The following is a 138,235-nucleotide window of genomic DNA, read 5'->3' on the forward strand; positions in this document are numbered from 1 at the left end:
TTAAGAGATCATCTTCTCTTTTCGTACGACCCGAGTTATTCCGAGATGTTACAATTTAGTAGCAGTAATGAACTTCTGCAAGTATTGAGAATGTAAGTTAATGGCTTAGTAAAGGTCAATAATGAGTAATGACCTTCTATATGATTGAACTATCGCATCATAAGCTTGTTGAGAAAATTGTACTCGGCTTTATCGCTAACCGATTTAATCGGCTGTCATCCGTATTATGGATGACAGTATTTTGCAGGAAAATTTAGCTCAGGTTTCGATCCAGGCCGCAACTTTAATTATTTCTATCGAGGACTTAGCTGCATTGATTTTACTTGATGACTTTGATGACTATATTGTACTTATGTTTTTTTTTTTATCGTATTTAAGCAAACCTTATTTTATATTTTCTCAGTCGTAAGATTTTTTTTTTAACTTATGTTTTGAACAGTTTTAGTTTAAATGGTTTTTAGCAGTTCGGCGTTTTACACTTCCGCATTATTTATCTTAAGTATAATTATTAATGTTAATTATGTATCGAAAGTGCCGCTCCTGCTACAAGATATCACTTAGGTTCTTCGTATTCCAGTAGCCAAGTTTGTTATATAGTTTATTATTTAGTTTGTTGTACAAGAGACACGTCAAAGCCAGTTTGTTAGGGCCTTAGTTTGCTAGCTTTTATTTTCTCTCTCTGCACATATCAATTGTATATATACCCCTCTTTGTCTTTTGTGTGAATAATAATAAAAATACAGAATGCTTTCTTTCTTCTTCTTCTTCATAATGTGTTCTTCATTGATGTGCTAAGCTCACCATTTCATCATGGTATCACAACAGGTGTTTCTCTTTCCTTAAAAACAGGTTTCTACCATTTTTTTTTCCTTCTTTCTTTTCTAAATCTTTTTCTCTTGGTTATTCCCTGTAAAACGTAAGTTTTGCATTGAAGAAATGGTGAGTTCTGAGGCTGATCCAACTCAAAATCCAGCAAGTATTTTCTACCTTTATCCTGCCAGTATAAAACTGGTATCAACTTCTTTTGATGGATCAGGATATGCAGATTGGAAGAGATCCATGATTATAGGCTTAACTGCAAAAAATAAGTTGAGCTTTATTGATGGTACTGCTGTAAAATTGTCCTCTGATTCCTCTGATTCAAAGTGTTGGGAGAGGTGCAATAACTTGGTAATAGGATGGATCATCGCCTCTCTTGATAGAGTTCTTGCTAAAAGTGTTATGTATTATAACAATGCATATGAGATTTGGAGTGATTTGGCAAATCCTCTTCAGCACAACTGTACAGCTTGCAAGAGGAACTTGCAAACCTCACACAGACATCAAACATGATAATAGTAGAATATTTCAAACGCGTGAAATCATTTTGGGATGAGATAGATCATCTGGATCCTTTACCTATGTGCACCTGTAATGGCCGTTCTTGCACCCTCACTAAATGTATATTGAAGAGTCAACAAGATCAAAGACTCATTCATTTCTTAATGAGCAGTTTCAACAGGTACGCACTAACATCCTTATGATGAATGAGTTACCTACTGTGCAGGCTGCATATAGGATATTGGTTCAGGAAGAAAGACACAAAGATATTTGCAAAGTCAACACAGCTAATACTGAGAATATGGCTTTTGTAACTGACAAACGAAAACCTTATGAACATCACAAAATCAGTGAAGGCCAATACAACTACAAGAAGCCAAATGGAGGAATCAAGAGGAGCAACAACTACTTCTATGATCACTGTAAGATTCGAGGCTATTCCATTTAACGATGCTTCAAGATACATTGATATCCTGATTCAAAAGGAAGAAAAATTGCTGCTAATGTTTCACATGAAGCTATTGATGTTGGTACAACTATTGAGGTACTGGACTTACTAATGAACAACTAAACAATCTAATGTTGTGCTCAATAAGAAAGAGGCAGCAGCTACTGACCACAAAGAAGATGTTAATGAAAATGATTCCGATATCCTCACCTCTATTAATCTTGCATGTACTTTATGCCTTGCCTCTAAATCTATGTTGCATACTTGGATAATTGATAGTGGTGTCACATATCATATGTGCAACACTATCAATTTATTCACCAATGTTAGAGATGTGGATAGTAATGTTCCAGGACCTTTCCAAGAAAGAGTGCTTACCTCTTGGTAAAATTAAGTATGCACTATATTGCACAGAGCACAAAAACCACTTTGATGTTTCCAATAAAGTTGCTAAAGTACAAGACTACTGTACACCTAAAAGTAGCCTACTTAGTCATACTACTACTCATGCTATGATTAAAGAAATAAAGCTATTACACCTTATGCATGGACATATACCATTTCATAGGCTAAAACTTATGTATCCTGCTCTCAAGATTTCTTGTGTTGAAGAATCCTTGATTTGTACTATATGTCCACTTGCACGCCAAAATAGGCTCTCATTTCCTCACAGTGAAATTAGAACAAAGCATCCTTTTGACTTGTTACATATAGACTTGTGGGGACCTTATGGAAAACTTATACACAATGGTTGTAATATGTTTCTTACAATAGTTGATGACTATACAAGATCTACATGGTTATATTTGTTGAAACATAGACATGAATGTGCTACTCTTATATGCAATTTTTTTTCATACATTGAAACTCAATTTCGCACCAATGTTAAACAAGTGCGTACCGATAATGCCAAAGAATTGTGTGAAGGTGCTTTATTGCAAATATATCATTCTAAAGGGATTTATCATCAACATAGTTGTACTCAGACCCCTCAACAAAATGGGGTCGTTGAACGCAAGCACAAGCACCTACTTGAAACAGCTCGTAGTCTCTTATTTCAATCCAATCTCCCTATTTCTTTTTGGGGAGAAGCAGCTCAATGTGCCACATATCTTATTAATCGTATGCCTTTAAGTTCCTTGGGAAATATTTCTCCATATAAACGGTTGTACAATATAGCCCCTACCAATGATCACCTCAAAGCTTTTGGGTGTTTATGTTTTATGTCCACTCTTCAACAAGGACGCAAAAAGTTTGACGCTCGCGCTGACCCATGTGTTTTTATCGAATACTCCTTTGCTCAAACAGCATACAAGGCCTACAATATGAAAATAAAAAAAATTTATGTGTCCAAGGATGTTATTTTTCATGAGCACATATTCCCTTATCATCTCCATCCTACCCATAATCCTATTCCACTACCTTTTTACCTACCTATTCCTACATTTTTACCTACTGACATTGACTACTCTCATGACCCGTCCACATCTTCTTTTCCAATTTCTCCTACTTCTCCTCCTTCTTCATCTACTCCTAATTCTTTCCCTCCTACATCCTCACCTCCTCAAGCTCTTGTCCCAATTGTTACTCCATTACGCTGCACCTCTAGGCCTCATAATCCACCATCTTACCTACAACAATATGTTTGTAATAATGTAACTTCCTCTACTACATCTACTCCTTCATTCATTAAACATAGAACCTACAAAACAACCATCAAAGATCCCTTGTGGATTCATGCCATAGAAAAGGAATTAGATGCTGTCAAGGCCAACAATACATGGGACCTTGTCCCTTTACCTGCAGGCAAACGTCCTATTGGATGTAAATGGGTCTACAAGGTTAAGCTTAAGGCTGATGGATCTTTGGAGCGATATAAAGCTCCCCTTGTTGCTAAGGGATACACCCAAGAATATGGTGTTGATTATCAAGAGACTTTTTCTCCCGTTGTTCGCATGACTACTATCCGCACTATCATCGCTCTTGCCTCTCATCGTCATTGGCCTTTGTATCAACTTGATGTGAACAATGCATTTCTCCACGAAGATCTCCATGAGGAAGTATGTATGACACCTCCTGAGGGCTTAACTGTTGATCCTCACTTAGTTTGTAAACTCAAAAAGTCCCTCTATGGACTAAAACAAGCGTCTCGCCAGTGGTTCGCTAAACGTCATCTTGAGTTAACTCACCAAGGTTTTACTCAGTCCAAGAATGATTATACTCCCTTCATCAAACGCACCCCCACTTCTATTACTAGTGTTGCTGTCTATGTTGACGATATAATTCTCACCGGCGATGATATTGGTTGTATTTAGAAATTAAAAGCTCATTTGCATAAGGTTTTCAGCATTAAGGATCTTTGAAAGCTTCATTATTTCCTTGGTCTTGAGGTGACCTATGTTCCAGAAGGAACTATACTCTCACAAAGAAAGCTTGCTTCTGACTTGATCAAAGAGTCTGGTTTCACACCCAATCACTAAGTCGCCACTCCCCTTCCTGTTCATCTTAAGCTACAAGCAAACAATTCCCCATTTTATCAACAACCTACGCATTACCGCAGTCTCGTTAGGAAGTTATCAACAACTTCCTTACTCATACTCGCCCGACATTTCCTATGTTGTACAATCTCTAAGTCAATACATGCAACATCCTACAGAGTATCACTATTCAGCTTTATTGCACACAGTTAACTACGTAGCTCATACTCTTCATCAAGACATCTTATTACAAGGTTCCCCCAGTCTTCTACTTCATGCTTATTCCGACTTTAATTGGGGCACTTGTGTTGATATGCGACGTTTCGTTACTGGCTATGTGTTGTTCTTTGGTGATTCTCCCATCAGTTAGAGATCTAAAAAACAACCCACTGTGTCCAGGTCCTCATCTGAAGCTAAGTATCGAGCCTTAGCCTCTGTTGCCTTAGAAATAACTTGGATGGTTTGTCTTCTTGACGAGTTGGGTGTGTCTCATCTTCAACCTGTGACATTATTTTGTGATAATAAATCTACCTTGCAAATAGCTCATAATCCTGTCTTACATGAGTGTACAAAGCACATTGCTATTGATTGCCACTTCACTCGCGAGAAAGTTCTTGAAGGGCTCATTGAACTTGCTTACATTCCTACTCAACAACAACTTGCAGACGTGTTTACTAAAACTCTTCCCTGTTCAGTTAGCCAGCCTTTACTATTTGGTCAACACCACCCCAAGTTTGAGGGGGGATGTTGAATATATCAAGTGTAACACCCCGTCATTTTTATGACGTTGTTAATTATTATTATTATAATCACTTTTGGAGATTTTATAAATATATTAAGTTATTTTGAATTAGTCTTAATAAATTTCATTCACGTACGAATTTAAACATTGACATACTTATATTAAAAATAAATTTGCGATTACTAAAAATAAAGATGTTCGAATCGAAATTATTTTATTTATTAGAACTTGTGAGCACACATAAGTGAGCCTTCTTAGTTGGGCATTTCAAGAAAGTGAATTTAGAAAAAAATAAATAAATAAATAAAGGGGAATAATAATAATAATAATAATAATAATAGTGATAAAAGGGCTAAAAACCCTTTTTGCTCTACTAGCCATCATCCCTAACCTCCCCACCCTTCTTCTCTCCTTCTCCCTTACTTCTCACGGTTGCAGCAGCCCAGTCACACCACAGGCCACGCAAGCCTCCCCACGAACACTTTCATCAACCGGCAGTCAGCCACATAGCAGCAGCGCCGCCTCCCCCACCAGTAGCTAGGCTGCGTTGTGCAGTCAGTGCACAACAGTTTGGTTGCGTTGTGCAGCCCGCGGACAGCAGCTAGGCTGTGTTGGGCCCTTCAACCACCACGACAGCCTCGGTTCACCACCACCAAAACCTTCACTTACCCTCTTCACCATTTTTTCTAGTTTTAACATTGTGAGCTATCTCCTCTTTTCTAATTTATTTTCTAGCTTTTAATAGGAGTTTATGTTGGTTGTGTTAATTTCATTGAATCTTTTTGTGGGTAAGAATTTGATTAATGAATTAAACATGTTTATGACTTAGGGTTTGAAGTGTGATTTGAAATTATGGGTGATGTGATGGTTTTGTATTAGTTTCTTTGAATCTTAGTATGGGTACTAATTAAATATGTTATCTTTGAACACGAAATGATTAGGGTTTGGATTTAGAAATGAAATCACTAATGATGTGTGTTTTATGCTGTATTTTTGGTGGTGTGATGATTGATTAAATAACCTTAAAAGTTGTTTTGAAACATAGTCGATTGATTGTTGTTGTGATAATTAGTAATGGTGATGATTGTTGCTGATTATGAAAGTGATTTTGGTTGTGAAATTGGGAATAATAGTTGCTAATTGTTGTGGTTTGATTGTTGCGAATTACAAGTACCCTTATTAGGTTGTTATGGAAGTCATAGTGCATAATGTTAGTAAGCCAAGAGCATAATGTCAACTAATCGTCGATGGTTGCTAAAGTTACTTGTCGTGTTTTGATTATAATTCTTTCTAGCTTTGGAGAAGTAACAAATGATATCGCGATTTGATAACTCTAAAATTTGCCTTATTGTTGTTTGGTAGGTTCTTTCTCAGTCGCCTAAACTCTAACCAAAAATAAATTCACTTACTTTCCAAATACAACTCAATGTAGTAGGGTAGTAAGGTTCGCATCCACAGAGAGATGGGGTTTGAGAAGGTTTAGTATGATATGTGCTTTAGCAGATGAAATTGAAAACAATCATTACACAAAGAAAAGAGGGGTTTTGATTTGTTTTTCTGAAATAAAATAACTTGAATAAGCAATGAACTAAGTGAAATCTATAACAATGGTGTTTTCAAAAAATCAATGGAAAGGATATCTTGAGTTAAGTTGATTGTATACTTCTTGTTTCTCATTGATCATTGAATACTTTACTTAAGAAATTCACTTTTGACTACCTATTGTGAAGATGATTATACTTCTATTCTCCTTCAGTGTAGCTAAACATCAAAATCAGTTTGAATGTAAAGCTCTTACTATTAGTTAATTCACTCCAATCAGGGAATAAATTCAATCCAATAATAGCTTTAAGAAAAGAGAATCAATAGGTTTGCTAAAACTATTCAAGCAAATAGTTTTCAATCAAAATGAAAAATTCATTTAGATTCTAATCATTCATAATCTGCATTCACAATTAGAACTAGTTGCTAACATTAATCCAAGTACAAAACTAACTGATTTTGCAAATAGATTTAGCATAAATGAATATTGCAATAACAAGAACAATAGTTGATTTCCAATTCAAACAACATTCATAAGATTATAATAAGAACTCTTCAATAATCAAAAGTATATTAAGTAGAGGAATTCTAACAATGAGTAATTAGAAGTTTCCAATCAACCTTCCTCAAGAAATGAGAATCTAAGCTTGAATCTCCATAACCATGGAAAATCAGAAATGAAGAAGAAGAAGTATTTTAACGAAAAATTACAAGATGATCTCATTCCTAAGCTTTCTTGCCTATTTATAGAGATTTGATGAAGCTTCTTGCCATTGGATTTGCTCATCATTCCTCTTTGCAAGTTGCCTCTCAAACCCCTCTAAAAATCCAATTGAAAATGAAAGCCGAAATGGGAAAAGTGAAATAGCCGCCTAGCCTACAGACTGAACTCCGCACCCCGCGTAAAACTCCGTGTGCCGCGCATGCGCGAGCCGCATAAAACTCCGCGGGCCGCGCATCTCAGTCTGATCCGATTCTTTGGTTGCTTCTTCTTCTTTGCTTGAAATGATATATTCACATAATGACCTTCTAATAAGACTAGGATTATCAGCTTAGAGAATTATCAATAAAACTATTCTATAAAGTAATTTCTCTAATTGTTATATAGTTAAATCTAAATTCTACTTAATAAAACCGAAATTGAACTGGAAAAATACACAAAACAAAGTATTATCAAATTCTCCCACACTTGAACCTTACTCGCCCTCGAGTAAGTCCCAAAATGATAAATCAACCAATCCCAAAAGTAATCCCAAAAGAATTTATCAACAAAATGAATTTTAAGCTTCAAAAAGAAATAGCATTCTCATGAAAAACTTACAAAGAATCCTTGAAATACTTGTGCCTTGCTGTTGTTTCCTTCTTGCATGAGTAGAGAGTTTCAATGCATGCTTGAACTGGAGATGTTGGTGTTCTTTCTTCCTCTCTTTTCTTCTATCTCTCAATTCATTTTGCCTAGACAACCTTTCGGGTTTTCACCTAGCCACTCTTTTTACCTCATTTTCTCTCTATTCTTTTGTCTCACTACTCACTTACATATCCTCTTATTTTTGCCTAAGTACCTTCATGGGTTTTCACTTAGCGAGGCCCCCCTAACTTTTGCCCAGGTGCCCACCCTTGTGGGTTTTCACCTAACGGGGATTTTATTCTATTCTTTCTTCTTTATTTTTATTTTTTTATTTATAACAATGATTGAATAACAATGATTGAAAAGAAAAAATACTAGAAAACTTGAATATGTACACATCCTCCCCCACAGTAATTTGGAGCATTGTCCTCAATGATTCCTGCTATGTGCCCTCCCTAAGGCACGTTGCTCCCTTCACCTTTCACGATTCGCTTGGATGGAGGGTGTTGGGTCTGTGTATGATGGATGTTGAGACACAAAGAAGTTATTCATGGCGGAAACCATGTTGGACATCGAATACATTGTGTCCTCCAAATAATCACCTTGGTGTTGTAGCTCATTAAGTTGAGCCCAAATGCAAGTTGTGCATTCTCCATGGAAGCCATCCTAGATTCCATACTTGCATAGAAATCTTGGGGCTGCTGTAGAATTGGAGGGTCGGGTGCTATAATTCTCCCATATTCCTCTTCAACACCGGCTCTATAGTGCTCATCCGGTGGTAGGTAAAGTTGGGCAGGGGTTGTATGCTCTGTAATCATTGTGCGTTCTTGAGGGAGAACCATGTATTTGATATTATTTGCCCCATAAAGCCAAACATATGAATCCCCTACAGGTGGACTCCACAACATGAATGCCCTCTTTAATGCATCGAGGTTATAAAGTGTTGGACCTCTTGAGTTTTGATGATGACTACACTTTATTTAAACAAATATGTTTTTAGAGATTGTGTGCAGGTCAATATCCGGTCTTGACTATGATCGTCGATAGTACCTATGACTTGGTCTATGGAAATGTACGTGTCAAAAGGATCCAAAAGATGTTAGAAGAGCATATCGCTTAGGATGTCAAATGTAGACATGAGGTCTACTGTTCCCAAGTTTGATGTTCTAACAAAACTGAAAATTGGAGACAACGCACTGTTCCTGGATTGAAGTCAGCTTAATACGTCAACTGAAATTCTGTTTATAATTATATTTTCTATTTTTAGTTGATGTATTAATTAAAGTTAATTTGTTGCATTAATAAATTATTAAAGTTAATTGAAAGTATTTTCCAAAAAATATCTAACGTTTTTATAAGCCTTTGTTTTAGGGTCTATATTTAGTGAATAATTGAATTGGCCAAAAATAGGAACAACAGCTGATGTTAAGGAAGCCTTAGCTATTATTAGAATAACCATCCCTAATATTAGTAAATAGGTAACCATCCCTAATATTAGTAATTAGGCAACCGTCCCTATTATTAGCAAAGTATAACCGTGTCTATTATTAGTTTAAGTACCCGTGGTTATTATTGGAAAAAGAGAACTGCAACTAATTTTAGTGTATGGAAACTGCTGCTATTATTTGTAAAAAGGGAACAGTAGCTGATTCGCCTATTGTCAGTATATGGGAACAACGGTTATTATTAGGATAACCGTGCACTTGAATTTGTCAAGATAAATACCTATTTTGAGATATTAACCGTAAGATATCCTTGGATCTTAAGATCCACATTATTCTCCTTATTATTTAGGATAAGGGAATAGTGGTTGGTTTCTTCCTTTTTATTAAGGAATTTAACTCTATAAATAGTGATCTATTCGGCTGTTCCTCAATACATCCAACGTATGAGCTTTATTAATTCATGCGATATTTTTGGAATATTTACAAGAAATATTTTGTTTTAAAAAACCCAATTAATTTTATAATATTTTCTTGTGCAACTCATTGATTTTATTTTAGAGAATTTTATCCTTTTTGTAAGGGTTTTTGAGTGATATTTGTAATTAAACTTGGGTGAGTCTAAGGGGTATTAGTTAGCTTCGAGTGAAGCTAGTGAGTAGATTAGCTTTTAGTGAAGCTAAGTTAGTTGCTTTGAGTGAAGCAATAGGAAAGAGAGTTTGGCCTAGTTGATGCGCTTCGAATGAAGTAAGGTGTTTAATGTAATTGTAACGAGTTGCCTTAAACATAATGAAGAGTTTAGAAATCCCGTGGGGTCGTGGTTTTTCCTTCTAATTAGGCCTAGAAGGTTTCCACGAAAAATCGTGTTGTCTCTTTCATTATTTCACTCTAAGTTTAAGCTTTATTTATTTTATTAAATTCCGCAAAAACAGGGCAAAAACGCTTAAACTTGTAACAACAACAATTCACCCCCCTTTTTGTTGCTGTTCCCATCTCTAATTCAGTCTACATAAAGGTAGGAAGGGAAATGATCATAGTCATTTGGGGTTCCTAAGGGTTTTAAAATTCTATTTCCATCTTCATCTATAGGGACCTTAATGCCTAGATGTGATGCTAACACGGTGACCATCCCTCTCATACTGATTTTTCCTTTGTCCTTCTTGCCCAACTCAATGCAATTTGAAACCCAAATATTTGCCCAATCTGGACATCCTACCCCTTGGGGTGTCATTGCCCACAAACATTTTAAGTCAAACTTAGGTATGTTTGTGGGTTCCCCATGACAAAAGATTGTTGCACTAAGCAACCGGTTGATGAATCTTAGTGCTGGATGAGGTATATGGTTGTTTTTGCATTTTTAAGTTCCATCTTTGACCATGAGTAATGTGACCCCAAAATATGCCCTTATTGTATCCTTCACAAGTATTAAAGCTAGGGTCATACTCATAATTCCACCCAAAAGCTTCTTTCACTTCCTCAAAATACATGGTATATTCTTCATCATTTAAGTGAAAAGTGATGAAAGGACCTTCCTCATCTTCTCCCTTTTCCAAAGTTGAGAGAAATTCTAGAGTGTACCTTAGGTAGGTTGGGGCACCCACTTGAAGGAAATTGGTTAAACCCACTTTCCCAAGCAATTGTTCAATGGGCTCCATCAAACCTAACTTTTGGTCGTGCAGTGACGCTTACAGGTACGTACACGCAGTAACTAACCCTTATATGCAATTTTCCTTTAAGAGATCATTGTTTATTGTTTATTGTGATAATATGCATTGTATCGAAACTATGAGGTTCTAGTGAATACACTTTATACGAAAAGCTATCGACTATGAAATCCTTGCGCTTAGAATAGTTATAGAGAATGAGAGTGTTAGTAGGAAGTGATGTGTGTGTTTTATATACTATTTTTTACTATGCCCCCATTGCATTTTCATAGCATTTCTCGCGTATTTTACTCAATTTTCTATTGGTTTTTATGCTTGGTTGGAGTGTTTGTTTCCTATCTATTTTGTAGGTACAAAGCTCTAATTATGCTAGGTATCGACTCTTGGAGCGAGATTTGCAAGTTGGAAGGTCATAAGCTACTCAAAGGGTCATTTTTGTGCTGACCAGGTCTCATACCCGGGTGGGTTTCCACATACCCGACCGGGTTTGCACTTAACACTTAAAAGAATTTGAAGATGCCACTTAGAGGAAAAGGTTGCTACTCGCACCCGGGTGGGTTTCCACATACCCGGCCGGGTGAGCCTCTAAACCCGGGTGGGTTTCTAGACACCCGGCCAGGCTTCCGTTGAAGATCAAAATGCTCTGCTGCGTACCCGGGCGGGTTTCCACATACCCGACCGGGTTTAGTCTTGAACTTAGAAAATTTTTGGTCTTGAAGATTTAGTTGTGCTGCGCACCCGACCGGGTTTCCACATACCCGGCCTGGTCCTGTAGTTATTTTCGCCAGTAACTTCTCATATCCTCCCATCTCTTTTTAGAAGGATATAAATAGCTTTGGAAGGGAAATTGGAAGACGGTTTTTTTTCTCTGCTGGGAAGGTTGGGTAAAGAAGAGTCGTACTATTTGCATTGGGGGGATTGCTAATCAACACTTCGACATTGTAATTTTAATTATATTGAGGGTATTAATTTCAATTCTAATTTCTCGTTCTTGTTTGTTATTTTTATCTTTGAATGCTTGTTTCGCCCTTAAATTTAATTTGATTTCTCCATGAATTTCATTGTTGAATCTTTTATTAGTTTTAATATGCTTAGTGAGTAGTTTTATTTCTAGGGTTTGGTGAAACTATGCAAAAGGTCATGATTCTTGTTTGATTTTAGGATTTAAATTTGGTTTGTCTAGGCGATTCAATTGATGGGTTTTAGATTGATTGCATGTTTGGCCAATTTGCAAGTTTTATTCGCTCAATTCTATAAGCGAGAGTTGCGAGTTTGAGTGAACGATTTCCTTCTTTGAACAATTAAGCTTTAATCGCGATAGCTTGTTTTTATTGTTTGATTGTCGAATTTGTTTGCGAGAGCAACATCTTCTTTCGCCTATATTCATTCCTATCCCAATTGTTGTTCATGAATCATGATCAATGCATAGTGAATCCTTTTAGCCCTAGGTTTTTAATTATTGAATTTTGTTCATTTCTTGTTTTTGCGTTCTACTTAGATAAACAAAAATCCAACTTTTGATCACTAGTAAAAGTGAACTTGGTTCAATTTGTGACTTTGTAGGTCCTTCCACAGTGGTTCGACCCTACTTCCCCAACTATACTAGTTAGGTGAAATAGGAATTATTTTTGGTAGTAAAACGACCTATCAGGAAGCGGGGACCACCCCATTATTCATTTAAGAATTGGATTAGGCCTTACTTGGAGTTAGAATGACTCCTTTATAGGTGAATTTCATATTTTGTTGAGTGGTTCAGTGGGTTTTGGCGTGCAACTATCCCAGGGCGCTCATTAATAGTCGAAACTGGGAGTTATTCCCATTTGATAAAGTATTAGATTGTGATTACTTGGCGTGACTCAACTGGATTATGTCCGGTTGATTTAGTAGTCCCCTAGGTGAGATCCGACGAGATCACCGTAAGAGGGGTATGAGCATGCTATTTTCATTGGGCGCCGGATGACCGATACCGCCCCTTGACCGAGGTGTTACCATGCGGGCCTTGCAAACTCCAATATAGTGGCCTCTTCACTGGTTTAGTACCCCAGTGTGTTAGTTTTTCCCGAAGGTAGGACCCGAGAGGGTCAGTTGCAGGGAGCATGAGCTCATACTTTGCCATGGGCGGTGGATGGCCGATAACGCCCTTGGCCGTGTCACTATGCCATGAAATGGAGAAAGAAATTTATTCATTTATAGAAAGCTTACACATTGATAGAACGTTTACTCATTGATAGAATAGTTTATGCTAGTGAGGAGTGTGCCTAAGTTAAGTTACCTCAAGGGTATTACAGACTATGATCACACTTACCTTAAGATAGACGAGCTCTATAAGGTCATGTGTTAGGTATTCTGTTAATGCCTTGGTTGAGTTGATACTATGCGTGTTTTGCAAGAGTTTATGTTTTGAAAAGAGGAGTGTGAAAACCTGCATTCTACTAAGAACACATGGTTCGGGTTGGAAAGGACGTAATGAGATCAAGAAGTATAAGTGGACGATAAACGGTTACTATCTGTGCTTGTGTCTTATGAAATCATCTTCTGTTGTTGTATAAGATAATGTTATCTAGTAGTTGGCCTTGTGCTTGTGTTTATGTTTGATTGTTGATGACTTTCTATGATTGTCTTGCTATGACACATTGACCTTTGGTCTAATGTCGAGCAGCAGGAGGATCATAGACAGACGTAGCAGGTATTGAAGCTTCTTTTGCATTGCATTGCATTGGGGGAGAGTGAGGAGGGCGAAGCATAACCTGTGTCATACCATTATATTTCGATTATGTAGCTCTTGTTATCTTTCGTAAACTTTGGTTGTATATGTTTTGTTATGAGGCCTTGTGTCCTCCCTTGTATATTTGTATTTTCGCTGCGTAGTTTATAACTCTGCATGGTTTTAAGGAGTTAAGTCATTATATATATATATATATATATATATATATATATATATATATATATATATATATATATATATATATATATATATATATATATATATATATATATATATATATATATATATATATATATATATATATATTTGATTAACCATACATAACATTATATATTTGTTGAATATATCAAGGCTCCACAAAATACTGCTACTCATCATGGTTTACAACTTATTTCATCAGAAGATATCACTTAGTTTCTTTGTATTCCAGTAGCCAAGTTATATAGTTTATTATTTGGATTGTTATACAAGGGACACGTCATAGCCGGTTTGTTAGCCTTTCTTTTCTCTCTCTGCACATAGCAATTGTATATATACCCCTCTTTGTCTTTTGTGTAAATAATAATAAAAATATAGAATGCTTTCTTTCTTCTTCTTCATAATGTTTTCTCCATTGATATGCTAAGCTCACCATTTCATCAGTATTGAATTAATTATCATTAATCCAATTTATAACACAATACAACATACAAATTCTCATAAAACATTTTTTAGGCATTTAACTAGTTCGTTAATACGTTTCATCGATTTATTTTATAATTACATATAAAAAGTCTATATTATTTATTTAATTATTAAAATTAAGCTGGTATTTAGAGAGTTGATCATGAGTAAAAACTCCAAAATTTCTCTCAACTTGAGCACCGATCTTTTGATTCTCATCAAACATAGCAAATAAATATGCTTCAATTGCTTGATTGTTTCGTGGTGTACCTCGTTTCACGTGGCCAATCAAGCTCCTGTAATAAGTCCCTGCATTTTCAAAATTAGCACCCGTATCACCATCTGACGGCCACCCGCTCTCGGACACCACAATTGGCATGTTCGGAGCACCCGCATTCGCGAGCGCAACATAGACTGTGTCGAACATTGCATCAAAGAGGTTTCGGTATTCTAAATTACCATCCATAACTTGGACATCAGTTGAATTACAGAGTGCGTAGTCTAGGGGGATACTTGGGGTATAAATGTACGAAAAATAGGGGTAAATGTTGGCTAACAAAGGTGATCCGTTATTTCTAAGGAAGTTAACAATAGGATTCATGTAAGAGGAAGATGTAAAAACACCTTTAGAGGGTGGGAATCCGCTAACAATTGAATATATAACTGCTGTCGAGACTTTGATTTTACCAGCTAAGTTAGCTGATTGAAGAGCATTTTGGACATTTTGCATGGCCGGGAGAATTGACTCTTCTTCGGCATCACCAGGCATGATTTCGTTCCCAACTGCAATATATCGAAAATTGACATTTGATGCATAAGGGACTATGTTGTTTTGGACCCACCGGTTTGCAGCTGAAGGGTCCGAGCCAAGTGACCTGAGGTCGGTCCTTGAAACATCGACGATTAGGCCTATGTTTGATCCCCTTAGAGCTTGGAGAACGTGTGGATTGGGGTCATATATTCTCATATTTGCTATTCCATTGGATTTGTATAAGTGTACTACTTGATCTGGATCGGGTAAGTTGTCGCCAAGTCTTCCGTAACATACGCCAATTTGCGCCTCTGTATCACATGAAGTAAAATTAGTTGATTTTTCACTCCAATGAAATAGGAAACAATTTTATTGTTAACATATTAACTCCACTAAATAAATTAAATACTTTTAGCCAGTGTCATTCTTCGTATTTTAAGGTCCCAAGGCAAATAAAAGAAATAGACCTTCTCTATGGAGGGTCAATTATGGTCTTTTTAATAGATGTTTGAGAAAATAACATAGATGAACTCTATATATTGTAATTATAATTATAAATGTAGACGTCTCTAATACTTTTTAATTGATAAAAGAATTAACCATAAATAGTAAATTTCTAAGTGTCTACTTCATTAACTTGAATTTTTAAATTTTGAGAATCTTCTAACTCTGGGCCCTAGACAAATGCCTACGTTGCCTAGGGTAAGAAACGACTCTGATTTTACTCTCATGATATGTTGGAAATATGGATGCATTACAAACCTCTTCATAGTTAACATTTATCATATTACACTTGAATTGAGTGGTGCATGGAATTCAAGCCTTGACCTTTCATCACGTTAAATTCTAATACCATATAACTAAACCAACTTAACCAATAAGCTATCAATTGTAGTCAAGATATATAATTGCATAGATTGTATGTTTATAAACATTATGTATGTAATCTAAAAATATTAATATGGAAAATACAATGAAGTAACAAATTGATAATCAATATTCAAAATTATTAATTCATATTATTTCTACTTTTAACATCTTTTGAAGCAGCATTATTGTAAATAGAATCTACATAACAATAAGAGAGAAGATTTAGCAAACCTGTTGGTTGAAGACAAGGCGAAAGTAATACAAGAAGAAGCAAAGTAGCACTGATTAGCTTCATTTTGTTAATAAATTTTGTGGCTTTATCAATGATATATTTTTTTTTTTGCATGAATTACTACACATAATAATCAGTTTTTATAGGCCAAAAAGAGGGAGAGTTGTTCCATGTACGTATTAGGACTTCAGGAGCACTAGAAAAATCCACAGTCTATGAAATAAATAAATGAAATAAAATAAATGAAAAAAAAAATGTACAATAGCTTAGTATTGTGGATAGATATTGTATTTCGTTGAAGAAATACCAAAAGTTATATTTAAATTATCTAGCTAGCATAAATATTCTAATACCAAGAGGATTCTGGGCATCATATGTGATATTTTTGATCTAAAATTACAAAGTTAACGTTACATTTCACATGAGATAACGACTCATGTTCTACCGCTCAAAGCCACCCATGTGAGTGTTATAAATTAAGATTTTACGTCAAAAGACTAACTTAATTACATATGCGATTCTAACCTAAGACGTTATCGGATATGAGAAAATAATGAATTAAAACTGTATATTTTTAAGATTTTGATCAAGTTGTTCGCTTAACAAAACAAAGGGCACTCGTGTACGGGATGTGACTAAGTATATATCATTTTTTGGGGTTACAACCATATGCTTAAGCTTTTGGTTGAGTTGATCACTTAACATGGTATCAGAAGCCTACATGACATAATGGTTATGGGTACAAATCTCATCCACTTTTCGTTTCAAGTTGAAATATTTAGCATCATGTATGAAGGATGATTGAGATTTGAACTCGCGACTTTTTATCACGTTCGCTTTTGATACCATATCAAGGAACCAAATTAATCAAAAATTTAAACTGATAATTAAAATATGTATATACTCTAACAGTCTACTAATATCAAATGAAAAAAAGGAGAGTATACCTGTAAAAGGTTGGTTAATTATAGAAAAACCCTAACAAATGTTAAATCAAAATTATTTTGTTATTTCTGCAAATTTGAAGATTTATCACAAAGTAGTTATATTGTTTTATTCAAAAAAAAAATACTTATATTGTTATTAATTACTAATGCTTACAATTTTTACTTTTAGCTTCTTAAAAACGTTCAAAATTGAATATTGCTTTTAAAAAAAAGATAAATATTTTAAATTAAAAAATCTACCAATTCATTAAAAAAAAAATTGCAGTTAAAGCTTTAGCGATATTATATCGTTAATATGATCCCATATGCAACCACATGTGATGCAATGTGAAAAGAATGTTCGTTGGTCCCTTCGCATAACCCTTCCCTTCTCTCAAACTCTATTTAAAATTGCAGGGTCCATTGATTTTGTATTATACAATAATGTAAATAAACAAGTCCCAACTCCATGTGTTGAACAAGTCCATTTCCATCGGCTAGTGGAAAATACGAAGCTTTGCCCACACTAAGCAGGAAACATTTATGATTGATGTAAATGTAATGTCTATTTTGGAAATTCACTTGTACGAAACATTTTCATCCCCTTATATTCTCACTACAATATAATTTTCTTTTAGTAGAATATATTTAGCTCTATTTAATTTAAAAGTCACTACTTTAAATTTTTAATACTATATATAGTGGATTTGGTGATATTTATTAGACCCTTTTAACAGCATAATGAAAAATCATACTTAAGTTTTTCACAATGATGTTGGGGTAGATAAGAAAAGCAATATACTCAACAAAAACTAACAACAAACAAGGGCAAGTGTAAGATCTGGGAGAGGGGTAGACAAGAAAAGCAATATACTCAAAAAAAACTAACAAATCAATTATACGTTGCTTCCCTGGCAACGGCGCCAAAAACTTGATGTGCAAATTTTATTTAACCGCAAGCGCACGGTGTACGTGTAGATGCGGGTTGAACACAAGGAAGTTAGGACAAGAAACTTGCTAAGTTCTAATAATTATATTGCTCAAAGAGAAAAATGTTTAGTTGGTTGTTTAACTATCAAACTGAAAAATGCAATAAGAAATATGGATTAAATTATCATTAGTGTCTATGAAATGTCGGATAACTTACATGGTTAAACATGATCTTGTTAATCTCAAACTCTCGCTCTGTTGATTAACTATTAGATTTAGACCCTACTAATTCAATGCTCACACGCTAGTTTTATCGAACGAATTAATAAGAATTTAACTAAAATTTACCCTAAAGCAAAGTCGAACTCAATCTCACATGCTAGTTCTATTGACTAGACCGACAAAGCTTGTTTAATTTAGGGTTATTAGCACAATTCAACCATTTTAATCCTAGTTTCATAGACACATTCAAAAATCAAATCATACTTGACTTATAGGTTCAACCCTAACCTTAGAAAATTGATTTACTCACTAATTATGGTAAAAGCAATAAATACAAACCTTAGGATGATAATAAACATGACTAAGAATGAAATTAATGACAAATTCATGAAAAACAATAATTAAACTCCAAGAACGCAATAATTAAATCAAAAAGCAATGAATAAAGAACAATAACAAGTTTTTATTGAAGAGAGATTAATGACAAAAATTAAAGTTCACTAAAGGAAGATTAAAACTAATACAAGGAATTTAAGACTAAGAAAATTAAATACAATAGAAAACTTACCATGCTTAAAGGAAGATTAATGATGAATTTAATGAAAAACTAAATTAAAAGCTGAAATTAATTGTAAAACTAATAAAAAAGAGTAATTAAGTCTAATGGAAGGAAGAAGGAGAGATGAAGAAGAAGAAAGAAGGGGATTTTCAATCTCCCCTCTTATGCTCCCTAAAGGAGGCTTAACCTAAATGCCCCTCATTAACAACTAAATAAACCCTAAAAGTTAATTAAAATAAAGATAAAATAAAATAATATAAAATTAATGTATTGAAAAATGGGCTGCACGGATTCCAGAAGAAAACGCTTAGTTGGCGGCCATCTCCACGACAAGAAAGCCGAGTCGGCTTTTTTTGGTTGACAATTTCAGTGAACTTCAAATGATCGTCATTTCTTACTCGATTATCGGAATTGGGCATATAATATACTGTTGGAAAGCTCTTGAAGTCTAGTTTCCAATACCACAAACCTTGTATTAATCCAATCTTTCTTTCAAAAGTTATGGCTAAAAGAGTATACATGTATTAAATTTTACCTCAAAACTTTTAAATTAATAACACCCTTCTACTCTTTTGCTCATTTTCTTTATAGAACATCTTCACCCGAGTTAAAATCTCCTTAATGAACTCCGTCATCATTAAAACCATTAGAATTATACTTAAAACAATCAAAACAAAATCCACATGAATAACCAAAACGAGTAAAGTAGCATAAATCTTTAAAATAATCACAGAATTACTAACAACGACTATCATTAAGAAGTATAAAATAATATAAATAAAAATGCAATATGCACTTATCAATATTTGAGCGTTAAATGCTCTGATAATGAAAAGTCTGAAAATTTCCTTGTATATAATATTACACACTTACACAAGTTACAACTAACAAGTAGAGAAATTTCAAAAGCTTTTGTGTTCTTCAATTTTTTTTATAATTAAATAATAAGAAAAAAAATATTTTGTACCTAAATAATTTAAAAGAATAGAAAAGTATTTTTTCTATCTTATTAAAATTTCTATGTCACGTTAGGTTTTAGATATATTAGAACTTAGAAACGCATGAAGTATACTTCCTTCATAATTTAGTTGTCTTTTTTGGTTTGGGTACAAATATTAAGAAAATGAGAGGACCACCTAAAATAGTAGATCCATGTGCAATATTGGGTATTTTTAATATTAAAAAATGAGGAGACCACCTAAAATAATAGATCCATGTGCAATATTGAGTATTTTTAATATTAAGAAAATAAAGAGACCACCATATAAAATATATGTCTTAAAGGCGTGAACTGCCCAAAAGGAGATATAAAAAGAATTAGAGGAAGTATTATATAGTTAATTTTATCGTTTTAAGTTTAAAAGATATGTGGTGTATATATATATATATATATATATATATATATATATATATATATATATATATATATATATATATATATATATATATATATATATATATATATATATATATATATGTTGTCCTTTGTCTAAGTTTGTAATTTCTACACTTATATAATTACCATTATCTAAGAAAAATATAATTATAATCAAGTAGTATTACATTTCCAGTATCAAATTAATAAATTTTTTAGTTATATATTATCAATTAAATTTAGGATTTAATTGATAAGTAAGACAATTAATCATGCAAGAAGTATACTAACTTTAAATATTGTATGAAGTCAAAAAAATAAAATATAGTGCAATGAAGTCAAAAACAATTTTAGAATTTTTAAATCATTAATTCCTAGAAATTGATCATTCTAATTTCTAGTAGCATAGAAGAACAAAAAATTTAAATGTGACGTGACGTTCACTTGAGAAATTTAGAATTTTTAAATTAATTTTGGAAAGTCATAAAAAAAATAATAATAATAATTTACATTTTTGTGCGGGATATTAAATCGAAGAATATAATTTTTGGAGTCAAAATAATAATAATCCATGTTCTTTTGAGTTGCCTCGAATTAAGTTACTAGGCAGGGTGATGTTTTGGGTGAAAAGCAATTTTATACTTGATGTAGCATTGCATATAGTATGTGATGACAAAGTAGATTTTTGAGCATGTAAATTAGTTTAAACAATCATAGATATAATGCTAATCACGGCTTAATTAATTAGTTTTAATAAAGCTATTGCATTTTCTATATTCACCATAAATTAGTTTCTAAAACATACTCTTGAGAAGTGAGGTGAGAACTGAGGAGTAGTTGTAAGAACTTTCAACTCCTATTCATGAACTATAATTAATAATAATAAATATACCATTATTTGGGAGCTGTATGGTTAGAAAAATATTTTTTATTTTTTGCTACTTGCATTGATTTTTACAAGAGACTTAAAATAAAGAATTTTAGTGTAAATATTGATATTTTTATTTCTTTAAGAGTATCTTTTCCTATAATTGAATGAAAATAAATTAAAATAAAGAATTTTAGTGTAAATATTGATAATTTTTTTCTATTTATTTTGAATTTTCTACAAACAATATTTAAGCATTAAATGCTCTGATAATGAAAAGTCTGAAAATTTCCTTGTATATGACACAAGTCAACTAACAAGTCAAGTAGAGAAATTTCAAAAGCTTTTGTGTTCTTCAATTTTTAATAATTTAATTAATAAGAAAAAATTATTTTGTACTAAAACAATTTTTAAAACTAGAAAAGTATTTTTCTATCGTATTGCCAAACACTCCTAGATTTTTTCTCAAAATAAAAACTCAAATAATTTTTTTGATTAGAAGTAATGATTTGAATATCAATAAAATTCCAAAATTAGTAATAATTTGATTTAAATCATGGGATAATACATTTATAGCTATGTTTCGCTTATTACAAGAAGAGCAATCATACAATCATATATACAATCATACAATTAACTAAAAGAATTGGAAAATTCCACATGACACCTTCAGAAAGAGTTACCACATAAAATAATCAAATTGGTTAATTACTATATTTATTGAACTTAATATTATAAAGTTTATTTTATTATATTACACATTATTATATTTTATTATATTTTTACTATTGATTGTTTGTATAAACTTATTGTTCCGACTGTGGAAAGAACAATCAACATTCTCAACAAAGATGAAGAGATTGCCTTTTAGGGTTCACAATGTGTATAAACTACTGGGAAGGTCTGAGTTGATTGTCTAGCTATTTTTCCTGCACAAGGTAGCAAAGGAGGGCTGGAGATGGTGCCTTGCCTTATACAAGTATTGACAGCTTTTCTGAGCATAACATCAGTTGCTTCCTGCCACGTCATCGTTTTCGTTGTCATCATTCTGCAAGATCAATCATCCTACAGGTATTTATGTTCTTCATTCTCTGCCAGGATCCTTTTGTTATGACCCTACTGCTTCTGTGAGTATCGTAGTCCTGAATCTTAGCTGAGGAGTTGGTTTAATCCTCCAGGGAGCTAAGTTGTCTTTCTCAGGGAGCCAGGACCTCTGAAGGGGTCCTGGTTGCTTCATCTTGTCCTTTGTTCATGATGGTGATTGGGTTTTCTCCCCTTTCAAGATCTTGGGATTAGGGGTCCTGTTCCAACACATACACTTACAAAACAAGACATAAAAGATAAGATACGTCTTAATAAAAAACTAAAAACTAAGACATTAAACTTTCTTTTAAATATTCGTCCGACAGAGGTAAATTGTGGATTTTATTTTTAAATTAATATTTGTATACTTTTGATTATCTATTTTTTGTGTTTTTTAATAGTGTATTATAAAGTACTTCATGTCCAATGAAATTAGTCTCAAATACATATTTTATGCAAAGTAAGAAAAGGGAGGAAAAATAGTAAAAAAAAAAATAAAAAATAAAAAAAAACTTCTTTCATCCCACTTATTTAGCATTATTTGCTATCTCACTTATTTTGAGTTATTTTTTTGGACAATGGTCCATCATTTTCTTTTCATCTCATCCTTTCATGCTAAGTCTCTTTTAATTTGTTTCTCACAATTTATTTTCTCTTTAATTATTATCAAATATCCACATTTTCAAAAAAAAATAACAAATTTCACTTTGCCACTACTTAAAGGGAGGAAGTAGTACACTTCAAAAGGATGTGATATAAAAATATGACCATTATTAATTTATTATACTCACGTTGGTTATAAAATTTTAATGTGTAAATTGCAACTTAATAAATATAATATATAATTATATCAATGTTTAAAAATCATAATACTTCTATATTTTACTACTAATAACCGTGCATTGCACTGCTTTTATACTAATATATATATATATATATATATATATATATATATATATATATATATATATATATATATATATATATATATATATATATATATATATATATATATATATTTATATATATAATATAAGATTCTCATTAAAACAACTTATATAAAGAGTTACAATCAAACATAAATGATAAGCCATAAATAACATAAGTATTCTTAATATTTACATACTTATTTAAAAATCAAATCACTTAGAATTTTCAAGGTACATTAAAACAATATAAAAAAGTAAAAATAAATATAGAAAACATTAAACATATAGCAATGATGCATAATTTAGTGATAAATTCACACATTAACTGTCATTTTAGCCACTATATATTAACAGTGACATAATTTTTGTGTGAGACGGTCTAACATTGAGACACTCTTCACACGCTGAATCACTAGCATATGAACTACATTCTGATACTTATTCTAAAGTTGTCTTACTGAAAAATAAATTTGCAAAAAAGTAGCTCTAAAAGTGAATACTATCCACAAAAATTGAGATGGCCATACTTGGGGGTTCCATCAGGAGTAAAAAGACCATAATGTTTCTCAGTTTCATCCCCTGATTTTTCATTTTCGTCGAACATTGCAAACAAGTAAGTCTCAATAAGTTGCCCTTGTGTCAATGGAGTACCCTTCTTCACATGTTTAATCAAATTAGTGTAGTAAGTCTTTGCATTTTCCACGGTGGTCGCGTCCTCATTACCCCCATTATCATACATTATCTTTTTCTTGAATTCACCTTTCGATGGATGTCCAGTTTCGGACACCACCATCTTATCTAATTTCTTGTTATCACCATTTGAAAATATGATATCAGGTGTGTCGATTTTTTGTACCGCTGTATAAACTGCGTCAAATATAGCATCGAACAAATTCTGATAATACTTACTCGTTTTATTATCTTTAAAAACAGGTTTAGGTGAAGTAAATAATACATAATTAAGTTTTATATCTTTCATGTCAATTTTGTAAGCAATATAAGGTTGAATATTAACCAATAATGGTGAATTATTTTCTCTTAGAAATTTAATTATTGGGGTAATGTAAGTTAAATTTTTAAATGTACAACTAGATGGTGGGTACGAGTTATTAATTAAACTTGTATCAATTGCGGTTGAGACCATAATTTGAGCTGTTAAGTTGTACGAATTTAAAGAATTGTAAATGTTGCGCATGGCTGGTTCAACAAATGGGGCTATTTGTGTGTCATTATCTGGACGAATTTCATTTCCAACGGCAATGTATTTGATGGATGGTGCATAAGGGATGACGTTGGTTTCGACCCACACGTCGGCCGTCGATTGGTTGCAACCTATTTCCGTTATATTTTCGTTAGGGACACCTAACATGATCTTGATGTTTGTTTCTTTGATAGCTTCAAGTGTGTCTATATCCGGAGCATAAAGTCTCATTGCGCCTATGTTGTTGGATTTATAGAGGTTTACTACATCTTGTGCACATGGTAAGTTGTCTCCACGCATTCCATAACATACTCCAATTTGTGCTTCTACATCAATTAAAACATTCTTAAATTAGAACAAGATTAGTAAAAGGGCCTTCTAAAAAGTAAAAAGGTTCTCTCTAGTAGACTTATAAAAAATGTCAGTTGAGTGGATTTTGAGTCTAGTTATTTTCAGTCGAGTTATTTGGGTTAAACTGTTTTTAGATTTAGATAGACCTTACAACTTTTGAAGTTTAAAAATTTTTTGATTACCAAATATTTTATTTTACATATTATATAAATGTAAATATAAAGAGGATCATGTAAAATGGTAAAAACTAAAAATTAAGGGTACATGTTCAACTTAGGGTACATATTTAGTGTTGGAGTATATATTTTCAGTCACTTTTTAAATATTTTAAAAAATTAAATAGAACTTAAAAAATTCACGTCTATATGTACTTCTAAAATACTCATTACTAAGAAATTTTTTGTTTATTATATTTAGCACTTTTAATTGTTTCAACCAAGAAATAGTATTCAAAATATAAAAAATTAAAATTGATTAAAATAATACTTTCTCTATTTCTTTTAATTTTTTCACTTTAGGAGAGAGAAATTTAAATTTAATTTTTGAAGTACATATTGAGGATAAAATATATTCATGTGAGATCTTATTTGATTCATTTTAATACAAAAATTTTTTATATGTAAGTTTTATAATTTTCTATCGTGCGTACTTAAAGATATTAAGATTTAAAATTTATTTTAAAAGACGTACAAAAAGTAAATTAGAAAAAAAAATAACAAAAAGAAACCAACACGGGTGTAGATAACAACCAATAATTCATGTCGACATGCTGAGAAAGTTTACAAATCTGAGAAGACAGGTCAAGAGTGGCATGTAAAAATAAAATTAAAAGGTGGCAAAACTTATTCATCCAAAGAGATGAGAGTCATAAATATGAAAGTTTTTTTTATTTTTAATCGAAAGATCATCAATAAGCTAGATGTGTATCAGTGTATGTAAATAATGTTAGAATTTTCACATCTAAATCATGTCTTGGTCATTTGATTAAAATTAAATTAATTTAAAATTGTGTAATATATAACACAAAATAAAAAACCGAGTTGATTCAATAATGCATTAAAATATAAATTTATGGTCTACTTTATACTAGTATTATGAATTTGGTAGTAAAACAAAATTTGTTATTTGATTTGCAGAAGAGAAAGATTTTGCTCCTAAAAATGTGAAAGAACTGGTGCGAATCAAGTAAGATATATAGGCTTAGCAATAAGATTCCGACGATGAACACTGAGGTGGCGAGAGCCATGAAAATTATTGTAGGAAATGGCTCAAGGAATAATTATACCAAATGAAATGTTGGAAAACTGGAAAGTTTTTTACTATTAACTAGATTTTATGGTAATGGAGAAGATCTTTTCAAATGCACCTTTATATATATATATATATATATATATATATATATATATATATATATATATATATATATATATATATATATATATAACAAACCTCTTCATACTTAACATTTATTATATACACTTGAATGAAATTCAAGCCTTGACCTTTCATCACGTTAAATTCTAATACCATACAAATAAACCAACTCAACCAATAAGCCATCAATTGTAGTCAGGATATATAATTGCAAAGAATATACGTTTATAAACATTATGTATGTAATCTAAAAATGTTAATATGGAAAATACAATGAAGATAACAAATTGATAATTAATATTCAAAATTAATAATTCATATTATATCTAATTTTAACATCTTTTGAAGCAGCATTATTGTATATAGAATCTACATAACAATAAGAGAGAAGATTTAGCAAACCTGTTGGTTGAAGACAAGGCGAAAGTAATACAAGAAGAAGCAAAGTAGCACTGATTAGCTTCATTTTGTTAATAAATTTTGTGGCTTTATCAATGATATATATTTTTTTTTTTTGCATGAATTACTACACATAATAATCAGTTTTTATAGGCCAAAAGAGGGAGAATTGTTCCATGTACGTACTGGGACTTTAGAAGCACTAGAAAAGTCCACAGTCTATGAAATAAATAAACGAAAAAAAAATGTACAATAGCTTAGTATAGTGGATAGATATTGTATTTTGTTGAAGAAATACCAAAAGTTATATTTAAATTATCTAGCTAGCATAAATATTCTAATACATGTAAATGTTTTAAAGATTTGAAAATTAAATAATTTGATCACTTTCTCCATTGATTTGTGAATCTTTCTGAGGATTTATCTGTGCATCTTTTTTTATTCAAGAAATTTTTTGGCTGAATTGTTTTTTATAGGTATGAATTGCGGTCTTTTTTCCCTCCTTAGACCCTGATCATAGTTCTTATGAGCGAGATTTTCCAGGCATGATAATGATGACTCCATTAATCATTATAGGACTTTAATATTAATTTTTTTTCTGGCGTCATAGTAATTAACTTTAATCATTAACTTAAATAAATGATTTATTTTATATTCAGTGTCACAGTATAGGAATATTTAACTATGTTCTTATCTTTTGTAATTAGTCGATAATTAATAAGTTGATAAAAAATTTAACAATTTTTTCTTTTCATTTTATTTTTTATAGACTAATGGTTATTTAACTTAATAATTATAAACTCTAAATAAAATGTAAAGCCTACTGTCACACTCTCGCTGGGAATTTCTAGCTACATACATTATTTTTGGCTTGGATTAGATTTTTCTTTCGTTTTGTCCCCATTGGTTTGAGTTCGTTGAGCCTATAACATATGAATGAGCTTCAACTATAACTTAGAGTTATTGATTCCTTAACATTTCCTTAACATATTATATATTAACATAGCCTATCTTCAGGATTGTCTCTGACATTTTAAAGGCCCCGAGCAAAATATAAATTATGGACCTCTAAAATCTAAAATTATGCTATATTACATTTTAGTATTTGTAATACAAATTTATTTTTCAATACAAGCTGATAATACAAATTTATTATTCAATATCTTTCAAAGGTCCTGAACAAAATATACCAGTATATCTTAATCATTCAATACAAGCTGATAATACAAATTTATTAACTAATTTATCTAATTATCTTTTAAAAAATAGGTTGAATATGAATTCACATTAAATTTTAATATTTTCTCTATCAATTTAATTTTGCTACACAATACACAAAAGCTCTCATTTTAATTTTAACAATATAGCAAAAATATAAGCCCCTATAAATCAAGGCCCTAAGCAATAGCTCATCCTATTCCTCTATGTAGTTGGCCCTGCCTATCTTTAAAGTCGGTGCAAGAGGATTCGGAGCATCATATATATGTGATACTTCTGATCTAAATTAGAGAGTTAACGTTACATTTTACATGTGATAACGACTCATGTTTTACCGCTCAAAGCCACCCATGTGAGTGTTATAAATTTAGATTTTATGTCAAAACTTTGTCATTCTCAAATTTTTCATTTATGATGATTTTATAATTGAAATCTACTATAAAATAAAATGATTGTTTTCAAACACACCTTAGCCCTTTTCTAATTTGTAGTGATTCCTATTGAGATAACTTTATCTTAAAAAGAAATATGCTTGGTGCATGTTGTTTGAATTCTACGTTCTTGGTAGATGAGAAGGGTGAAATGCTAATTCAAAATGATATTGTTAACAATTGGAGTTATGAGGGTTTTTAATTAAGTTGGAGTAATACGGTGTATATAAAATGTCATTTTAGTACAAATGAGATAAATAGAGACACTAGAAAATGAGAAGAGAAAGATAATCACTTTAAGTGTCTGCTTCAAATATCTTATATTCATATTGCAGAGGTATCCAACAAGATAAGACATGGAAAAAAATTAAAAAAGATATAAATAATTTTGATTTACATGTTGAGAAAATAGAAAATCAAGATAAATACAGTAATTTCATGTTAAATCGATAATCTTATATAGTTAACCTAAATCTTTTAAGATATGACTTCCAGGATCATTTGTTGTGACCATGTCCAATGTGATGAAAGTGAAATCCTAACTACATATTAGAGCTACATGCTTATAGACAAAAAGCTATATGATAGTTTATGAATGAATGATTGAGACATTAAAAACGGTTTTGATTAATTTTATCAAATATTCATATTGTTAAATGTACATCTAATTAAGTAAGTTAATTGTATAAATGGTGGCTATCGAATTGGATCAAATTATGCACACACCGATTTTGTTATGAATAAAAGTTAGATTTTGTTTTCACCTCCACCTCGAACATGAACTTGAATTTTATGTCCTTGGACTTTGCTCTGATTAGAATTCTTTAATTATAAGACTTATTTTTTGAAAAGTCAATTTTTTAAAAAGTGTGTAAATTCACAAAAATAAAAGTCTTTCGAATTGGCTATGATCTTTCCAATGACTCTACCACCAATAAAAATACATAATCAGTGGTCGAAACAGACACATTTGTATGTTTAAATGAAATTTAAACAGGACGTGATCAGAATCTTAGCCTGAGTATACTAATTACTAAGTGATTTGAAGTTGAACATTTTCTCTCGAATTCAAATTAAATTATTTTTTTCTGATAAAATAGGAATATGTTCGGATTTGGCATAAGTATAAGACTGCCACTTATGCTGAATTAATCTCTTATAACTTGTACATCATCAACTTTTGTGTGGTTAATTGATGTACCAAGTTAATTATTAGGACATCCCGACGTCGATCAAGTTCCATGGGGGAAAGGGAAAACTGAGGTGATGCCTTGGCATTGTTGCCTATTGGAGACTTTAGGAGACTTTTCTTCATTTCTTTGGGTCAATTAATTCAAAATAAATGCTTACAATATCATTTTTTAATAAAATAAATTTTTTTAGTTGTAAATTTTTAAAAATAATTAAAGTTAATTGATGCAAAACCCAAATCTCAGAGAAAAGAAAGAAAGATATTTTTATTCAGATTTTTTTAAAAAGAAGAAAATGTATCTCAATCAGTCCAAAAATATTTACAACAGCTTATATACAATGTTAGAAAAGAGCTAAGCTGTCGCTAGCTGTCACGTGGGAGCTGCAGAAGAACCCTTAAAGGATGAGTCATCAGCAACATCTCCAATAAACCCCTCCCCCCCCCCCCCCCCCCCCCCCCCCCTCAAACTTGGGTTGGTTACAGAGTCAATCATTCCAAGTTGGGAAAGCAAAGAATGAAAATGTGGAGATGGTAATGCCTTGGTGAACAAATCAGCTAGTTGGGATGCAGTAGGCAAATAAGTGAGCTGCAGCAAACCTTCCAAAACTTTGTCACAAGTGAAGTGATAATCGATCTCGATGTGTTTAGTTCGCTTGTGAAATACTGGATTTTTAGCTATGTGAATGGCCGATTGATTGTCACAATGTAAGGTGACTGGGGTGAGATTAGTAATACCCAATTCTTCTAATAAACGGACAAGCCAAGTGACCTCACTTGCTGCTGCTGCCATGGCTTGATATTCAGATTCAAAGGAAGACTTAGACACCACTGATTGTTTCTTGCTTTCCCAAGAGATGGGAGAGGAGCCTAGTTGTACTAAATAGCCTGTAATAGACCTTCTACTGTTGGGACAAGAAGCCCAATCAACATCATAAAAAGCTTGAAGAGTTAAATGAGTATTTCCATTTAGAAGAATACCCTGACCAACTGTCCCTGCGACATATCGCAACACATGATGAAGGGCTTCCAGATGTGGAGTTCAAGGAGCATGAAGGAGCTGACTAAGAGTTTGAACTGCATAAGAGAGATCTAGTCTGGTATTAGTCAAAAAATTCAGCTTACCAACCAAAGACCGATAAGTACTGGGATCATCACACAAGTCACCCTGATCAAGGTGAAGTTTGAGATTGATCGGGAGAGGAGCTGGGGCTGGATGGCGCCCATTTGTGAATCTTGCAACAGTTCCTTGGTGAATTTCGTTTGAGTAAGAATTAGACCATCAGAAACATAAGCAACTTCCATGCCAAGGAAGAAAGTAAGACAACCCAAATCCTTGATACTAAAAAAATTATCCAAATGATGTTTGAGAGCACAAATCTCTTCTGAATTGGTACCTGTTAAGATAATATCATCAACATAAACTGGTGCCAAAGTGATATGCAGTCCTTCCCTTTTTATGAAAAGGGAGTAATCTGATTTGGACTTAAGAAAATCTTGAGTGGAGAGAACATGAGTTAACTTGGCATACCATTGCCTTGATGCTTGTTTAAGACCGTAGAGAGATTTCTTGAGCCTAAAAATCTTATTAGGAGCTGCAAAAGATCCAGGAGGAAGTTTCATATACACTTCCTCATGGAGGTCCCCATGGAGGAAGGCGTTATTCACATCTAACTGAAACAAAGGCCATTTGTGGTGAGCTGCAAGAGCCAAAATACATCTAATAGTAGACATTTTAACCACATGAGAGAAAGTTTCTTCAAAATCAATACCATACTTTTGTGTGTACCCCTGAGCAACCAAGCGAACCTTGTACCTTTCTAAAGTTCCATCAGCCTTCAACTTGACTTTGAAAACCCACTTGCAACCAATAGCTTTCTTGTGTGGCGGCAAATCTACAATATTCCAAGTATTATTTGTTTCAAGAGCATCAAGTTCTTTTTGCATAGCTGCCACCCATGAAGGATCCTTAGAAGCCTGAATATAAGAACGTGGTTCAGAAATAGAGAGGACTTTGGAAAGAAGGTTGTGATGTGAGAGAGGCAAGGATGTGAAAGAAACAAGATTGCACCAATGCTTCTGAGCTGCGTAGGTTTGGTAGTCTGAAAGATATGAAGGGACTTTGGAGGTTCTAGTAGAATGTCTGACTGGTGGAGGAAGAGTTGGGGAAGAAGCTGGTGAATTTAAAGGGGAATTTGGAGTAGTGACATATAAAGAAGAAAGGTCTACAAGAAGTTCATCAGAAGGAGAAGAAATATTTGCAGGGGAAGAATCTAAGGAAGAAGAAGATGGTGAAACAGGAGTATCATCTAGTTGGAAAGCATCTAGCAGTGGGAAATCTGAGAAAGGAATAGAAATAGTGGACTGTGGTATGTAAAAATTAGAAGCATATGTAGAAGCTGGGTGTTTAGAGTAATGAAAAGGAAAGTGCAATTCATGGAAAAGAACATCTCTAGAAACAAGGATTTTATTTGTAGATAGATCTAGGACCTTATAGCCTTTTTGTGTGGGTGAATAACCAAGAAAAACGCATGGTGTTGATCTGGGGTCAAACTTGGATCTGTGAACGGGTGAAGTCAAAACATAGCATAGGCAACCAAAAGGTCGAAGATGAGACAGATCAGGAGCAGAATTGTATAACTTCTCATATGGTGTCTTATTAAACAAAGTTTTAAGAGGCATTCGATTAATCAAGTACGTAGCACAAAGAAGGGCCTCCCCCAATATTGCAATGGTAGCTTTGCTTGGAAAAATAAAGATCTGGCTGTGGCTATCGGGTGTCTATGTTTTCTTTCAACTACACCATTTTGTTGCGGTGTTTTGGTACAACTAGTCTCATGTACAATTCCATTGTTACGATATACTTGCTTAATGTCAACTTCACACAGTTCCTGTGCATTATCAGATCTAATAACAAGGACTTTAGAAGAAAAATGCAATTCAACATACAAGAGAAACTGCTTAATAACAGAAACCACATCTGATTTATACTTTATTAAATGTGTCCAAGTAGCTCGAGTAAAATCATCCACTATTGTAATAAATTGGTTACATCCTGAATGTGTGGTGACCTTATAAGGCCCCCAAATATCAATATGCAAAAGCTGAAATGGCTTTACAATTTTGATACTACTCTGAGGGAATGGTAACCGATGTTGTTTAGCTAGAGGACATTTATGACAAAAAATAGAAGCTATACAAGAAGAAACATCACAATCAGGAACTAAATGCTTTATTTGCGTAAAAGGTAAGTGGCCTAATCTTAAATGCCAAAGTTGAGCAGAAGGAATAGAAGCAGTGGTAGAAGCGAAGAAAGTTGTAGAACATGCTGGAAAGGTAGCATGATATAATCCTTCTTGTAATCTACCAAGAAGAATTGGTGACTCTGTCAATGACTGCCCCTGAAGAAAGCATTGACTGTGATTAAAAGAAATTGTGCATTTAAGATCAGAACAGAGGCGATGCACAGATAACAGATTGAAATGAAACAAAGGAGCATGTAACACATTATGCAAAACCAAATTATTTTGTAATCTAACAGAGCCTATGTGAGAAAAAGGAATGTGTTTCCCATTAGGAATGGTAATCTTTGCATTTAGATCAGAAATAGGTTTATAAGTATCAAACATAGCCAAATCAGTGCATATGTGATCCGTTGCTCCACTATCCAAAAGCCAATCATGAGTAGAACATGACAAGAAAAACATAATACCTGCCATATGAGCTTGAGGAGTAGAAGTATTAGAAAGAACACCAGGAGTTGAGGTAGCCACAGAAGAAACTTGTGAAAGAGAAGATTGTTTGTTCAGCAATTCTACCAGATAGTTATATTGTTCTGTAGAGATGGAAGGAGAAGCCTCAGAGTGAGAAAAAGCATAAGGCCTCTCAGAACCAGTACTCTCAGTAAGAGATTGTGAGTCAGAGTAAGTAGAAGAATAGGCAGCAATTTTCTTATCTTTGAAGCCTTTAAAATCCGGAGGATATCCATGAACCTTGAAAAAACGTTCATAACTATGGCCAGGTACTTTGCAGTGAGTACAAAAATAGGAAGAAACATGCCTTTTAGAGCCATTATTCTTGCCTTAAAACTTAGTATTGGTCTGAGATGGAGCAGCAGTCTTCGGAGCATTAGACTAGAATGCCAAAGAATTAACAGAAGAAGGTTGATGAAACTGAGCTAGATTCTTGTGTTCCTCCTCTTGAGAGAACAAGCGATAAGCATCAGAAACATTTGGTAAAGGACGCATCATCAAGATTTTACCTTGAACCGAAGAGAATTGATCATGCAACTTCATGATAAATTGAATAAGCATATGCTCTTGTTGTTGTTTGAGAATGCGTTGTGTCAAATTATAGGTGCATTTATTACAGATACAGACAGGAGTCGGATCAATTGCCTGCATCTCATCCCAAAAACCTCGAATTTTCGTGTAAAACTCAGCAACAAATAGATTACCTTGAGTAATTTCAGCAATTTGTTGTTCCAACGAGAACAATTACGTTCTAGTCGTATGACAAAAACGATCATCGAGATCCTTCGAAATAGCAGTAGCATCTTGAAGATACAAAACACTCTTTGAGATTGTCGGCTTAAGATTGAAAGAAGCCAGGAGACAATTAGATCATTGCACCTTTCCCAAGCAGAGAAGGTTTTATCATCAGGTAAAGGTCGAGGGACTGCACCAGTAACAAATTTCAGTTTGTTACGAGCCGAAAGCGCAACAAGCATAGATCGCTTCCAATCAGAGTAACCTTTACCATTGAATTTAGTTGAAACTAGTTGCTGTGAAGTCTGATCAGTTGGATGAATGTAGAAAATACTAGAAGGATCTTGATTGAGAGAAAGAGATTGCGAAGAAATTTCAGAAGACGTGATTGAATCAGAAAAAAAAAAGATTGAATCAGATTAAAGAAGAAGATTGAATTGATTGAATCAGGAAAAAATAAAATGAGATTGCGAGAAAGAATTTGTAATTTGGAGTAAAGAGTTGCAAACAGGAGAAATGGCGGAGAAAACTGAGAAGACGAAGAAGAATGTCGGGTCAAGATTTTGTTTGCTCTGATACCATGATGCAAAACCCAGATCTCAGAGAAAAGAAAGAAAGAAAGATATTTTTATTCAGATTTTTTAAAGAAGAAGAAAATGTATCTCAATCAGTCCAAAAATATTTACAATAGCTTATATACAATGTTACAAAAGAGCTAAGCTATCGCTAGCTGTCACGTGGGAGCTGCAGAAAAACCCTTAGAGGATGAGTCATCAGCAACATCTCCAATATTAATATTGGTGAATCCTCTTAATTAAGCTATCAGGTCCTATTATAAATTTTCACTCAAAAATAAAGAAAATTCACATAATTGATGCTCTTTTAATTTATCAACGAAGAAAATTTATCATCAAAACACAAAATATTAAAAATACGAGAGAAACAATATAACCTTAAACATATTCAAAATGCAACATAAAATTAAATTTCACTCATAAAAATTATGATCACCAACTATCTGAAAAGTTATCAAATAAAGTTGAGTTTGCCGTATTTTGGATACTTCTCAGGAGTAAAAAGTCCAAAATTACGCTCTGAATCAGGCCCCAGTTTCTTATTCTCATCAAACATGGCAAACAAATAAGTTTCAATTTCCTGTGGTTTCAATGGAGTTCCATTCTTTACATGCTTCAACAAATTTCTATAATAATTCTCTGCATTTTCCACCGTGGCAGCATCTCCACCCTTGGATGGCCATCCAGTTTCCGACACAACAATCTTCATATCAGGTGCACCAACTTTTCTTAGACTCGCATACACTGAATCCACCATCGCATCAAATAAGTTTTGATAGTTTAGCCCTTTATCATTAACCACGGTTCCATTAGAAGTAAATAATGCGTAATTAAGACTAATACTTTGCTCATTTCCAACATAAGCAAAATAAGGGTAAATATTAACCAATAATGGAGATTCATTATTTGTTAAAAATTTAATTATTGGGGTAATATATGAATATGACGTGTCACTAAATTGACCGTTAGATGGTGGATATGAATTTATAATTAAGGTTGTATCAATGGACGTAGAAACCTTAATTTGATTACTTAATTTATAAGAATTCAATGCTTTAAGAACATTTTTCATGGCTGGTTCAACAAATACTGATTGATGATCGGACGGATGAATTTCGTTCCCCACAACTATATATTTGATCGATGGTGCGAATGGTGCCACGTATGTTTCAATCCACTGCATTGCATCTAATTGATTGGATGATGCAAAAGATTGAATCTTTTCGTTAGGAACTCCTAGCATGAGTTTGATGTTTGATCCTTGTAGGGCCTTGAGAGCCATTAGATCAGGATCATAGAGTCTCATTAATCCTATACCGTTGGATTTGTAGAGGTCTATCACATCTTTTTCCATCGGTAAGTTGTCTGCTATTCTTCCATAGCATACTCCAACAAGTTGTGCCTCTACATTATTAAAAAAATCATTAAACACTAATCATATATATCAGCTAATTAATAAAAAACTATATCTATTTGCATTTTTGCAATTTATTTTACATTATCATTTTAATTTTGATTTTTTTTATATATTAATGTAAGACAAGGTAGTTAATAACGGACTGAAACATGATGATGATAAGTTCTTAATAAAATAGTAAAAATATTAAGAAAACAATATTTTTAGCACGGCATAAATTAATGTATTAATTATCGATATTAAACTAATTACTAATATTCATAAACGTAAATGTCAAGAAACCAATTCAACCAAAAGTTTAAGCATATGATTGAAGCATCAAAATGTTATATATTTTAACATGTTCCCTTACACGAGAGTCTTTTTAGGCTAGAAGTATTAATGCAACTCAGACCTCCTCATACCTAGTGGCTACCATTGAATGTTAAACTTTAAATGAGGGATGGTTGCTTCTCGTCACGTTGGCTTTTGATACCATATTAAGAAACCAAATTAACCAAAAATTTAAACTGATAATTAAAATATGTATATACTCTAACCGTCAACTAATATCAAATGAAAAAAAAAAAAAAAAGAGAGAGTATACCTGTAAAAGGTTGGCTTAAGGATAACAATAATGATATGATGAATAACAAGACAACAATTTCCATTGTTGGATTTGTTGGCAAGGGTATGCAATATTTTTAAAAGACTAGTACTCAATGGATTTGTGTTTCCTTAATATCTAATAATTTTCATTATACTTTTATAACTTGTGAATGTCCCATTATATAGAGGTAGTATAGTTAGTACTAACTATGAGCATATTCTTGAATTTATAGGTCAACTACCAAGTCAATTTGTCCATGATGAACTTCAATATAAATTTTTTCTATCAAAAATGCCAAACAATGTATGAAATAAGTAACTAATAAGTTTGAAATACCCCATTGGTCCCTATCATACGCGGTATGCAGGTATGTGACAAACGAAAATGAGCATTATGTATTTATTAGGGGCGGTTCTATGCCCATTTAAGATGTCTCATTACCTATGATTTTCTAGAAAATTGAGGCCTTATATATGTTAACAAACTCTTTTATAGTTCATCAGTCATATGTAGCTTAGTTGGTGACATGTCTTTTTGTAATTTTGTTTATTAGGAATTCAAAACCTAACAACCATTAAATTTTTGCGAAAATGTTAATTCCCATTTTACCATTAATTGTTAATGAAGGGCCTCAATTCTCTATATCAAAAGGTAAGTAAGACCTCTATAGTATTTGCTCCACCCATGGTACTTATGTTTGCTATTGGAGAGAGGAAAGAGATAGAGAGTGAAGGTAAAGAATTAGGTTCGATTTGAATTCTATTATTGACTCGATATATTAAAAATTGAATTTGAGCAAGTTTAAATTCTACTAAAAAAAACTCATGTGTAACTTAAAAAACTTGTCATTTGTAACTCAAAAAATTTGAAAATGATCGGGTTTTGGTAGTTATCCTGAAATTTTCAATTTCAACTATTTTGAAATTAATAGGGAGACTGACTTAAATTCAAACTTAAAATTGGTACTAAACATTTGCAAAGCATCTCCAATTATTAAATCAATAATTAATTATACCAAACCAAAGAATGGTTAATTATAGAAAAACCCTAACAAATGTTAAATCAAAATTATTTCGTTATTTCTGTAAATTTGAAGATTTATCACAAAGTAGTTATATTGTTTTATTTAAAAAAAAATACTTATATTGTTATTAATTACTAATGCTTACAATTATTACTTTTACCAGAAAAAAGAATGTGAAAAATCGAATTTTCGATCAGATAAAATCTTGAGTATAATTTTGGTTAGTCCCTTCTCATAACCCTTCCCTTCTCTGAAACTGTATTTAAAATTGCAGGGTCCATTGATTTTGTATTATACAATAATGTAAATATACAAGTCCCAACTCCATGTGTTGAACAAGTCCATTTTCATCGGCTAGTGAAAAATACGAAGCTTTGCCCACACTATGCAGGAAACATTTATGATTGATGTAAATGTAATGTCTATTTTGGAAATTCACTTGTACGGAAATATTTTCATCGCTTATATTGACACTACAACATAATTTGCTTTTAGTAGACTATATTTAGCTCTATTTAATTTAAATGTCACTACTTTAAATTTTTAATAATATGTAGTGGATTTAGTGATATTTATTAGACCCTTTTGACAGCATAAAGAAAAATCATACTTAAGTTTTTCACAATGATGTGGGGGTAGATAAGAAAAGCAATATACTCAACAAAAACTAACAACAAACAAGGGCAAGTGTAAGATCTGGGAGAGCGGTAGACAAGAAAAGCAATATACTCAAAAAAAAACTAACAAATCAATTATACGTCGCTTCCCTGGCAACGGCGCCAAAAACTTGATGTGCAAATTTTATTTAACTGCAAGCGCATGGTGTACGTGTAGATGCGAGTTGAACACAAGGAAGTTAGGACAAGAAACTTGCTAATTTCTACTAAATATATTCCTCAAAGAGAAAAATGTTTAGTTGGTTCTTTAACTATCAAACTGAAAAATGCAATAAGAAATATGGATTAAACTAAATGATGAAGAGATCTAGGGTGTCGGGAATCCCCTAAAGTCTTGTATGATCAAATAATCATTAGTGTCTATGAAATGTCGAATAAATTACGTGGTTAAACATGATCTTGTTATTTTCAAACACTCGCTCTATTGATTAACTATTAGATTTAAACCCTACTAATTCAATTCTCACAAGCTAGTTTTATTGAACGAATTAATAAGAATTTAACTAAAATCTACCCTAAAGCAAAATCGATCCTAATCTCACACGCTAGTTCTATTGACTAGTCCGACAAAGCATGTTTAATTTAGGGTTATTAGCACAATTCAACAACTTTAATCCTAGTTTCATAGACACTTTCAATAATCAAATCATACTTGACTTATAGGTTCAAACACCCTAACCCTAGAAAATGGATCTACTCACTAATCATGGTAAAAATAAACACAAACTCTAGGATGATACTAGACATGACTAAGAATGAAATTAACGATAAATTCAAGAAAAACAATAATTAAATTTCAAGAACACAATAATTAAATCAAAAAGTAATGAATGAAGAACAATAACTAGTTTTTATTGAAGAAAGATTAATTACAATAATTAAGATTCACTAATGAAAGATTAGAAACTAATACAAGGAATCAAAGATAAGGAAAATTAAATACTAAAGAAAACTTACAATGCTCAAAGGAAGATTAAAGGTGGAATTAATGAAAAACTAAATTAAATGATGAAATTCAAGGTAAAACTAATGAAAACGGAGTACTTAAGTCTAAAGGAAGGAAGAAGAGGAAGAGGGAGAGAGAGAGAGAGAAATCCTAATCAATCATTATGGGCTTATTTATACTAATTAAGAAATTAACCTAAAAATTAATGAGAAAACCGCAGGCAAAACACGACTTCAGAAACAAAGAAGCGAGTCGTAGCTTTTAGGTGACGGCTCGTCGCTTTTCTGCTGACTTGTGATCTTTAAATAGTCTCCATTTCTTGTTCGGTTGTCGGAATTGGACATATAATATATTGTTGGAAAGCTCTTGAAGTCTAGTTTTCAATGTCACAAACTTGCATTAATGCGATCTTCTTATCAAAAGTTATGATCAAAAGAGTAGACATATATCAATTTTCACATCAAAACTTTTGCATTATAAACACTCTTCTACTCTTTTGTTCATTTTCTTTGTAGAACATCTTTAAAAATATCCTTTTCTATAACTGAATGAAAATAATTTTATTAACTCTTCAGTTTTCCACATGCAGCTTTAGTTTTTTCATAAGACTTTTCCATATAATTAAATAAAAAAATATTAATTGATATTCTTTCTCAATTTATTTTGAAGTTTCTACGTACAATATTTGATGTGCAAATTTTATTTAATAAGAAATATGGTGAAAGATCTAGGGTGTCGGGAATCCCCTAAAGTCTTGTATGATCAAATTATCATTAGTGTCTATGAAATGTCGGATAAATTACGTGGTTAAACATGATCTTGTTAATCTCAAACTCTCGCTCTATTGATTAACTATTAGATTTAGACCCTAGTAATTCAGTGCTCACAGACTAGTTTTATCGAACGAATTAATAAGAATTTAACTAAAATTTACCCTAAAGCAAAGTCGAACTCAATCTCACATGCTAGTTCTATTGACTAGTCCAACAAAGCATGTTTAATTTAGGGTTATTAGCACAATTTAACCATTTTAATCCTAGTTTCATAGACACATTCAAAAATCAAATCATACTTGACTTATAGTTGACTTATAGGTTCAACCCTAACCCTAGAAAATTGATTTACTCACTAATGATGGTAAAAGCAATAAATACAAACCCTAGGATGATAATAGACACGACTAAGAGTGAAATTAATGACAAATTTAAGAAAAACAATAATTAAATTTCAAGAACGCAATAATTAAATCAAAAAGCAATGAATAAAGAACAATAACAAGTTTTTATTGAAGAAAGATTAATGACAATAATTAAGGTTCACTAATGAAAGATTAAAAACTAATACAAGGAATTAAAGACAAGAAAAATTAAATACTAAAGAAAACTTACAATGCTAAAAGGAAGATTAATGGTAGAATTAATGAATAACTAAATTAAATGATGAAATTCAAGGTAAAACTAATGAAAAAGGAGTACTTAAGTCTAAAGGAAGGAAGAAGGAGAGGAAGAAGAGGAAGAGGAAGAGGGAGAGAGAGAGAGAGAAACCCTCATCAATTATTAAGGGCTTATTTATAGGAGTACTAATTAAGAAATTAACCTAAAAATTAATGAGAAAACCGCAGGCAAAACACGACTTCAGAAACAAAGAGACGAGTAGTAGCTTTTAGGCGACGACTCGTAGCTTTTTTGCTGACTGGCGATCTTTAAACAATTTCCATTTCTTGCTCGGTTGTCAGAATTGGACATAAAGTATACCATTGGAAAGCTCTTGAAGTCTATTTCCAATGCCACAAACCTTGCATTAATATAATCTTCCTATCAAAAGTTATGATCAAAAGAGTAGACATATATCAATTTTCAACTCAAAACTTTGGCATTATAAACACTCTTCTACTCTTTTGTTCATTTTCTTTGTAGAACATCTTAAACCGAGTAGAAAATCTTAAATCAAGCTAAAATCCCCTTAGTAAACTCCGTCATCATTAAAACCATAAAAATTATGCTTAAAACAATCAAAACCACTCAAAATCAATATGAATAACCAAAATGAGTAATATAGCATAAATCTTCAAAATAAGCACGAAATTACTAACAACAACCATCATTAAGGAGTATAAAATGATATAAATGAGTGCAAATAATTGCACTTATCAAACGACATAGGATCTAGTGAAAATTTTCATAAATGTCACTATAGACTATAATAAGAATTATATATGCCACTAAAGACCAAGTAAAGTATCACTAAATCTCTTTATAGTAGAACTTAAACTAAAAACCAACAATTATTACACTAAAAATATAAATCAGTGGCATTTTTTTAATGCCACTAAGTACAATATCGCGAAAAAATAAATTTATTGTAGTGTAATTAGTGGTTAAAGGCTTCTTTCCATCCAGGTGATGGGGATAAATCGATTTTCACCGCCTATACGAGAGATCAGTCTATGCTTACCCTCTTACCTAAAGAGAATTCTCTGGCCATACACAAAATTTTGAGGTGTGACAGAAATGTAATGTACAAGGGCCTATACATCATTACGCCTGTTTTTCAATTTGAATACTTAAAAGAGATGGGTAACTCTTATGAGGGTCCAACTTACAGCAAATATTTTTATGAGGGTCCGACTTTTTTTTTAGGGTAATCCATGGCCTCAAATAATCACTCTTTTTATGTATTTTTCATGAACGACCGGTTTAATCCATAATGCCTCTTTGGCTTTGTATGTGCCGTGCAATTTTCCAAGGACAATAATGTCACTGTTAAATTAGGCTGGACTTATTGTGAATGCCAGCATATTAACGGGGAACACGAGGTGCACACACTTCATAAGCCAAGGAGATATATACCATCCCAAAATCATATGGCTATGGGAAGAAGGTCTCTAATAGCTTATAAAGCGTGCACACCATTTTCAATTCATCGATGTGGGATAACTCATCCCAACAGTCACAATAGAGAAAATCGGAATTATAAAAAAATTTTGGGAGTTTTATATAATTTATATATGAGGGACGGAGTTATCCAATATACTCCCTCCAATTCAGCACTAACGTCCTATTTACTTTATGCACTCTATACAATACACTTATTCAATCCTTAATATCGCTAATTGTGCATTATTAAAAATTATGAAAAGTTGATATGAATAATTAGACAAATCAAACAAGATCCCACATGACTATGTTTTAACTTGTAGATTAATAATAAAATGCTAATTAAGAGTAAGAGATGAATAGTGTCCAAAAAGCAAATGGGACGTTAGTACTGAATTGGAGGGAGTATAAATGAACATTGATCATATGAAAATAGAAAGTTTTGCATGACGCCATTTCATCGTGAGACAGGTCATACAAAAAGCCCAATAATAAAACCACAAAAAAAACATTGAAAATTGAATTCTCTTTTGTACATGAAGCGGTTATTTTGTAAAAAAAATTTGGGCTGACCAAATTAAAATCATCTCATAGTAAAACGGCCTCAATAAAAAAATAAAAAATCAGTGATATAAAATAATATAACCAATGAACTTCTACAATGTCACTAGAGTATTCAAAATTTGATTTTGGATCATTGGGAGAATGAGAATAATTTGGATTTTGTTGGGAAAAAATGCCATTTTCTCTTATGGGCCATATTTGCGATTCGCTGGATTTTAATTATGGGCTTATTTAAGACAAGTCATTCGTTTCGGGTGGTATGGTTTGAAGTAGATGGGCCTTCCTCTTTAAATATTGAAAATTCAAATGAATTAAGTAAAAAATTATTAAAAAATCATTAAATAAGTAATGTTTGAACTTATTTTCTAAAGTAAGCACTTTTTGTTTAGAGTTGAGGTTTGGATTATTCGCTGTTACTAACAGCAAATAAAGAGGGCTGGTAAAAAAAAGTCAACTTTTTTGTTCGCTGTTACTAACAGCGAAAAAAGACTTTAATGTTTTTTTACCTAGTCTTTGTAGTAAACAGCGAATAAAGAAGACATGGTCAAACAAGGTCAAACCTTTGTATTTTGTTAGTAATAGCATACAAAGGTTTGACCCTGTTTGACCAAGTAAAACCTTTGTTCGCTGTTAATAACAGTGAATAAAGTACTTTGCTTTTTTTTACCAAACCTCTTTGACCTTTGTTCGCCGTCAAACCTTAGGTCAGGGCAAAAGGTACCTACTTTGGGAAGTATTTTAAAACATTGCTTATTTTATATATTTTATATATTTTTTTTTTGCTTAAAACACTTCAAATTTTCGATGGATTTACACGCCACATAGATTAATTATACTAAAGCCCATATCTATACCCACGAATGGTTAATACCTGTTTTTCTTAATCACAGATATAACACGAATTACAAATTATTGTGAGAGACGGTTTATCCGAGAGATGCATTGGATATATGGACTAAGTAGCCCAATTAATAAAAATTAAAGAGAAAATAAGAATGTAAGCTTCTTGTTTTAAGGTCATCTCTTTAAGAGACGATCTGTGATTTAGACCCTAGTAATTCAGTGCTCACAGACTAGTTTTATCGAACGAATTAATAAGAATTTAACTAAAATTTACCCTAAAGCAAAGTCGAACTCAATCTCACATGCTAGTTCTATTGACTAGTCCAACAAAGCATGTTTAATTTAGGGTTATTAGCACAATTTAACCATTTTAATTCTAGTTTCATAGACACATTCAAAAATCAAATCATACTTGACTTATAGTTGACTTATAGGTTCAACCCTAACCCTAGAAAATTGATTTACTCACTAATGATGGTAAAAGCAATAAATACAAACCCTAGGATGATAATAGACACGACTAAGAGTGAAATTAATGACAAATTTAAGAAAAACAATAATTAAATTTCAAGAACGCAATAATTAAATCAAAAAGCAATGAATAAAGAACAATAACAAGTTTTTATTGAAGAAAGATTAATGACAATAATTAAGGTTCACTAATGAAAGATTAAAAACTAATACAAGGAATTAAAGACAAGAAAAATTAAATACTAAAGAAAACTTACAATGCTAAAAGGAAGATTAATGGTAGAATTAATGAATAACTAAATTAAATGATGAAATTCAAGGTAAAACTAATGAAAAAGGAGTACTTAAGTCTAAAGGAAGGAAGAAGGAGAGGAAGAAGAGGAAGAGGAAGAGGGAGAGAGAGAGAGAGAAACCCTCATCAATTATTAAGGGCTTATTTATAGGAGTACTAATTAAGAAATTAACCTAAAAATTAATGAGAAAACCGCAGGCAAAACACGACTTCAGAAACAAAGAGACGAGTAGTAGCTTTTAGGCGACGACTCGTAGCTTTTTTGCTGACTGGCGATCTTTAAACAATTTCCATTTCTTGCTCGGTTGTCAGAATTGGACATAAAGTATACCATTGGAAAGCTCTTGAAGTCTATTTCCAATGCCACAAACCTTGCATTAATATAATCTTCCTATCAAAAGTTATGATCAAAAGAGTAGACATATATCAATTTTCAACTCAAAACTTTGGCATTATAAACACTCTTCTACTCTTTTGTTCATTTTCTTTGTAGAACATCTTAAACCGAGTAGAAAATCTTAAATCAAGCTAAAATCCCCTTAGTAAACTCCGTCATCATTAAAACCATAAAAATTATGCTTAAAACAATCAAAACCACTCAAAATCAATATGAATAACCAAAATGAGTAATATAGCATAAATCTTCAAAATAAGCACGAAATTACTAACAACAACCATCATTAAGGAGTATAAAATGATATAAATGAGTGCAAATAATTGCACTTATCAAACGACATAGGATCTAGTGAAAATTTTCATAAATGTCACTATAGACTATAATAAGAATTATATATGCCACTAAAGACCAAGTAAAGTATCACTAAATCTCTTTATAGTAGAACTTAAACTAAAAACCAACAATTATTACACTAAAAATATAAATCAGTGGCATTTTTTTAATGCCACTAAGTACAATATCGCGAAAAAATAAATTTATTGTAGTGTAATTAGTGGTTAAAGGCTTCTTTCCATCCAGGTGATGGGGATAAATCGATTTTCACCGCCTATACGAGAGATCAGTCTATGCTTACCCTCTTACCTAAAGAGAATTCTCTGGCCATACACAAAATTTTGAGGTGTGACAGAAATGTAATGTACAAGGGCCTATACATCATTACGCCTGTTTTTCAATTTGAATACTTAAAAGAGATGGGTAACTCTTATGAGGGTCCAACTTACAGCAAATATTTTTATGAGGGTCCGACTTTTTTTTTAGGGTAATCCATGGCCTCAAATAATCACTCTTTTTATGTATTTTTCATGAACGACCGGTTTAATCCATAATGCCTCTTTGGCTTTGTATGTGCCGTGCAATTTTCCAAGGACAATAATGTCACTGTTAAATTAGGCTGGACTTATTGTGAATGCCAGCATATTAACGGGGAACACGAGGTGCACACACTTCATAAGCCAAGGAGATATATACCATCCCAAAATCATATGGCTATGGGAAGAAGGTCTCTAATAGCTTATAAAGCGTGCACACCATTTTCAATTCATCGATGTGGGATAACTCATCCCAACAGTCACAATAGAGAAAATCGGAATTATAAAAAAATTTTGGGAGTTTTATATAATTTATATATGAGGGACGGAGTTATCCAATATACTCCCTCCAATTCAGCACTAACGTCCTATTTACTTTATGCACTCTATACAATACACTTATTCAATCCTTAATATCGCTAATTGTGCATTATTAAAAATTATGAAAAGTTGATATGAATAATTAGACAAATCAAACAAGATCCCACATGACTATGTTTTAACTTGTAGATTAATAATAAAATGCTAATTAAGAGTAAGAGATGAATAGTGTCCAAAAAGCAAATGGGACGTTAGTACTGAATTGGAGGGAGTATAAATGAACATTGATCATATGAAAATAGAAAGTTTTGCATGACGCCATTTCATCGTGAGACAGGTCATACAAAAAGCCCAATAATAAAACCACAAAAAAAAATTGAAAATTGAATTCTCTTTTGTACATGAAGCGGTTATTTTGTAAAAAAAATTTGGGCTGACCAAATTAAAATCATCTCATAGTAAAACGGCCTCAATAAAAAAATAAAAAATCAGTGATATAAAATAATATAACCAATGAACTTCTACAATGTCACTAGAGTATTCAAAATTTGATTTTGGATCATTGGGAGAATGAGAATAATTTGGATTTTGTTGGGAAAAAATGCCATTTTCTCTTATGGGCCATATTTGCGATTCGCTGGATTTTAATTATGGGCTTATTTAAGACAAGTCATTCGTTTCGGGTGGTATGGTTTGAAGTAGATGGGCCTTCCTCTTTAAATATTGAAAATTCAAATGAATTAAGTAAAAAATTATTAAAAAATCATTAAATAAGTAATGTTTGAACTTATTTTCTAAAGTAAGCACTTTTTGTTTAGAGTTGAGGTTTGGATTATTCGCTGTTACTAACAGCAAATAAAGAGGGCTGGTAAAAAAAAGTCAACTTTTTTGTTCGCTGTTACTAACAGCGAAAAAAGACTTTAATGTTTTTTTACCTAGTCTTTGTAGTAAACAGCGAATAAAGAAGACATGGTCAAACAAGGTCAAACCTTTGTATTTTGTTAGTAATAGCATACAAAGGTTTGACCCTGTTTGACCAAGTAAAACCTTTGTTCGCTGTTAATAACAGTGAATAAAGTACTTTGCTTTTTTTTACCAAACCTCTTTGACCTTTGTTCGCCGTCAAACCTTAGGTCAGGGCAAAAGGTACCTACTTTGGGAAGTATTTTAAAACATTGCTTATTTTATATATTTTATATATTTTTTTTTTGCTTAAAACACTTCAAATTTTCGATGGATTTACACGCCACATAGATTAATTATACTAAAGCCCATATCTATACCCACGAATGGTTAATACCTGTTTTTCTTAATCACAGATATAACACGAATTACAAATTATTGTGAGAGACGGTTTATCCGAGAGATGCATTGGATATATGGACTAAGTAGCCCAATTAATAAAAATTAAAGAGAAAATAAGAATGTAAGCTTCTTGTTTTAAGGTCATCTCTTTAAGAGACGATCTGTGATTTAGACCCTAGTAATTCAGTGCTCACAGACTAGTTTTATCGAACGAATTAATAAGAATTTAACTAAAATTTACCCTAAAGCAAAGTCGAACTCAATCTCACATGCTAGTTCTATTGACTAGTCCAACAAAGCATGTTTAATTTAGGGTTATTAGCACAATTTAACCATTTTAATTCTAGTTTCATAGACACATTCAAAAATCAAATCATACTTGACTTATAGTTGACTTATAGGTTCAACCCTAACCCTAGAAAATTGATTTACTCACTAATGATGGTAAAAGCAATAAATACAAACCCTAGGATGATAATAGACACGACTAAGAGTGAAATTAATGACAAATTTAAGAAAAACAATAATTAAATTTCAAGAACGCAATAATTAAATCAAAAAGCAATGAATAAAGAACAATAACAAGTTTTTATTGAAGAAAGATTAATGACAATAATTAAGGTTCACTAATGAAAGATTAAAAACTAATACAAGGAATTAAAGACAAGAAAAATTAAATACTAAAGAAAACTTACAATGCTAAAAGGAAGATTAATGGTAGAATTAATGAATAACTAAATTAAATGATGAAATTCAAGGTAAAACTAATGAAAAAGGAGTACTTAAGTCTAAAGGAAGGAAGAAGGAGAGGAAGAAGAGGAAGAGGAAGAGGGAGAGAGAGAGAGAGAAACCCTCATCAATTATTAAGGGCTTATTTATAGGAGTACTAATTAAGAAATTAACCTAAAAATTAATGAGAAAACCGCAGGCAAAACACGACTTCAGAAACAAAGAGACGAGTAGTAGCTTTTAGGCGACGACTCGTAGCTTTTTTGCTGACTGGCGATCTTTAAACAATTTCCATTTCTTGCTCGGTTGTCAGAATTGGACATAAAGTATACCATTGGAAAGCTCTTGAAGTCTATTTCCAATGCCACAAACCTTGCATTAATATAATCTTCCTATCAAAAGTTATGATCAAAAGAGTAGACATATATCAATTTTCAACTCAAAACTTTGGCATTATAAACACTCTTCTACTCTTTTGTTCATTTTCTTTGTAGAACATCTTAAACCGAGTAGAAAATCTTAAATCAAGCTAAAATCCCCTTAGTAAACTCCGTCATCATTAAAACCATAAAAATTATGCTTAAAACAATCAAAACCACTCAAAATCAATATGAATAACCAAAATGAGTAATATAGCATAAATCTTCAAAATAAGCACGAAATTACTAACAACAACCATCATTAAGGAGTATAAAATGATATAAATGAGTGCAAATAATTGCACTTATCAAACGACATAGGATCTAGTGAAAATTTTCATAAATGTCACTATAGACTATAATAAGAATTATATATGCCACTAAAGACCAAGTAAAGTATCACTAAATCTCTTTATAGTAGAACTTAAACTAAAAACCAACAATTATTACACTAAAAATATAAATCAGTGGCATTTTTTTAATGCCACTAAGTACAATATCGCGAAAAAATAAATTTATTGTAGTGTAATTAGTGGTTAAAGGCTTCTTTCCATCCAGGTGATGGGGATAAATCGATTTTCACCGCCTATACGAGAGATCAGTCTATGCTTACCCTCTTACCTAAAGAGAATTCTCTGGCCATACACAAAATTTTGAGGTGTGACAGAAATGTAATGTACAAGGGCCTATACATCATTACGCCTGTTTTTCAATTTGAATACTTAAAAGAGATGGGTAACTCTTATGAGGGTCCAACTTACAGCAAATATTTTTATGAGGGTCCGACTTTTTTTTTAGGGTAATCCATGGCCTCAAATAATCACTCTTTTTATGTATTTTTCATGAACGACCGGTTTAATCCATAATGCCTCTTTGGCTTTGTATGTGCCGTGCAATTTTCCAAGGACAATAATGTCACTGTTAAATTAGGCTGGACTTATTGTGAATGCCAGCATATTAACGGGGAACACGAGGTGCACACACTTCATAAGCCAAGGAGATATATACCATCCCAAAATCATATGGCTATGGGAAGAAGGTCTCTAATAGCTTATAAAGCGTGCACACCATTTTCAATTCATCGATGTGGGATAACTCATCCCAACAGTCACAATAGAGAAAATCGGAATTATAAAAAAATTTTGGGAGTTTTATATAATTTATATATGAGGGACGGAGTTATCCAATATACTCCCTCCAATTCAGCACTAACGTCCTATTTACTTTATGCACTCTATACAATACACTTATTCAATCCTTAATATCGCTAATTGTGCATTATTAAAAATTATGAAAAGTTGATATGAATAATTAGACAAATCAAACAAGATCCCACATGACTATGTTTTAACTTGTAGATTAATAATAAAATGCTAATTAAGAGTAAGAGATGAATAGTGTCCAAAAAGCAAATGGGACGTTAGTACTGAATTGGAGGGAGTATAAATGAACATTGATCATATGAAAATAGAAAGTTTTGCATGACGCCATTTCATCGTGAGACAGGTCATACAAAAAGCCCAATAATAAAACCACAAAAAAAACATTGAAAATTGAATTCTCTTTTGTACATGAAGCGGTTATTTTGTAAAAAAAATTTGGGCTGACCAAATTAAAATCATCTCATAGTAAAACGGCCTCAATAAAAAAATAAAAAATCAGTGATATAAAATAATATAACCAATGAACTTCTACAATGTCACTAGAGTATTCAAAATTTGATTTTGGATCATTGGGAGAATGAGAATAATTTGGATTTTGTTGGGAAAAAATGCCATTTTCTCTTATGGGCCATATTTGCGATTCGCTGGATTTTAATTATGGGCTTATTTAAGACAAGTCATTCGTTTCGGGTGGTATGGTTTGAAGTAGATGGGCCTTCCTCTTTAAATATTGAAAATTCAAATGAATTAAGTAAAAAATTATTAAAAAATCATTAAATAAGTAATGTTTGAACTTATTTTCTAAAGTAAGCACTTTTTGTTTAGAGTTGAGGTTTGGATTATTCGCTGTTACTAACAGCAAATAAAGAGGGCTGGTAAAAAAAAGTCAACTTTTTTGTTCGCTGTTACTAACAGCGAAAAAAGACTTTAATGTTTTTTTACCTAGTCTTTGTAGTAAACAGCGAATAAAGAAGACATGGTCAAACAAGGTCAAACCTTTGTATTTTGTTAGTAATAGCATACAAAGGTTTGACCCTGTTTGACCAAGTAAAACCTTTGTTCGCTGTTAATAACAGTGAATAAAGTACTTTGCTTTTTTTTACCAAACCTCTTTGACCTTTGTTCGCCGTCAAACCTTAGGTCAGGGCAAAAGGTACCTACTTTGGGAAGTATTTTAAAACATTGCTTATTTTATATATTTTATATATTTTTTTTTTGCTTAAAACACTTCAAATTTTCGATGGATTTACACGCCACATAGATTAATTATACTAAAGCCCATATCTATACCCACGAATGGTTAATACCTGTTTTTCTTAATCACAGATATAACACGAATTACAAATTATTGTGAGAGACGGTTTATCCGAGAGATGCATTGGATATATGGACTAAGTAGCCCAATTAATAAAAATTAAAGAGAAAATAAGAATGTAAGCTTCTTGTTTTAAGGTCATCTCTTTAAGAGACGATCTCTCACAAAAATAGCTGAAAATATAATTGCTATCCGAAAATTATAATTTAATCATCAGTAATTTCTATTTAATTGAAAGGCAAAAGCGAGGACATTCGTAATATGAATAATAATATATTTAAAAGAATAAATTAAAATAAAATATAAAAATAGATATAACGTAACATATTTTGACGCGTAATTTGATGATAAATTCCATATTTATGCTATATCAAGTAACATAATTAATATTTATGTAATTTAAAATTTAAAATGTATTCTTAACCATTTAATTAGGAGATCATATTTATAATTTATTTAGTATATATATATATATATATATATATATATATATATATATATATATATATATATATATATATATATATATATATATATATATATATATATATATATATATTATATGATAATTAATCTTAGCTATGACCAAAAGCAAAACACCAATGAGTCAATGACATTTTTTTTTCAAAATCTTTGGCGCCGCAATATCGAAATATCACCCATTTTAATAATTATAAATATAATTATAATTATAGTTATGGCAAAAGAATTTTCTGAATACTTTCATTTAGCTCTCAAATTAATATTTTATTTTTCTTGTAATAAATTAATGTTGGTGATTTATTGAAGCAAACAGCTGTTAGTTTCCACAAAACAAGATTCTTCTTGATGGAAGTAATAGTCAAATAGGCAGTATAATAATATAAAAAGATTAGTAAAATTACATGATTATTCCGTTTTTGTTGAAATCAAGTTCCTTAATTTGCACTCTACATATGCGATGTATTATTAGGAAAATACTATTCGTAAACGATTTTAAAACCAATCGTGAATATAGTAGACTTAATTAAAATAAATAAATCCAATCATATTTAAGGTGTTCTATTTTTATATATAATTTACATATTAGATTTCGATCAGGTAGAGTCTTTTGTTTGTTTTGATTTGAGTTGATAAATTATGTGATCACACTTGTTTGTATTAAGTAAAAACGTTATTCTTATATTTACTTCAATTGTTTTGAAATTATGTAAATATATTATCTTTAGTTTATCCTTGTATTTAGTTTTTTTTTTTATTGTATAATTAGTTTGACTTTCATTTTTATATAGTATAGTAATTAGCTTAATTCTAGGAGTTAATTAGGAAGTCTTCAATATGCCGTAGCTATATATAATTGTTGAGTATCAATGAAAATATATCACTTTTTTTTTTATAATCTTTATATTATATGGTATCAGATTTTTTCCGATCCTATTTCTTACATATTACATGGCCAACAATCATTTTAAATACTTCTCTACCCTTTCTCCTAATCCAATTACCATGGCTACTATTTCTTCCTCCCTTCCTTCCATTGATTCTTCTTGGTTATTAGATAGTGGAGCTTCTCATCATGTCACTAATGACCTCACCACTCTTTCTCTTTATGCCCCCCTACAATGGTACTAAAGAACTCATTATCACTGACGGTACTTCTCTTCAAATTACTCATATCGATTCTATGTCTCTTACTCTTTCTAATTTCACTGTTATTTATCTAACATAGCATACGTTCCTAAAATTTCCCACAATATTTTATCATTATCTTGTTTATGTCTTCATAATAATCTTCAAATTTCTTTCTCTTCTACTTATTTTATTATCAAGGACCTCTCCACCAATCATACTCTATTCCAGGGTCAAACTAATCAAGGAGTATAAACATGCTCCTTATTCTCACCAACAGTTTATTCGGCCATCTCTTTCAAATGTCCCACATCTACTTGGCATCATCGTCTTAGCCATCCATCTACAAAAGTATTTAATTTAATCTCTAATTTCTTAGATGTTTACTCTATAACTTCATCTACTCCTTGTAATTCCTGTCGAATTAACAAAAGTCATAAGTTACCATGCATTTAACGTTTCTACACTTACTTCCCATGCACCCTTAGATCTAATTTATTTTGATGTATGGATTTCTCACGTTCAATCTTTTGATCATCGTAAATATTATATTATTTTTGTTGATCATTTCACTAAATATGCATGGTTATATCCCATTAAACATAAGTCTGATTCTTTAAATACCTTTCTTCGTCTTTAATCACTTGTTGAAAAATATTTTAATAGGCCAATTAAACAATTTTCTTAGTGATAATGGGGGAGAATATATGAAATTACAGCCTCATTTTTCATCTTGTGGTATTAAGGCTGGCAAAAGTTGACCCGACCTGCTAAGCCGAAATAAGTAGGTTTGGGTTGAGATTTTTGACCCAATTAATTAAATGGGTTGACCCGACCTGATCTGTTTATTAAATGGGTTAGGTTTAGGTCAAAATTTTAAACCCGAAAAAAACCTATACAACCCATTTAATTAAATGTGTTAATTTCGAGTTAAATCAATAAATATAAGTTAAACTTAGTTCATTTGATATTTTCTTATTTTTCACAGTAAATACAAAATAAACAACAAAAAAACATAAAGTTAAAATTAAAGCCTAAAAAATTAGATTTAATCAACGTTAAAAACCTTAAAACGAAAACAAAAAAATTATAAACGGATTAAGTGGGTTGAAATTAGGTCAACCTGATCTGTTGCAGGTTGGGTCAAGGTTGTGATTTTCGACCTAATTAACTAAATGGGTTGGGTTTGGGTCAAGGGTTTTCTGACCTGTTTATATATGACTCGAACCCAAACCCGACCCAACCTGATCTGTTTGACAGACCTACGTGGTATTACTCATTTAACTTCTCCTCCACATACACTAGAACATAATGGATATGTCGAACATCGACATCGTCACATTGTTGAAACTGGTCTTTCTTTATTCTCTCATGCTAAATTACCCTTAAAATTTTGGCCTTTAGCTTTCAGTACTGCGATATATCTCATTAATATATTACCTACTCTCACTCTTCAAAATAAGTGTCCTTTTTATTCTCTTTTTCAAATTCATCCTAATTATTACAAACTTTTACTCTTTTGGTTGTTTATCTTATCCATGACTTCGTCCTTATAATACTCACAAATTACAACCTAAATCAGTCCCTTTATTTTTGTTGGTTATTCTCCCTCTCAAAGTACTTATTATTGTCTCGATCCACTTACTGATAAAATATATACATCTTGTTATGTTGGATTTTTTGAACAAGAGTATCCTTATATGTCCTTTACTAATAATTCTTTTAAGTCATATGATATCAATTCTTGGTTTCCTGCTTCCATTCCCATAATTCAACAATCAAATTCTATTCCCACTAAATCTACTCAATGAAATTTGGCTTTTAATACCCCACCAAATTCACTCCAAATTACCCATATCCCCATTATCTTGCAAGGGTTCGAAAAATCCATTCAATTAACTCTACCTAATCCCAATATTAGTCAACATGCAATTTCCTCAAATCCTAACTCCCCAATAATTACTCCTCAAAACTCGATACCCTCTCCATTTAATCTGCCCACTTCCCTTATATCTCAATCAAATTCATACTTTCCATCTGAACATGCCTCGTCTCCCACTGTCGTTCCTAATATCATTTCTACTGCTATATCACCTTCATTGCCCACTCGTACAAGGAAGCCTAATACCAAATATTTTAATTCCAATTTTTTATTACACATAGCTATTCAAACTCCAATTTCTGAACCCACAAATGTTCTTTCTGCCCTTAAACATCCTCAATGGCGTCAAGCTATGACCGATGAGTTTACTGCCCTCACTAAAAATTAAACTTGGTCTCTTGTTCCTTCTTCTAATGCTACTAACGTGATTGGTTTTAAATGGGTATTTCATATCAAATACAAGGCTGATGGTTCCTTAGATCGTCTCAAGGCTCGTCTTGTTACAAAGGGTTTTAATCAACGTCCAGGTGTTGATTATGTTGAAACTTTTAGCTCAGTTGTTAAACTTGCTACCATGGTTATTAAAATCACGATTCTAATCTACGATTTTACGACCCAAAAATAAACGACCGATTCAAATCGTAGGTAGAATCGTAAGTTGGTAGAATCTTACGATTCTAATTAAAATAAAACTTATAGAGGCAGAATCATAAAACGATTATACGATCTTACGATTTAACGATTCAATTCTACAAATTTATTCTTAATTTTTTAAAATTTTTATTATTTACAATCTTTCATTAATTTTTCTTACAATTTAACGATCCTTCTTCATAATATTTCAAAAATAAATTTCTGCATCAGTTTGAAAATTTAAACTAATTATTAAATATTTTTCTATTTTCTTAAAAATGTAGTGAATGAAACTTTAATTGATAAACATAAATTTTTGAGGTGAATAATTAAGACTAGATAGCAAATTTAAGTTTATTGTACAATCTTACGATTCTACGATTCAATTCTGCAGATCTGAACGATTCCGGGTAGAATTTCGATTTTAACAACTTTGCCTGCTACAATTTGACTCATTTTATCTCTTGCACATAAATCCTCGATTTCCAATTAACTTCTTTCAAATTATTTGAGATGTCTAATCTTTATGTGATTTACAATGCCTCGATTAGAAATGAAACTACACTAGTTGCATAACCACATAAACAGTATGGTCTAAGCGTGTACCTTTAAGCGCTGCCAACAAACGCAGTCTAATCACGATAGAAATTTCGCCCTCTTATGACTCGAGGTCCTAAATAACACACACAAAACGATCACGTATTAGAACGTGTTTACACATTTAATCCACTCCATATTACTAAGATATTACTAAGACTTGATAAGTTTAAATGTTTTCATCAAATTCCCAATAGTTCCAAACTTTAAATTTTAACCAGAAACTTAAATGGTCAATTCGGACAGTTTAGAAAATTCAAATAAAAAATCCGACTTCGCCACTGCGTCCAGAACGCGTCAATGACCTTGGGTACCAAATTTCATACTTTCTAACATCCAATTACTATTTTTAATTATTTTAAGCGTTTAACGAGTTTTTAACGCCTCGGATACATAAAACAACAACGGAACACGACTAACGTTTCCGGATCGGCGCCAACACCGAGGCAGAAACTGCTGCCCGAAGAAGTAATTCCTATTATTTTATTATTATTATTATTATTATTATTATTATTATTATTATTATTATTACTAACCCTTTAAACGTCATGACCAAAACAAATCTAACAAGGCCACATTCACAACTACTAAGATAAAACAAACAAGACCAATTTTTCTATCACACAACCACCTGATATTTCTACACATATATTAATACACAAAACCCCATCAACAAAGCATATAAACCATCAAATAAAAAGAAACATGCCCATCCACAAAATCTTTCAAGAAACTTAAAATTTCATAAATTATGATAATTAAATTAAATACTTAATTCTCTTAACAAATTAAAATTTTGTAGAGAATCATAAAACCAAATCACCCTTTTAAATCAAGACATATATATAAACACAATCCTTCAAGCAAATCAATTTTGCTAAATTAAAGGATTTACAAATTCTTGGATGATTACATTACTTGATCCATACCATTTAAATTTCTTCTAACAAATTGAAATTTTGTTAGAGAAATGTAAACTATAAAAGAAATTTATTTAAATATCAATATAAACTTAATTCTTAATTCTTATAACAAATTTAAATTTTGTTAAAAAATATTGATCAAGAAGTTTTTTTTTTTTTGAAAGAAATATATCTTAATCCTTTTAACAAATTGAAGTTTATTAGAGGATTATTAGAGAAAATTACATATATAAAAATATACTCAATCCTCCTAAAAGTCATAGGATATCATCATACATAAAATATAATTCATCTTAGAAATCTAGTATGTAAAATCTATAATTAACAATTCAATTAAACTTACCCCTTTGATCAAAAGATGGAACAACAAATTTTTTTTTTCTTTGAAGTGAGCCGAAAACAAGATTGAAAAAGAGAGAATTTTTCTGAATTTTGTATTCACTTTGAAAGGTTAGAATGGTGAGGAATTCAAATGATGCATAAGGATTAATAGGCAATTAAATTACTAAGACTTAATGTGCTATAATACACACTTATGAGAGGAGTTACAAGACTCCTCCCCTACTCCAACACAACCTGCCACCCTTCCCTCTTCCCCTAATTTTTATATTTTTTATTTAATTAATTAATTAAGTAATTGTATATTTTTTTAAAAAAACAGAAAAGAAACGCTACATGTACGCGATAAAACGCGTTACCGTTAAAATTTAACTTACTTTATTTCTTATATTATCTATGTAAATAATATAATTTAATAATACTTATTTTATTTTATTTTATTTTATTTTATTTTATTTTTAAATCCAACAAATTACGGGGTGTTACAGTTACAATCAAACATAAATGATATGCCATAAAGAAACATAAGTATTCTTAATATTTACATACTTATTTAAAAACCAAATCACTTCCACTACAAGAAAAGTTATTTTTAGCAACAGAAAAAGTCGTTGCTAAAAACCTGATTTCGTTGGTAAAAATGATTTTTGCACCGAATTCCATTGTTGCGGGTACAGCCGTAGCTAAAGCTTTTAGCAACGACTATGGTGGTTGCAAAAGGTATCTGTTTTTTGCAACGAGATCTATTGTTGCAAAAGAAGTATCGTTGCAATTCCTTTCAACGTTTTTAGCAACAAAAAAGCTCGTTGCCAAATTTTCTGCATTTTTAGTTACAACTGTTTTCGTTGTTAAATTTCTGTTTTTCACAACAATTCAAGTTGTTGCAATACATGATAGTCAATCTTTTGCAACGACTTTACTGTAGAGAAAACAATTAAGTAAAATTTTTTATTAATATTTTTAGCAACAACTATTACCGTTGCCAAAAATATACACATTTTTCGCAACGACTTTGTTATCTTTTGAAACAACCTACAATCTATATATAAACTAGACAATTAAAATAATAAATAATTTATAACCAACTAAACTAAAATCACCGATTATCATTATATATTAATTCGTATCCCAAAGTATCACACGTCCCAAATATTATCGTGTGTCAAAAATATATGTAATTCATATACATGTAACGGATAACCAATTTTCCAAAATAATTCTCCTACCATATGCAAGTTTTCATGCAAAAATTTACAAGTGATAGGCACTTTGAAAAAGTCCAAAAATCTACAAGTGCACATATAGCTACTTCATAACCCAAAACATCGCGCATCCAAAGTGCTTGTAGCTATTACCAACTTTGTCATTGAGTACAAAAAATTTCCAACGAAGATATGTTTGCCTACACCAAATAATTTTGTTAGTAATTAAGAATCAAATGAGCCCCAATATTGAGTATCCACAATCAAACCATCCCTACACTTTTTGTTGAGACATAATAAGCAAAGCATTTAGCATGATGTTCACTAACAAAAGCATTACGTGTACAGGGAAAGCATTTAGAATTTAGCATCAAATTCACAATCAAACCATCACAATTCCAACTCAAACAAACATGAAGCATATGCCAAAGACCAGAACTCATAACAACAAAATCCAACATAAGCAGCAATACTTCTAATTGGACTAAAATGCCAACCAGCTAATGCCATTGTAACTAAAACCACAACACAAACCACCAATACTCCTAATTGGACTAAAATGCCAACCAACTAATGCATTGTTAATGGTTCTTGGTATTCCACTAAAAGTTTGAAAAACTTTTTTGCATTTGCTTTAGGTTTCTCATACTCCTCAACATTATTTAAAGCCTCTTCAGCACTCCCAACATTCATAGCACCAACTCCACATGCATCTTGCAACATTGTGAAACCACTATCAATGTCATTCGACTCATCAACATTATTCCCATCACTTGATTCAACTAATTCTTCCCCATGAAGTTCCCAAAAAGTGTACTTCTCATACATTCCTCCCTTAAGCAAGTCGAATCTTACATCACATTTTGTTTTAAGAAATATATTGCGACAACTATTACAAGGGCACCTAATAGTAGTACTATCTCGATCATTTTCTCTTACTTTGGAAAAAGCAAAATTTAGAAACTCATCAACACCATTTATATAATCAATAGATGAACGATCTTTTACTTTGACCCATGCCTTATTCAAAATCGTTTCCTATATTTTAACTTTATAGTAATTAAATTATATAACATTCAATAATATCACTAAGAACTCCTTATAATATTGTTAACAATTAATACAAGAACAAGAACAATTTAACAACTTGTAGAACAATTTAATTTCGAGTTGTTTGAAGAACAATTTAACGATTCAAAAAGAACAAGAACAATTTAAATTTTTGAAAGAAACACAAGAACAATTTTAACAACTTGAATAACAATTTAACCACTATGTGAAAGAGAATTTTAACTTTAAGTTGTTTGAAAAACAATTTAACAATAAAAACAAGAAGAAAGATTACCATTTGTTCCAATGTATGCATGAAAAATCAACTTAGAAAATATTTTCAATACATGACAAATCACCTTTGACATAAAGGCCATTAACTTAAACAATCAACTATGAATCGATCATCCCTGATCCAATTATAAATAGACCACAAACAAAGACAAACATTGAAGACCATAATTGGATCAATATGCCTGATGAACCTGATATGGAAGTCCTACAAACTAATGATGTTAGTATCCAATATGGGCCAAACATGAGCATAAAGGCATTACAAGACCAAGAAAAGTCAGAAGAAGACTTCTAACAACAAGCAAACAGAACAGAAGCTTCAAACAGCACAAACAGAGTTGCAGCCACCACCTGCTGACCAGCGTACCTTGCAGCTCTTCCACAGAGCCAACCGGAGCATCCCAGGAGACACCAAGGGTAGTTTTGGAATCTCTATACATGGACCTTTCCATCAAGACCTTAAGTACCTCCTAAAGATAACATTAAGACACTAAGAAAGGGAGCTCAATGTCCCCAAGGAGAATTCTTTAACTACTTTCCCAATTCCCATCCCCTGCTTTAACATAAACCTTTCCCAAGTACCAATAGCCAAAAACAGTCAAACAACACTCTGGATACACACAATCACATATCTGACAACAAAAGAAGTCAATTCAATATGAAATCTAAACAGTCAAGCACCTCTAAATAGATATCCATTAACCAAGCAATCAAAACAATTGTCCTGTCAAGTAAAGATGCAGAAAATTGCTTGTTCACCTCCTATTGTACGTCGTATTCACAAGTCACTGCTAGCTAATTCCACATGAATTGCACTCAGAAAATAATAGTAATGAAAAAATGCAAATAATCTGATAATAATATGATAATTACAACAAAGCCCAAGAAATTCAAAGAACAACCCATAAATTGAGGGAATCAACAGGAAACAAGAACAAGAAATTCAAAGAAAAAAAAGGCAAAAAAAAAAAACTACAACAAAGCCCAAGAAATTCAAAGAACAACCCATAAATTGAGGGAATCAACAGGAAACAAGAATAAGAAATTCAAAGAAAAAAAAAGGCAAAAAAAAAACTACCTGCCGTGGGTTCTTTGAGAGGTGGCTGAACGGTTCAACACTGCAGCGTTGCGGCAGCACCGGTGTGCAGAAGGAGGCTGAAACTCCGGCGTGCAGGGGGCAGACGCTTTGGTGTGCAGGCGGCAATCGCTGCGGTATGGTGTGCGGGAAAAGGGTTTGTGAGGTATCGGGTTTGTGAGGGGAATGTATTCGTGAGTTTCTGAATTGGGAGGGAAATAGGGACGGAATGTAAGGGCTGGGGTTTTGATTTGAGAGGGAAATGAAAAAAAATTATTAGTATAAGGGTTTTCGCAACGACTTTATTGTATCTGTATATTTAAATATTTTTTGCAACAATATATACAGTTACGAATTATTTATTTAATTTTAACAACTAAATTGTTTGTTGCAAAAAATTGGGTTATACCGGGAAATTATTTTAAGGGGTGGGGAAGTTTATTTTTTTTTATGGCAATGATTATTTAGCAACAACAACGGATTTCGCAACAACTTGTACGAAAAAAATATAGTCGTTGCTAAAAGTTGTTGCTAAAAACAAGTTTTCTTGTAGTGTTCTTAGAATTTTCAAGGTACATTAAAACAATATAAACAAGTAAAAATAAACATAGAAAACATTGAACATATAGCAATGATGCATAGTTCAGTGATAAATTCACACGTTAACTGTCATTTTAGCCACTATATATTAACAGTGACATAATTTTTGTGTGAGACTGTCTAACATTGAGACACTCTTCACACATAGGCTAAATTACTAGCATTTGAACTACATTTTGATACTTATTATAAAGTTGTCTTACCGAAAAACGATTTTTCAGAAGAATTCTCTAAAAGGGAATACTATCCACAAAAATTGAGATGGCCATACTTGGGGGTCCCATCAGGAGTAAAAAGACCATAATGTTTCTCAGTTTCATCCCCGTCTTTTTCATTTTCGTCGAACATTTCAAACAAGTAAGTCTCAATAGGTTGCCCTTGTGTCAATGGAGTACCGTTCTTCACATGTTTAATCAAATTAGTGTAGTAAGTCTTTGCATTTTCCACTGTGGTCGCGTCCACATTACCCCCATTATCATACATCATCTTTTTCTTGAGACCACTTTTCGATGGATGTCCAGTTTCGGACACCGTGATCTTATCTTTACCATTTGAAAATATGATATCAGGTGTATGGATTTTTTGTACTGCAGTATAAACTGCATCAAATATAGCATCGAACAAATTGTTATACCCCTTACGCGTTGTATTATCATAAACAACATCTTTACGTGAAGTAAATAATACATAATCAAGTTTTATATTTTTCGTGTTATTTTTGTAAGCAAGATAAGGTTGAATATTAACCAATAATGGTGAATTATTTTCTCTTAAAAATTTAATTATTGGGGTAATGTAATTTGAATTTTTAAATGTACAATTAGATGGTGGGAACGAGTTTGTAATTAAACTTGTATCAATTGCGGTTGAGACCATAATGTGAGCTAAGCCGCACGAATTTAAAGAATTGTGAATGTTGCGCATGGCTGGTTCGACAAATGTGGCTATTTGTGTGCCATCATCTGGACGGATTTCATTTCCAACGGCAATGTATTTGATGGATGGTGCATAAGGGTAGACGTTGGTTTTGACCCACACGTCGGCCGTCGATTGGTTGCAACCTATTTCCGTTATATTTTCGTTAGGGACACCTAACATGATCTTGATGTTTGTTCCTTTGATAGCTTCAAGTGTGTCTATATCCGGAGCATAAAGTCTCATTGCGCCTATGTTGTTGGATTTATAGAGGTTTACTACATCTTGTGCACATGGTAAGTTGTTTCCACGCATTCCATAACATACTCCAATTTGTGCTTCTACATCAATTAAAACATTCTTAAATTAGAACAAGATTAGTAAAAGGCCCTTCTAAAAAGTAAAAAGGTTCTCTCTAGTAGACTTATAAAAAATTTTCAGTTGAGTGGATTTTGAGTCTAGTTATTTTCAGTCGAGTTATTTGGGTTAAACTGTTTTTAGATTTAGATAGACCTTACAGTTTTTGAAGTTTAAAAATTTTTTGATTACCAAATATTTTATTTTACATATTATATAAATGTAAATATAAAGAGGATCATGTAAAATGGTAAAAACTAAAAATTAAGGGTACATATTCAACTTTAGGTACATATTAGTGTTGGAGTATATATTTTCAGTGACTTTGTAAATATTTTAAAAAATTAATTAGAACTTAAAAAAATTCACATGTCTATATGTACTTCTAAAATACTCATTACTATGAAATTTTTTGTTTATTATATTTAGCACTTTTAATTGTTTCAACCAAGAAATAGTATTCAAAATATAAAAAATTAAAATTGATTAAAATAATACTCACTCTGTTTCTTTTTATTTTTTCACTTTAGGAGAAAGAAATTTAAATTTGATTTTTGAAGTACATACTGAGGATAAAATATATTCATGTGAAATCTTGTTTAGATTCATTTTAATACAAAGATTTTTTATATGTAAATTTTATAATTTTCTATCGTGCATACTTAAAGATATTAGGATTTAAAATTTACTTTAAAAGACATATAAAAAGTAAATTAGACAAACAAAAAGAAAACAAAAAGAAACCAACACGGGTGTAGATAACAACCAATAATTCATGTCGACATACTGAAAAAGTTTACAAATCTGAGAAGACAGGTCAAGAGTGGCATGTAAAAATAATATATAACACAAAATAAAAAACCTTTATATTGTTAATGGAGAACATCCTTTCAAATGCACCTTTATATATATATATATATATATATATATATATATATATATATATATATATATATATATATATGGAAAATACAATGAAGATAACAAATTGATAATCAGTATTCAAAATTAATAATTCATATTATATCTACTTTTAACTCTATATATTGTAATTATAATTATAAATGTAGACGTCTCTAATACTTTTTAATTGATAAAAGAATTAACCATAAATAGTAAATTTCTAAGTGTCTACTTCATTAACTTGAATTTTCAAATTTTGAGAATCTTCTAACTCTGGGCCTTAGACAAATGCCTACGTTGCCTAGGGTAAAAAATGACTTTGATTTTACCCTCATGATATGTTGGAAATATGGATGCATTACAAACCTCTTCATACTTAACATTTATCATATTACTCTTGAATTGAGCAGTGCATGGAATTCAAATCTTGACCTTTCATCATGTTAAATTCTAATACCATACAAATAAACCAACTCAACCAATAAGCCATCAATTGTAGTCAGGATATATAATTGCATAGATTGTACGTTTATAAACATTATGTATGTAATCTAAAAATATTAATATGGAAAATACAATGAAGATAACAAATTGATAATCAATATTCAAAATTATTAATTCATATTATTTCTAATTTTAACATCTTTTGAAGCAGCATTATTGTATATAGAATCTACATAACAATAAGAGAGAAGATTTAGCAAACCTGTTGGTTGAAGACAAGGCGAAAGTAATACAAGAAGAAGCAAAGTAGCACTGATTAGCTTCATTTTGTTAATAAATTTTGTGGCTTTATCAATGATTTTTTTTTTTTTTTTGCATGAATTACTACACATAATAATCAGTTTTTAAAGGCCAAAAAGAGGGAGAGTTGTTCCATGTACGTATTAGGACTTTAGGGGCACTAGAAAAGTCCACTGTCTATGAAATAAATAAATGAAATAAAATAAATGAAAAAAAAATGTACAATAGCTTAGTATAGTGGATAGATATTGTATTTTGTTGAAGAAATACCAAAAGTTATATTTAAGTTATCTAGCAAGCATAAATATTCTAATACATGTAAATGCTTTAAAGATTTGAAAATTAAATAATTTGATCACTTTCTCCATTGATTTGTGAATCTTTCTGAAGTTTTATCTGTGCATCTTTCTTGATTCGATAAATTTTTTGACTAAATTATTTTTTATAGGTATGAATTACGGTCTTCTTTCCCTCTTTAGATCCTGATCATAGTTCCTATGAGCGAGATTTTCCAGGCATGATGATGATGACTCCATTAATCATTATAGGACTTTAGTATTAAATTTTTTTTTCGTGACGTCATAGTAATTAACTTTAATCATTAACTTAAATAAATGATTTATTTTATATTCAGTGTCACAGTATAGGAATATTCAACTATATTCTTATCTTTAGTACTTAGTCGATAATTAAGTTGGTAAAAATTTAATATTTTTTTCTTTTCATTTTATTTTTTATAGACTAATGGTTATTTAACTTAATAATTATAAACTCTAAATAAAATGTAAAGCCTACTGTCACACTCTCGCTAGGAATTTCTAGCTACATACATTTTTACCTTGGACTAGATTTTTCTTTCGTTTTGTCCTTCCATTGGTTTGAGTTCGTTGAGCCTATAACATATGAATGAGCTTTTAACTATAACTTAAAAGCTTTTGATTGAGTTATTGATTTCTTGACATATTATATATTAACATAGCCTATCTTCAGAATTGTCTCCAACATTTTAAAGGCCCTGAGCTTAATATAAATTAAGGACCATTAAAATCAAAAATTATGTTATATTACATTTTGGTATTTCTAATACAAATTTATTATTCAATACAAGCTGATAATACAAATTTATTATTCAATACCTTTCAAAGGTCTTGAACAAAATATACCAGTATATTTTAACCATTCAATACAAGTTGATAATACAAATTTATTAACTAAATTATCTAATTATCTTTTAAAAAATAGGTTAAATATGAATTCACATTAAATTTTAATATTTTCCCTATCAATTTAATTTTGCTACACAATACACAAAAGTCCTAATTTTAATTTTAACCATATAGCAAAAATATAAGCCCCTATAAATCAAGGCCCTAAGCAATAGCTCATCCTGTTCCTCTATGTAGTTGGCCCTGCCTATCTTTAAAATCGGTGCAAGAGGATTCAGAGCATCATATATATGTGATACTTCTGATCTAAAATTAGAGAGTTAACATTAATTTTTACATGTGATAACGACTCATGTTTTACCGCTCAAAGCCACCCAAGTGAGTGTTATAAATTTAGAATTTATGTCAAAACCTTGTCATTTTCAAATTCTTCATTTATGATTTTATAATTAAAATTTACAATTTAAAATGAAATGATTGTTTTCAAATACACCTTAGCCCTTTTCTAATTTGTAGTGATTCCTAATGAGATAACTTTATCTTAAAAAGAAATATATGCTTGGTGCATGTTGTTTGAATTCTACGTACTTGGTAGATGAGAAGGGTGAAATGCTAATTCAGAATGATATTGTTAACAATTGGAGTTATGAGGGTTTTTAATTAAGTTGGAGTAATACGGTGTACATAAAATGTCATTTTAGTACAAATGAGATAAATAGAGACACTAGAAAATGAGAAGAGAAAGATAATCACTCTAAGTGTCTACTTCAAATATCTTATATTCATATTGCAGAGGTATCCAACTAGATAAGACATGGAAGAAAAGAGTTAAAAAAGATATAAATAATTTTAATTTACATGTTGAAAAAATAGAAAATCAAGATAAATACAGTAATTTCATGTGGATGATCATTAAATCGATAATCTTTTATAGTTAACCTCAATCTTTTAAGATATGACTTTCAGGATGATTTGTTGTGACCATGTCCAATGTGATGAAAGTGAAATCCTAACTACATATTAGAGCTACATGCTTATAGACAAAAGGCTATATGATAGTTTATGAATGAATGATTGAGACATTAAAAACGGTTTTGATTAATTTTATCAAATATTCAGATTGTTAAATGTACATCTAATTAAGTAAGTTAATTGTATAAATGGTGGCTATCGAATTGGATCGAATTATGCACACACGGATTTTGTTATGAATAAAAGTTAGATTTTATTTTCACCTCCACCTCGAACGTGAACTTGAATTTTATGTCTTTAGACTTTGCTCTAACTAGAATTCTTTAAAATTAATTATAAGACTTATTTTTCGAAAAGTCAATTTTTTAAAAAGTGTGTAAATTCACAAAAATAAAAGTCTTTCGAATTGGCTATGATCTTTCCAATGACTCTACTACCAATAAAAATACATAATCAGTGGTCGAAACAAACACATTTATATGTTTAAATGAAATTTAAACAAGACGTGATCAGAATCATAGCCTGAGTATACTAATTACTAAGTGATTTGAAGTTGAACATTTTCTCTCGAATTCAAATCAAATTATTTTTCTCCGATAAAGTAGGAATATGTTCGGATTTGGCATAAGTATAAGACCGCCAGTTATGATGAATTAATCTCTTATTACTTGTACATCATCAACTTTGTGTGGTTAATTGATGTACCAAGTTAATTATTAGGACATCCCGACGTTGATCAAGTTCCATGGGGGAAAGGGAAAACTGAGATGAAGCCTTGGCATTATTGCCTATTGGAGACTTTAGGAGACTTTTCTTCATTTCTTTGGGTCAATTAATTCAATAAATGCTTGATTTGAATTGACTTGAATTGAGTGGACCTGAGCCAATGTTACCGACAACAACGAACAATGAAAAATAGTACAATATCATTTTTTAATTAAAAAAAAATTTTTAGTTGTAATTTTTTAAAAATAATTAAAGTTAATATTGGTGAATCCTCTTAATTAAGCTATCAGGTCCTATTATAAATTTTCACTCAAAAATAAAGAAAATTCACATAATTGATGCTCTTTTAATTTATCAATGAAGCAAATTTATCATAAAAACACAAAATATTAAAAATGCGAGAGAAATAATTAGAGTTGTTCAAAAGTGACCCGACTCGAAAATCCGATCTGAAATTGAAAGTAAAGCGACCGAAAAATGTGTTCCTTTTTTAGGTTTATCGAACCGACATTACCCGACCCGAAGCTATACCCGAACCGGTTGACAACCGAAAATGGAAAAGCTGTAACCGATTATTCTAACCGACACGTAACTGTTAACCGAGATTACCCGAACTTAATAATGATCGACCCGAGTCATATCTGACCCGAATCATGCTCAAAATCGAACTCGATCCGGCTAAAACCGACTTAACCCGAACGAAGTTTAGATCGAACTGCTGTAAACCTGAACCAATTTTTTCAACTTTTCAATCTTTCATTTGATATATGTAAATAAACACTTTAAAAACATAAAACTCACAATTTTTCAACTTTTCAAAATTCAAATTACAAACACTAAGATTAAGAATTTAAGATTAACAAATAACACATTAATAATTTAACATTAACAAATAACAATTAACAAATATTCAAAGAGGATATACAAAAAAATGGGAACGGAGGTGGGGCAACACCATGTAGAAATAAAAAATAATATTTTTTTTAAAAAACGTGTCCTTGACTCCTTGCCGTGTCCCTTGCCCCGTGTCCCTTCCGTGTCGTTGCCGTGTCCGCGTGTCCGGAAAAATATTAAAATATTGGACACTTCATTTGGCGTGTTAGACACGGATTTTCGCGTGTCCGTGTCCGACACGTATTCAACACGCGACACGCAAGTTCAGTGGCGTGTCCGTGTATTCCAGATTGAAACTCGACACATACTTCAACCGACACCGGATTGATGCTAACCCGATAGCTCGAATAACCGATCTTCAACCGAACCATGACTAACCGACCCGACCCAAGTATGACCCGTCGCAACACACATCCGAAATATAAATACAACCGAATCGAATGACACCTATCCGAAACCGACCCGATTACCCGAATGAATATCTCTAGAAACAATATAACCTTAAACTGACATATACAAAATGCAACATAAACTTAAATTTCACTCGCAAAAATTATGATCAGCACCGATCTGAAAAGTTATCAAATAAAGTTGAGTTTGCCGTATTTTGGATACTTCTGAGGAGTAAAAAGTCCAAAATTACGCTCTGAATCAGGCCCCAGTTTCTTATTCTCATCAAACATGGCAAACAAATAAGTTTCAATTTCCTGTGGTTTATATGGAGTTCCATTCTTTACATGCTTCAACAAATTTCTATAATAATTCTCTGCATTTTCCACCGTGGCAGCATCTCCACCCTTGGATGGCCATCCAGTTTCCGACACAACAATCTTCATATCAGGTGCACCAACTTTTCTTAGACTCCAATACACTGAATCCACCATCGCATCAAATAAGTTTTGATATTTTAGCTCTTTATCATCAACCACGGGTCCATTAGAAGTAAATAATGCGTAATTAAGACTAATACTTTGCTCATTTCCAACATAAGCAAAATAAGGGTAAATATTAACCAATAATGGAGATTCATTATTTGTTAAAAATTTAATTATTGGGGTAATATATGAATATGACGTGTCATTAAATTGACCGTTAGATGGTGGATATGAATTTATAATTAAGGTTGTATCAATGGACGTAGAAACCTTAATTTGATTACTTAATTTATAAGAATTCAATGCTTCAAGAACATTTTTCATGGCTGGTTCAACAAATACTGATTGATTATCGGACGGATGAATTTCGTTCCCCACAACTATATATTTGATCGATGGTGCGAATGGTGCCACGTATGTTTCAATCCACTGCATTGCATGTGATTGATTGGATGATGCAAAAGGTTGAATCTTTTCGTTAGGAACTCCTAGCATGAGTTTGATGTTTGATCCTTGTAGGGCCTTGAGAGCCATTAGATCAGGATCATAGAGTCTCATTAATCCTATACCGTTGGATTTGTAGAGGTCTATCACATCTTTTTCCATCGGTAAGTTGTCTGCTATTCTTCCATAGCATACTCCAACAAGTTGTGCCTCTACATTATTAAAAAATCATTAAACACTAATCATATATATCAGCTAATTAATAAAAAACTATATCTATTTGCATTTTTGCAATATATTTTAGATTATCATTATTATTTTGATTTTTTTTTATATTAACGTAAGACTAGGTAGTTAATAACGGACTGAAAGATGATGATGATAAGTTCTTAATAAAATAGTAAAAATATTAAGAAAATAATATTATTAGCACGGCATAAATTAATGTATTAATTATCGATATTAAACTAATTACTAATATTCATAAACGTAAATGTTAAGAAATCAATTCAACCAAAAGTTTAAGCATATGGTTGAAGCATCAAGATGTGTTATATATTCTAACATGTTCCCTTAAACGAGAGTCTTTTTAGGCTAGAAGTATTAATGCAACTCAGACCTCCTTATACCTAGTGGCTAGCATTGAATGTTAAACTTTAAATGAGGGATGGTTGCTTCTCGTCACGTTGACTTTTGACCCCATATCAAGGAATCAAATTAACCAAAAATTTAAACTGATAATTAAAATATGTATATACTCTAACCTGTCAACTAATATCAAATGAAAAAAAAAAAAGGAGAGTATACCCGTAAAAGGTTGGCTTAGGGATAACAATAATAATATGATGAATAACAAGATGACAATTTCCATTGTTGGATTGTTGGCAAGGGTATGTAATATTTTTAAAAGACTAATACTCAATGGATTTGTGTTTCCTTGATATCTAATTAATTTTCATTATACTTTTATAACTGGTAAATGTCCCATTATATAGAGGTAGTATAGTTGGTACTAACTATGAGCATATTCTTGAATTTATAGGACAACTACCAAGTCAATTTGTCTATGATGAACTTCAATATAAATTTTTTCTATCAAAAATGCCAAACAATGTTAACTAATAAGTTTGAAATACCCCATTGGTCCCTATCATACGCGGTATGCAGGTATGCGACAAAGGAAAATGTGCATTATGTATTTATTAGGGGCGGTTCTATGCCCATTTAAGATGTCTCATTACCTATGATTTTCTAGAAAATTGAGGCCTTATATATGTTAACAAACTCTTTTATAGTTTATCAGTCATATGCAGCTTAGTTGGTGACATATTTTTTTGTAATTTTGTTTATTAGGAGTTCAAAACCTAACAATCATTAAATTTTTGTGAAAATATTGATTCCTATTTTACCATTAATTGTTAACAAAGGACCTCAATTCTCTATATCAAAAGGTAAGTAAGACCTCTAGTATTTGCTCCACCCACGGTATTTATGTTTGCTATTGGAGAGAGGAAAGAGATAGAGAGTGAAAGTAAAGAATTAGATGACATGATCACTTAGTGCTATATAGTTCGATTTGAATTCTATTATTGACTCGATATATTAACAATTGAATTTGAACATGTTTAAATTCTACTAAAAAAACTCATGTGCAACTTTAAAAGATTCGTTATTTGTAACTCAAAAAATTTTTAAATGATCGGATTTTGGTAGTTATTCTGAAATTTTCAATTTCAACTATTTTGAAATTAATAGGGAGATTGACTTAAATTCAAACTTAAAATTTTTTTTTTTGACAAACATTAGAGCTAATTTTAAATTTCTAAATAAACATATGATTCCTAAACACAACATTATAGAATTCTAAACATTAAAATCAATATAGTTTGCTCATTTGATAATCATAATCATCATACCCAGTGTACCCGCTTATAGAAAGCTATGGTCAGGGTCTGGAGAGGGAAGAACGACGAAAGCTCATACCCATAATATTGGTGCTAAACATTTGCAAAGCATCTCCAATTATTAAATCAATAATTAATTATACCAAACCAAAGAATGGTTAATTATAGAAAATCCTAACAAATGTTAAATTAAAATTATTTCGTTATTTCTGTAAATTTGAAGATTTATCACAAAGTAGTTATATTGTTTTATTCAAAAAAATACTTATATTGTCATTAATTACTAATGCTTATAATTTTTACTTTTAGCTCCTTAAAAACGTTTAAAATTGAATATTGCTTTTAAAAAAAAGACAGATGTTTAAATTAAAAGATCTACCAATTTATTATAAAAAAAATTATAGTTAAAGCTTTAGCATTATTGTATTGTTAATATGATCGCGTATGCAATCACATGTGATGCAATGTGAAATGTTAAATTTCCTTTTACCAGAAAAAAAATGTGAAAAATCAAATTTTCGATCAGATTAAATCTTGAGTATAATTTTTGTTAGTCCCTTCCTTCTCATAACCCTTCCCTTCTCTGAAACTCTATTTAAAATTGCAGGGTCCATTGATTTTTATTATACAATAATGTAAATATACGTACAAGTCCCAACTCCATGTGTTGACAAGTCCATTTTCATCGGCTAGTGGAAAATACTACACTATGCAGGAAACATTTATGATTGATGTAAATGTAATGTCTATTTTGGAAATTCACTTGTACGGACAACTTTCCTTTGTTCCATTTGTTAATCTTATCACCTTTCGATATTGAAATGAAGCCAAGAATTAAAAGCCTAATTAATATGTAATATATGTAGCCTAAAATTGGTGAGTGGTATGCTGTATTTCCTTGAATTTTCTTCATTTTTAATAATTGCAAACATATAATATAGGATGGTGGTAGTATTAATGGGTTGTTATGAGCATATACAAGGCGTGCTATCCGTACATAGTTTAATATTAAAGGGTCTCAATTATACGTTAGTTTACTTTACTTTATCTTAGGTTGATTATTGAATTATACTCCATTCTTTAGTAAACTTGTCCAGAATAATTTAATTTATAATGATTTTCATACAATATAACTCAAGTTTTGATTAATCATGCACAATTCAACTTTAGGATCATAGGTTATTTTTTAAAATCATAGATCGACTTATAGTGACATTACAACATAATTTGCTTTTAGTAGAATATATTTAGCTACATTTTAATTTAAATGTCACCAGTTCAAATTTCTAATATTATATATAAGATATTTAGTGACATTTGTTAAATCTTTTTGGCATCATAATGAAAAATCATACTAAAGTTTTTCACGGTGATGTGGGGTAGGTAAGAAAAGCAATATACTCAACAAAAACTAACTACCAATAAGGGCAATTGTAAGATCTAAGGGAGGGGGTAGACAAGAAAAGCAATATACTCAAGAAACTAACAAATCAATTGTTCGTCGCTTCCCGGCAACGGCGCCAAAAACTTGATGTGCAAATTTTATTTAACCGTAACTCCGCAAGCGCACGGTGTACATGTAAATGCGGGTCGACACAAGGAAGTTAGGACAAAAAACTTACTAATTTCTACTAATTATATTGCTCAAAGAGAAAAATGTTTAGTTGGTAGTTTAACTATCAAACTAAAAAAATGCAATAAGAAATATGCATTAAACTATATGATGAAGAGATCTAGGGTGTCGAGAACCCCTAAAGTCTTGTATGATCAAATTATCATTAGTACTATGAAATGTTGGATAAATTACGTAGTTAAACATGATCTTGTTAATCTCAAACTCTTGCTCTATTAATTTACTATTAGATTTAGACCCTACTAATTCAATTCTCACACGCTAGTTTTATTGAACGAATTAATAAGAATTTAACTAAAATTTACCTTAAAGCAAAGTCGGTCCTAATCTCACACGCAAGTTCTATTGACTAGTCCGACAAAGCATGTTTAATTTAGGGTTATTAGCACAATTCAACAACTTTAATCCTAGTTTCATAGACACTTTCAATAATCAAATCATACTTGACTTATAGGTTCAAACCCTAACCCTAGAAAATGGATCTACTCACTAATCATGGTAAAAAATTAACACAAACTCTAGGATGATACTAGACATGACTAAGAATGAAATTAACGATAAATTCAAAAAAAAAATAATTAAAATTCAAGAACACAACAATTAAATCAAAAAGTAATGAATGAAGAACAATAACTAGTTTTTATTGAAGAAAGATTAATTACAATAATTAAGATTCACTAATGAAAGATTAGAAACTAATACAAGGAATCAAAGATAAAGAAAATTAAATACTAAAGAAAACTTACACTGCTCAAAGGAAGATTAAAGGTGGAATTAATGAAAAACTAAATTAAATGATGAAATTCAAGGTAAAACTAATGACAACGGAGTACTTAAGTCTAAAGGAAGGAAGAAGAAGATGAGGAAGAGGGAGAGAGAGAGAGAAATCCTAATCAATCATTAAGGGCTTATTTATACTAATTAAGAAATTAACCTAAAAATTAATGAGAAAACCGTGGGAAAAACACGACTTTAGAAACAAAGAGACGAGTCGTAGCTTTTAGGCGATGACTCGTCGCTTTTCTGCTGACTAGTGATCTTTAAACAGCCTCCATTTCTTGCTCGGTTGTCAGAATTGAACATATAATTTACCATTGGAAAGCTCTTGAAGTCTATTTTCCAATGCCACAAACCTTGCATTAGTGTAATCTTCCTATCAAAAGTTATGATCAAAAGAGTAGACATATATCAATTTTCAACTCAAAACTTTCGCATTATAAACATTCTTCTACTCTTTTGTTCATTTTCTTTGTAGAACATCTTAAACCGAGTAGAAAATCTTAAACCAAGCTAAAATCCCCTTAGTAACTCCGTCATCATTAAGACCATAAAAATTATGCTTAAAACAATCAAAACCACTCAAAATCAACATGAATAACCAAAATGAGTAATGTAGCATAAATCTTCAAAATAAGCACGAAATTACTAACAACAACCATCATTAAGGTAATAAAATGATATAAATAAGTGCAAATAATTGCACATATCAGACGACATAGGATCTAGTGAAAATTCTCATAAATGTCACTATAGACTATAGTAAGAATTATATATGCCATTAGAGACCAAGTAAAGTGTCACAAAATCTCTTTATAGTAGAACTCAAACTAAAAACCAACAATTATTACACTAAAAATATAAATTAGTGGCATTTTTTTAATGCCACTAAGTACAATATCGCGAAAAGTTAAATTTATTGTAGTGTAATTAGTGGTTAAAGGCTTCTTTCCATCCAAGTGATGGGGATAAATCGATTTTCACCGCCTATACGAGAGATCAGTTTATGCTTCCCCAATATTTTTATGAGGGTCCGACTTTTTTTGTAGGGTAATCCATGGCCTCAAATGATCACTCTTTTTATGTATTTTTTATGAACGACCGGTTTAATCCATAATGCCTCTTTGGCTTTGTATGTGCCGTGCAATTTTCCAAGGACAATAATGTCACAATAGAGAAAATCGGAATTATAAAAAAATTTTGCCAGGTTTAGATAATTTATACATGAGGGACGGAGTTATCCAATATACTCCCTCCAATTCAGCACTAACGTCCCATTTACTTTATATACTCTATCCAATACACTTATTTAATACTTAATATCGCTGATTGTGCATTATTAAAAATTATGAAAAGTTGATATGAAAAACTAGACGAATGAAACAAGATCCCACATGACTATGTTTTAACTTGTAGATTAATAATAAAACGCAAATTAAGAGTAAGAGATGAATAGTGTCCAAAAAGCAAATGAGATGTTAGTGCTGAATTGGAGGGAGTATAAATGAACATTGATCATAAGAAAATAGTAAGTTTTGTATGACGTCATTTCATCGTGAGACAGGTCATACAAAAGGCCCAATAATAAAACCACAAAAAAAACATTGAAAATTGAATTCTCTTTTGTACATGAAGCGGTTATTTTTTAAAAAAGTTTGGACTGACCAAATTAAAATCTTCTTATAGTAAAACGGCCTCAATAAAAAATAAGTGATATAAAATAATATAACCAATGAACTTCTACAATGTCACTAGAGTATTCAAATTTTGATTTTGGATCATTGGGAGAATGAGAATAATTTGGATTTTGTTGGAAAAAAATGTCATTTTCGCTTATGGGCCATATTTGCGATTGGCTGGATTTTAATTATGGGCTTATTTAGGACAAGTCATTCGTTTCGGGTGGTATGGTTTGAAGTAGATGGGCCTTCCTCTTTAAATATCTAAGATTGATGGATTTAGGAAAATTCAAATGAATTAAGCAAAAAAATTATAAAAAAATCATTAAATAAGTAATGTTTGAACTTATTTTCTAAAGTAAGTACTTTTTGTTTAGAGTTGAGGTTTAGATTATTCGCTGTTACTAACAGCGAACAAATAGGGTTGGTAAAAAAAGTCAAGTTTTTTGTTCGCTGTTACTAACAGCGAAAAAAGACTTTAATGTTTTTTTACCTAGTCTTTGTAGTAAACAGCTAATAAAGGAGACATGGTCAAACAAGGTCAAACCTTTGTATTCTGTTAGTAACAACATACAAAGGTTTGACCCTGTTTGACCAAGTAAAACCTTTGTTCGCTGTTAGTAACAGCTAATAAAGTATTTGGCTTTTTTTTTACCAAACCTCTTTGACCTTTGTTCGCTGTCAAACCATAGCTCTGGGTAGACGTGATCAAGCACCGGGCCGGGCCGGGCCGGGTGGAAAAAACAGCCCATTGATGCGGGCCGAACCAAAATGTGGGCCTAAAAGCTCTTGCCCAAACCTGTAATATGCGGGCTTGCGGGCCTATGTTATATATTATTTATACATAATTAAAAATACAAATTACAAATAATTAAAATAAACAAATACAATTGTTACATATTATACATAATTTAAAACACAAATTACAAATAATTCAAATAAACAAATACAAAATAATCAAATTATGTAACTAATTAGTGATTTGACTATCATCATCTTCACGATCTACGTCTTCTTCCTCCTCTTCAACATTAAAAATGGTAGACCAACCTTGATGCAATATGGAAAAAAAGTGTTAGCATATGAAATAATCAAAATATGTAACTAATTGGAGCAATTTAGCTCCTTTTGAGCCGGGCCGGCCCACGGGCCAAACAACAATCCCAAACCCGTCCCAAAAAATTCGGGCCACTTATTTTCTGCCCAAACCCGCCCATCGAGCCATATTTTGGTACCCAAACCCTCACTTTATCGGGCCGGGCCGCCCATGATCAGGTCTAGCTCTGGGCAAAAAGTACCGGAAATTTGAATTCTGTAGGCTAAAAAAAAATTAATTAAATAAACTAAAAATCAAACTTATTCCAAAAGTAAGCGTGAAATTCCCAAACCTAAGGTTTAGGGCTGTTCGTAGTTAGTAACTGCGAACATGTCAAAACTGACAAAATAGCTGTTCGCACTTACTAACTGCGAACAGCAAAAAAAAAAATAAATAATATTTTTTTTTAAGGTCAAATAGCTGTTCGCAGTTATTAAGTGCGAACAGCTATTTTGTCTGTTTTGACCTGTTCGCAGTTACTAACTGCGAACAGCCCCAAACCTCAGGTTTGGGAATTTCACGCTTACTTTTGGAATAAGTTTGATTCTTAATTTATTTTGTTATTTTTTTTATTTTTTCACTTATGTTTTTCAATTTTTCAAAAGTTCCTACTTTGGGAATTATTTTAAAACATTACTTATTTTATATTTTTTATATTTTTTTTTGCTTAAAACACTTCAAATTTTCGATGGATTTACACGTCATATAGATTAATTATACTAAAGCCCATATCTATACCCACGAATGGTTAATATCTGTTTTTCTTAATCAAAAATATAACACAAATTACAAATTATCGTAAGAGACGGTTTATCTGAGAGATGAATTAGATATATGGACTAAATAGCCCAATTAATAGAAATTAAAGAGAAAATAAAAATGTAAGCTTCTTGTTTTAAGGTCAGCTCTTTGAGAGACGATTTCTCACAAAATAACTGAAAATATAATTTCTATCCGAAAATTATAATTTAATCATCAGTAATTTCTATTTAATTGAAAGGCAAAAGCGAGGACAATCGTAATATGAATAATAATATATTTAAAAGAATAAATTAATATACAATATAAAAATAGATATATTGTAACATATTTTGACGCTTAATTTGATGATAAATTTCATATTTATGCTATGTCAAGTAATATAATTAATATTTATGTAATTTAAAATTTAAAATGTATTCTTAATCATTTAATTAGGAGATCATATTTATAATTTATTTAGTATATATATATATATTATATAATAATTAATCTTAGCTATGACCAAAAGCAAAAACACCAATGAGTCAATGACATTTTTTTTTTCAAAATCTTTGGCGCGGCAATATCGAAATATCATCCATTTTAATAATTACAAATATAATTATAATTATAGTTATGGCAAAAGAATTTTCTGAATACTTTCATTTAGCTCTCAAATTAATATTTTATTTTTCTTGTAATAAATTAATGTTGGTGATTTTAAATACTTCTCTACCCTTTCTCCTAATCCAATTACCATGGCTATTATTTCTTCCTCCCTTCCTTCCATTGATTCTTCTTGGTTATTAGATAGTGGAGCTTCTCATCATGTCACTAATGACCTCACCACTCTTTCTCTTTATGCCCCCCTACAATGGTACTAAAGAACTCATTATCACTGACGGTACTTCTCTTCAAATTACTCATATCGATTCTATGTCTCTTACTCTTTCTAATTTCACTGTTATTTATCTAACATAGCATACGTTCCTAAAATTTCCCACAATATTTTATCATTATCTTGTTTATGTCTTCATAATAATCTTCAAATTTCTTTCTCTTCTACTTATTTTATTATCAAGGACCTCTCCACCAATCATACTCTACTCCAGGGTCAAACTAATCAAGGAGTATAAACATGCTCCTTATTCTCACCAACAGTTTATTCGGCCATCTCTTTCAAATGTCCCACATCTACTTGGCATCATCGTCTTAGCCGTCCATCTACAAAAGTATTTAATTTAATCTCTAATTTCTTAGATGTTTACTCTATAACTTCATCTACTCCTTGTAATTCCTGTCGAATTAACAAAAGTCATAAGTTACCATGCATTTAACGTTTCTACACTTACTTCCCATGCACCCTTAGATCTAATTTATTTTGATGTATGGATTTCTCACGTTCAATCTTTTGATCATCGTAAATATTATATTATTTTTGTTGATCATTTCACTAAATATGCATGGTTATATCCCATTAAACATAAGTCTGATTCTTTAAATACCTTTCTTCGTCTTTAATCACTTGTTGAAAAATATTTTAATAGGCCAATTAAACAATTTTCTTAGTGATAATGGGGGAGAATATATGAAATTACAGCCTCATTTTTCATCTTGTGGTATTAAGGCTGGCAAAAGTTGACCCGACCTGCTAAGCCGAAATAAGTAGGTTTGGGTTGAGATTTTTGACCCAATTAATTAAATGGGTTGACCCGACCTGATCTGTTTATTAAATGGGTTAGGTTTAGGTCAAAATTTTAAACCCGAAAAAAACCTATACAACCCATTTAATTAAATGTGTTAATTTCGAGTTAAATCAATAAATATAAGTTAAACTTAGTTCATTTGATATTTTCTTATTTTTCACAGTAAATACAAAATAAACAACAAAAAAACATAAAGTTAAAATTAAAGCCTAAAAAATTAGATTTAATCAACGTTAAAAACCTTAAAACGAAAACAAAAAAATTATAAACGGATTAAGTGGGTTGAAATTAGGTCAACCTGATCTGTTGCAGGTTGGGTCAAGGTTGTGATTTTCGACCTAATTAACTAAATGGGTTGGGTTTGGGTCAAGGGTTTTCTGACCTGTTTATATATGACTCGAACCCAAACCCGACCCAACCTGATCTGTTTGACAGACCTACGTGGTATTACTCATTTAACTTCTCCTCCACATACACTAGAACATAATGGATATGTCGAACATCGACATCGTCACATTGTTGAAACTGGTCTTTCTTTATTCTCTCATGCTAAATTACCCTTAAAATTTTGGCCTTTAGCTTTCAGTACTGCGATATATCTCATTAATATATTACCTACTCTCACTCTTCAAAATAAGTGTCCTTTTTATTCTCTTTTTCAAATTCATCCTAATTATTACAAACTTTTACTCTTTTGGTTGTTTATCTTATCCATGACTTCGTCCTTATAATACTCACAAATTACAACCTAAATCAGTCCCTTTATTTTTGTTGGTTATTCTCCCTCTCAAAGTACTTATTATTGTCTCGATCCACTTACTGATAAAATATATACATCTTGTTATGTTGGATTTTTTGAACAAGAGTATCCTTATATGTCCTTTACTAATAATTCTTTTAAGTCATATGATATCAATTCTTGGTTTCCTGCTTCCATTCCCATAATTCAACAATCAAATTCTATTCCCACTAAATCTACTCAATGAAATTTGGCTTTTAATACCCCACCAAATTCACTCCAAATTACCCATATCCCCATTATCTTGCAAGGGTTCGAAAAATCCATTCAATTAACTCTACCTAATCCCAATATTAGTCAACATGCAATTTCCTCAAATCCTAACTCCCCAATAATTACTCCTCAAAACTCGATACCCTCTCCATTTAATCTGCCCACTTCCCTTATATCTCAATCAAATTCATACTTTCCATCTGAACATGCCTCGTCTCCCACTGTCGTTCCTAATATCATTTCTACTGCTATATCACCTTCATTGCCCACTCGTACAAGGAAGCCTAATACCAAATATTTTAATTCCAATTTTTTATTACACATAGCTATTCAAACTCCAATTTCTGAACCCACAAATGTTCTTTCTGCCCTTAAACATCCTCAATGGCGTCAAGCTATGACCGATGAGTTTACTGCCCTCACTAAAAATTAAATTTGGTCTCTTGTTCCTTCTTCTAATGCTACTAACGTGATTGGTTTTAAATGGGTATTTCATATCAAATATAAGGCTGATGGTTCCTTAGATCGTCTCAAGGCTCGTCTTGTTGCAAAGGGTTTTAATCAACGTCCAGGTGTTGATTATGTTGAAACTTTTAGCCCAGTTGTTAAACTTGCTACCATGGTTATTAAAATCACGATTCTAATCTACGATTTTACGACTCAAAAATAAACGACCGATTCAAATCGTAGGTAGAATCGTAAGATTCTAGAATCGTAAGTTGGTAGAATCTTACGATTCTAATTAAAATAAAATTTGTAGAGGCAGAATCATAAAACGATTATAATCTTATGATTTAACGATTCAATTCTACAAATTTATTCTTAATTTTTAAAATTTTTATTATTTACGATCTTTTATTAATTTTTCTTACAATTTAATGATCCTTCTTCATAATATTTCAAAAATAAATTTCTGCATCAGTATAAAAATTTAAACTAATTATTAAATATTTTTCTATTTTCTTAAAAATGTAGTGAATGAAACTTTAATTAATAAATATAAACTTTTGAGCTGATTAATTATGACTAGATAGTAAATTTAAGTTTATTGTAGAATCTTACGATTCTACGATTCGATTCTGCAGATCTGAACGATTCCGGGTAGAATCTCGATTTTAACAACTTTGCTTGCTACAATTTGACTCATTTTATCTTTTGCACTTTCTCATGGTTGGTCTCTTCGATAACTTGACATCAATAATGCATTTTTACAAGGTACTCTTTCTGAAGAAGTATACATGTCTCAATCCCCTGGCTACATCGATCCCTTTTTTCCCTCCCATGTTTGCAAACTCAATAAGGCTATTGATGGACTTAAACAAGCAAGTCGTGCCTGGTATGATGAACTTCGTCATCCCACTATTTCTTATCCCTCTTTATTTCACATCTCTTCAAATACTTCTCCAACTTATATTATAGTTTATCTTGATGATATCATTATTACTGGTCCAAACCTTACTCAAATTAACCAATTTATTCAATCTCTGTCTTCTCGTTTTTTACTAAAAGATTTGGGTCCCCTTTCTTATTTTCTTGGTATTGAAGTTATCCCTCACAATCATGGATTATTCTTATCTCAAAGTAAATATATTCATGATATTCTCCAACGTGCCAACATGCTAGATTCTAAACCTGCTTCAACTCCCATGACATCTCATCCCCTTCTACTTTTAAATCATGGGACCCCACTTTCTAATCCTACTACTTATCATGCTATTGTTGATGCTCTACAATATTTGTCCTTGATTCGTTCAGATGTGACATTTCCGGTTAACAAGTTATCACAGTTTTATGCATGCTCCCACAAACTTACACTAGCAAGCTTTGAAACGAGTGTTAAGATATCTTCATCGTACATTACGACTAGGGTTACTTCTACGTAAAGCATCACCACTTCAACTACATGCTTTTTACGGATGCCGATTGGACTAGTGATAAAGATAATTTCCGCAGTACTACGAGATACATTTTTTACTTAGGCTCAAATTCAATTGCTTGGAGCTCCAAACGACTAAAAAACACTAGCGTGTTCTTCAACCGAAAGTCCGAAACTGAATTCCGAGCTGTTGCATCCACTACAATTGAAATGGACCGGTTACAATCTCTTATGATTAAATTGGGTTATGTCTCTACTATAACTCCTACCATATTATAATTTGAGTGCTACTCATTATTCAGCTAATTCAGTCTTCCATTCTCGCATGAAACATTTAGCTATTGATTTTCATTATGTACGTGAGAAAGTTCAACGTGGTACCCTTCGTGTTACTCATATTTCGGAGATGATCAACTTGCGGAAGCTCTTACTAAACCTCTCTTCCCCTGCGCTATTCCAGTCATTATTTTCTAAGATTGGACTTACTTATGGACCGTCCATCTTACGGGGGTGTATTAAGTAAATACATTATTCTTATATTTACTTCAATTGTTTTGAGATTATGTAAATACGTTACCTTTATTTTAGCCTTGTATTTAGTTTTCTTTTTTCATTGTGTAATTAGTTTGACTTTCATTTTTGTATAGTATAGTAATTAGCTTAATTTTAGGAGTTAATTAGGAAGTCTTGAATATATCGTGGTTATACATAATTGTTGATTATCAATGAAAAAATATCAATTCTTTATATTCTTTATAGTTTGTTCCCACTTTATGATTGCAAAATGGTAATAGGATCTCAATAAATTAAATATAAGTATTACTTTGTGAAATAATTAGTTAGTAACATAGTTCAGGTCATTTAAAGTCGAGTTGATTTGAGTTAGGCTATGCTTAAGTCAATCTGATCGATTTAGATTGAGGCGGTTCAAACCTCAAGTCAAATTTGGGATCATTTTTTGGATCTGATTTAGATTTTAAATTAGGTCGATTGGGTTGCTTCAAGTTGCTAGAAAACAATTTTAAAGTTTAAATTAAACTTAATTCAAACCTGATTATTAAAAAAAAAAAAACAAAAAAAACTCATTTACCACCTCTACCAAATATAAAGCATAAATAACTTTAATTACTAATTAGTGATAACATATTCTCAATTTGATTTGAAGCAAGTATATTCTACATATTTTCAAACAATCCTTAAAACGTATCCTCTTAACCACGCTTTGTTTATAATCCAAATAAATCTTTGTTTATATTTCTATATACTATATGTGATTTTCCTTTTCGCATTCAAATACGTACGGCTTCAACTCTGTTGACCAAAATAAATAATGTGTTTTTAATTTAGGTAGAAAAGTTGACTAATATTATTTTTTTAATGGCAAGAGAAAAAGTGATCATCATTGCTAAATACTTACTAGAAGTCAAACATTATATCTCATCTAACAAAAAAAATTCCTGATAGCATGATGTTTAAAATTAATTCAATTAATTAAAATTTAATTTAACTAAATTTAACTCAAAATAACTCATAAATTAAAATTTAAATTAAATTTTCAATATATATATATATATATATATATATATATATATATATATATATATATATATATATATATATATATATGTGTGTGTGTGTGTGTGTGTGTGTTTGTAAATATATATATATATATATATATACTCAAAAATATAAATTAATTTGAAACGAGATATTATACAGCTCACGTAGACGGTATTGTAGAAACTAAAATTTTAGCTGCGGTAATTTTTAAATTTACGATTTGTTAGGGTATTTATTTGGGAAACTACAAATTTTGAAGAGATTTCGTGCATGATTTGCTAATTAAAATCCATCATTTTACTAATAGTGGATAAAAACTTATTCTATTGTGCGTTTATATTGGATCCAGAAACAATTGCTAATTTACATGTGAACTCGATCAGGACATAAATAGTATAAGAATTTATGTATAATAATAAGATAGACATAATCATAGTCATTGTCATAGCCATCAACCCAATATTTCATACAAGTTAGAGTTCGAGAAAAAAAACAGCGGACAAATTAGACCATACCCACACCCCTTCAAAAAGAGGGAAAAAATAAATGCATTTGCACTCAAATAATCATCTAAATTAAAGAAGTCCTGCAAATAGAAAGGTAAATGATATAAATCTCACTTGAAAAAGCACCTGCAAGGAAGCAAATAAGAAACCATATTAAATTTGTAACTGAGCATAATAATAATAATAATAATAATAATAATAATAAGATAGACATTAGATATAAATAATAAATTAACAATTAATATATCGACTATCAAATTTATTAAATTTTGGCAATACTTTACCGTAGAAATTTTTAACCTCGTGTTTAAGAGTCAAATATCAACAATGAGATCCTTCAAGATGGTAGGACAAATCGATTTTGAATAAAGTTATTTTCAATTGGATCAACTTTTCTTATTGGTTTATTAATTAGTTGGTTGCTTATGTTTTGACCGAGATTGAGATGATCTAATTAATAATTACGGAAAAAAATTATTTCTTCTAATAAAATAGACCAATAATGTACAATTTTATAGGCTTCATCAAAAAATATTAATCCTAAACCCATTAATTAAGTAAAAATATAGTAAGTCTTGACACAAAAAAAATTCAAAAAGTAAATCAAAATGAATTGGATTTTATAATTTTTAATTTCACCAAAATTTGTCAAATATCAGGTGGAAAAAGAATTATTGAAAATTATTATTTTACTTTTTGCTCTTGCAACAAGTCCAACTTTGACCAACAAAATTTCGTCCAGGAATTTCGATTATTCTAATTAACTTTTTTAAACAGAAAAATCCAATCTGACATAATCACGTCATAAAATAATAGTAGATGGCATTTTTTGGCTAGCTCATCATTATATGAAGTATAATTTATTACAACTATTTATTTTATATGGAATATTTAATTTTCAATGAGACGTTAAGAATAATGGAGCAAAGTATGAATAACTTACTAATTATTACATTTTTCACATCTATATATATATTTATCAACACTGATTTTATACTCCCTTATTTCACAAAAAGTGATTTTTTTTTATGATTTTTTTTAAAAGAAATTAATTGATGGATAAAAATTAAAATTGGTAAATCTTATGGGATTCATACATATTAAAAAATACTACAACATTTGTAGCGCAATTGACTAAAATAAATAAAATACTTACTCTAAATGTAGAAAATATAATACTTTTCAACCTAGTATATAATAGTCCAACTCAATCCGTCTACGTAAAGTTTAGAAACTAGTAAGAGTACACTTCTTATAAATTTGCTTGAAACAAAAATAAAATACTTGCTTTGAAATATATGGAGTATAAATTTTGTTCATCCTAATATATAATTAACAAATTTAGTATAATTTTTTTTCATCCTAAAATATATTTAACAAATTTTAAGGTATTCTTATTAAGAATAGGTCTTTTATATTTCTTCTCACTAGGAGCTCCTAAGTAAAGTCTAGGTCAAGCACTATGGATATGGCCTACGCAGCATGGCAATATGCATGCGTGAGTGATAAGGGGGGTGGAATATTTAAGAGAAACCATAGCTAATGGGGGTTAGGAAATGATTCAAGTATAGAATTTAACATGTACTTTTTTTTTAAGATTGAATTTAATATGTACTTTTATTACTCTTTATTTATCAGAAAATTTGGAGTACTATAGCATTTAATTCAAGAGCTGAAACTAATAATATTATCAACTAATAATATTTAAGTTTTAAATTAATTTATTTACATATAAATAATAATATACGTGTTGATTAAGTTTGTATGAGTTTTCTTATGTATATGACAACACTTATTCGATGTCAAGTATATACTTTTTTTCAAAACATTTAAAACAATTTGAATTTGATTTGATATTCTTAACCCATATTTGATTTAATTTTTTTTTTTGACAATTATATTCCCTGTGCTTAACTTTAATTTGTGATACAAATCAACTTTTAATTAAATATTTAATATTAGTAAGTTAATTGAATTTAAAATACAACAAGAAGTGTATTTAGAACAAGAATTTAAGATCTAAACTTCTTCGACATCTAATAAAACTACGTAACTGAATGTACGAATTTTAGTTTTACTAAAACCTTAAAAAAAATATGTGACGACTGAGGAGAATCGTAAATAAAATAAACAATGTGGTTTGTTTGTGGAATAGGATCCATATGTAACAAACTACAAAAAACAGTGAATCGTCTTTATTATCTTATAAGTTTAATACCTTATTCAAAGCTAAGGTGTTTGAAAATATATTGTCTTTTAAAAGAAAGATTCCAAATAAATAAATGTATCTTAAAAGACAATTGTCCTAAAATGAATGTGAACATGTTACTAGCAGCTTTGCGCCAACTACGATCCATCATCATCTTAATGGAAACTAAAATTGACTTGTAACAATTCTATCGTTAATTACTGATCAGTTTTACTTTTGTGAGTGTTTTTTAAGAGGAAGTATTATTGTATGGGAATTGGGGTGTTCCCATGCGCAAATTCTATCATATCAGAAATTTTGATTGCTTACGGTTTGCATAACAAATACTTCATGTTCTGAAATACTTATTACATTGCGATAATTCTTACTATTTATCATTCAAGCTTATTTTATAGATAGTAATTAATGTGTAAGAAAATATATAGTCAAGTGAAATCTTTTTTTAATCATCTAATCGCATATATTTATAATATTAACTTTTATAGTTTTTAGACGTATATAGTTCAATATATAAATGATCAAAATAACACGTAAAAAGTGAAATATAGCAAGTGTAATGATTATAAAAAGAAAAATTCAAAAGTTAAGGGGCACGTGACCGACCGTGATACCCCTTAACTTCATCTATAATGTGTTTTGGTAACAATTTTTTCATTTGCTTTTTGGCTGATTTTTTTACTTTTAGCTTTATGGCTTGTCAAAAATTAAAAAATATATATTATTTGGTTAATGACTTTAAAGTCAAAATAAAAAAAGTCATAAGTAATTTTTTTATTTGTTTTTGGCTTTTTATCCCCTATTTTGGTTTTTAACCGAATAAACAACTAACGGCCAAGCTAAATTTTGACAAACACTTCTATAGCAATTTGGCTCAAACAACTGACTTATCAATTAATACTTTCAGTTGGTTATACTAATCAACAGTTTTAGGAAACAAGTCAATTTAATAGCTATTTGTTAAATAGAACTTTAGTCTTTAATTGGACTAATTATATAGACTCATCTCATAGTAAGATGGTCTAGTACAATATTATGACTTATTTAAAATAGCTTATTACTATATTTCAAATTCAAAAACGCGAATAGATAATTCAAAATGATATGAATGTGTATAGAAAAATGGATAGCGTCTTAAACTCTTAAACCAGCTGCTTATAATAGTCAACGCATGTACAAAAGCTGATACTCTTTCCTTTTGGGGAAAATCAAAAAATGACTAACATATGAAAAATATATATATTTTATGAGAAAGTAAGTATAAAATTTTGTGCTCCAATAAATAGATAAATTAAATGTATGTAAAAATAAAATTTAAAAACTTATAAATTATAGTGAAAAAATAAAAATTATAGCAAATTTAATAAGACACCATGAAAAAATATAATTGTTTTGGAGGGAGGGACTCTGAGGGTATTATAGGGTGGAAGTGAGGACAGCAATGCGTATGCACGTTTTCATGGCGCTGATTCATTGGATTAATCCAATTATTATTCATAGCTGCCGGTTTTATTCGAGCGTTGACTCAACTATACTACTGCGACAAAAGAGGGGTCTATTTGGATCATTGAATCGATTTCAGTTTAGGTGTTTTTATTCAGTTTAAAATCGAATTTTATGTCTATATTGATTGTTATATAGTTATAATTCTATTTTTAACTCGAATCAAATCAAATTCAGTTTTAAAATCAGATATATATCAAATGATTAGATCTATTTTAACACCTTTAGCCGATAGTGTTTAGCACTTTGAATTTTGCATACTTTTCTTTATATTACACCGTCTTTTATAGTTTACCTTTTTTATTATTTTATTTAAGATTTTTTAATTTAATGAGGCAAATTCTAATAAATGGAGAAATTGTAAACTTTTTAAAACTTTGTTATTTTTTTTTTGATATGCTAATTTGTAACTTAGTTTATCATCCTTTATTATCTTAGTGCGTGGAGACGAAAGTATTCGCTATGTACTAATATAAATTTTGAACTATTAACATTCTAGCTAGCCATCCTATGATAAAAATTATATTTAAATAATTTATGATTAGTGATGCCCTTAGAAACTTAAAATCAAGGTATTAATAAAAAAAATCGAAGGGAAGTAAGAGTCCAAAAAACTAAAATAATTATTTCATATCTTTTTAAGATGATAAATGAAATAAGATTTTATTATGTTCATCTCTAGTCTTCGTATATACCTTTTAATTAGTTTATATCATGCACCCTTGAAAAAATAAAAACAACTAAATTAATTGATCATATCAAATAATGTAAAATCAATCGCATTTGTCGAAATTAGTTTGACCATAAATTTCCTCAAATTATTTCAAGTGTAAACCATTTATGCCAACTCAGCCTAAATTGGAATTTACTAGTAATTTTTATTACATGATATATATTGTTGCAATATTGATTAGGCCGTGCAATGTTGTTTGAGATATTTTATGGGTTTTAGTCACATTGAAAAAATATACATTGTTTATAGAGGGTTGATTTGGATCTCTAATAATATTAACATGTTAGGCAAAAGTAAAGTTATAATTTTACAAGTGATATTCTACACATTACAAGACAACATGTGTTAGATATTTAATCTCTTTTTAGCTTTGTACACAAGACAAATGTCTACTTTACCTATGATCAGAAACAATCATGCCCAAAGTCAAACAACTTAAAATCACACATATATATAAAAATAATATGTTTATTAATACTAAGCAATCACACAACATCTATTTTTATTGGTGATAAAATTATTAAAAATTCCTAAATGACAACATTGTTATCAAATACTCCCTCCTATTCAGCTTAATTGTCCCATTTGTTTTTTCACACTTGCCGAGGCAACATTTTAACTCTTAATATCTCAAATTATGCTTAATTAAAAATTATAAAAAGTTGATATTAATAATCCTTGTATTGAGACGAATCAAACAAGATCCCATATGACTATGTTTTAACTTATAGATTAAGAGTAAAATACAAATTAAGAGTGATAAGTGAATAGTGCCAAAAAAAAATGGGACAATTCAGCTGAATAGGAGGTAGTATTAAATATTTGGGTCGACATAAAAACACGCAGGTTCGAAGAAATTTCAAAGTTAATTAAAGCAGTATGATAGTCTTATAGTCCAAGATTTATACGTCAACTTCTTCATCCCTCTATTCACTCAACTTGCACTTGCATTCATATACTCTATCTCATCACATATTCTTATTATATGGTCAAAATTCAAATTGAAAATAAAATATATCATTATTCATACATTAATCCTGGTCTTTCTATATATATATATATGCACATAAAACAGCTTATAATGACAGCTTATAGCACTAGAAATATACATTTCTAAGAAGATCAATTAGCTGGTCATTAGCCAACTATATACTAAGGATTTGCAAGAGATAATTAGCTGCAAACTTCTATAAACTCATATCAGCTTATCTTAAAGCTAAAAATCTCTTTGTTTTGAGCTGATAATCAAGCAATTAATATGGGTACACAAGCTCCTTCTCATTATAAATCTGTATGTTTCCTCCCTCTCATTCTTTAGTAGATTTAAATTGTAATTTTCTTTATCTTAATTCATTTTAATTTTAGTCTCTATTTTTTTAAATTTGCTATATTATATTCGTTAAAACTGTAGTTTTAATTTGTGTAATATGTTTAATTTACTCCTTGTGTTACTACTCCATTATTCATGTTATTTTGATGTCAATAGCAACATTTTATTTCATAGCAAAGAAAAATAATATATGGATATGTATATGATTCGTGTTTATATTAATTAATTTAGATGGGAAATTTCTGAAAAATAGTATCCTGATTAATGAAATACTTTTTAAGATGAATATCTTTTGTTGGAATTTCAAGAGTATCCTAAGCAATAATAATACAATTATAGATTTATATCCCTTCGATACGCTATTAACTTCAATAATCTATATAGTATAAAGAACCATGTGATATGCTCTAGCAAATGACAGTATATATATGTTAATGGCAATTGGCATCAATAAGGCCAAAATGAGGGGAAAGTTCAAGTATGAGGGTGTGAATTGACAACAAAATCGAAGCGGTTTTTCGAACATGGCACCAAGGCATGATTAAGTTATAAAATTGATAACTATTTCAATTTTGTTTGAGAATATTCTCCAATATATTATTCTTTCTGTCTCTTTCAATTTGAATTTCTTTTTATTTTAGGTTGTTTCACTCATTTTGCACCATTTGCTTTTATGATAATGACCTCACTTTATTTCTTTAAATCTCATCCACAGACTTATTTTCTTTTTTCATCATAACCACTTATTCCTATCATCCACTTGTTTTTTTGTCTTATTCACCAAACAAATTTCACTATCTATTAAATTTCATCCAAAACAAAATGGATGCTTTCTCATAGGGACAGAGGGAGTATTATATTTAACTATTTTTTAAGATATCTTCTATTAAATTTAAAATCATTATTGAATTTATTGTCTAAACCTATAAAACTACATAACTAAGAAAATTCAAAGTTGAAATTACATGTAAATTATTACCTACTAATCTATTTTCCTATATTTCTAATATATACCTATTTTTAAAATATCATACTTTATTTCATTAATAATTGGCAATAACTTAAGTTGACTATATCGACTATAATTGCGTGAATCAAGTCATTAAGTTAAGTATACGTACTAGTATAGAATTAGTTAAAATTTTGTGGTGACATTTTAAAATTACAGATACATATTATTATTTGGGTACGTTTTTATATAAATTTTATTATTTTTTCATTATTTTTACTTAATATATTTTGGGATGTGAAAAAATATGTAATTAAACTTTACAGTTGAAAATTAGAATTTGAATGTACATATAATTAAGTATGAAAGGTTAAAAGGCAATTTAGATTTTAGTCTGAAAAAAAAACTACTAAGAGGATAGGACCAATATAAACTCTTTACGTCTAAGGGAATTGGTCAATGACAAAGACATAGTGTGTTTCTTCATAAAAGCTCTTATTTGTGATTTGTGTTTTATGAATTTGCTATTAAGAATAAAATAATTTATAAGGATAATAAATAAAGTATTGCATTTATAATACAGAAAAAATTGTTAAACTTTTTTATTCAATAATCATTATTATAATTTATTATGGAATATTAAAATTAAAATTTTAACATTAATATTGTTGTAGGTTCAATCTCTTTATTAAGTTAAGATTATCATTTCAAACAATAACACATCTTCGTTGAAATCTATTGAAACTGATTACCCTTAACTTATTTTTTATATTAAAATTTGTATTTATCTTCACCTAACTTTTTATTATTTAAATATATTGTATTGGACAACTCATAAAATTTTCAAAATTGCAAGTGTTAAGATTAGATAATTCATTTATAAGTTGTACACCTTCTCAATAAAATCCTCTATAACAAACTTCAAATCCGTTGGGAAAAGTTGGACAAAAGGCATGGCTAATTATTTTAAATTTTCCTTGCTAACCTCACTATTAGATGACCAATGCAACTATCTCACACGATCACACATTTGACTATACATGTACTTTTGTCTTTTTAATTTTATTTCTCTTTTTTTTACAAAAATATTTATAGAGTTGATATTGTCTTAGTGGCGGAAAGTATCGTATTTCCGAGTAAAACATATTCATCTTGTGAGATATTCCCTCCTATTCAACAAATTAGTTTTATTTTTTTTTATATATTTGTTGAAATAATATTTTAACTTCTAATATCTCTAATAATTATGTTTAATTAAAAATTAGAAAAATTTAATATTAATAATCCTTGTATTGAGACCAATCAAAAAAGATTCCTCTTGACTATGCTTTAACTCATAGATTAAGAATAAAATACATATTAAGAGTGATATGTGAATAAAAACCCAAAAGTAAATAAGACTAATAGGAAGAATATGAGGGAGTATCATGTAAGAGTTTAAAAAATCGATTTGGGCATCCAAAAGAAAGAGGAGAAAATATAACTCACTAACAAATTCAAAAGAAATTTATTATTCAAATCATTTGATAGTAGTTAGAGTGACTTACTTGAGTTTATAAAGTGATATTACTCTCGTTTCAGATATGGAACAACTCACATGTGAGTTATAACAATAGATATTTCAGCGAACATTTTTATATTTTAAATTCAATGAAGAAAATTCAAAGAAAAAACATATTATTTTTTATAAGCTCAATTATATTTAAAAATTACAAATAGAGAGAATAATCAACGTAGGAAAATGTTCGTGCTAGGATGTAACGTTTAGCTAATAGGGTGAGAAAAGTGTAGTGTGGACATTATAGTTCTATATAAAAGTGACGATATAAGAATAACAGCACTCCATTTAGAGGACTAATTTTGAGAAAGTGTCAATAATTTCCAACATTTGGTGAGATTGTCAAATAATTTCTTCAAAGTGCAAAAATGGGTTATTCGGATTCCAATACTTTCTACGCTCGTAGTAATGTAATTCTTTTTTCTCTTTTTATTCATTATGTGCATTCATTGAATTCTTTTTTGTTTTGCTTCTTTTAGTTGGGATGTCTATTTTTCCATTTTATACATCGGTTTTTTCATTTTATTTCTCTTTTATTATTCCTCTTTTGATTTAATTTTTTGTTTGTAAATTTATTAAAATATGGCTCTTTCATTTGATTTGATAGAAAATATGTTTCTTTTAATTGTTTAGTTGTTATATGCATGGTTTGATAATAGATTGTTGTTTACATTATAGTTTTTGTGTCATAGCAAACAAATTTTTTTTTTATCATTTACTTTTTATGTTAATTAGAAAAAAGTTTTCATGAAATTCTATTTTTACACGAAAAATATCTTCCAATTAAACAGCCCAAAACATTAAATGTTTATTCGCGATGGTTACATTACAATTTAATTCATGATTAATTAACTAAAGGGGTGTTTGGTAATTGACTGTTGGTTGTTGGTTGTTAGCTTTTTTAGTTGGTCTATTTGACTAGCTGGAAATATTAGTTATTTTTGTTGGCTTTTTTAAGCTAGCTAATAAGACAAAAATTAACCACAAAAACTAGCTTAAAAGTCATTTACGAAACACCTTTTTAACTGTTTAACCAACCAATAAGCCAAAAGCTAAAAGCAAATCAGAAAACTAAGTAAAAAGTCATGAACCAAACACCCCTAAATTATTTTAAACTAATTTTTATGGAACTTAACTTATTTAATTTAGGTAACTTATTTCAACCTTTATTGTAATTACACAAACGTAATTAGAGGTTATAAATTGAATCATAATTTTTTTTAATTATTCACTTTCAGTTTTATTAATAGTAACATCACAAAGTAAAACTTGTATGGCTTGAGCTTAAATCGGATCTAATAACATTTTAAATCAATGATCATATGCTCTATCATGTGACTTAGTTGTCATTAATTTGATTTTTTCTGTTTATATTTTTTATATTTTTTTAAAAATTTTGAATTTTTGAATTTTTTTTGTTTGCACTCCATGTGTTGACTATAACGTAGCAATGTAGTGTTACACCGCTTGTGGCCCTGTAATGGTGCTATCATTCTTTATTTTTGTTTTGCTTTGTCCAATAATTTTAACCTTATAAAAATTAATTAACCATTAAATGGCCCCGTGAATCCACCGTTACCACCAAAAGCAAAGATCATATCTTCATCTAATTTATGAGTATTAAGTCTCAACTATTTGCTATTTTAATTTATTTTATTAATTTTTATTCTGAACAATAATTTAGTATTTTTTTAGTTTTATCCATACATTATAATTCTTTTAATTTCACTCTTATATTTATTACAAAATATTCACTTTTTCCCTTATAAAATATTTTTTCTCTCTAATACTAATTTAAAACGATGAACACAAATTTTAGTATAGTAGTATGAGACACATGCCTTATACTTGAGTTAAATAGCCTAATAATAAAAACTTTTAATTTATGGACTTCTTATTTTATACAAGACGGGGTGAACGATGAAGCAGTAACTCATAACAGCATGTTTCATGATAATCAAAATAAAAACAAATTTTTCTAAATTTAGAAATCATTTTTATTTGTTTAAAAAATAAGTTTTTACTATTAGTGCCATGTGTTAAAAAAAAAACAAAATTAGAATTACGACTAATTATTTCTTTAAATCTTGTATGATATTTTAAGTTAAATAAGAGTATTTTTCGGAAATTAGTTAGAATTCTCTGTTATATATATAATAGTGAGAAGTCTCTCTTATATATCTCAGTCTTAGATTAAAAAAAAAAAAATATTACAATTTGTTTTCTCTATCAATCATAAATCATAATAACATTGATTTGCAATGACACAGCCTGATATTGAAGCGAGGTTACAAAAACAAAAAGAAATAGATAATTGGCTACCCATAACATCATCAAGAAATGCAAAATGGTGGTACTCTGCTTTCCACAATGTTACTGCTATGGTTGGTGCTGGAGTCCTTAGTCTCCCATATGCCATGTCTAATCTTGGATGGTATGTTTTCACAATTTTGGAACTTTATTTCTTCGTCGTATTATGATTTTCAAAACGTTGCAATCTTAATAGGACACACATGAGTGTTATTTATATGCCTCTATTCTTACACTCCAATTTGAGGAGCGTAAAAATAAGGTTGCATCGCTTAATTTGCATTGTAAAGGTTTTTTAAAAAAGAAAAAATTGATATTTTTCATGTCGTAAAGGAGTAAAAAAGTCTGTATTTTTAGCCTTATCAAGGGATATCTAATGGTTTTGACGGGTATTTAGGCATTATGATAACCGCATCACTCCCGTTATTTTATCACCGTTCTGTTACAGCGATCGCACTCGTTACCCACTTGGTGTGCCTCGTAAAGATTGGTTTAGTGATTGGTCTAGTTTGCGGTCTCAAATTGTTATATGATTTTTTTGTCTCCAATTTGTGATTTGGTCTAGATTTTTAAAATTTTCAACCAAATCGAATTCTGATTCACGATATTAAAATTTTTAAAATGTCTCATTGTATACAAAAGATAAAAACACAAAATAAATTGAACTGTTAATGGAATGTGATTGTTTTATTAATTGAGATGATTTTTAAAGTTGTTTGATTGTTGATCAAACCAAATGGTTTAGATACGTTTTGACACGTTTTGCTAACTTTTTCAAATTATAATTTGAAGTTTAGTACGATTTAAATGTTAAATTGAACAGTGTTTAGATGTACACATATTTGTGTCAAGGTTAATTGGTCAATTTTTTAACACTTTGCAATAAAAACATCAACAAAAACCCTATTAAGCAAAATTTATTTCGATTTATTGACACTTTTTAGTGTTGTAACAGGGGACCAGGAGTGGTAATCCTAGTACTATCATGGATCATAACATTGTACACACTATGGCAGATGGTAGAGATGCATGAGATGGTACCGGGGAAGCGATTCGACCGGTACCATGAGCTAGGACAATATGCCTTTGGTGAGAAGCTAGGTTTGTGGATTGTGGTGCCCCAACAGCTTATTGTAGAAGTTGGTGTCAACATTGTTTATATGGTCACCGGAGGAAAGTCACTTCAAAAAGTGCATGATGTTATATGCCAACATAAAAGTCATTGTGCTAAAATGAAACTTACATATTTCATCATGATCTTCTCCTCTGTCCACTTTGTTCTCTCCCACCTTCCTAACTTCAACTCTATTGCTGGTGTGTCCTTGGCTGCTGCTGTCATGTCTCTCAGGTACACACTTCTAAACATCAATATGATTGAATATATAACATATCTTTGGTTTTCAACCATCAGCTTAAACTTTTAGTTCAATTGAGTATGAACATAATTTGGTGTTATATCCACTCTTCTGGCCCAAAGGGCTCTAAAAGGCATGATAAAGTATATAATATATCTTTGGGCTTCAACCATCAACTTATATTTTTAGTTGAGTTGGGTATGAAGAGAGTTTGGTGCTGCATCGACACTTCTAGCCCAAAGGACTCTAAAAAGCGTGATAAAGTATATAATATATCTTGGGACCTTAACCATCAGCGTAAGCTTTTGGTTGAGTTGGTTTTTTCACAAAATAAGTGTTGATAAATCAATTAATACATTTTAATAAAATATATAACATTTTGTGGGGCTACAATTGTAATCTTAAATTTTTGGTTGAGTTAGTCACTTTATGGCATTAGAATCCAATATTCACAAGCTACAATCTCATCCAACTTTAGTGCCTATATAAATATTACAACCACACTTCAGTCCAAAGGGCTATTGCGTGAAGAGTAGTAATAAAGTATATACAACATATGTGTTGCTATGACCATAAGTTATAATATTGGTTGAAAACGTGAGTTGGTCACTTGACAATTCATTGTCCTAACGTCACTAAAGTAACTTCTGCCAAAGCAAAAGTTTTATGTCAAAAGTACGTTCTAAAGATAAAAAGATTAATATTAATTGACTCTTGATAATTTGATAAATCATTTTACAGTAACCAGTAACTGAAAAATAATGAATCTATGGCTCTATCGAGAATGAGAACTCTAAATTGAAAACCATGTATAGCAAAAAGTGATTAGTAAACAATGTTTGTTGTTAATAAAATTGCAGTTACTCCACAATAGCATGGGCAGCCTCATTAGGCAAAGGTGTAAAACCTGAAGTGTCCTACGCGAGTAGGCACCATAGTGACGTAGGGAAGATGTTTGGCTTCTTCAACGCCCTCGGAGATGTCGCTTTCGCATACGCAGGCCACAATGTGGTGCTCGAAATCCAAGCAACCATCCCATCGTCACCGGAAAAGCCCTCCAAGGGCCCTATGTGGAAGGGTGTGATCGTCGCCTACATTGTCGTCGCCTTGTGTTATTTCCCAGTTGCCTTAATTGGTTACTATATTTTTGGAAACTCTGTTGAGGACAATATCCTTATATCCCTTCAGAAACCTGGTTGGCTTATTATTGCTGCTAACCTTTTTGTTGTTGTCCATGTTATTGGAAGTTATCAGGTATGTTTTATGTTTATCAACAAAAAATGTTACATTTGCATACATTTTTATATAGCTCTGATTATTTATTGAAAGTGAGTTTTTTTTCCTTTTATAGATTTATGCTATGCCGGTATTTGATATGTTGGAGACTGTACTTGTGAAGAAGTTGAAATTCAAGCCTACTTGGTATCTTAGATTCATTACTCGCAACGTTTATGTTGGTAAGTATATATATCGCTAAACATGTATCTTATTTCGATCATTAAAATATGTATTAATATATGAACAAATTACCTAAAATAATTTAACATTTTCATGATTTTCCTACAATAATCTCACCTACTGATTAATCATGAATAATCTCAATTTCATATGGCATTTGCCAAAAGCAAACTTAGGTAATCGGATATTTTATTTTAATAAAAATAAATAAATTAAAATAAATGTCAAAAAAAATGTTAAAATTCTTTTAGAATTTTTTATGTTAATTTTTAAACTTTTCTCTAATTTTATATTAATTTTCAGTTTATTTTTTTGGTAAATTACCTACTATAGCAAGTTATCCGGATACTTAAGTTTAATCTAGGCAAATACCCCATAAAATTGGGATTATTTATAGTTAATCAATAGTTGGAATTATCACAAGAAATACATAAAAAAGTTTAGATTGTTCTAAGTAATTTTTCCTTAATATATATTTACTAATTACACTAAAACGGATTTGTACCCGTGCTTTAGAGGGGTTTTTGTTATAAATTCTTGTTTAATTTGTCGCAATTCTAATCACCGTATTATTTCTTATTCATGATTTCAAACTAATGGACTTCTTTTGCGATGTCCACAGCATTTACAATGTTTATTGCCATTACATTCCCCTTCTTTGGTGGACTTCTTGGATTCTTCGGAGGATTCGCATTTGCTCCTACAACTTATTTCGTAAGTACAAACTTATACTTTCGAGCATATATTTTCCGTTTGATTATGCACACTTGTCAATACACTGAATCAATCTTTAATGTCTCTAGTTGTTGTATTATTAGACAATCTCATTATCTTAAGAAAGTTCTAATCTTTGTTTCTTATGTTCCATTTCCAGCTACCCTGCATCATGTGGCTTGCTATCTATAAACCCAGAAAATTTAGCCTCTCATGGTGGACGAATTGGGTATGCCACTCTTTTATTACATAAAATTTTTTCGTTCCAATCAATTCAGTCTTATCGAGCCTAACAAGGTCTCACCGACCGCAACCTCCTTTGATAAGGGTATGGTATGCTGTCTTCTGACTTCTATCCTTCTCCAAATCTTAATCATAACTTCTATGAGCGGCATATATTGAGTTTGCTAATGAATTCAATCTTATTATCATATGTGTCTAATACATGTTCATTTCTTATGCAAACTTCAGACTTGTATTGTACTTGGAATTCTATTGATGGTGTTAGCGCCAATAGGAGGACTAAGAACGATCATTATAAACGCAAAAGATTACCATTTCTACTCTTGATTTTGGAACGCTTTCAGAGATTCTAAAACATGCAAATGCATTGGAACAAAGGGGAATAATGAATCCGGCTTCACTGCTGATCAAGTCTGAGTTATTGAACTATGTATGAAAAAATACAAGGAAATGTATGAATCTCACAGTTTCTGAATTTAGTTTTTGTCCTGTTTCTTAGTCAAAAATGTGTGTGCATAGAGATTTTTTGTTCTTCTTTCTGTTCAATAACGGAATAATACTGTAAGAAGGGTGTAATTTTTTTCACCAATTTATGACAGTCATCATACGGTTTCGAATAGCTAGATTTTATACTCAGTAACATGATGAATTGATGATCATACACAATAACGGATAGCTAGCTTCTATGTACTTTTTGTGCGCCTCATTTACTTTTGCTATCATGGCTCAATTACAGTTGCAATGTGTGTTGTAAGTTGCATGTTTCTTTTTAGGCGTATTGTGTCACTCATCCTTCTTTTTGCAGGAACCTATCTTTGGGGATAAACTAAGTACGCGCATTTCTCCTTCACAAATTTTTGTGAGAAACGGTCTCTTTGAGAGACCATCTCTAATTGGATCGGTCCATTATATATTTTTTAAAATATTGTAAGTAGACATTAAAAATAATGTAAGTGGACATTTAAGATATTATAAGTAGTCATTAAGGATACGGTAAATAAGTATTAAGGATAATATATATAGGCATTAAGAATACGGTAAATAGACATTAATCTTTAATAGGCTGGGCTTGAGATATGTCTTTCAAAGAGACAGTCTCTTAAGAGAATAGCTGTTTCTCCTTATCCTCTCCTTGGAGAGAGCATGAGTATAATTTGTCCACATAGTTTCGAACTTGTTGCCACTGAAAATTCCTGATTTTCATGATACTTTCTTGAATCGATTATATATATTTAGCGTTCATGAAATCGATCATTGAGATATACAAAGCAAAACGAGAAATTTACAATTTGGAATTTTGGATTGTTTCCTCCTTTGATGATATGAGCTTCAATAGATAATCTTTAATGGTGTTCATGAAGATTTGGAGAAGGATTGTCACAGTTTGTATGCAAACACAAACGATATCGTAATTTGATTTCAATCAAAAAAAATTTATGCTGTACAAGTTGCATGTATTTACAAATACAAAACCGAAAGGCGAGGAAGAAAAAAAGAAAACAACTCGCAAACAACGTACAGACTCCCCCTCCCTCTCCTGAGTCTTCCCTGTAACGCTCAAGCAAAAAGAAAAAATGGGAAACAATAAGGGGTAAATCTAGTAAGTATTCCAAAAAGATTGGAAGAAAATTAAGAAAAGTTGTTTCTTTTTTCATTAGCTATGTACTCGAGAAAAAACAAGGAACCTTCGGCTTTTGCTTAGTCGCCAAAAATCAGATGTAATGCCATCTAAATCGCGTCCATGTCCTGGTAGAACTGTGTTTAACCGAGAATATCTTATGTCTCTTCTGGTTTTTAGTAATGAATGAATCACGATGCAGCTTCCGTTAATCTATTCGTACAAAGGTTGATCTTGCTGTCCTATCAATACTTCAATAGTACTTGCCAGGTCGAGTAGGCTCAAACCCTCGAGAATATGGGTTGGCAGAAGATCTCCACATCTCTCGCCATTGTCGTCCACTACTACTTCTTTCTGCAGCGTTAAATGAAGTTTCTGCGTGCGTTCTTGAAGCACTAGTACTAGTTTTTCTTTGGCCAGTCCTAGTCTCTTCTTCAATATCATATTGAGAGCGCTGCAAATAAATAACAAAAATTTTAAATTGGCAACAACATGCAGTGTGAAAGTATACGATCAATTTTGGAGTGCGATGTATCACTCTCATCCCCTCGCTTAGAGCTTCAGAATCTATCCCGTGTGTGATAAGTAGTAAATCACTTGCTGGGACATTCAACAAAAATCAATCACCATTTTTTAGCTCGGGTTCATAGCTGACCACTGCCATTGTTGTTTTTCAGTTCAGCTTCACAAGGGACTTGGGAGTTGGGATCATAAAATAGCAGTATGAATCAATTTACATTTGTAGAGGTCCCCTTCTCCCCTAATTGTTTTCTTGTTCTGTTTTGGGGAAATGGAGAGGTGAGGGCGCACGGGTGCTTAGTGCAAGAAAAGGCCGCATCACAGTATAAAGATTTTCAAAAAAACTAACTGATATATCCGGCATTTAAAAAATTAAAATAAAAAAACTGTTTTGGCCCATGTCAAGGGATAACTTATGGTTTCGGCCAATATTTGGCATTACGATAACCAAATCACTCCATTCTCATCATTTTTGCAATACGAGTATGAGAGTGGGTGAGCAGATGTTAAACCAAGTAATAATGAGAATTTTTATAAATAAAAGAATTCACCAGCTAAGCCCTCTGATTCAATGAGCCTATATCTATCCTAGTTTCTGGCTTAGGATGAAAGCTTATGTAGCTCGCTAGCTACCGTATTTGGTGCCATTAACCAGCCAAAACAAAATTCATGACTAATTGGAAACCACCTTCAATAAAACTAATGTTATAAGTGAAGCCGTGACTCATCTTCATTCGTCATTGAATCCTATTTCTTCGAATATAAAGATTACAGTTCCACCCCAACTCTAAAGTGAGTATGTCCTAGACAATACCTAGATGCTGGTCTCTAATAAATCAAACCTCATTTTGTAATCATTTCCGATTTAATCAAATCAATACTAATTTACTCTTGAGAGGATGATCATGTTTCTCAACTGTGCTACTAAATTGGGAGAGTGCTTGCTCCTTTCGGTTCCAATACTGATTGTGAAACATCAAGAACAGAAGGAGGTTTCTAAAATTCAAAATGATAATTCTAAGTTATGATACGTCTGTTCCTACAGCGACTGCCTCGGTAATAACTACGACCGATATCAGACTATTCGTGCATGAAAATGCTTCACCTGATTCTTACTCAACAGTCATTAATACCTCAATTTGGTAGACATTGTTTTAACAAATTTGCATTGTGTCAAATTTCAGGCTCTCGAGAATCAAGCCTACCCCTCCGCCTTCCATGCTAAGCTGTCTATGATATCTGATTAAAGATTTCGGGTGACAAATAAACTTGAGTTTTAAAAAAGAAAGGTTTTTACACATCACCTTATCTGGATCAGAAAGAACTGCATATGCCTCGCCAATCATCTTGAAAAGTTTGTCAGCATCCATATAAACACCCTCCGCTATTTCCTTCCAGAGACCATCATCTCCGCTCTCAGCTCTTGCCAATGACTGACCAGCCTATATCAAAGAAAATCAAGTCAACTGCATGCAACAGAAAAATAACAAGTGAAACAGAAAAGTTAAGCCTCGAACCTTATCAGGGTGATGCCTCAGAGCAGCTTTACGATAAGCTTTCTTCAGCTCTGCAGCTGTAACAGATGACTCCACTCCCCTACAACCAGAATTTGACCAAAATTGATATTAGACAGTAACCCATGTTCTCACTAATTCACAACATAAAGTCCACGGCATTGTCGATGGAGCCAAAGATTTAAAATTCTTTGGTTTTAGATTATAATGGGTTATAGTTTAAATGGTAGGTTAAATCATGTGCACTTTTTATTTATATGGAATTGCAGATAATGTCTGCTATCAAGGGTTAATAGGAAACAGGCTCTTTGTTTTTACGAGGGTACGAGGGTACGTTTGTGTACATCCGACCCCCAGCTGCCTAAGTGGGAGCTATTAATGACACTAACGTAATGGAATGTTTTTGTTTCATGTTAGAAGGATAAAGAGAACTTTTAAAATATTATAACACTCACAAAATGAGGTAGAAATTTAGAGGTATCCCTCTCCTAGCTTGTTCTTCCATCTGATAGAGTCGTTGTTGAGCTTGTCTTAGATCAGTAACAGAACCCTTTGACAAATATGTTCCTGAATGATTGTGCTTTTCCTCTGCCTGCTTGGTTAGAAGAGACACAAGCCTCTCAAGATCTTTGGCTGCCAGTTCATAATCTCTAATCATCTCAAATAAGGTGGCTCTTCTTGATATTGCCTGAAACAATTTATAAAATCCTTTTTTAGAATCATCTTAAGAAAACGAGTAGAGTCAACAACACTAGATATCGTTTCAAAATCATTGACCATCAACATACAAGGACTTGAACTTTGGCCTTTCTCTAATTAAGTGCCTTAACTTTTAAAACTTTTATTTGAGGAGGTAACATCTGACTCCGTCAGGAAAAAACCGTTATACCCGGGAAAAAGTTTAAAAGTCAATAAAAACCCCCATTCCTAAAAGTCAATCCGTGAGTCCATATCTCAACCAGCTCCTCCCCTCAAGTTTCTTTTGAACACCATTTTTCTTACTATCTTTAACCACATACAGATAAGATCGCACATCAACCATCAAGTTCCCAGCGCAATTCCCTCCTTGCTGGAACCTAAAGCCTTCAAAATAACCCCTTACACAGCTACACACCCCAGCATCCACCACTTCACAATTAGAATGTCCAACCCATGATTTCTTGTGCCCAAGATCATTACCCTCACAAACGAACATTTCTCAAACACATAGGTACCATATTCACCTTGTTTACCACCTTATTTTAGTTATACCAAAATCAAGAATATTAGATTGGAAAATCTATCTACCTGCTGCTTTTGTTTTCAAAAGTTTAGACCCAAATTTAGCCTGTAAAGATAGTCGCATTCTTTGGTGGCCCGATCCAACCACGCAGGTCAGATTCAAGGTGTAAGAGAAGAGGAGAAGTGACATTGTTTGTGGGTTAGAGAGGATCGTAGATGTAATTCTGAGAAAGAGGGTGAGCAGTGGGGGTTCACCATGAGTACAACATTTGGGTTTGATGGTGTGAAAAAGTTACAGTAGAAACCAAGAAGAGAGAGAGAACAAAAGGGACTAAACGTTTTCTCCCCAACTCATCTAGGAGGCTTCTTTCAACAGTGATAACAACGTCCAAAAAGAAGTCCTTAATATCTTCATAGTTTAAGTCCTTGTCACTACAAAGAAGGTCCTTCAATTTAGCTGAACCTAGATCTTCTTCTACAGATCAGGGAACAATTTTGCGCTCAGAACATGAGGTTCGAGGAAGCATCAAACTGAATTCATATTTCCAGATAATATATCAAGTATAACAACACTAGTAAAAAATTTCTGAAACCAGCATTATCTTCAAGGATTTGGGACAATGCATATAGGCAGAAGTTCTCCAAAAGGCATGTTAAAGTTATATATTATCGCCTACTAAACTCGGTAACAGCTCTCTACGTGAAAAAACCAAACTTAGAGTAACAATTTCACATGCTTCAAGCATATTATATCTCGTAAAATATGTACTTCCATATAAGTAAACCTAGAGCACTAATGAATGAGGTGATAATTGGTCCTAACCTTCATGTAATGCACATCCAATGCTATAGCCAAACTGCAGTCTGCAATTGCATCAGTGATCTGTCCTAATGCTTGGTAAGCTGCAGCACGATTGGCAAAACACACTGCACTGAAAGGACGGGACTCCACATTGAATGACAAAGCAGCGGTATAATGTTCAACAGCTTCCTTATGTTTTCCTGCTTGAAAGGCTGCATTTCCTGTAGACTGCAATTAGAAGCATATGCTAATAGTCAAAGACCATAGCAACTGAAGAAATTTTATGAAATAAAATGCTGACAAGCAAATAAAACTACAAAAGGAGATACAATTTGAGCTACGAGACTAATGTACAAAAATTATTGACAATCAGCTAACAGAAAAGTAAGCTATGATGACAAACTATGCATAGCCTTTATAGGGGAACTATAGCAAAATACATGCCATAGACATTTCTGAACAAATAGGATCATCTTTCAGGAATATGTAAAGTGACTAAATATAGAGTAATATTTCCATGATTGGAAACCCCACAAATTATTTCTTCTTTCTACATAGCTAAGTTTCTCAAGTAGAGTACCAACTCTTTGGATCCTCATAATTTGAGTCCAACACTCACGCAACTTCCTACATATGTCAATGCAGAAGGTGCAGGAGGGAGTGGCTAGGTATATAGCAAATGACTGTCAACTAATATGTGGATGACTACTAAGAGAGAGCATTAACTGCATTTAGTTTGAGATAAACGGTACTAAATGGTGGGAGTGGGAATGGTAATGAAAAATTAGGGTAATTTTGGTAGTAATATCTCTCAGCAAGTTTAATGGTCATAGAAATACTCCTTCAACAATCTCATTCTCTTCACAAAATTTATTCCAATGTATTACCATTTGAACATGTAGTATTAGGTGGTAATGAAAAAATATGAAGAAAAAAACTTTTATGATCTTTCATTACCATGGGAATGACATGATAAATATTATGAAAATTTACACTACAAATCATTCTCATTCCCGTGATTTAGTACTGATTACCAAACGGGCCGTAAAGAGTTCAAGGTGCTCCTTATTTGAACATGAATTACACAAGTAAAGATAAACCTTTCAGCTTGCAAATAATGCACACTCACCACTAACTGCATTTAGTTTAAGATAAAAAGAATTATACATACCTTATGATTTATCAGCTGACAAGCAATGGAAAGTAGAGGTATTAATGACTCGAGAGTCTCCTTTCCAAACCTACAATTTTATTATTCACAACAAGCATGATAATCTGTGAATAGTAAAAGTAATGCCCAACAGAATAGGCTCACAAATAATACAATGGAGGATGCATTACTTATCCACCATAGACTTCCAGAACTCTTGCTTCTCCAAATAATCAATAGCTTCTTCTAGTTTTCCAAGATAAAAATTTGATTTAAAAATAAAAGAATAGCGCCAAAGCCGGAAAGAATAACACTTCAAAAGCTCAGAAGCCTCCAAATCTGATGACTGTCCATCAACGACCAGTGAAGGAGAATTCTTTTCAGCAGCTTCCATAGTCTGAGCACACAGCTGTATCACCTCTTCATACCTCCGCAACTGCAAAATGAAGAGTTCTGTAAACAATCAGTCAAAAGAACCATTGACTGAAAGGGGGAAGAAAACAGCACCAACACACTTATCAGTTATCAGTTATCACACTAAATGACCACAAACCATGAAAAGTGCTTCTGCTTTACTTTCTAGCATCTTTTCAGAATACGGGCTTATAACTAGAGCTTCAGCAATCAATCCCAGAGCACTCTCGGCATCAGCATATGTTTTTTGTGACAATAATCCAGCAGAACGATCCATGGAATCATACACTTTCTGCCAGTCAATACATTTTGAGTCAATTAATTAACTTAATAAGAAAGTGCGGGATGAAAACAGAAGTTTACAAATGTCACCAAAGAGTAAGTCGCAATTAGGTTACCTGAGCCTTTTGTAGACCATCAGAAGCATCAAGAATGATTTTCCGTTCAACGCAAATATCGGTTGACTGCAATAACTTCTTGAAATATAGTGATGCATCGCATATTTCACCAAGAGCAAGGTAACAACTAGGACAATTAAAGATAAGAAAAGAAAGAGATAAAGGACAAAGTCAGTCCAGAATTACATGAAACAAAATGCATGAAACTTAACTGCATGGGAAAATCTAGCTTAAAATGGCAGCTTGGACATTAGAAGCAAGGAAATAACATCTAAGATAAGTTGCAGAAAAAAACAGATTGATACTAGTCCCTCTCCAGGATCCCCAGATGACAGAATAACTTCTTATGTACTTCCATTTCTTAAAAAAAAAGGCAGCTAAAGGCTAACTTAAAAATGTTTTTTATTTCCAATTTTCACTTGGTCGTGTTTTGCATGAAATAAAATTAAGACAATTATACAGTATTCACAGTGCAACATAATTTGCAAGTTAATTCGCTTTTTGAATTCGCGATTCGCTCAAAATGACCCCAAAATAGCCCAACACTGACCATAATTCGCTTTTTGAATACTATATGTGCACCGCAAGCACTGCACTAAGATACATGAATGGTTTCAAAAGCACCTTCGTGTATTTAAAAAAATATATGCAAGCACATTGAAATGCACATAACCATAGCATATATGCTTTTTAAATACATCTTATCTGCATTTTAATGTTAAATATGTGCTTTTGAAAGCACCTCATGCAACTCAAAAACCAGTCTTCTGCGGTGCATAAAATATATTGAGTTGTTAAAACATACGAAAAAATCATAAAATATTTTTTAATTGCTAATAAACTTAGACTACAAACACGACCACAACATGAGTTGAACAGGATAAAATATACGGAGCATTACTTTGCAGCTCTGAGTTGAACTCTGAAAAAGTTAGAATCAAGTTCAGCAGCAACCAGGCAGTCTTGTAGTGCTTCTCTCATTCTACCACGAGACATACGAGCTGCAGCTCGATTACTGTAGCAAAGAACCAAAGCTCGGATGCAGTCCCTAGATGTCTCATGTTGTGGAATGCTGCTCAACCCCTGACTATAATAATCCTCTGCTTTCTCCAGATCCCCATTTGCATAAGCTTGATTTCCCCTAAATTCGTTTTCTATTGTTAGCATTTAACTCAAAGTCTCAGAGTTCAAAGAAACAGAATAAAAAATCAAACATGACAAGCACCTCAGGCGCCACTTCTCACAAGCTTCTTGGGCTGCACGGGCCAAAGCGGTAGGAGATGAAGTAACTTTCTTTGCATCTGCCACACCATTACCTCCCACTCCCGGTGCTATGCTTGATGAAGGAGTAATTATATTACCTCCTTTTGATGGAGAAGTTATTACATCATTGTTTTGCACTACCTGTGACGGAAGCACAGAAACTCTAGAAATCGGAGAAAATTGCAACAATGTAGTATCAGATAAAACAGCTGTCCTAGGTGGGACAAAGATATCCGAGCCAGCTTTCAGTCGATTTTTCTTCTTAAACTGGCGCATAGCAGCTGACGCTAAACCTTGTGCAGAAGAAGATGCAGCAAAAGTGAAGGAAGATTCTCCAATGCTAGCAGAAGTTGAAGCCGAGAAATATCTGAACTGATCACTACTCTGTTCCTCTACATTTGATTCAACTTCATTATCACCAGTCTCATCAAAATTCTCTGATGCAGTCATAAAACTTGCATTCTCAGATGCAGACACACAATGCACTGGAGAGTTTTCCATAGCTGTAAATGCATTGTCACTGCACTCTGAAACTTTGTCTTTTGTTTCACCATGATTCACATCATTTCCTTCATTAATATCCATGTCTTCTGTAGCCCTAATCAGATCCTCATCGATTGCATCATTAAGAACGGTAACATGTGAATCAATTGATGACTGATTCTCAGATGTCAATGGAGGCTCTCTACCATCATCTTCAGTTTCAAGATACGGAGAAACATCCATTGGTGAATAAGAATCAGAAGGTTCATCTTGTATGCTATTTTCATTTGATCTTAAAATTTTTCCAATGGGTAATAAGACTGGTTTCGGTTCTTTTACTTTTGTTTTCCTCCCCTTGGATTTAATATCTTTAACTAATCCCTTCTTAGTGCCGAATCCCATTTGCTGTTTTTGTCCAGTGAAAAGATTTCCTTTTGAATCAGGTGTTCTAAATTCAACATGAGGAACCTTAACACTTTCTTGTTTGCAACCAAAAACAAAACCTTCATTTTTCTGAGCATCATCGGTATGAGGCACTTCAAAGTCATGCCTCACCGACTGAAAGTGAGGACCCGCAGAGGCAAAAGATGAACTTGATGCAGATGCAACAAAAACTCCAGAGCCCTTATATAAGGGTTGATTAGGTATTTGTGGACCTGTTGAATATTCATCCTGTTTCCTGATCGGGTTTATAGTTTCCGTAGGATAAGACATTCTACTTTCTTTCTTTTTCATGCTTTCGGGCACTTCTTTACTGACAGATGAAGACCAATCAACGTCAGCACGACCACTAGATTCTCGTGAGTTATCTCGAATCTTCAACTTCTCCATATTATCCACTATCATACTATCAACTACACCGGATTCAGTTCTACAACTATTCCAAGGGATAAACGTTCGTTCGTCCTTGCTAACATTCATTTCCTTCCGAGTGCCACAATTATTGTCGGATTCCGTTATGTTCAAGTTCTTAATCATGTTAGGAAGTGCATTTTCTGTCATAGGGTCACTAGAATCCTTCATTGTCCTATTGCTTCCAAACACAAAACTACTATCAGAAGTGTCAAAAACAAAACTACTACCAACTTCACCAGTATCTTGAATTTTTAATCTCTCCAAACCATTAGGAAGTTCAGATGCTAATGAGGTACCAACATTGTCAAAAGCAGCACCCGAATCCTTCGAATCCTCGCCAACCGAACCTCCAAGGTTCAACATTTTTATCTTATCATGAAGCTCAGATGGCAAATTAGTATTACAAAAATTATTGCCACTTGGATTACTATGAATTTGGTCCTCAATTCTCATTTTCCTTATTTCATCAATTAGTGTATTCCCTACTTTATCAACCTTACTAGTAACCTTCGAATTCAAATGCTTACTACTATTATTTAATACAACATCATTATCATCATTACCATCCTCACTTAACCTAGATGAAACCCTTCCTGTCAAATTATTCGAAACAGGGCGAAACGGATTAAAACCCGGATCGATTTTCCGGGTTTCTGAGCTCCCTAATGACCTGGGATTCTGAGATTTCCTAGACTTTGTCATTCTTGGTCTAGTAAGACTAGAAATTGAACTAAATGAGGGATTTTCAACACCCAGTTTTGATGTTGATGGGGTACTAAACTCAAATTTTGCATTTAAATCACTTGAACTCAAAAACCCGGATTGCCCGTGTGAATTCATGTTAGATATCGAAGTTGTATCAATTTGATCCTTTGAAATTAACCCAGAAAAACCCAGCAAAGAAATGGATGAAGGATCAAAAATCTGACCTTTATTTTGGTTCAAAGCTTCAAAATTTGATGCACCGGTGTCTAACAACGCCGGAGACATATCAGAAAAAGCTTCATCAAATCTATAATTTTTGATTTACCGTCATTTTCAGCCCTAAAAAAAGATGCTTACCATATATTCGACGAAATGCGTCATGAAATGATACAGATGGCATGAAGGTACTAACTCTATATAACTAATAATGGGGGAAAATCAAAAAAGAGGAAGAAGGTGTGAGTTGGATAGGTGTTGTAAGGGTTGATATCAAATTCAAAAGAAAGATTAGGTTTAGGCACGATGTTTTTCTAGGGTGTGAATTTGATAGCAACGTCTCTTGATCTGGGTCAGCAAAAGTGCAAAGTTCATGTGATTAAACTTCTTTCCCTTTTCTTTATTCTTGTTTTCTTTCATTGATCTCAATTCTCATTTCATTTATTTCCATCAAGTAAACCAATTTATCATTATAATTATAATTTACCCAAATTCCTAAATGAGATACTACACCATTTGTATTAGAGTTGTTAATATACACTTACGGTTTTATAGTGATGAATTATAATTTTAAGTAATTACTTACCATTATGAAGTGACAAGTTATAAACTGAGAATAATTACTTTGTATAGTTTTAAAGTGATAAATTATAAATTTAAATTGATCATTTACAATTTTAAATTGAGAGTAATTGCATGAATTTTTTCACTCTGATATAGTCTCATACAAGACCTGGTGTATAATTTTTTATCTTCTACTTTGAAATAACATTTCCATATATAAGTAAAAATCATTTTGTTGAAATAATAATAATAATAATAATAATAATAATATACTTAGTAAATTAGAAAACAAAATTACAAATAAAAATACTATGATATACTTTGACGGTAATGTATAATTTAGTGATAAATTCCAAATTTTATACTAAATTATGTAATACAATTAATGATTATAGAATTAAAATTTTAAAATATATCCTATTTTATTATATAAAATTGATTTGTCTTTATTAATAATTTAATTTAATATACTATTTTCATATACTTTAATCATATTTAATTTAATTTAATTTAAATTATTGTAAGACAATGGTAGCCCAAGTTTAACGTTTTTCAAGTGTTTTACAATAGTCATTGAAATATGCTAGAGGAGCCTAACAGAAGTGGAAGTGGAGCCTAAAAGTGCCAAAAACAGTTGAAGATTGCAACCTAAAGGTGCTAATGAGACAAAGTCATTTGTAAGTATTAAGGTAATTTTAAGCATGAAAATCTAATGTAAATATTAACGCCAAGAATTAAGGTAGTTCACTATTAATGAGGTTACTAGGTTAGTATATTCATTATGCGCTTAAAGGATATAAGAGCTAAAAGCTCAATACAAGTTAAGAAGTTACATCAATTGAGTAGATGAGTGTTTGAAAGAAACTAAACATAAGTAGAGAATTATAAGTATGGAAATGAGAGGATATGGGAGGCTCAAACATATTGCTAGTTTGGCTCTGCACTCCGTTACATACAACAATAGGGAGGAACTATGGCACGAATTACACAAAGCAACTACGATTGCTATGCAAACAGAACCGATCAAATGGTTCTACTCGTTCGAGCATTGTTGTGCTAGTTTGAGTAGACAAGGGACAGCAGTACCGACTATATATCTTCCATGTGTGATTCCCTACTTCATTTTAGCATATTCCAAATCTGTCTATATACTTACTAATTTGCCTTGATCTTGTTCCTTGCACACCAAGCCTACCATTGCCATGACTTGAAGTGTCTCTTTACCAATCAAAACAACTTTAAAGTTTTGCACAAAGTTAATTAAGCCATATTTAATTGAGAATTTATAAAATAAACATTAAGAATTCAAAGATAAATTTACTTAAAAATACTAAGATCTCTTAATAGAAAATATAATTTTATATCATTTTCACAAAGTCAATTCAATTCATTCTTGCAAACTAGTTTTTGAACTCATGATTCTTTGAACATCATTCATCAAACATAAATTCCTATTTTATAATTTTATAATTTAAAATTATACACAATTAGAGATCAGATATATAAGAGGATGATTATTAAAAAAGACCATTGCCGAAATTAGTTTTCTAAAATCAATGATCATAGACTATCTTTTACACATGAGATGCAAACGTCATTTAGAAGAAAATTTTGATACTATTAAAGTTATTTTTTATTGGAAAAATTACCTATAATAATCCAATTTATTTATGTTTTTCCTATAATAATTTCACCTATTGATTAACCATGAATAATCTCAAATTTGAGGGGTATTTTCTTAGAGTAAACTCGTTAACCGGATGACTTACTATAGCAAGTTTTATTTTTATAAAAAAAAGATAAATTAAAATAAAATATTGAAAACACGTTAAAAAATGTTTAAAAACATTCTATGATTTTTTTTATTATTCAATACTTTTTATGGAAATTTTCAAAATTTTTCTCTAATGTTAAATTAATTTTTAGTTTACTATTTTGGTGAATTACTTATTATAGCAGATCATCGTTTACTCTAGGCAAATACCCCTAAAGTTAAGATTATTCATGGTTAATCAATAGGTGAAATTATTATAGAAAAATCATAAAAAAATTGAATTATTTAGGTAATTTTTTTTTATTTTGTAGAGTTTGAATTAGTGCCTTAATTAATGATACAAATCTAAACATTAAAGGGAGAGAAAAAAGTTGTATGTCATATGGATGATAATTTTCTTTTTTTCAAATAGGAGCACTTCATAAAAAAATTTTGATCAGTCTTTTTTTGTTGGATCTACTTTGGTTCCAACTAGAAATATTATTAAATTCTCCATTAAGTATTGAAATTTCATTCATCCTTATAAAGTTACATTGATGTTCAAAAGATAAATGGATATCCTTTTAGTTTTTACACTACTTTTAATTAAATTCTGCAAACTTTTATTCCACTCCAAATCTAAACCATAATTATTATTAACGAAATATATTATACAAATTGCAAAATCGTTTCTAATTGGGCCGATCCATTATATATTTAATTGGGCATTAAAAATAATATAAGTAGACATTTAAGATATTGAAGTAGGCACTAAAGATACAGTAAGTAAACATTAAAAATAACATAAATAGATATTAAAAATACAATAAGTAGACATTAATCTTTAATGGGCTGGATTTGAGATACGTCTCATAAAGAGACGGTCTCTGAATATATTATAGTGAGATTTTAGAGTTGAAGATAAATTAGATCAAATAAGAAAAATAATGGTATATGCCCTTTCTTTTGAAGGCTAATCTTTTCAGCTGTTTATGGGCCATTATGATTGTTTAGCAAGATTATTTTCAGATTTAGTTACTTGTCAACCACCTATATGTTGTCATATGCAATGGGCCCTCATAATTGACCTTTATGACATTTTGTTTAGCCAAATATTTTAGACACTTGGCTCCTCCTAGTTGCTGCAGCCAAACACTATTCTATTTATGTAATGTGATTTCTCTATATTACTAGAAGATATCATTATGCTAGAATAAGCAATCACTAATTATTGAGTTAGTGTTGTGAATAGAGAACATCTATCTTATATATCATAATAATTTGTATTAATTAAATTATTTAATGTATATATGAAACGCATTTCTCGATGAGATTATCTTATATTTACTAATTATTTGTGTTGAATTTTGTCTGTTGTTATTCATTTGCTAATTGAAGACAAATTTTGCCTTAGCCTTCAGTTTTGTTTTGTGAACAAGCCAAAGGACTCTTTTGCAGTATCCTCCTTGATAGTTATGGGTTGTTTATTTTCTTTCCTCTCTAAATCCTGATTATAGTTTCCTATGAGTAGAACAAATTGAGTATGATGATGATGACGACGACTATTAGAAAAAAAATCCACACGTGATTTCCCGTTCAAAAGTTAGAGAGGAGTTGACTACATATAAATTAGATGGGTTATACCTCCTATAACTAATTGGTTTTAGGGTGATATTTCATCAAATTTGTGTTAGTTACTCCCGTCTTGTATAGATATTGTTGTATACAAGCTCAATCACAAATTTATCATATACAATATTTATAAAAACTACAAATACAACTAGATCAACAATAGCAAAATTACACTTCAATGTAGTAATATGGATCAATGGGGAGCTCTAGGGATTTGCAATTGGCTAGCCCATATGTTTCTAGCAAATTCATGTTATATTTTTTCTTTTAGGATAAGAAGAATTCGATGTTTTGTTTGACCTACTTTATGCATAGAAGGAAGAACAGAAGGGCCCAAAATTTTCTTATAAAATCAAGCTAAGCAAAAAGTCTTTTTCTTGCTTGTATGGCTTTGGTATCGCTTCATGTGATAATGAAATCATCCAATAAATAAGAACAACTTCCACCGTTCTAAAATAATTGTTATATTACAGTTATTGACACAATTCATTATGTAAGCTTATTTTATATATTGTGGCTAATGTATAAAAAAAAATTATTGTCAAATTAAGTCTTGTTTGAATCATCTAATCGTATACTTTTATAAAATTAACATTTTATAAATCTTAGATATGCATAGTTTAATATATAATGATCAAAATAACACATTAAATTGTGTAAAAAATCAAATATCATAAGTATAATGAAACGAAGGAATTACTATAATCCTACTATACACTAAAGCCATAAAAGACTTGGACACATGTCACCACAACAATAAAAGTTATCCCTCCCAATTCAACAATATATTTTAGCTAATGTTTTATCTTTAATTTTATTAATTCATCATTTATTTATTTATCTATACATCATATTATATACTAAAACAATAAAAATTTTCTCTGCCAATTCTACTACTTAGATTATTTTAATTTCAAATTGGATATTTATACGTTAATGGCGGTGAGAACACTTGCAAGATCAAATATTTTTGTTAATGATAATTTTTTTATTTATTTTATCTATTTATTTTGATTATAATATTTTTTTATTTTATTTTTTTATAATACCATTGCTGGAAAAACAATGATTTAACATTCATATAATAATACTATATTTTAAAGCAATAAAAGATATGAACACGTGTCAGTGCACAAAAAAAAAGTTTTCTATCCCAATTCTACTACTTATGTTATTTTAGTTAATTTTAATTTTAGATTGAATATTCATACGCTAATGGGAGTGGAAATACTTGCAAGATCAAATAATTTTGTTAACTAATTAAGTTTCATTCATAACTATATTATTTATTTTATCTATTTATTTTGATTAGAATTTTTTTTTATATTACCGAGAATTATAAAAACGTCATATAATAACTTAATGAAACAGTTATAAAAACGTCTTTGTTAAAAATTACTATTTTAATAACTAAAATGAGTTTGACATTTTAAAAGTAAAATTTTACTACGATTTTTAGACATCAGATTTATTATTTTTGGGAACAAAATAAATTATACGACGAAAAAATATGAGTGTATAATACACCTCATACTTGATAAATATGTGTAGGAAGCCATATCACTCCTAATTTAGCCACCAAAACCTATGACTCATCTAATATTCATGAGTCATCTCAAGTTAAGTGAATTTTGTATAAAGTTTACAAAGCAATACTTATCTCCTTCTTCTACCATCTCAAGTTTCCGAAAAACATAAACATAGAATCTCATCATTTTAGAAATCCCTAATAGCTAGGGTTTGAAGAAATTCAATCTACTCCTGTTGAATAATCTGATTTCTTGAGCAAGTGGAAACTAATTGGAATTATTTTGGAAATTAGAAAATTCTGAGATTGAAGAAATAAAGTAAAACCTCATCTCCATCCTCTTTTGATAATAGTGAGTTCATATTCATCTTCTTCCTTTTATGTACATGTTGATTTAAAGGTTAATAAAACCATTAATTTGACATTTATATGTATAATTGTTAGGTTCTTTTGGTAGAAGCTCTTTTTGGTTGGATTAGTGAAGTGGATCTTTGATTTTGGGTGGATTACAAAGTGTTGAGAAGAATTTGCTCAAAGGTAACCCACAAACAATTCGATTTAAGTATTAATTGAATGTTTTAAAGTAGTTTAGTAATTGTGGATTCAATTTGGGTCTTTCAACTTAAATTTAAGATGAGTATATGAATTCAATTAGTAATTAGGTTGTTTTTAGTGTTGATTAGTATTGGTTGATTGGGTTATTTGGTTTCTAGTATAAAATTTAGTATTGATATTGACAGAAACTAAGTGTTTTGTTTTGGCCATTTTCGGGTTAGTTGTGATTGTGTAACACCCCGTAATTTATCAGGTTTAAAAGTAAATAAAATATAATAAAATAAAATATAACAAAAATAAAATAAATAAGTGATATTAAATTATATTATTTTACATAGTTAATTATAAGTAATAAAGTAGGTTAATTTTAACGGTAACAAGTTTTATCGCGTACGATGTTATCGCGTGACGTTTCTTGCTGTTCTAACAATAGTATAATAATTGTTTAATTAATTAATTAATAAAAAAAAATTAAATAGGGGAAGGGGAAGAGGCAGCCGGTTGTGAAGTGTAAGGGGAGGAGTTTTGTAACTCCTCTCATAAGTGTGAATTATGACACTTAAAGCCATCCATTAAATTGCCTATTAATCCTTAAGCTTCAATTTAAATTCCTCACATTCCTAATCACATTTTAATCTTCTTCGTGAGAAAAAAAAAATTCAGAAAAAAATATTCCCCTTGTTGTTGTTCTTGGTTTCGGCTCAAGAAGAAAAAAAAAAAACATTTTCTTTGCTCAATCCAATCTTCTAATCAAAGGGTAAGTGAAGTTGTTAATTACTATTTTTATTTATAAGAAATTTTAGTATGGGATTACATAATCTTCTTTCTTTTTATGATGATATCCTATGACTTATTAGGAGGATTGAGTATTTTATATAAGTTTTCTTTAATAATCATTTGATAAAATTGGTTTGTTAAAAGGATTAAATCCTATTTCTATTATATAAAATTTTCCTTGATTTGCATTCTTTAACAAAGCTTAAATTTGTTATAAGAATAAAGTCTATTCAAAGGTTAAAATGGATTTATTTTACAATTTATATTTCTCTAGCAAGATTTTAGTTTGTTAAAAGAAATTTTAAGTGTATCAATTAAGTAATGTAAGTATCCATGAGTTTATAAATCCTTTAACAAAATTTGATTTGTTTAAAGGATTGTCCTTATATATATGTTTTGTTTCAAAAAAAAAATGATGATATATGATTTTCTACAAAATTTTAATTTGATAAGAGAATCAAGTACTTAATTTAATTATTATGGGTTATGAAACTTAATTGCTCTTGAGGGATCTTGTGAATGAGTATATCTTAAGTTGCTAGTTTAATGTTTTTGATGATGGTTTAGATTGTTGATGGGGATTTTATGTATTGTTACATGTGTGGAAATATCAAGTGGATTGTGTGATAGGAGATTTGGTTTTATTTGTTTTATTTTAGTAAAAAATAATTTGGTTTTTGGTTAGGTGTATTTTGGTATGGAGATTTAAAAAGGATTAAATAATTTAAATAGAAAAAAATATATAAAATAAAAATAATTTAAGTAGAAGGAATTTCGGACAGCAACTGTTGCCTCGGTAGTGGCGCCCCGATCCGAGTATTGGGTGTGTTTCGTTGTTGTTTTATTTAACCGATGCGTTTTAAAACTCGTTAAAACGCTTAAAATAATTAAAAATAGTAAAAGGATGCTAGAAATTATGAAATTTGGTACCCAAGATAATTGATGCGTTCCGGACGCAGCGGTGAAGTCGGATTTTTAATTTGAATTTTCTAAACTGTCCGAAATGGTCATAAAAGTTTCTAGTCAGAATGTAAAATTTGGAATTATTGGGAGTTTGATGAAAACATTTGAAATTATCAAGTCTTAGTGATATCTTAATGGTATTGAGTGGATTTAATGTGTAAACGCGGTCTAATACGTGATCGTTTTGTGTTATTTAGGACCTCGTTTCGTAAGAGGGCGAAATTTTAATTGTGCTTGAACAACGTGTGTTTGCAACGTTCAAAGGTACACGCTTAGACCATACTGTTTATATGGTTGTGCAAGTAATGTTGTTTTATTCCTAATCAAGGCATTGTAATCACATAAGGATTAGACACCTCAAATAATATGAAATAATTATGTGGAAATTGAGAATTTATGGATATGTTACCCAAAAGGGTTAACAAATAAATTGGAAAACTATCAACTATTTTTCCCATGGCATTCAGGGATCTTTATGGTCACCATGGGGGTATGCATACTTAGCCTTCGGCGACCCGAACAAGACGGGCAACGTCTTAGGTAGGTGGTTGCCTTGGGATTTGCTCTCCCAAGTGTATTCCACCAAAACAAATTTGGAATATGACTTGTACGACCCGAACAGGACGGGCAACGTTACAAGGTTGGAAATAATGAATAAAGATTACATAATAGAGCCTTCGCATGCTAGGGTAAACACAATGCTTGTATTCAACCTGTTTAGTATATGTATGAAGTCTCTGACGTGTATTGGTTGTTCTTTGGATCCTGCTACGTGTTATCATACGACGTGTAGCAGGTTAACTGCAGGAGGGGGCTGGAGTGAGAATTCAGCTTAGAACCCGTAACTATCAAGTCTAGACTTACTTTGTAATGAGTCTCAATAACTCAGTTTATGTAACCAAAGTTTATGATGTTTACTTTTTATCTCGTACAATTTTAGTTAGTCTAGAGGCCGGTGGGCTCTCGAGTTGTATGTAAAGACTTCCGCTGATTTGTTTGTTTTGTTTTGCTTGGTGCTGTTTACTTTGTTGACCATATTCCTTTACCGTTGGAACGTTGACAATCCGAGTAAAGATGAGTTTTCTTGCGTCCGTTTGTGAGCCGGATTCATGTTCTCACATGATATTTCCGGGTCACTTAAACCGGGCCGTTACAGATTGTTTTTGGGTTCTGGTGTCCGCATAAGATTTGTAGAGAGTCGCGGTCGCATGGGCACTTGAATCCCCCCAAAATGAGTTCGTATGAGGGAGTTATGTCCAAAATACTAACAGGCTGTCATGAAAATCGACAATAAGCTTTCTGTTTTACCATTTTCGAGGCTGTTCTGATTGTTTCTGAGTTTTAGTGTCTTCATAAGAACTGTAGAGCTTTGAGTCAGGATCATGTAGCCACTTGAATCGCCCCCAAATGAGTTTGTATGAGAGAGTTATGACCAAAAATACTAATAGACTATCATGAAAATCAAGAATAACCAATCATGAGATTAATTGTTCAAATTGGGATTTCAAATGGGTATTTTTTTAATCAAGTATTTAAGATTATTTTATGTTTCTTTATTGGGTGATTATGAATAGTATGAGTTTGTTGAGTATTATTGATGGTGATGAAAAAGGGAGCTTGGATTGTGATGCATGTACGGGGTGGAATGATCCAAGAACCCCCTCAATGCCTTCAAGAAGATGATCAAGAACACACTAAATATACACAATGAACAATAAACCTCCTGTTTTGTATGAAAATAGTAGGGTGACAAGAACAATCCTTGGGGATGGCTCTTTGTCGTGGATGGAGACAAATGGACCTTCACTCAGTCCTTGGCCTCGTCCTCACACTCAAGATTAAGATTCACTCTCTTAATCCTCGTGGAATGGCTGAATACTCTCTTTGTTTCACTCACAAAGACAACACTCAGTTTGTAATTGTCACACAATTACTTGAAAGAAACTTTCATTAATCAAAACTAAAACTGAGTTTATGTTACAATGATCATGTCCTTTTATAGAGGATTATTAACGGCTAGTTTTAGTAGGCTAACAAACAAAACTAACTCAAAGCCTAAAATTAAAACACGTGTACAATTAAGAAAAACAAAACAACAAAACAGAATGCTAACTAAAACTTCCAGCCTGTTCCTGTCTGACAGGGGACCTTCAGCTCCCTTTCTTGGTGTCTTGCTGTCATCGTTGGGAGGCACTTGAGGGCTTGATGGAAAGGTCCGTGTATAGAGATTCCAAAACTACCCTAAGTGTACCTTGGGATGCTCAGGTTGACTCTGTGGAAGGACCTCAAGGTCAGCTGCTCAGTGGATGATGGCTAGCAGCTTGATTGCCCTTTGAATCAGCCATTATCAAACGTCAGGCGAACAAGCGACCTTGGAGCTGGTCTTGTGGCTTCTGTGAGGGTCCGTTGTGATGCCTCTGAGTCTTGGTGTAATCTTCCATGTCTAGAGATGCCATTCCTTGGATCTCCATGCTCATGCATGCACAAAGCTAGATGTTCTAATGCTCGAAAGGTAGGCTGGCAGGCAATGCGATGTTTTGTTGATTCTGCTGTTTGTAGACTTGGGAACAGGTTCATGTTCCTGTTTTGCTTGATGGCTGTTAGGAGACTTCCTTGTGTTCCTTCTTGTCTTTGTCTTAATTCCATGTTTATGCTTAGTCTATTTTGAAGATCATCCTCTTTATTTTCCAAGCACTTCATAGGTTCAATGGGTTGAGTAAGCACAATGATGCAATTATGCTGTTCTTCTTTTGACTTGGATTGTGGGCTACCTATAATTGCATCAGATTGTTACCTTTTGGTCATTATAAGTTGATGTACACAAGGTGTTTATTCAAATGCATCAATGAAGTTTTTTGGTTTTCTAATTTGATTTTTTGTGTTCGAAATTTTGGATTTTGACTTCGTTTGACTTTGCTTCTTGTCCTTGATCAAAATTATGTTTTGTATGTTCACAGCTTTATAAATATGAGCTTTTAAATATATTAGACTATGAAAATGAGTTATGGTTATTGATTTCAAAGAAAATCAAGTGATTTATTGATTCGTTTTATATTAAAATGTTCGACATTGAAAAACGTTCATTTTTGGGTATTGGCAACGGATTTTTATATCCGGATTATTGTGAAATCCTATAGCTTGATAATAGGTATGGTTATTCGGATCGGTCTCAAGCCCCCTATCCCGTTTCGTTCTTGCAAGAACCGTATTTTCGGTGATGACGATTACCCGTGTTTTCAGGATTTAGATCAAGCCTACTTCCTGAAGATCAATATATTCCCACATTTTTAGATGTTGTTGTATCATTGTTTTAATATGAGATTTGAATAAATACATTTGGTATATAAAAATTTGTTTGTTTCGCAAATGAAATCATATGTTTCATTTGTCGTATTGTTTCGCTATTGACTTGTAAAGTAAAAGCCGCATTTTGATTTTCGCTATTAACTTGTAATGTTATATCCGTATTTTGATTTACTATGAACCAAAGGTTCTTTGTATTTATGTCGACATCAAACGGTCTTTTAAAAGAGTTTGGGTTTTGATAAATTAATCTTTTATAAAGAGTTACCAATTGAGCAAATAAAGAATTTAATTGAAGATGTCTGTTAACGACTTGTATATAAAATACAGTAGTTTGTTGGATTACTCAACAATTCAATTGTTATTTTTTTTTTGATGGGGCCTATCCCTTACGGAGATAGATCCATTTTCAGGTTAGCTTTGTGTTGGAAAGGATGCCCACATGTATTATGTCTTTCGGACGAGGCGAGGACTTCTTTTGGAAATACATTTTGTAAATTAGATATTTGTATAATTAAATTGTAATGAATTTATAATGTTTTGTAAATAATCACTTAATTATGTAAAAAGTTTTAAATACTCTGATATTGATTTACTGCGGCTATCGAGCTACTGGTTGGATTCAATCCAGACTTCTATAAGTCTTCTGCTATGCTTTGTAAACAATATTATTATATTGTTTACGTTGGTTTGGGCTGTTTCACTTAATTACATATATAAGATTAATAATTTTTTATTTAAATAATTAATAAACCGTGTTTGACACGGAAATCTATCTAATAAGAATGAAAATGATAACTAGATTGAATTGAAAATACATATTTAATTTAATGTGATGTAATTACAAATCAAACATTAAACTAAAAGTTATTATGTTAATTTCCTTCTTGATTTATTTGAAAGATACACTCTTCCTTTTTTAATTCAAGATCGAGAAACTAGGTTAATCGCTAACATAAGACAGATCTAACACAGTTAGTGATAAAATGAGTTATATCTTTATGTACTCGCTTCACAAATGCTTAAAGGCTATGCTTATTTGACTAAATTTGTAATTAAGATTAGAATCGGTCTAAATATAAATTTTTTAACCTATTTATTTGTATTTTGTATTCTACTCTTTACCCACATATTAATTAAATAGAGGATGTATAGGTAAATAATGATTATTTAAAAAAAAAAGTAGTAAATCAACTTTATGCTTTGTGGTTATTTGCAAATAACTATTATTGTTTATGATTTTCTATAATAAAATATATTCTTCTATCTGTAGAGGTAGGTATGTAGCTGAAACACTCTAGCGTGGAAATTTATACATCAATTTTTTAATAAAGTTTCCACAAGAATTGTTCACGAAAATTAAAAGAAAATACGAATTTCAATTAAAAAAAATAACCAACAAAGTTTATCGATTTCGACAAAAAATGAAATGAAGCGTCGGAAAACTTCCATCGCCCAAGAGAATGTTAATAGAATTACCAATTCTTCCGGTACCGCTTAGAATCTGTTGAACATTTTAGAGTATAAACGGTTCAAAAGTTTTAAGTATACTATATATACTGAGGTATAAAAGTTTAAGTATAATTATAAGTATTAATTATACTAAAGTTTAATGCCATGGAAATAAATGACAAGTACTATGAAAATAATAAGGCCAACAAGATTATAAAATAAGTATTATTTTTATAGTCGAGGACAAAAGTTTAAAACCTAGGTCCAAGGAGAATAAGGATAAACAAAGTTTAAGTTGGTAAAACAACTAGTCTTGTGTGAGAGACTGTCTCTTAAAGAATCGACCTCAAAACAAGAAACTCGCCTTCTTATTTTCTCTTCAACTTTTGTTCATATATCTAATTCGTCTCTTGGAGAAACTGTCCGTCACAACAATTTGTATAGGAAAAAAGGGAAAATTTTGGGCCAAAATTTATACCCCAAATCAATTTCTAGTGGAAGCAAGCAGCAAGTCTATCTCAAATATGGGCCATTATTTTCGGCTGTTGACCCAAATTTGCGGCTGCTTCAAAATCAGTTATTTCTTGGACCTTTAAATATAAACGGCTGTTTAAGTTTTAACTAATTAAAAAAATCAGCAATTAATTTTTAATTAAAACTAACTTCCCTTAATATTTGCTAATTAAGTGGAAAGTGGTACGATAGAGTTAATAGGTGGGCTATTGTAAGTATATATAGATACTCATACTCGTACTCCGATCCGCAATTCATCAACACAATTATTATATAAAATCCAAAACTTTATTTGCTAACAAACAAATATATCTTTTTTCAAGTTTAATATATAAACAGAGGAATACCTTGAAATTATTATTTGCTAATTACATTTTTTTTTAACGTTCAAATCTATATAATATATTATAGTGATTAGATTTGAAGGTCGTCTAATCATTACAAACAAAAGAAAAATGAATAAATGTGAAAGCCAATTTAATTATTATGAATATGTTAAAACATATGAAGATAAGTTTGATCAAGTGTATGATTATCATGATGAAGATAATAATTATTCAAGTGGGTATTCGTTTTATATGCCATCTACCTACGATAAAGAAGATGAAATAAGTTATCACGATGATCTTGATCAAGATTATTATGATAACGATATCCTTTCACGTAAGTATTATATTAAATTTTATTCATAAATTGTGTTGTTGAATTTTATTATAGGTAATTGCATTTTTGATTTGTTGTTTTGCGTGTATATACACATGTTTTATATTTGCTGGTAGGATTATTTGTTCTAATTAAATTAGGGTTATCCATTATAGATTTTTTTGGTATGATTTGTGAAAAAATTTTCGATTTGGTTTTAGGAGTGCATGGTTCATCTTGTATGATTTGTGGTATTAAATTTGTATTAGTCGTTTATTGATATAACTAATTGCATTTTTTATTTTTTGTTTTGTATATATATATACAATTTTTTTTTCCAGAGTTCGAATATGTCGATTTTAGATTGTTTCTGTTTTCTTTGGTTATGATTTGAAAAATCTTTTCATTAGGGTTTATTTGAATATGAGTTATTTTCCTAATCATTAAATTTGTATTAGTTCTTTTTTGTAGATAAAAATATTCTTATATGAGAATCATTATAGTATCACAAATGGTGAAAAAAGCAAAAAAACTTAGTATGAAACGTAGGATTTGATGATTGTATGTCAATCGCATCCCATAGAAATGAGATGGAACACATCTTATCTTTTTTAATCTTGATAATATATGATTACATAGTCAAAGTAATCTATAATATATTTATATTTTTTTAAATAAATATTTCAGGTATTCATATTTCAAGTCCACCGAAACGGGAGAAAGATTTTTTAATCCAAGTGGGTATACCGTGGGAAAAAGTGCAAAAACAAACTGCACTGATCAAATTATTTTATGACGCACACGATGAAAAAACAACTCGAATAATAGATTGGGATAATTCGGAAGGAATGGAAACCTTAAAAAATGCTAAAGAAAGGTTTTGGGCCATACAAAATGGGCTACCATATGAACACATTCCTGAGCCCAGTCAAGATATGTACATTGATCAAATCGATTTTGAAGCTACACCTGATCCAACCCTTTATTTGGAAGCAGAAGAAGCCCTCAATGCTGAAGTTTTGGTCCCTGAAGAGAAGGCCCAAGAAGAAGTTATCATACCTCCTTCTGGTTGGGATGTGGATCTTAGTCAGTTGGGCCAATTAGACTTAACTGGGCTCATTGTTGGGGATTAAACTTTGAGAAGTCTTAAGTTAACAATTTTATGTCAACCTTTGCCATATTTTAATTGATTACTGTAAGTACCTACCAGTTTACCAACAAAGAGTAGTCCGAAGAAGCATAAGGAGAAAAAGTGAGTGTAACTACTTATAGGTATGATATGAGATGTTGTAGCAAAAAAATATACAAAGGTTGGATAATTTAAAAATAATCAATAGTAGGGATTATTCATACTAGATGGACAATAAGTTGTATTATTTAGGATAATTTTTCCTATAGTCTAGCTATTCTTGTGCGAGTTTGTCTCTCGGTGAGACGACTTCAAAATAAAAAGTTTATATGCTAATAATTTGTATTATTGGGCTATTTAACCCATGTATAAGGTGGGTCTCACAGTAAAACCGTCTCATAAAAAAATTTGTGTTTTTTATTGATCACTTTAAGATTATAAGCAATTACTTTAAAGTTATAAGTGAACACTCTAAGAGTATTGAAAGTGATCACTTTAAAACAGTAAATATACATTGAGTCAGCCCAATAAAAATAATCTCACTTTGAGTTCAAAAATTTGTGAAACATGTAAGATCAAATAAAAGAATTATGTACTTTTTTTTCGTTTCAGAATTAAGTTTGGAAGAATATTCAAACTACGATATCATACTTTATCTATCTTTTTCATTTTGCTATACGACAATAAAAAACTTTCACTTTTATTGCGAGATGTAAGAATTTATGATCTATCAATATTGTGTTCTTATTATTGTGTTCCATTATTTATGAAGATTAGCAAGTATTTTCTTTATTTTTTACATTTTTGTTTTTATGTATCATTTTTATTTTTCTTTTTAAATATAGAGTAACGAGAGTTCATAATCAAAATTTGATATTTGATATTTGACATGAACACGGAAGGAGTAAAAGGTAGCAAACAAAATATTTATGGCACGCGGAAAATCGTTGAAGACAGTGTATGAGTTGGAAACTTTGGAATAATTGGCCCACCTGACCATAAAGAATGTGGTTCCTCTTTCTTTCAAATTTTTGCCAAAGGATACTTTTGTAATTTCACGCATAACCAACGTAAAGGGTATAGTTGGATTTGTGGCAGCTCGCAAGTTGCAATACTGTAAAAAGTATTTCTATTTAATGGAAAACTAGATAGATGGCCCACGAGATTGGAGAAATTAATTTTATATTTGTATAATATTTGTTTTTAATGATTATTTACTTTAAAAATTATAAAAAAGTTATTTGTTAGTATTTTAAAGATTATATATACATTTTTTGAAAAATTTATTTATATAAAGAAGGTAAGGTTATTTGTTAGATCTCATTTTAAAGGTCTTGAAAAAAATTTACTGTTTCTATATTTATTTTTTTAAAAAAATTTATTTATAGATGAAATTACGTATTTATTAAATAAATCGAATTATATAAGCAATTAGAAATATGTTGATAAGTAGCAATGACATGAATTTGTATGTCAATATAATATGAAGATATAATTATTCTACAGTTGGTAAATAATTTTAAAAAATAATTTTGCAATATCAAGATAATATTTTCTTTTATTTTGAAAATAATATTGGGAATTATATTGGAAAATAATATCGGTTTACAGATTTTATCATGTTTTATTTTGCTATATCAAGAAGTTGTTCTCTTTTACCAAGGTAATTACTTCGGAAATAATACTGCTTACCAAATATTCTTATGTACATTAAATTGTACTATATTAGAAAATAGTTTTCATTGCAAATTTACCTGCCACGTCAATATAAAAATAAGCAAAAAAATTTTCGCTGAGAGTATGACACGTGTTAGTCCTGCTTTCTCATTAGTAGTTTTAATTGATTATAGATAGATTCTAATTTTTTTCTAAAGTTAATTCTTTGGTTAAATTATTAGAAATTGACTTTTTGATTGAGTAGAAGAAATTACGATCATTTTAAGACTACAAAAAGTGATTATTTATAATTTATCAAATAAATGTACACTATAAATGCAAGATTGACTTAATAAAAATTGTCAAACAGTGAAACTATTTCATTTGAGAATGTCGTGATTATTTTTAGGTTCGATCTCTCTCATATTGGTCTCTTACTACATCCCTATTACCTATATTGTACTTCTGTCGTTTCACTATATTTGTTCTTTTTGACTTTTAACATAATTCATTGTGTTATTTGATCATTTATATATTGAATTATGTATATCTAACAATTATAAAAATTAATATTATAAAAAATATACAATTAAACAATTCAAAAAAATCATACATAACTATAATTTTTCCTAAATATTAATTGCAATATACAAATTAAACTTAAACGAGAAATATATTCAATAATTATAATGGAGTAAACATTTTTGAATGAAGGAAGCATGAGGAAGAGGTGGTGAGAGATTGGATCGCTATCAATAAAAGCAGCAAAAAGGGACCAAATATGAGTTATGGCTTTGCCACGTTCTCTTCTTTCCCTTTTCCAATTATTGATCTTAGAGTATTCGCTATTCTTTCCCTCAATTATAGACAAATATCTCAAATTCAAATCAAAAACAAAATTAAATTAATGGAAACATAATAGCAAAAGTGCAAAACTCGTTTAATTTAATCAAATCTAAGTAAATCCTTAAATTATCTTAATTAATCTCAACTATCGCTTTTTGACTAATTAAACGTAACAATAAATTTAACACTAAAAACTCAATAGAAATGAGGTGGAAGGTCGAGATTTGAACCCGTGTTTTAAGATTTCGATAAATGTCATGTTTAGCTAACATACAAAATCAAACTAATAGTTAAGATGCTAAAATATGTTAAATTCTTCTCAGAAATTAGGTAAATAAGTAAGCCTAATGAATTAACTATTTCATAACAATCACATGTATTAATGGATTCCATATAATCAATTAACCTAACCAAAAATCAAATCAACATATTATTACTAATATAATGTCGGCTAATAAGAAAACACTTGACACTATTGAATCTAGGTGAACAAAGTTTTCATAAGTCATTTCAAGAAGTAGCCAAACCGTCCAAATAATACATGGGTCAACGAAATATAATACAATCCTATAAAATAAATTTTCTCTCTGTAGAAAAATTGTTACACTTTTTATTTTAATCCATTTATATTAACTTTACAATATTTTTAATTTAGTTAATATGCTCGTCCTTCTCAAATTCTTATTCACATATTTTTCCCTCTCGCTTACCAAAACTTATCATTCGGAGGATTAATCTCGAGCCGGAAGACTCTTTAGCCACATTTTTGTATGGATATGGGTTGTCGCCTTTCTTTCTTCCCCGGACTCTAATTGTAGTATTTCTATGGACGAATATACTAAATACGATAATGGTGATAAATTATAAATTTTTATACTTACTTCCTCCGTTTCAAAAATGCTTGTAATATTTGCTTTTTCACGCAGTCCAATATACTAATTTAACTCTTAATATCTCTAATTACATATAATAAAAAATTATAAAAATTTGATATTAATAATCTTTGTAATAAGACGAATCAAACAAGATCACCCTTGACTATGTTTTAATTTATAGGTTAAAAATTAATTATAAATTAAGAGTGGTGAATGAATAATTTATATTATCTAATGTTGCAATTAATATGAAACGAAGAAAATATATCAATTTTTAATGTGACAATCTCTTAAAAACAAGAAGTATGGTGACAACCAAAAGAAGCAAGGGCCAAGGAAGTGGAGCCACAAGGCAGAGACAATACAGAATCAGAATGGGGTATGAGCAAACAACAGCTGGATCATTTGTAAAGTTGGTTCACGAGCTGCGGTGGCCTCTATTCTATGATTTCTATCCTTTGAATCTTTGATGAACTTATTCAAAGGTTTCGTTTCTATGAGATGAGCTGGAGTTTCTTTTTGCTGCTACGATTATTATTGAACCTTATTGTCCTTTGGAGTTTGGACCCCACTCAAATACATATTTCTTATCAAGGAACCAACTCAATCAAAAGGTTAAACTGATGATTGAGATCCCAGGATATATTATATACTCTAACACTTATACGAGAGCCTTTTGGGCTAGAAGTGTGGATGCAGCACAAGCTCTTCTCATACATAGTGCAAAATGTTTCACTTACAAAGTCAAAGAATATATGTGTGATATATTCTAACATATATATATATATATATATATGTATATATATATATATATATAAAGTTAAATGAGATCTTATATATTTAAATCATTTAATCAGATATTTTTATTATATTAGAATTTTAAAATATTGAATTATACATATATAATATATAAGTTAGCCAAGTAATGTATTGGATTAAGTAAAAAATCAAATATAATAAGTATATTATGTAACAATACATTGTATATATACAAGCATGATGCTAGTGTCTACCATTTTTGCGAGTTTGTTATCATTAATCAAAGTTTTTCATTACATATATATACACTCTTATTTTTATGAGTTTGTTAGTGATAGTAATAGTTTTCTTCATAACATATATATGTATTAATATCGGTAGCAATTTTCGCAAGAATAAAAAGTGTACTAATTTTTCTAACTTTGTAATAAGCTCTTGGCACTAGCCATTACTTAGCATCAATACACCCCATCGATTCCTTGCATATATAGTTGCATACTTATAGCAAGTACTATAGCTTAATTTAGTAGTTTCACTTTTTTTTTTTTTAAATGATTTAGTAGTTTCACTTAGCTAGCACTTTATTTTGCTTTAAATTAAGATTGTAAATTTAAATCTTACTTTATAATTTAAAACTAGAGATTTTCTACGCATTCTCCTCCGGTCGACCATGCACTTTAATTAGCTTTAGATTTCCTTCGTTATGAAATACTTGATAAATTAGACTTATTACGACTAAATAATATGTAAAAAAATATTGTCAAATGAAATTTTATTTAAATTATTTAATAGTATACTTTTATAATATCAACTTTTTATATCTTTTTATATCCCATATAAATAATCAATTCTCACGAGTAGAACTTTTGAGAGTTAATAGAAAATATTTCGGATTCCTTTCTTATGTCTTAACTCCTAAGTCCTAACCGTACCGGCATTTACGAAGGATTTTTATTAGGTAATTATTGTGGGAAAGTTTTTGATATACTTAGATTTTTTAAAAAAGAGAAGAACACATAGAAAATGAAGGAAACAACTGGATTTAGTGGAGAATGGTGGACATTAACATCTTTCAAATACAGACTATATTATGATCCCTATCTAATTATTTTGGTCGGTCACTTGAATTGATGCTTTTAGTAGCTAGTCTCATTACCATTTTCTTCTAAATTACTTCTCATTTTAGTTTATCCGACTAATTTTATATGGTAATTATCTTATCTTTTTTTTAATTTCGTTTATAAATTTATTGTTTCTCCATCTTAATCAATTATTATTATCATCTATTATTTTTCAACTCAATCAATTCTCATTTTCACTAATTTATACATTGCGGCTAACATATAAGAAGAAATATAGACAAGTGGAATCTTGTATGAATCATGATCTAATCACATACTTTCATTATATCAAATTTTTATAATTTTAGTTAAGAATATTTTAAGATAATAAATTATTATAATTACGTAATGACTAATTAAAAAATGATATATAACAAGTATAATGAAGAGAGTAATGAAAAAAAGTAAATGAAAAGCAACAATTGAATTTTATGAATGTGACTTGTGATAGAAAAATTAAAAGCCGTGGCTCTCTTTATTTGACTCTGACCTTATAAAGTTTGTTACAATATAATAATGTCATAAATTTTGTGATGGAAAAAATTGTAGCATGAACCAACCAAAGCACAAATCAATTAGCAGCTAATTGTAAATCGACAAGATGAAATTTAACTGAAAATTAATTAATTAAATTTGAATAAATATAGCAAAAGTAAGTGTCAAATGATTCTAGGGTTGAGACTAAATTTTTTAAAGAAGAAAAGGCAGATAAATGACTAGCTAGTATGTTATACTCCCTTCAATTTACCACTAATGTACCATTTGTTTTTTAGACTCTATTTATCTCTTAGTGTTAATTTGTATTTTATTATTAATCTATAAATTAAAACATAGTCAAATGAGATCTTATTTGATTCGTCTCAATACAAGGATTATTTATATTAACTTTTTATAATTTTTAATTATGTACAATTAAAGATATTAAGAATTGAATAAGTATATTAGATAGATTGTATAAAATAAATGGGACATTAGTAGTATATTGAAGAGAGTAATTAATAACAAACTACTAATTCGTAGTTAATCGATGTCAAGATATATGATTATTAATAGGCATATATGTATTTCTATCGTTCTTAGTTTTTGATGACATTTTTCTGACAATATATCATTGTGGAATATATCAATCTTAAATCATAGAAACAAAACCGATTAATTATGTGATTTTGAAAAAATTAAAAACCAATGTAAATGTAGCCCTCAAAGAAGGAGTGTTAGAAGGTAGTTGGAAACATTAATTGACTTCAACTACTCATGGACTTTTGTAATGATGCACTAATTAGTAATTAGCACTTGAAAAATTCCCTCTTAATTGATGAGTGGAATTGGTTAGGAACTTTCCATAAATATTACAACTAGGATGACTAAAGCATGTTAAGAGCAAGACGTTGTTTGGTAGAAAAAGCTATTTTAGGAAGCAAGAGCCACCCAATTTAGTTAGCTATAGATGTGTCCACTTAAATATTGGCCTTAATTAGTGCAAATAAGTCATCACTTATTTGTTGGATCCTTTTTTGCTTATGCAATACCTTTCCTTGACCAAGGTCTATGAAGAGATAGGGGCTTTTAAAATATTACAAATTCTTTTCAGATATAGTCTCTTTGAGAAATCATTTTTAATTGGGTCGACTTACTATATATTTTTTAAAATATTGTAAGTAGGCAATAATAATGATGTAGGTAGACATTTAAGATATTAAAAATAGGCATTAAGAATACGATAAGTAAGCATTAATGATAATGTAAGTAGGCATTAATCTTTATTGCGGTGGACTTAAAATACGTCTCTCAAAGCGACTAACTGTTAAAATATAGTATATTTTAAAAAATATATATAAATCATCATTTATTTTATATAATTGATGTAATCGTAGTACTTGTTTTTTGATCCAAATAACATATATATTTTCAATTTGTATATAACAAGATATTTGATTTATTTAACATAACAAACTTGTAAATAGTCAAAAACAACACCGTCCCCTAATAAAGTCACATACAAGTAATTTTTGACTTACAAATTACTATATGAGATGGTATCATTTTGATATTCACTCCATACATAGATTAAATTGCTCCACTAAAACAAATTAAGAGAATACAATGAACCTTTCTGTATTGAGTTTGTGTCAGTGAAAAATAATCTCTAATAAGAGTAATTATTTTCAAATTAATTCTAAGATTAAATCTCATCTATAAAGCTTTACATATATAAAGTATAAAGTTAGAATATTAATTGAAATATATATAAATATTCAAAACATGGCAGATATGTGCAGTAATAATTCCATTTTTCATTATTCATTTTACTTATACATTCATATAATTAGTTTGACAACTTAGCATATTTCATCATGATTACATAAATGACAGCAAGACCTTCGATTTAAAAAGGAATTAAAATTGACATTTTGTTGACATGGAAATCAACAATTAAATTAAGCAATAATAAGTTGACATGAATATAAGAAAAGAAAAAAAGAAAAAGTCTATATCGTGAACAAGAGTCAATTAATATAAAGGCCATAATACTTTTCTATCTTATCACTTGTTTTAATTTTATTTTCATACTTTTGACAAGTCAAAATGTTCATCAACTTGTTTAGTAGGTTGTGACTCATGATTTCAAAGTTCAATTATATTAGTCACACTTGCTATCTATCCTTATAAGTACAAAGGTAATCCTATGTCTAAGTTTCTATTCATTTCTAAGAGATTGCAACAATATGACATTGCACGAGTATTAAGAAATTAATTATAATAATATTGTATGAATTAGAATTAAAACGAGAAAAAATACATATATAAAAATTAATAAAAGTAGTGAAAATGATGCCCAAAAAGAAATATAACAAAGTTCAAAGAACATATATTTAAAATAAAAAAATGTTACAATTGAGAATAGAGAAAATATATTTCATTCAACTTTAAAAATCTTCTCATGATACAATAATAAAGGTAAATTAGAATATTAGGTTGGATATTATTTTTCTTGATTTAAAATAATTTCTGAAGTTGTATTGTTCTTATCATTTAGAAAAAATATAAATAAATAATAAATTCAAGAAATGCTTAGCAAACTTCACCTTTGTGACTACGTACATAACCCTTCTCATATACAAATAATTCTTATATAACAATTGAATATATTTTAAGAAGGTTGTGGAGATAAATGAGGTTTGAAAAATCTTAAGTTCTTTGATTAGTTTAATGGCAAATTTTATGTATGTCATATTAGGTTTTCCACTTTTTGTTATGCTGAATATTTAATCCAGTTTGGTTCAGAATAAATCATAAATGAACAAACAAATATTTAAAAGAACAATTAATTTAATGGATGACATAAAAAGAGATATTAAGTTAATAAATAAGATGGAAATGAAAATCAGAAATATTATTTATGCATAAAAATAATAATATAGCAAATTATTAAGATAAATAAATGTAGCTATTAATTTAAAACAAGGAGTTTTAACTATTAAAATTAAGCACAATTATTTGATAGTCCATACTCCATAAGTCCATATGATTTTAGAAAAAGGTTTGGAGCAAAGTTGCATAGGGTGGATCGCTACTACCTACTTCCATTACCACTAGATTTTTTCAAAAAAAATATAACAAAATGTATGAATATAAGATTATAGACAACGTTCAAACAACGCATTGCTGTCTTGTTGTCTTCTTTTGCCCATTGCAAACTTCCAAGAGGCGCATTATCTAATTAATCTTCTAATCTATTGATAGTTTGAAAAGTGTATTATTTCAGTTGAAGTAAATATTATCTTTTTTGAATAATTTTAAATTTGATTACAACAAATAATGCATAAACCTATTTCATTCATTTTACTTTTTGATTTTAGGTCGTATAAAGCAAAATATTTAAGATGCGTTGATGAGGTTGAATTAAAGCAAAATATTGTATAAGTAGTTGTGTAAGTAATGAGCATACATTAAGTAATTATTACTATCTCCGTTTTTATTTAATATTCTCATAAAAAATATTTATGAAAATTAATTAAGAAGAGTTAAATTTCTTAGTTAATAAATATATTATTTTATTAAATAATAAAATTAATGATGATGATGAAAAAAGAACGAGTATAAGTCTTAAGCTATGTATAATGTGGATACATTTACAGTACTAGTACATTTATTAAGGTAACTAGTGAAGTAATATATTGATAAGAAAATCTTAAGTTGGCCTTGAAATTTTAGGCTTTTTACCTTTTAATAAAGCAACAAACTAATTAAGATAATTAGTTTTATGTATGTTTTTTTATAGAACTAATTAATAAAGGTAGTTAATATTTAATAACAATTTTAGTAAGTTAAAATTGAAGTCATTTTATTTGATTAAGTAAGTTTTACTAACTCTTTCAATTTAATCAACTCACTTCAAATGTTTAATACTCCTTAGTCCTTACCACAATGTAATTCTATTATTAAGTTATAAATAATTTTTATGAATAATTATCAGAATAGAATAATATCTCTAGTACGTATATATCATTTATTCTAATAATAATTGAAGTACCCCTTCCCCCTTTTTCTCTTTTTTCTATATCTACTTCTATGTTTGTGTTCCTTTGAGGAGAGGACAAAGGACGTGAGCTTGATGGGACAATTACATTAACAATATTCATTCCCAAAAGCTCAAATTATAAATTTGGTACTACAAATATACTTCCTCCGTTCCATAATTGTTGCTACATTTGCATGGGCACGGGAATTAAGAAAAGTGATTGATCTACACTGTAGCTGATTGTTTACTTTATAGAGTATAGTATTTTATTATTGTTAATTGAAAAAGAATAAGGAAAAATAGGTTGTTAGGTTACTTTATAGAGTATAGTATATATTTTATTATAGAGTATAGAGTATAGAGTAGGATAAAAATAGGGGTAGATAGAACTTTAAATGATTGTTTTATTACTAAAAACGGAAATGTAGCAAGTAATATGAAATTGCCAAAAATAGAAAATGTAGCAAGTATTATGGAACGGAGGAAGTACTATTTCATGTGTCATCCATTGACTATGTAAGTTCTTATCAAAATTTAAATCAAACAAGGGAAAATATAACCATCCACCCTTTATGTGTGCGACAACAAAATAATAATTAATAAATAGCTTAAATTTCATGTTTAAATTTTGGTATAAAATAATAATTAAAAAATACGACAACAATAAGAATATAATAACGTATAGAGAGATGAAAAATACAATAAATTATTTAATGTATCAACTAATTTGAAACTGTGGAACTATATATACGTAAAAATTTCTTATCTTTTTTCTGAAAGATTCAATCTTGCACAATAACTTATGTCACATTAATAATAAATAGGTCAAAGCTCTGAATTAAGTAGAGAATAAGAAAAAATTGAATTTTTAATCTAATCAGATATCAAAATTATTAAAAAGTAAAAAAAAAATTACAACGGTAGCATAAAAAAAGTGTGTTTATAATAATTTGGTGTGGGTGCATGGGGACAACAAATTTTCCTGCACATAATTTGCATGGTGTGTAGGTAACAACTGAATCATACACTTATTATCTATACTCATAATCAACAGGCATCTTCATATGAATAGCTTAAATTTGTTTAAAGTGATTGCACAAAAAGTTATTATAATTTGCATGCTAATTATGTGTGTTTTTTCGTAATAATTGTCTCATATACAATCATACTCCTATAAACGGAAATTAAATAGGAGTTGTAATTGAATTCATGATTTAAAAAGAGGATATATATATATATATATATATATATATATATATATATATATATATATATATATATATATATATATATATATATATATATATATATATATATATATATATATATGTATATGTATATATATATATATATATATATATATATATATGTATATGTATATATATATATATATATATATATATATATATATATATATATATATATATATATATATATATATATATATGTATATATATATATATATATATATATATATATATATATATATATATATGACTAAAATGGATAAAACATTATTTTTGAAGATTTCATCCAAATCTATAGAAATTAAGGATATCGAAATCATGAGCATCAACATGTAGGTTTCATTCTTTATAGTAGATTTAAGGACACGATCTGGGCGATGCTCGAACAAAATTTCTACAAGATTCCTATCTATCAAATTGTCGCTAATACTTAATTTTTTTTATATATATAGTTGTATGATTTTAGGCTTTTATAGGTTGCCAATTATCATAAATCTATAATTCAAAATGTATAATAATGTTTGTATAATGTCATGACATAATTTCAACACCCTAATAATAACATTTGATTTTCAGTAGCTTACATATTCGTGTATTATTAACATTTCTAAAAAAATCACTCAATTGAAAATACTCCTTAATAAAGCTAGGTTTTGTACTTTTAACAAAAACGGCAGTAATATTAGATGTTTGTACATGTTACATGTATGATTCATAAAGACAAATTTTATAATGCTTCTAGTGGTAGATCTTAGGCCTGTCAAATTGATTAGGTTAGATCGGATTGAATTCGAATTTGAATCATATATATGTTAGAAGGTTCAGGTCATGTTAACAAGTTGATCGGGTCAAACTTTTACCAGGCGTAGTGGATCTATCCACCATAATTTCACAAAAAATAAATTTTTTACCGTAAAATTTATAAAAAATCTAAAAAATAATATTAAGAAATCAATTTTAACTATTAAACTGTACCATTAAAATTTTTTAAATTCGCCTCTGAATGCTTATAAAAATTTGGCATGAGAACATGGAGACAACAAAATAATGTTGAACATAATAAGCATGATTTATTGGCAACAACTGAGGCATAGAATTATTGTTTTCACTTGTATCCAATATAATAGACATGTTCATATGAATGACTTACATGTGTTTAAAGTGAATGTAAAAAGTTAATTTACATGCTAATTATAAATTTTGAATTGACCTTTTTTCACCAATCACAAATGAATCATACATTTATACTTTTATTTCAGCATTCCTCGATTATTTTATCTTACAAATCATATTAATTTTTCTTATTTTCACTCTAATTGTATTTGAGCTATTTTTTCAAAATTAATAGAGTATCTTACAAATAGAAGTGTTCATTTTGATCATCGAATTTGTTTTAAATTAAATATTAAGGGTCAGTTTGAAATTAAATTTTGTGTCCATATTATTTTTTTATATAATTATAAATTATTTTTAAATTGATTAAAATAAAATTTAATTAAAAATTCAAATAAATTTCAAATAATTAAATATATTTTAAACACCACTAGATACAAGTATTAGAACAAATTAAAATAGACAAACAAGACTGAAGTCACTACACAATTAGGCTTACACAATTAGGTATCGTCAGCTGAGGAGGAATAGTGTCGTGTGTCGCATTTCATGGTTTGCACGTAACCTAATACTCGTACGTAGCAGTTCAGCAGTTGGCCTTGTCCCCTTTTGTTTTTGATTTGACATTGGCCGCCTCTTATTTTTTTCTATACTTTTCAGCTTTTAACACTTTTATACCAGCATTATTATTTTTTATACGAGTTTAACGGTATCAAATATTATTAGACTAGTTATATTTGACTTTTATAAATTTAAATATTATTTTAATAATTTATATTTTTAATTATATATATTTATATATTAAATTATAAAATTAATATTATAAATATATATGATTTGATGATTTGAAAAAAAATTACTTAATTATTCTCTCTATATATATATATATGTATATGATATTTTTTATATATATTTGCTGTATATAAAAATAAATTTAAATTATAAATAGTAATATTAATAATTATATTGAATCAAATACTAGTATTTAAAAAGGGAGTAGGTACTTTACTAGTATTTTTATACGTTCATTTTTTGACTCTTAGTAGAAATAAATAATAATAGAGCAGTTGCATAATTGACCAGAGTTTTTGATGATATTATTGACAATTGGCCAGTTAGGATTTGGAAATTGCCTCTCACCGAGTCATCACCGTCACCGCATGCATTTTAACAAATTTGAAAAAAGATGTTTTGATCTAAAAATTAATTTGTTGAAAAATATAAACTCCATTGATTGTTATTATAATGGTATAGTTATTGAAATAATTTTTATACGATGATCAAGATAATATAAATTTAATAAGTTTTTTTTTTTTTGAAGTGAATAAGTTTGAAATTAAGAGGTTTAAAAAATTTAAATTTTTAAGAGTTGACTACCTCTTAGTTTTATGTTTATAACAATCTTAAAAACAGTTTTCAATGCACACTAAATGCTATTTAAATTGCTACTTTATCAAATAATAAGATATTTATTAAATATTTTAATCTATTAAACCACTAAAATCTATTTAAAATTTTAAACGCAATACACTCGGAATATATATTGAAATGTCAACTTCCCTAGATATTACATTTCATTGCTTGAAGAGTTGAAGTATCAGAGGAATCTTTTAGAGTGTGCGAGGTGATCAACCGCATAAGACTTCCTCTTTCTCCTGTGTATTAAAAAAGTTAATCAAAAAAATATGTTACGTTTACTAATAAATAAAAATATTTATTATAAATAAGGCGTAAATCAAAAAATTTTGCACAGCGCCCCCAAATTTTTCTAAACGATCCTGTGAAGTATCAGTTAATTAATCAAAATAAACTTAATTCTTTCAATAGATTAGAGTTATAGTCTTATAAAAAAAACTCTATTCTCCCACATAAAAATAAAACAAACAATGGAAATTTCTAGCAATTAGCTATACGTACAAAAGCCTTGATTATTTGGTCAAATGATATGTCAAACATAATTACACTGAGTTATTGACCCTATTAAAATATAAAAAAGAAGAGAATATTAGAGGGTTTACAATTTACACAATTACATTATTAATTAATAAAATCATTAAATAATCCATTTAAAGCCTTAAAACCTAAAGGACGTTACAAAATTATAGAATATGTACCAAATACGTACGTAGTTATGGGCTGTTATTAGGGCAGTACTATAGTTTAGTATAAAACTAGATTCTAGTCGTGCTATGTATGGTTTTATCAAATTTTTTGACATATTTTTATAAATTAAGAAATTAAAATTTTAAAAATAAATTGTACATGATAGTTATATTTCGTTTCACTCTGAACAGCTGTATATATTATGTACATTATATCATATTTTGCATTGTGCACAATATAATTATATATATACTTTTATTTTTTTTATTTTGAATAAAAGAGCAAATGATTCATACTCTGAGTACAATACGAAATTATGAATTTTTTTAATAAAAATAACATACCAATTTTTGCTAACAAAAATAACTATTTGCATTAATTTATAGAAGTATTAAATATTATTACTATTAGTAACACA

General features: G+C 30.5%; 7 protein-coding genes across 7 annotated transcripts; 1 reads left to right on the top strand and 6 right to left on the bottom strand.

Annotated features, from left to right (window-relative positions):
• Positions 1-14,341: 14,341 nt before the first annotated feature.
• LOC130797132 (glucan endo-1,3-beta-glucosidase-like) lies at positions 14,342-16,384 on the bottom strand. The gene is made up of 2 exons (XM_057659614.1): positions 16,224-16,384; positions 14,342-15,433 (listed from the first exon to the last, which is right to left on the bottom strand). The coding sequence occupies exons 1-2, from the start codon at positions 16,336-16,338 to the stop codon at positions 14,496-14,498; spliced, it is 1,053 nt and encodes a 350-aa protein (XP_057515597.1). The 5' UTR covers positions 16,339-16,384; the 3' UTR covers positions 14,342-14,495.
• A 6,999-nt stretch (positions 16,385-23,383) lies between these two features.
• Positions 23,384-26,649, bottom strand: LOC130797133 (glucan endo-1,3-beta-glucosidase-like). Its single transcript, XM_057659615.1, has 2 exons — positions 26,445-26,649; positions 23,384-24,643 (listed from the first exon to the last, which is right to left on the bottom strand). The coding sequence occupies exons 1-2, from the start codon at positions 26,560-26,562 to the stop codon at positions 23,616-23,618; spliced, it is 1,146 nt and encodes a 381-aa protein (XP_057515598.1). The 5' UTR covers positions 26,563-26,649; the 3' UTR covers positions 23,384-23,615.
• A 7,979-nt stretch (positions 26,650-34,628) lies between these two features.
• LOC130797134 (glucan endo-1,3-beta-glucosidase-like) lies at positions 34,629-36,615 on the bottom strand. Its single transcript, XM_057659616.1, has 2 exons — positions 36,345-36,615; positions 34,629-35,745 (listed from the first exon to the last, which is right to left on the bottom strand). The coding sequence occupies exons 1-2, from the start codon at positions 36,406-36,408 to the stop codon at positions 34,796-34,798; spliced, it is 1,014 nt and encodes a 337-aa protein (XP_057515599.1). The 5' UTR covers positions 36,409-36,615; the 3' UTR covers positions 34,629-34,795.
• A 24,134-nt stretch (positions 36,616-60,749) lies between these two features.
• On the bottom strand, positions 60,750-63,797 carry LOC130797136 (glucan endo-1,3-beta-glucosidase-like). The gene is made up of 2 exons (XM_057659617.1): positions 63,643-63,797; positions 60,750-62,017 (listed from the first exon to the last, which is right to left on the bottom strand). Exons 1-2 carry the CDS (start codon positions 63,770-63,772, stop codon positions 61,005-61,007), a joined length of 1,143 nt encoding a protein of 380 aa, XP_057515600.1. The 5' UTR covers positions 63,773-63,797; the 3' UTR covers positions 60,750-61,004.
• Positions 63,798-67,342: 3,545 nt separating this feature from the next.
• Positions 67,343-70,645, bottom strand: LOC130797137 (glucan endo-1,3-beta-glucosidase-like). Its single transcript, XM_057659618.1, has 2 exons — positions 69,565-70,645; positions 67,343-68,969 (listed from the first exon to the last, which is right to left on the bottom strand). The coding sequence occupies exons 1-2, from the start codon at positions 69,626-69,628 to the stop codon at positions 68,020-68,022; spliced, it is 1,014 nt and encodes a 337-aa protein (XP_057515601.1). The 5' UTR covers positions 69,629-70,645; the 3' UTR covers positions 67,343-68,019.
• A 17,932-nt stretch (positions 70,646-88,577) lies between these two features.
• On the top strand, positions 88,578-98,225 carry LOC130797109 (lysine histidine transporter 1-like). Its single transcript, XM_057659602.1, has 8 exons — positions 88,578-88,980; positions 93,797-93,960; positions 94,792-95,184; positions 96,052-96,445; positions 96,543-96,648; positions 97,272-97,363; positions 97,524-97,592; positions 97,835-98,225. The coding sequence occupies exons 1-8, from the start codon at positions 88,948-88,950 to the stop codon at positions 97,931-97,933; spliced, it is 1,350 nt and encodes a 449-aa protein (XP_057515585.1). The 5' UTR covers positions 88,578-88,947; the 3' UTR covers positions 97,934-98,225.
• A 575-nt stretch (positions 98,226-98,800) lies between these two features.
• LOC130797108 (uncharacterized) lies at positions 98,801-109,179 on the bottom strand. Its single transcript, XM_057659601.1, has 11 exons — positions 106,468-109,179; positions 106,144-106,383; positions 105,243-105,369; positions 104,984-105,136; positions 104,622-104,866; positions 104,452-104,521; positions 103,302-103,508; positions 101,713-101,945; positions 101,261-101,339; positions 101,048-101,185; positions 98,801-99,678 (listed from the first exon to the last, which is right to left on the bottom strand). The coding sequence occupies exons 1-11, from the start codon at positions 108,831-108,833 to the stop codon at positions 99,478-99,480; spliced, it is 4,059 nt and encodes a 1,352-aa protein (XP_057515584.1). The 5' UTR covers positions 108,834-109,179; the 3' UTR covers positions 98,801-99,477.
• Positions 109,180-138,235: the final 29,056 nt, after the last annotated feature.

Source organism: Amaranthus tricolor, chromosome 12 (assembly GCF_026212465.1).
Source record: "Amaranthus tricolor cultivar Red isolate AtriRed21 chromosome 12, ASM2621246v1, whole genome shotgun sequence".
Lineage (NCBI taxonomy): Eukaryota > Viridiplantae > Streptophyta > Magnoliopsida > Caryophyllales > Amaranthaceae > Amaranthus > Amaranthus tricolor.

Bases quoted from the DNA above. Each gene is read 5' to 3' on its own strand.
- LOC130797133 (XM_057659615.1), bottom strand. From the start codon at position 26,562: ATGCAAAAAAAAAAAATATATATCATTGATAAAGCCACAAAATTTATT. The intron at 24,644-26,444 runs GTTTGCTAAATC...TAATTGATGTAG, and splicing joins GCCTTGTCTTCAACCAACAG to AAGCACAAATTGGAGTATGT.
- LOC130797108 (XM_057659601.1), bottom strand. From the start codon at position 108,833: ATGTCTCCGGCGTTGTTAGACACCGGTGCATCAAATTTTGAAGCTTTG. The intron at 105,137-105,242 runs GTAACCTAATTG...ATTGACTGGCAG, and splicing joins ATGGTCTACAAAAGGCTCAG to AAAGTGTATGATTCCATGGA. The intron at 101,186-101,260 runs GTTCGAGGCTTA...TCTTTGATATAG, and splicing joins TGAGGCATCACCCTGATAAG to GCTGGTCAGTCATTGGCAAG.
- LOC130797109 (XM_057659602.1), top strand. From the start codon at position 88,948: ATGGGTACACAAGCTCCTTCTCATTATAAATCT. The intron at 96,446-96,542 runs GTATGTTTTATG...TTCCTTTTATAG, and splicing joins ATGTTATTGGAAGTTATCAG to ATTTATGCTATGCCGGTATT. The intron at 97,593-97,834 runs GTATGCCACTCT...TGCAAACTTCAG, and splicing joins TCTCATGGTGGACGAATTGG to ACTTGTATTGTACTTGGAAT.
- LOC130797137 (XM_057659618.1), bottom strand. From the start codon at position 69,628: ATGGAAATTGTCATCTTGTTATTCATCATATTATTATTGTTATCCCTA. The intron at 68,970-69,564 runs GTATACTCTCCT...TTAATAATGTAG, and splicing joins CCTAAGCCAACCTTTTACGG to AGGCACAACTTGTTGGAGTA.
- LOC130797134 (XM_057659616.1), bottom strand. From the start codon at position 36,408: ATGGAAATTGTTGTCTTGTTATTCATCATATCATTATTGTTATCCTTA. The intron at 35,746-36,344 runs GTATACTCTCTC...TTAATAATGTAG, and splicing joins CTTAAGCCAACCTTTTACAG to AGGCACAACTTGTTGGAGTA.
- LOC130797136 (XM_057659617.1), bottom strand. From the start codon at position 63,772: ATGTGTAGTAATTCATGCAAAAAAAAAAAAAAAATCATTGATAAAGCC. The intron at 62,018-63,642 runs GTTTGCTAAATC...TAATTGATGTAG, and splicing joins GCCTTGTCTTCAACCAACAG to AAGCACAAATTGGAGTATGT.
- LOC130797132 (XM_057659614.1), bottom strand. From the start codon at position 16,338: ATGCAAAAAAAAAAATATATCATTGATAAAGCCACAAAATTTATTAAC. The intron at 15,434-16,223 runs GTTTGCTAAATC...CATGTGATACAG, and splicing joins GCCTTGTCTTCAACCAACAG to AGGCGCAAATTGGCGTATGT.